The sequence below is a fragment of the Elgaria multicarinata genome, chromosome 3 (genome assembly GCF_023053635.1).
Source record: "Elgaria multicarinata webbii isolate HBS135686 ecotype San Diego chromosome 3, rElgMul1.1.pri, whole genome shotgun sequence".
Classification (NCBI taxonomy): domain Eukaryota; kingdom Metazoa; phylum Chordata; class Lepidosauria; order Squamata; family Anguidae; genus Elgaria; species Elgaria multicarinata.
In genome coordinates this window covers 143,958,528-144,071,431 of record NC_086173.1, presented here as the reverse complement: position 1 = coordinate 144,071,431, position 112,904 = coordinate 143,958,528, and the positions used below count along the sequence as shown (strand labels likewise).

At 48.0% G+C, this 112,904-nt stretch overlaps 1 protein-coding gene across 2 annotated transcripts; it reads left to right on the top strand.

Moving 5' to 3' along the window:
* The first annotated feature begins 1,953 nt into the window (after positions 1-1,953).
* Positions 1,954-87,228, top strand: MTMR14 (myotubularin related protein 14). Of its 2 annotated transcripts, XM_063122117.1 has the most exons (19): positions 1,954-2,268; positions 3,369-3,517; positions 23,885-23,993; positions 24,653-24,728; positions 26,064-26,124; positions 27,526-27,648; positions 29,858-29,931; positions 32,378-32,448; positions 34,105-34,179; positions 39,524-39,590; positions 44,296-44,381; positions 46,943-47,019; positions 48,898-48,934; positions 50,131-50,201; positions 52,717-52,766; positions 53,963-54,101; positions 60,864-61,040; positions 77,834-77,980; positions 86,741-87,228. In XM_063122117.1, the coding sequence occupies exons 1-19, from the start codon at positions 1,969-1,971 to the stop codon at positions 86,916-86,918; spliced, it is 2,067 nt and encodes a 688-aa protein (XP_062978187.1). In that variant the 5' UTR covers positions 1,954-1,968; the 3' UTR covers positions 86,919-87,228. The 2 variants fall into 2 exon arrangements, with proteins under 2 accessions (XP_062978187.1, XP_062978188.1); XM_063122118.1 differs by lacking the exon at positions 77,834-77,980.
* Positions 87,229-112,904: the final 25,676 nt, after the last annotated feature.

Sequence of the window (112,904 nt, the reverse complement as noted above, 5' to 3'; positions counted from 1 at the left end):
TGTAGAACATCAGGCCCCAGGGCCAAATCTGACCCGCTGGGGATCCCTCCCAAAGCCACACCCCTTTCCCCCAACCACTGATCATAGGGTGGCTTCCCAGCTTTTGTGCACTTTCCCCTCTGTTCTAAAAGGTTAAAATGCCTCTCCTTAGACTTATTTGCTGGTAGCAAGAGTTTTATGCATACATATCCTGCTATTTTCTGTTCTTTGGCTCCGCCCATTTTGGGACCCCTGAGATCATCTCTGAAACAGAATTTGACCTTGGGCTGAAAGAGGTTCTATGCCCTGCACTAAAGTCACCTGCAAGCAAATTCTGTTGCCACGTTGCATTTCTTTTTAATCTCCAGATTGTCAACTGTGGCATGGGGTGGGGGGAGTGAAAAGGGGTCACCTTCCAGGAGGGGCAAATTGGGCCCTGAGGCCTTCATCCGCTGTCTCCTGCTGTGCTACATCAATCTTTGTTGAGTGGGGGGGGGGGCATAAAGGCTACAGTTATTATTTTTTATTATTTTTATTTTTTACATTTATATCCTTGTTTTCCCCCCTTTAGCAATGAACGCAAGGCAGTTTAAATGGTTCTCCTACTCCTCTCCATTTTATACTCACAACAACCCTGTGGGGTAGGTTAAGCTGAGAGTCAATGACCAAAAGTCATGTCTTAGTGAGGATTAGATCATGATCTTCTGAGTCCCTGTCCAGCACTCTATTACATCAATAGTGGCTCTGGCACTTTCAACCTTGGGGGGGGGGGGAAGGCCCTGTTCGTTTAACGCAGGACTCAGCAACTTGTGGCCTTCCAGATGTTGGTGGACTGCAACTTCCATCAGCCCTAGCCAACTTAGCCATCAGTGAAGGATGATGGGAGTTGCAGTCCAACAATAGCTGGAGGGGCCATACATTCTCCATCTATGGTTTAATGGCAAGCCTGTTACTCGCTCTCATAGATTCTTGCATTCATGGCCTGTAGGCCTCACTGATTATAAATCCTATACTTCTGGGTGTTAGTCTGTGTGTGTATATATCACACGCACACACATATATTATCATTATCATTATACACACATCATACATCTAAGGAAGTCCACAAAAGTAGATGCCACAATAAATTATTTTGAAGATATTATAGGACTCCTTATTGTATTTGATAAAACAGACTAGCATTGTTAGTATTCACCAGTTGCATGAGGCATATTCTCAGTTGGCATATTATAATAAATTGGGTCGTCTTTAAGGTGCTGTTGTTGTTTTTGATGCAAGCTAATATTGCTACCCCTCTGGGATTTATAATAATATATTGAAACCCAGATGCTTTCCCCCAAACTGCTTGACGTTTTTGTTCAAACAGGCCTTTGGCATGTAAGATGGCCCGTTGGGTGCTTTTTTAAAAAAATCTTTTATTGTTGTGTTTTTAATGTAGTTGATTTAGGATTGTTTTAACAAAGTCTTTATTTTAAATTCCCGTTTTTATTATTGTCATCTGCTTTGAGCGCCATTTCCCTGGTGAAAAATCATGGTATAAATCGAAGTAAAAAAACCAAGCCCCTGGCTAGCACCCTTCAGATGTGTTGGACTACAAATCCCACCACCCGCAGCTAGAAAGGCCAATGGTCAGGGATTATGGGGAGGATGGAAGTAAGGGGCGGGGGGCATAGACTGCTGCTGCTTGGAGAATAGCCTTCCCTTCTCTTTTTTTAGGCTGCTTTTGCTTTAGGTTTTCCAGAAAGCCCCGCCCCGCCCCGCCCCGCCCCGCGCGCCTCAAGTTCCCACGCCCAGCCATTGGCTGCAGCCCGCAATTCCCAACCTTTCGTCAGCGGCTCGAGAGGCCCCTGCCCCGCCCACACCGCCCCGCCCCCTTTGCGTCTGCGCGCTTTTCTTCTCGGCTGGCGGAAAGGGGAGAGGGATTATTTCGCGCTTCCTTCAGGCCAATTGGGTGGATACTTGCTGGGGGTCGCGTCGTGTCGCTCTGTGATGACGGCATCGTTCGCCTTTCCCGGAAGCGGAAGGAGGTTGCGATGGGGAAGGCGTTGGCGCTGCTGGGGCGACAAGTCCGGGGCTCGGGCCGGTGATTGTGGGGCGGGGATGGCAGGTGCCCGGGGCGGCTCCGCCTCCCTTCAGGCTGCCGGCGGCGGCGAGCGCGCCTTGGCAGAGCTGCTGCTGGAGTTCTCGAGGGCGCAGTACCGGGCCAGGGACGGTGGTGGTGGTGGTGGCGGCAGCGCCGGCGGTAGTGGAGGCGGAGGTGGTGGTGGAGGGACCGGTAGCAACGCCAAGGTGAGCCTGAGGTGCGGTTTGAGTAGGGTGTGTGTGTCATCCTGCCTAGATCAGCTGCAGCCCTGTGTTCGCTACAACTCTCCCTCCCCCCAGAAAAACCACACTTTAGGGTTGCTACTTCTTTCCTGGCAAGTCTCCTTTTGACAGCTGTATGAAAGGTTGCATCAACAGGTGAAGAATCTCTCCCAGCATGGAGATGTGCTTTTAGCTAAAAGTCGAGGGAGGCAACTCAGCAAGGTGCCCCTTCTGTAGTACCTGGACATAGACTTAGCTGAATTTCCAGCAGCAATTCCTCTTTGAAACCTTTGCATTGATAACTTGCATCAGCCTTCCCCAACCTGATGTCCTGCAGTTGGATTACAGTTTCCATTCTGGGAGTTGTCATCCAACACATCTGGGGGGCTGCCAAGTTTGGGTAGGCTGCTGTAAGCTTTTTTGGGCTAGTGTCAACTCTATCTGTGTTTTCCTCAGTTGGCAAGACAATTTTCATTGCTGGGAGTCAATTTTTGGCTGAAAACAGTGGATAAATAAAAATGCTGTGTTTGTGATCTCTGTCTTAAAAAAGAAGAAGCTAGAAATCTTTATTGCAAGCTCGTTTTTACTACTGCAAAGTTTTCTCTTGTTATAATGGAGTTATTCTTAAGGAAATGCTTGCATGACAGTTTCTTGTATGGCACATAACTGCAGAAATTAGAGACATCAGAAGTAGAATAGGGAAGGTGGGATGGAGAAGTGGCATCACATTGTATGAAGTAATGGGTATTTTAGTCTGGTCAAAAGTACCTAGTGCTAACATCCTGGTTGATGTACTTATTCCAGGTTCATTATCTCAGGTTGTATTGGGGTTGTGGGGATTGGGTGTGATGTAGATGCCAGCCATATGGAGTGTCTCATTTTTTGGATTTTTGATGTGGCAAAGTTTTCCTTGCTTCCAAATATTTGTCTCCATGCTTCCCTTCCTTTTTTGTTCATAGATCTTCTAATGCGAAGGCAATGTTATTCTTCTGTTCATTGCTTGTACAATGCACTAGAGCTTTTGCTGGGATTACAGTATATATAAATAACAACAAGTCTGTAATAACTGTTTCTTACTTTTGTAGGTAGAACGTATTGAAAAATGCTGCCTTGAGTTATTCAGCAGAGACTATAGCTATAGTCTGATCCACAATGTGAACGGTGAAATCTGCAGCCACTACCCCCGACTGATTGTCTTCTTAGAATATGAGAGCACTGATCGAGAGAGGCACACGTAAGCAATTACTTTACTTGAAAAGACCGTATCTGTTCTGAATTATGTGGTCTGTAAAGTGCATAAGTGTTCCTTTGGGGGTGGGGTGGGGGTGGAATGTTCTACTAGCAAATCAAGTAGTTGTGGTTTTTTTCCAGTTAACTGGTTCTAAATGTGATTGTGTTCACATAAAGGTGAACAGTGTTAGGTGCTGCCATTATGTTTTCTTATGACCAACAGTTTTCTGTACGGCTTGTACACTACTTTATGTACAGGAGCGTTGCCCCACTTCATCTCCGCAAGGGTATTATCCTTGGCAAAATTCCATGGAAAATCCGCAGATTTCTTCCACACAACTTTTAAGAGGAGTAGGAGCTTTTCCTGTGGTCGTGTGATGTTGGGTCCTGCTTTGCCATGCAGCAGGGTGAAATGACTTGCTTCAGACAGCACCAGGGCAGAGGGGATAGATGAAAACAAGAATGAACGTCTGAGTGGTGTAGTAAGGTTTTCTAAAGTATTGGCCCTTTGCGCTCTACTTCAGACAACTAAATGTCTTGGGCCAGCATTGTGAACACTGAAGAGCCAGTTCACATGTGACTAATTTCCTATGCAGCAGTAGTGATTTTCTTGTAGGCAACCATGTATACTTTGTACCTCCCCAATAATAAGCACGTGTTTTTACTGTGCCTAAGTAATGCACATCTCTAAGAAAACACCAGTCAACATTGAGTTACTGCAGCGTTTACAGATGAAGAATTGGATCACTCATGCAAATAAGCCTTGCAAAACTTATGAGCTAAAATGTTCACTGGACTTGGTGCACATGTATGTGTCATATCTTTGGCCTGAAAGGGAGAAGACACAAATTCCAATTTCCAGTCGCTTTTCTTATTGAGCTGCAATCCTATTAGTATTAACTCTGAAGTAAATTCCATTGAGGCTTCAGATAAGTGGGTTACAGGATTGGAAGTTTTGCTTTCCAGAGGTGACCATGCAAGTGGCTGTTTACAAATCTGAATTAGGCTCCACGTATGCCGATGTCGCAAGTCATGGAGTGTCTGCTGATTCCTCTGTGACAGTGACAGCTGTGTAGAATCATGTGATATATATCTCCAGGGTTAGATACTGAAGAGAGGAGTGAGCCAGATTCCCCCTGTTCTCTTTGAATCTTCTGGGCTTTGAATCTTTGTGTCTGCTTCACATATTACTGTAAAAACAATCATGTTTACAAAGGAATTTTGCAATATATTGACTACCCCGCATTTGTACTGTCTTTTATCATTCTGTCTTTGCAATGGGGCCTCACTGAAACCTACACTTTAAAATCCCACAATTTGCCCACCTACAGGTTTGATATTGTACATTCATGGCACATTGCTATGAGGCAGGTTGCTGGTATCCTATTTTCTTGATGGGATATTGATGATGAAAGCATGTTGATGATGAAAACAACTTGTCCTAGGTAACTCCTTAAGTTCACGACTAAGCAAGGATTTGAACCCATTTCTCCTACTTCATTGCTCAGTCCACTGCACTTCCATTCGTGTATTTATTAAGTTCATGTGTTGCTTCTTACAGCAAAAGCAGTCTCAATGCAACGAATACAAGAAATGCTATAAAAAACATAATCAATATACCTAGGAAGACATAGTCAATATAAATCATCATCAATATAACTCAATGATACAAGATACAAATAAACACCATAAAAATGCAACCTAAAAGAAATACAATACTAAAGGGGTTAATCTGTAATACACAGATAAAACACCCAACTATTATCCCCCTCCTTATAAGCCAGAGTGAACATCACAAAAGCAAACTCAAACAGTCAAGCCAGAACTAATGTCTAAATCTCTGGGAAAATAAATACATTTTTGCCTTGTGCTGAAAATATGACTGTGTCAATGCCAGGTGAACTTCTTTGGGAGAGAAGATTGCATAAACTTCACTGTTCCAGGGGTTCATATATGTACCTTTTGCTTACTCTGACTGTTGTCTTCTTTTGTTTTTGCATGTATGTTTAGGGCAAATGACAGCTGCTTGTTTTTCTTCCCCTTTCTTGCCTTCACTGAGTAAAGAATTTGTCGACTCTATCCATGTGCAGTGGTGCTTGGCTGTGCTTCCTCTTAATGTGCCCATTAGCTGCAAGGTGTTTCCCATGCATAGGGTGAATGCTTTCTGTCCATGAACGGCTTTGTTGTCCTTTCCATTCCTTTGAGATAGTTTGTTTCACTTCACTTTTCTAACTACTTAGGCAAGCAATACAACTAATGACTTGAATTTAAGCTGGGCAGTGAGATACGCTGGGAAAGGCTAAAGGCTGTCTGCATGAGTAGGGTGGAATGTGAGGTCTGGCCAAGAATAAGGAATCTGAGAGCTATGCAGAAGAGACAAACCCTGTAACCCTTCAGTACCCTGTAGCAAGAGCCTGGAAAAATATGAGTAGATATAAGCTTCAGTGCGTTATAAGGGGGGATCCGATAGTATTGATCGTCTTGTCCAGGAGTTTGGCAACTGGTGGCACTTGGGCTGGATTGGTGCATCATCTGGCCCCTCCAGCTACCAAACCTTTTCTCTGCACTTCTTCAGGTAGCTCCACGAGAGGGAGACATGGAGCAAGGCAGATTGATTCTCAAATCTAAGATTTAATTCAAGTTATTGGTATTTAATGTATTTACGGAACAATGATATGCCATAGTTGGTTAGTTGAATCACTGTATCACTTAAAAAGAGGACATAATTTCATATGTTGCTGCTTTCAGTTTTACTTCTGCTCCACCCATGCTGCGTAACTCTCCTGCCTTGCCCTAAGCCCAGCACCCACTCCAGAAATGCAAAGTAGCTAATAACTCCAGATGTTCATAGCCGCTATATCTTTGCCTTTTTTTTAGAGAGAGAGCAAAGGGTACAGACCTTTTAAAAGCAAGGTCTGCTTGTTAATTTTATGAGATGTAAAGGATATGCCCCCTTTAATAAGCGTGAAAATTGAAATAATAATAATAATAATAATAAAATTCTCACCCGCCTCTCCCTTTGGATCGAGACGGGGAACAACATTAGTACAACAAATCAACACATCTTAAAAATTCTTGATTTCACATTCATCTGGGTAGGCCTGCTGGAAAAGGCTAGTCTTTTAAGCTGTCTTAAATTCAGAGAGAGAGAGTTGATTTTACAAATCTTCTCCAGCAGGCCATTCCACAATCTGGGGGCGACAGAAGAAACGTAACAGTTGTCAGCCTAGTTTTGCAGTGATCAACTGGTTAAAGAGCATAAAAAGAGAAGAATATATTCTTACACAGGGTGATATATAAAATGACAACTCTTGGCTACATTCCACAAGCTTATGAAGACTTGCCAGTCCCAGTATCAAAATCATAGAATAGCAGAGTTGGAAGGGGCCTATAAGGCCATCGAGTCCAACCCCCTGCTCAGTGCAGGAATCCACCCTAAAGCATCCCTGACAGATGGTTGTCCAGTTGCCTCTTGAAGGCCTCTACTGTGGGAGAGCCCACAACCTCACCAGGCAACTGATTCCATTGTCGTACTGCTCTAACAGTCAGGAAGTTTTTCCTGATGTCCAGCTGGAATCTGGCTTCCTTTAACTTGAGCCCGTTATTCCGTGTCCTGCACTCTGGGAGGATCGAAAAGAGATCCTGGCCCTCCTCTGTGTGACAACCTTTTAAGTATTTGAAGAGTGCTATCATGTCTCCCCTCAATCTTCTCTTCTCCAGGCTAAACATGCCCAGTTCTTTCAGTCTGTCTTCATAGGGCTTTGTTTCCAGACCCCTGATCATCCATGGAAACAATATAACATGCGACTGATCTTTCCATGTTTTTAATCCTTGACCTCAAAAATAGATTTACCCCATGATTTGTATGTAGAAAAGCAGTGTAACTATGGGTAGTATCTAATGGTATTATTCTGCAAACTCAAAGAGCAGTAGCAGAGCTCCACCGAACCTTTGCAAGATGCAAGCGGTTGCGCATTATGCTTGCCCCGTGGGTTGCGCAGGGTGTAATGAGCAACTGCTTGTACAGCCACACTTGCGCAGACAGGAAGTTCAGTCGGATTCTCTTCTTGCACATAGTTTGGAACCTAGTTTCCACTAGCACAACACTATTTGTGCTTAGCGGAATGACACCCGTGGGCATTACCCCTTAACGTGTTTAATAGAGGGTCAGTTTTAATTAATAAGTATAGGTTCAACAGGCTTGTATTCCGATTTACTTTGAACGGAGCTTTATTTGCAATGCTTATTTTATTATTTAGAACACTTTTGGAAGACAGCAAGGATACTGACAGTAGATATGTGGAAAAGGAAAATTTCGGAAATAGTAATTAGTGAAAAATTGACACAGAAGTTACAATTACAAAGAGAAATAAGATAATTTTAAGAAGGATTGGCAAAAATATATAGAATATATGAAGAGAGAAAAGAATAGAACAACTCTGGCAGAAGCTTATAGGACTCTCTGGGACTCCTGAAAAGAGGTAGTGTTATAAAATAATCTAAAATAAAATGGAAAAGAGAAGGAAAAATGATGTCTGACAGACAGACATTCTCTTATCCACTTTAACAATACCATCCTAGAAAGAGAAATGGGCCAATCTATGGGAGACAGACTGGGCTGGGGGAGGGAATAGGGTAAAGGGTAATAAAGATGAAATGTGAAAGGAAAGTAATTTTTGCTATAACTTTTGGCTGTAAAAAGTTTACTGCATTTTGAATGTTCATTTATATTTATATTTTGGAAACTTAACAATAATAAAAAAGAACACTTTTGGGTCACCCCTCCACTCCATGAGTGCTCGAGGCAATGTATAATAAAAAATAACTGTTTTTATTAAGGTTTTTTTTTTAAAAAAAAATGCCCATGGCCCAGAGCTGGCAAGTATTATTATTATTATTATTATTATTATTATTATTATTATTTATTTATTTATATAGCACCATCAATGTACATGGTGCTGTACAGAGTAAAACAGTAAATAGCGAGACCCTGCCGCATAGGCTTACATTGTAATAAAACCATGATAAAACAATAAGGAGGGGAAGGGAAAGCAAACAGGCACTGGGTAGGGTAAAACTAAGTAAGTGGAGGCTTCCTCTGATTCATGTACTTTGTTATTTCCTCACCTTCTCACTTCCAGATCGTGGGCAAGAAGGGAGGTTGGTATGTTCTGGTTGTTCCCACTCCACTTGCCTGCCTTTTGCAGGGGAAGTGTTCTTTTTTTTGGGTGAGGGCATTCCCTAAGAGTTGGGCCTTGATCTCACAAACCTCACATTCTGTGTTCCACCAGCAAAACTGGCTGCTGATTAATTATCTGTTCTGAGCTTCTGCTTGAAAACAGGACATCCTATATTTAAAAGAATACCACACAATCTGTCCAATATTTACTGAAACCCTTTAAGGAAGGTTTCACAGGTGTGGAATACTGTTTGTTCCCGAGTAGCAAATGGCGTTTAGAGTTGTGTATTTCTAGATGGTTGTGTTTGGATGCAAGCTAAACCATGGCTTAGCTTTATGTGAATGAGCCCAGGTTTGTGAGCTCTTTACCTCTTCTGGTGAAGCCACAAGGAAGAGCAGATGGGAATCTTTTGCTTCTGTTTTCAGCTAGCTGTTGTCAGGGTTGTAGTGGACAGGTTGATGAAACTGTCACTCTAGTGTTCAGCTTTTGTGAAAAAGGAAAATTCCACGTTAGTCATAATTAGGAAAGGATTCTAAAATAAGACTGCCAATGTCATAGAGCCCTTATAGAAATCTATGGTGTGACTACACTGAGAATACTGTGGACAGTTTTGGTCACTGCAGCTATAAAGACTATTGTAGAGTTGGGGGAAAAAATGTCCAAAAAAGGGCAACCGAACTGATTAAGGGTCTGAAGCAAAAGTTAACGTCTAGAACTATTTAGCTGAGACAAAAGGCGAGTAAAGGGAGAATGATACAGATGTGCAATGTAGCGATGGCCACCAATTTGGATGGCTTTAAAAGGGGGTTAGACAAATTCATGGAGGATAAAGCTACCAATGGCTACTAGTCCTGATGGCTATATGCTGTGTCCAATATCAGATAGGATTCGTGTGTTCACCCATTGCTGGGGCTTTTACAGTCATGTCTTGCTGGTGGACTTCCCCCAGGTAGCTGGTTGGCCGTTGTGGAGAGAACGTTGGACAAGATGGATCATTGATCTGATCCTGCTGGGCTCTTCTTATGTTCTTATCTTTGTCACTGTGTTTGAACTAGGGCAGTCTGTGGATACTCATAACCTTGGATTAAAGAAACTAGCCAGCTTCAAACTGGCTTCTGATCCTGGCTTGTTTCTCTAAACCGTATTAACCACAGTCCTGGGTTGACACATAACAAATCACAGTTCACTTTGAACTAAAACAAATGTTCCAATTTCCTTTGTGCAGCTGTGCCAGAGAGGTTGTGCACAAGCCCCATAGTGCTAAACTGTAGGGTCGGTTCAGATGAAACACTAGTGTATCCTTCCCCAACAGGGTGCCTTCCAGATGTATTGGACTGCGATTCCTAGCACCTTCCAGCCGTGCCATCTGGAAAGGCACCATGTCGGGGAAGACTGCACTAAACTATGTCTTCAATTCTACCTCCCCATAATTTAAATTAAACCTTTTCCTCTGGTTCAGTTATGGGGGTAGAAGGAGCAAGAGCTCTCCCCTTTCTTTCCAGGTTTCTTTCAAATATTTTGAAAACTACCAGCGTAGTTCGTTCATTCCTCAAAGGAGATGACAGAGGTCTAGAAAGGAAATGCCTTGAGAAGATTTCGTTTGAAATTATTCCCTTTCTGAATCGTTGTCTCCTTTAAATCCTTTCTGGCTTGTCTATATGTGTGTTTGGATGCCTAGAATTGAATATTGTTCTCTAAATGATATTTCTCCAGGGGCGGATATAGCAGGGTGATGCCTTGTTAATGCGATCTTCAAACATTGGCCTTTGGAGCCAGAGTGTTGATTTCGTGACACACTCCCAGTGCTTAAGTCAGTATAATCCTGAAACAGTTGCCTGATATGCTGCAGCTTGACCAGTTATACCCCCGGGGTCATTCTTGTGCTTGTTGTTTGCTTGTTATCTGTATAGAAGAACATCTGTCCTTGCTGGCTTCAGTGTTTTTGCGACCTGCTTCGCTTTCCAGTCATTAAATGTTGAGGGGTGTTACATGAGGGTGGCCTAGTGAGGATGGGAAATCCCTGAGCTCCACAGCTTCCAGTTCTTGCCCCTTATTAGGTACCTACTCTTCAGTTAGTTAGTTTATATCCTGTCTTTCTACGAAGAATGGTGCTCAAGTTGGCTAATAATAAAGAACAGATTTAAAACAAAATCTTCATTGAAATATAACATAAAAACAGATCCATTAAAACACAACTATAAAATTATTATTATTATTATTATTATTATTATTATTATTATTATTATTAAATTTATATCCCACCTACATACAAAATATCCTAGGGGACATATAAAGTTAAAAACAATTTAACCAAGATAAAACAATACTGCATAAAAGCAGTATATATTGGTCAGCAATAAGATTTTAAACGGGGAAGGCCTGCCAGGGTAATAGAGCCTTTTATGCCTGTTTAAAGATATTCAAAGATGTCAGCAGGCGCATTTCATCCGGCAGGTCCTTCCGCAGCTGAGGGGCAGCGAAGGAAATAGTCCTCTGGCATGAGACTGACAATCTCACCTTAAGTAGTTGCAGCAGCTGACCCTCTGAGGACCTTAAGTGGCCAGCTGGAACATAGGGCAGGAGGTGCTCCCTACATCCTAGATCATGTAGGGCTTTAAAGGTAAGAACCAGCACTTTATATAGACAGAAGACAACCTATTAAAACCAGGATGATCAGGGGTCTGGAAACAAAGCCCTATGAAGAGAGACTGAAAGAACTGGGCATGTTTAGCCTGGAGAAGAGAAGATTGAGGGGAGTCATGATAGCACTCTTCAAATACTTAAAAGGTTGTTATTATTATTATTATTATTATTATTATTTATTTATATAGCACCATCAATGTACATGGTGTCACACAGAGGAGGGCCAGGATCTCTTCTCGATCCTCCCAGAGTGCAGGACACGGAATAACGGGCTCAAGTTAAAGGAAGCCAGATTCCAGCTGGACATCAGGAAAAACTTCCTGACTGTTAGAGCAGTACGACAATGGAATCAGTTGCCTGGTGAGGTTGTGGGCTCTCCCACACTAGAGACCTTCAAGAGACAGCTGGACAACCATCTGTCAGGGATGCTTTAGGGTGGATTATTATTATTATTATTATTATTTATTTATTTATATAGCACCATCAATGTACATGGTGCTGTACAGAGTAAAACAGTAAATAGCAAGACTCTGCTGCATAGGCTTACAATCTAATAAAATCATAGTAAAACAATAAGAAGGGGAAGAGAAGGCAAACAGGCACAGGGTAGGGTAAGCAGGCACAGGGTAGGGTAAAACTAACAGTATAAAGTCTGCACAACATCAAGTTTTAAAAGCTTTAGGAAAAAGAAAAGTTTTTAGTTGAGCTTTAAAAGCTGCGATTGAACTTGTAGTTCTCAAATGTTCTGGAAGAGCGTTCCAGGCATAAGGGGCAGCAGAAGAGAATGGACGAAGCCGAGCAAGGGAAGTAGAGGCCCTTGGGCAGGCGAGAAACATGGCATCAGAGGAGCGAAGAGCACGAGCGGGGCAATAGTGTGAGATGAGAGAGGAGAGATAGGAAGGAGCTAGACCGTGAAAAGCTTTGAAGGTTAACAGGAGAAGTTTATATTGGATTCTGAAGTGAATTGGAAGCCAATGAAGAGATTTCTGAAGCGGAGTAACATGATCAGAGCGGCGAGCCAAGAAGATGATCTTTGCGGCAGAGTGGTGAACAGAAACCAACGGACTGATGTGAGAAGAAGGAAGGCCAGAGAGAAGAAGGTTGCAGTAGTCCAACCGTGAAATAACCAGTGCATGAACAAGTGTCTTGGCGGAAGAGACGGACAAAAATGATCGAATCCTGGCAATATTATACAGGAAAAATCGACAAGATTTAGCTACTGCCTCAATATGAGGAATAAAGGAGAGCGAGGAGTCAAATATAAAGCCAGGGCTACGAGCTTCCTTGACCGGAGTAAGCGTAACATCATTGACAGTAAGAGAGAATGAGAGATGAGGAGAAGGTTTAGGAGGAAAAACGAGCAATTCAGTCTTTGCCATATTGAGTTTCAAACGACGATGAAGCAGCCAAGCTGAGATATCTGAAAGACATGCCGAGATACGATCGTGAACATCAGGAGAAAGTTCCGGAGATGACAGATATAGTTGTGTATCATCGGCGTACAGATGATATTGGAGGCCATGAGATTGAATAAGCTTGCCCAAGGGCAACATGTATAAGGAAAACAACAACGGGCCAAGCACCGAGCCTTGCGGAACCCCTACTGAAAGGGGAAAGGAGGAAGACGAGCTGCCATTAGCCAACACGCTGAAAGAGCGACCCGGACTCGATGGCCTTATAGGCCCCTTCCAACTCTGCTATTCTATGAAAAACTCCTTTAGCAACAAGAACAAATCTTCCTCCCCTTCCGTTGTTCTTCCCCCTGCATAACACGCAGCGTTGCAACAGAAGGTTGCAGACAGAATTCCTAGGATGGTAACAACTGCCCTGCTCTGTCCTGAAAGGCAGCTTATAAATATTTCAGATAAGAATTAAATAAAAAGAATGTGTGTAGGGTTCTTAGACTGTAGAGTGGGTAGCGCTACAGCTGTGTTGTCTGCTCCTGTTCCGCAGCTAGGAGTGAGCTTTTAGCCTGCAGGATATTCCTCGTGAGGCAGGATGGAAAGATAACTGAGTACCAGCTTCATGTTGAGAGGATCACCTGGTGTTGGGTTTGTGTGAGGAGCTACACAATGTTTTCCCTGGAGGTTCACATTCTCCTTCGGCTTCAGACATATTTGAGGGTTCCTCTGCTCTCCTGCTGTGGCTTTTTGGGCTTGCTTGTAACATTTAGCAGCATTTGCTCTAAAGTCACATTCTACATTGTTCCTCGTGTGTGCTTGTGGGACACTGGGATGGTGTCCATAGCTTGATCTGTGCAGAGAAGGTGGGTGGAGGTCAGATCTGCCTTTTGGGATGGGGCTAGGAATGGTGTTCCCCTCCTCCTTCCTTCTCAATTCCATTACCATTAACTTTTCTTTTTTCTAAAGCTTTTAAAACTTGATTTTGCTCTGACCTTTATACTGCCTGTTTGGTGCATTCTCTTCCCCTCCTTATTGTTTTATTATGATTTTATTTGAATGCAAGCCTATGCGGCAGGGTCTTGCTATTTATTGTTTTACTCTGTACAGCACCATGTACATTGATGGTGCTATATAAATAAATAAATAAATAATAATAATAATAATAACAACTTTTCAATTAATTCAGTAGGGCAGTAATCACACAGAAATGTTACACTGCTGTGTGTGCCAGGTTCAAGTCGTATCCTTAGTGCCCCAAAACCAGTATAAGTGAACACATTCACCTTGGCATGGCAGCAGGCATTGGAAGCTGTGAGCAAGCTCCCATCAGTCTTCTGATGGCAGCCTTGCCTTTGCTCTTGAGGAGCTGCAGCCGTGCCAGCCTCAAATATGGAGCTGTTCAAGCTGCATAAAAATTTGAAAGGGGATTGCTGCCTTCAAAGGCACAGCCCCCCTTCCCAAGTTGATCTGTTTGATGTCCCATTGAAAAGCCACATACATAACTCTGTTCGATTATACTAAAGTACAGAACAGTGCATTGAAAATGAGATGTGTTGTGGGGGTGGAAGGGGAATTAGAGTGGGATATTTATAATAATAATAAGAGGATGTTTGTCTGTCTGTCGGTGCCATAGTGCCAAGTTGGTGAAACTTCGACACCTAAAACTTGACATGCATAGTAAGGAGACCCTAGAGGTGTGCATCTTAAGTATACTTGCTTTTTAAAGGTCATTAATTGGTTTTAATTTTGAGATGTGACTGTTGTTTGAAGCCTGGAGTACTATCGTCAGCCACTAGGTGACAGACTTCAATAACGAGCACAGACAATACAGTTTGAAACCAGGAAGGAGTAGAGTAAGGAGGGACAGAGGTCTATGCCTGCCCCCTCCTGCTGTGGGAAAGCCCCTCCACAGGGGCATGCAGTGGACAGGCCCCTCCCACAAGGGGCTATAGGGGTGCACCATGGTAGCGGCTGTGCCTCGGGTGCTAGTAGAGGATATGGGACAAGAAGCACAGCAAACCAAAACACATGCTGTTTCGAATTTACAGCATTCCAGGATTAAAAATACCACAATTATATGTCAACTGGGAGCGTTTTTCACAGTAGGGTGCCAATTATATGCACATAACCTGGATGAGTGAATCCTGTCTTTCTGTCTAGACCAGTGGTTCTCAAACTGCAGGGTAAGCCTTCCATTGTGTGGGAAGTTCCCATGAGGGCTTGTGAAGCAGGTGGTGAATTCCTTCTCTTCTCCTTCCTCCTCCCCCCCACTACCCATCCAGCCATGACCTGGATAGATGGGACGCCCTGTAGCAGAGGACCTTTCCTCATCTGCATTGTATTCGTAGAGTTGGCTGCACTTTCCTTGCAGCCCATCTCATTGAAATTAGGTCCGAAGGAAATTGGTTCTCCCCCAACATTTATTTTCCACTTTTCCTCAAGAAGCTCAGGGTAGCATACATGGTTTCTCCCCCCTCCGCAGCGCCGCCCATTTTATATTCACAACAACCCTGTAAAGTAGGTTAGGCTATGCTGGCTGGGGATAATGGGGGCTGAAGGCCAACACTGATTTCATTTCAACGCCAAGTAAAAACATGGCTTTTTAACAAAGCCTTTAATGGTTAAATTCACTAAGATGGCAGTTGTTTTAACTGTTTTAATTGTTTTTACTGCTTTTAAATTATATATTGTTTTAACTTGGTTCATGGTTTAATTTGTTTTTAACGGTGTGTATTTATTCTTTTATACTGTATGCTTTTATCTGTATGCCGCCCCGAGATCCTAATGTTATAGGGCGGGATACAAATGTTTTAAATAAATAAATGAAAATGGGGAAGGCTCTGAGAGATTGACTTTAAAACAAGACACTTTCCCCACAAGGGTGAAGTCTAGAAATGGAAGCTAAGGCAGCAGTCCTATATGCACTTACCTGAGAGTAAGACCCACTGAACAGATTGGGACTTTCTTCCGAGTAGATGCACGTAGGACTGCGCTCAAAGACTTAGCAAGACTGTGGCTATTATTATCTCTTGGTTTTAGTGTACTGTCTTCGGGGTTTTATTAATCATTCCTTTACAAGTATTGAAAAAGGTCCTATCTCTTTATACACGCATATCTAGATGTTCACTAAACCAACATTTACAGTCCCCTTCCCATGTTCAATGGACATGTGGGCCTCTGTGAACACCCCTAGGGCTGTTCTCACTATGCCTTTAAACCTGTCCCCTCATGACAGGGATTGGTACTGTAGGACTTGGGTGACCGGGTAATGTGAACGTCTCTCGCTAGACTTCATTGCTGTCTGGATCTGTGAACTGTACAGGGTCATAGAATATTCTGTGGGGTAGTACCTCGGCGGGCAGTTATTTGCCTCTTGCTCATGCTTTGGGGGTTTCAAGCTGGAAGCGCTGTACTTCCTGTATTTTTCATAAAGCAAGGGCCGAGGTTGTCATAGCAACCTCTTGGCTTACTGAGGCTTTTAAAAGAGCCTGGGAAACTTTTAATGGAGCTGGCACGAAATCGTTGCGCTGTGGGCGCTGTCCCTCCTCCGCTGGGGCACGACTCCAGCCTGGCGTACCAGCGGCGCTCTCCTCTGTGTGTGAGGAAACGGCCGCCACAAGTTCGTCGCGTCCGGTTCCCTCGCCTTCAGTGGGTGTTGCGTGTGCCTGGTGCGCCCTGCATTCTGGCTGGACAGGTGGCAGGCCGACACGCTTCATTTTCTCCCCCTGTCCCGGAGGCAGACGGGTCTAGACAAGGTGACAAATTGCAGCTGTGTAGTGTGAAATGCGCCATGCTGCACTGACATCCACGGAGGTAGAGAGGCACTTTCTTGGCTCCGAGCTGCGGATCTACAATTCTGGGAACAAACTCCCAGAGATGTGAAGGCCTGGGAAAAAAGATTTAAAAGGATAAAGTCTGTGTGTGTGTGTGTGTGTGTGTGTGTGTGTGTGTGTGTGTGTGTGTAATAAAAATATCCTGGTTTTTAGAATGTTTTAGGATGTTTTTTAGGATGTTTTTAACAATGTATATTACGTTTTAATTCAGTCTTATGTATTTTATTGCTTATTGTTCCCCGCCTCAATCAAAATGGAGAGACGGGTAAGAAATAATAATAATAATAATAATAATAATAATAATAATAATAATTCCTTTTCTCCCCCCCCCCCCCAACCCTTTTCTGGGCCTTCACATCTCTACCCCACACAGTGGGGTTTTATTATAATTCACTGCCTTCTGGAGCATTTCCTGGCACAATTTAATGTGCTGGTTTTTGACCCTTTTGAAGCCCTAAACAGCTTGGGACCAGGATACTTACAGCAGAATGGGCAGGCATCAGGCTTCTGGGATCCACTTCATTTTTTTAAAAAAACTACTACCCAGAGATTCACCCTCCAGAGGCGGGTGCAAACTAGCAGTTGAGGGAGCGGGAAGGAGGTGCCTCTGGGCCTGTGCTCAGCCCAGGAATTTGTTGCCAAAACTGAGCTCACGGTCATTTCACACAAATACCTCTCCTGGTGCCCCCATCCTCAGCCAGCTTTTTGTTTTTGTTTTAGTAGCCTAACTTGGCTACTGAACTTTGAAATTCTGTTGTTGCTCTTGTTTAAATGGTTGAGCACACCTGATATTTATCCAGTGCAAATGACCCACAGATCTACTAGGACAGTGGTCTCCAACTGGTGCAGACCCAAGGCCCACCTCGGACTCCCAACCTGCAACCCAATGTCGCAATTGCCCAACATGGCGGTAACAGCTTTTGCTGCGCCCCATCTGAACCACCAGTTGAAGTCCACTGTATTAAGGAGAAGTTGATCCAATTGCGGGCCACCCCCTGACGGACAAAGCCATCTTCTTCCACATGACCCTGCCTATTCATTGGCATCAGTGAGAGGCCTTTCTGCACATCCCACCAGTTTCTGAAGAGCAGCGGGTGGGAGTGAAGGAAAGGGCTTCTGCTATAGCAGTGCCCTCAATGTTGTGCTCCCTGCCATAAAGAACAGATGAATCCCTCTCTTCTTTTGATGGCTGTTTGGTACCCAACAACCTCATTTTATGGTGATGTATGCTTTTATTATATGCTCTAAGCTGCCTTTATTCCATTCTGGAATGCAAAGGTGGGGCCGAAGTGATAAATGGATGGTAAAATGCAATAAGTTTAATTATAATGAGAGCCTCGTGTGGCGCAGAGTGGTAAGCAGCAGTTACCGCAGCCGAAACTCTCCTCATGACCTGAGTTCGATCCCAGCGGAAGCTGGTTCTCAGGCAGCCGGCTCAGGTCAACTCAGCCTTCCATCCTCCCGAGGTCAGTAAAATGAGTCCCCAGCTAGCTGGGGGAAAGGGAACCACGACTGGGGAAGGCAATGGCAAACCACCCCGCTACAAAGTCTGCCAAGAAAATGTCAGCGAAAGCAGGCGTTCCCCTAGAGTCAGCAATGACTCAAGTGCTTGCACGAGAGGTTCCTTTCCTTTTTCCTTTCAAAATAATAATAATAATAATAATAATAATAATAATAATAATAATAATAATAATTTAATGCCATCCCCACCAAAATAAATAATGCAACTCCCACCAAATTTACATTCAGGGATAAAAGGATGTAAGGCTTCTTTTGATCCCCGGTATTGTAAAGTAAGTCGCTTTTCCTCTTCCTTTTTGGATAGCCAAACAAGGAGTGAAAGAATGATTAGCTGAGGTTAAAGAACAAAGAATTAATAGCCAAGAGAATGGTCTGCTACCCAGAGCAATATGTGAGCTGCTTATAGCAGGATATAGAAATTGTGCAGGCTGTAGGGTTGGGGAAGGATGTATGTGGAGATAGTTTTCAGGGCTCCCTGGAAGATTGTGGTGGCACAGCATATCTGTCAAAACCTTTCCTTTCGCCTCCATGAAGCACACAAATTAATCGAAGTAATTCTTGCCAGGGAGGGCGGGCGGGCTGGCTTTCTGTTTGAGAGCGCTTGGTACTAAGGCGAGGCTTTGAGCCAGACGAGCTAACTAGGCCACCTCGTTTGGCTCGGTGTCTCATTGATGGGGGATGTGCATTTGGGGGTGGCTCGTGGCTTATTTTGGGGGAGCAGCAGTGGGTGCTTCATTATTCCAGTGGCTTATTCAGGCCGCACTTCAGAACTGCGTAAAGAGGAACTGGGAGCCATCTTCAGCCTCATTAAAGAAATGGAGGGAGTGGGCCATGCCTTCTGATCTGAGTACTGGAATAAGTTTGAAACGTGCAAGTACTAATTGGCATCACTTGGGAATTGGCCTCAATTGGTCCCATCGTTCTCTTGTTCCTACCTCTCCGCCTTCAGAAAGCGATTCTGCAGCAAGTCACACTCTCTTTGGAGACTGCCCCCCCCCCCTCAAAAGACACTTCATCACGAAAGTCTTTCCTGGGCTACCCTGCTTTATCTTGCTCTTTCGCCTCCCCTTCCGCTTTCCTTTATTCTTTAACAAATAAAATAATTGCACAAAAGATTTCAGGACTCTTGTGCTTTGTCCTACAGGCCGTGTTTAGATTATCATGTCTCATGAATGAGCTTTGTGTTACCACGGACGTGTGCGTCACGTGTATACATGTGCGCGCATGTGCACACATACACACTTCCGTTCTCAGCATGCCGCAATTAAACTTGAAAAGGCCTTGTTCTCCTACTGCGCCTGCTTGGGCTTTAAGATTTTTGTGAGAGGCTGTTTCTTTCTGAAGTGCATTGGTGAGAACTTAATGAGGGCCTCCTTGGTGGCTGCTCCCAGGCTCTGGAACTCCTTGCCACGGGAGGCCTGTTTAGCCCCATCTCTGATTGTCTGCTACCAGGCAATGTTGTTTTTATTTAGGCAAGCCTTTAGTCAGCTTATGATATCAGTGACCACTGTAAACATTGCAATTTGTTTATTTAGCAGTTCTATTTAGCAGTTTGGTTGATTTACCTATCTATTTTTGCCTTGTTTTTTTACTGTTAGCCACCTTGAGTGCCATTTGGTGGAACATGTGGGATGCAAATTTGATTAATAAATATTTGTATTTGCCAGGGATCTAGGCAGTCCCTTTCTAATAGAGTAGCTCCCCTCTCCTTTGTAAGCGGAGGCTATGCAGTGTGCTCCCTTGTCCTGAGAGGTCCCCCACCTAGAACTCGGCATTCATGCTTCTGTTCTTATCCACCCAAACAATGGTGGTTGTGAACACATTGCCTGAAAAATTTGGAAATGCGCCACTGAAAAAGAGGAGTTTTTGTATAGATGTAAAGTTGCTATAATTTATCCATTTATTTATTTATTACGTTTATATCCTGCCTTTTTTCCTCCAAGGAACCCAAGGCAGCATACATAATCCTCTGCTCCTCCATGTTATCCTCACAACAACAACCACCCTGTGAGGTAGGTTGGGCTGAGAGACTGTGACTGGCCCAAAATCACCCAGTGGGTTTCCATGGCTGAGTGGGAACTAGAACCCAGATTTCCGGACTCCCAGCCCAACACCTTAGCCACTACACCACACTGGATTTCTATTTTTATTAGAAATAGAATACATCCCACCATAGCAAGGAAAGGCTGTGGCAGGTAGACCTGTGTGCCTGCTCAGCCCCTGAACAGATGACTACCTGTTGATGGGCAGCTTCAAGGCCTCTGCTGCTCTCCCCTCTTGCAGTTCTTTAACTTTAAGCCAGGCTTGGACTGCGGAGGCCTTTGTGAAATGGGATACATGAGCCACCCTGTCAGAAGCATAACTCGAGTTGCAAGCCTTTTACTGATTTGAGGATGTTTCCTCCCTAACAGTGTACCATGTTCCTGGCAGCTCATCCTGGTTATTGATCTTACACTGTTTTGGGAGCTGTTTGCAACTCATTTTGATTTGATTTTAGACAGGATGGAACAACTTTTAGGCCAGCTTGAACTGCGAGCCTCTTGAGTTGAAATTAGCTTTGCTGTTACTTCAGTCTCTTCCTTCGCTAGGCACCTCTGTGGGCTTCTGTGAATGACGGCTTGTCTTTTTGTGTTTGGGCACTGGGGTGAAGATGGCGGTTTCTTTAGCTGGCAGATTGTGCAGCTCAGTTTGGAGGCTTCCAAATAGGGCACCGGCCCCTGTAGGAAGAATGCAAAGTCCTTTATACAGTAACAAAGAAACACAGAAGCCCTGGATTGGGGTCGCTGTGAACATTCAGGCCGGATTTCTGGATCCCCACATGTCTGTATTCGCAGTTGGAGCCATAATGGAAATAGTTGAAGCAGTTTTTCTTTATGGAGGACAAAGAACTGGCCATGTTTGCTTCCTATTACAGCTTGCCATTGCCGGCAGGGCTTCTAGAAACATGAAAGTTCAGAAGCAAGCAGTTGAGCATTGAATGTGGCCTTTTCACGGAACCTCTCCACTGATGAATGTGCAAGCACTTTAAACATTCAAAGCACTATATCAGGGTGGGTCTCATGTGGGCTGCCACTACCCCTGAAATGACTATATAGATTATATAAACACTAACTATTCTTACATTTCTGTACTCAGTGCAGGTATTTTTCCCTCTGGCACTTATATGCCCTTGATTTCCTAATGAGCGAGGAGTTCTAGATCAATATAGAGGCAAATGTTGAATCTGGCACCAACAGAATAGGCAATGATATCATAAATGGGAGAGGATGGAACCTGGTTTTGGCACCTGTTTTATTTATTTTTATTTTAAATTATTATTGCATTTATATCCTGCCTTTTTTCTTCCTAGGAACCCAAGGCAGCGTACATAATCCTCCTCCTCTCCATTTTATCCTCACAACAACAACCCTGTGAAGTAGGTTGGGCTGAGAGTCTGTGACTGGCCCAAAGTCACCCAGTGAGCTTCCATGGCCAAGTGGGGACTAGAACCCGGATCTCCCGACTCCCAGTCTGACACTTTAGCCGCTTCACCACATTAGCATGCTTTTGCCCCGCGACGTCTACCATGCATGATTTTTATGGATTGCGTTGGGGTGACTTCCCCACCCTCTTCCTTACCCCACTTTCTCTTCCTTACCCCACTTTCTCTTCCTTCCCCAACTTTCTCTTCCTTCCCCCACTTTCTCTTTTTCTTTGGGGTGACTTCCCCACCCTCTTCCTTCCCCCACTTTCTCTTCCTTCCCCCACTTTCTCTTCCTTCCCCCACTTTCTCTTCCTCCCCCACTTTCTCTTCCTCCCCCCACTTTCTCTTCCTCCCCCCACTTTCTCTTCCTCCCCCCACTTTCTCTTCCTTCCCTCACTTTCTCTTCCTTCCCCCACTTTCTCTTCCTTTTTATTTCTTCCCCTCGTGCCTTTTTGGGGGAGTCTATTTTTGAGCTGGCTGAGGGTATCTTACCATACTGCAAGCAAAACAATGTATGCAGATCGTTGTGGGATTTTTATTGCCCAGTTCTAAATCCCAGGGTTCTCTGATCAGTTGAAAGCTTCTGGGATAACCAGAATTCCTCGTGTGTCACCCCCATTACCCTATGTAATGCTTATGCAGCTGCCTGCTTATCCTAACACTTTGGCTGCTTTGGGGCTGTTGTTAAATGTGATCCTATCGCATATTGTAGGGCTACTCTGAACAGTTGGACTTCACATCTACGTCAGCCTTGGGTGTATATTTTTGGGATTCCTGAGAATCACTGTTAATTTGTAAGGCTATCTTCTAGTGGTCATGGCTAGAGAGCACACCCTGGCACTGCAAAAAGTGGTCTCCTGAGTCGAGGTGGGGGGCTCCTTCAGTCCAAGGGCCAAATTCATTTTTGGAAGTTCTCAGGGGCCACATTCCAGTGGTGGGTGGGGCCGAAGGAAAAGGGGTTGGGCCAAAAATACCAAAAAAAAAAAAAAAGTACCAGCATATTGTAGCTTAAAGCTGTTACTGCCAGTAGTTAAATCTTAGGATAGGCCTTTCAACCTTTTAGAAAGGAAGAAAAAACCTTCACAAAACCTGGGAAACCACCAAACTATTGGTACTTGGGGGGGGGACTGGGGCCACTGGGGGACCCCCTGGGGACTGGATTTGGCTCCCGGCCCTGAGGTTCCCCATCCCTGTGCTAAATGGATGTTTGGTAACTTCAGCATGCAGCGTGGTGTGTAGGCACAGATAAATACAGCCTCCAGTGGTGATAGGCAGGACACAAAGGGGAGAACAGTTAGCAGCTGGAAATAGACCTTGGCTCCCTTGCTGTGTATAGCGGGGTACTGCCTTCAGAAGGATAACCACTTTCTACGCAGTGGGTCAAAACCTCTCTTCAGTAGCAGTTCTTAATCCAGAGAGTGTCCAGCCAGAGATTTCAGGGTTCAAGGGGAGATTATGGGAGTTGCAATCCAACACATGTGGAGGGCACCAGGTTTGGGGGTGGTGGTTGTAGCATAACATCTTTATTGTGAACAGTTTCTTGCTTCTCTCTATTAGAGACCGGCCATCATTTTTATTCCAAATGTTACACCACGTTATTCACTCCTACGTTCCCTTTTCTTTGCTAATTTTTTTTTTCCTGTTAAAGCGGATATTTTGCATGCTGAATACATTGCACTGAAGTCATGCCTTCAAGAGGCAGTGTGGTGTAGTAGATAGTGGTGGACCTGAGCTCGGGAGACCTGGGCTCAGTCCTGTGCTTAGCCACGAAGCTGACCAGGCAGCCTTGGAAACAATCTGTCTGCCTGACCCACTTCATGGGATTGTTGGGTGGATAAATTGCCGGGAGGCAGAGAGTGCCCTCCAAGAGGAATAGCAGGAGGGGTTCTCTGTATGAGTGTCTGGAGGATCCCAGTTTTAAGACTTGCTTACTATATTTAGCAAATCTGGACACAGAACCCGCTAAAACGTCGTTTTGTATAACTTCTACTGCAGACTGAACTTTTTTAACAAGAAACTTCGTTTTTGTATGACCTCTGCTGCAGACTGAACCTTTTTAACAAGAAACCAATGACAGGTTTCGTACTGACGTGGTCCTTTGTGATAAAAACTTCCCTTTCCTTGTTGAAGCACGTCCCCCTCCACCCTCATGGGCTATCAACCTTACAAAACAAAATGACAGAAGCTGCCCGGCTGTTGAGGATTGACCGTCCTTTGGATGTACGTCCAAATAGAAATGTGTAGGCACTTGTAGCCTGAGAGTGCATCTAAACACACACACCCCAAATTGGTGCCCATGGAAATAAGACATTTCTTTGCCTCCAATAGATTTGAGAGCACCGTCCCAGTTGGCAAGCTGCAAGACCTCATCCACCGCAGTAAGATGGCCAGGTGCAGAGGGCGGTTCGTCTGCCCCGTCATCCTCTACAAGGGAAAGGTAAAGCTGTGTGTTCCTTGTGGGTTTGCTTTTCTCTTTGCAGGGATGTAATGCTAGCTTTTGCTGGATTTGCCAGTAAGCAGCTTCAGACATATCCAGAAAGCTCTGAAAAGCGGCCACGGGAGTCTCTTGGCATACTTTCTTCATTGCTTCCAGGTGGCAGCTGAAGCCCCCCTTTCACGGGCATCAGAACCTATGCAGGGTGGGTCTGAGCCAGCGGAGGAGATTAGCTGTTCTGTAACTTGCAGGCTCCTTTCCAGCTCAGCTGAAGAAGCTGACGTCTGTTCTGAAGAGCGAAATAGGCGAATGGAAGAGGATCCTACAAGGACCAGCCTAATCCTCTTCATTAAGGGTTTGGGAGAAGAAGGTTCAGAAAGCATGTTAATGAAACACACAGTTGATGTTAGTTAAAACAGAATTTCAAATTGAGATGCAAAGTGGAAGTGGGGGAGAAGGGAGAGAATCACTGGAAAATGTAGCTTAGTGGTTGGGAAGTAATGTAAGCCGTGCAAACTTCCATCCACAAGGCAGCACGCAAGCCCCGAGCACCAAACTACGGTTTGATTTGGGATGGGGAAAGACCTGAAGAGGAACAGGATCCGTTACTTTTCTGTGCAATGATGGGCATTCTTTCTCTCTCTCTCTTTCTCTCTCTCCAGCATATATGCCGATCAGCCACCCTGGCAGGGTGGGGGGAGCTTTATGGGCGCACAGGATACAACTACATTTTCTCAGGTAAGGGAGGGTGTGGTGAGGTTTTACTCTGTTTATAACATTAGCTGAAGGGAAAGGAGCATTACTGAGAATTCGCATCAGCTGCAGACCCCAGCTGTACGGGACAGTGGCTTATTTCCAGATGGAAGCCAAGCTCAGCTGCCCTGAAAGACCAAACCCGGGGAGTTCTGCTGGTGGCAGAACCTAGTGAACTTGATAGGCTGGAGTGCTGGGCTGAAAACAGCAGAATGAAATGTAATAGGGATAAATGCCAAGTTCTACATCTAGGAAAAAGAAACCAAATGAACAGTTACAAGATGGGGGATACTTGGCTCAGCACTACTACAATTGAGAAGGATCTTGGAATTGTTGTAGATCACAAGCTGAATATGAGCTAATAGTGTGATGTGGCTGCAAAAAAAGCAAATGCTGTTTTGGGCTGCATTGATAGAAGTATAGCTTCCAAATCACGTGAGTTACTGGTTAGGCCTCATATTGAGTATTGCATCCCGTTCTGGGCATCACACTTCAAGAAGGACGCAGACAAGCTGGAGCGTGTTCAGAGGAGGGCAACCAGGATGATCAGGGGTCTGGAAACAAAGTTCTAGGAGGAGGCACTGAAAGAACTGGGCATGTTTAGCCTGGAGAAGAGAAGATTGAGGGGAGATGATAGTACTCTTCAAATACTTGAAAGGTTGTCACACAGAGGAGGGCCAGGATCTCTTCTCGATCATCAAGTTACAGGAAGCCAGATTCTGGCTGGACATCAGGAAAAACTTCCTGACTGTTAGAGCAGTACGACGATGGGACCAGTGACCTAGAGAGGTTGTGGGCTCTCCCACACTAGAGGCCTTCAAGAGGCAGCTGGACAAGCATCTGTCAGGGATGCTTTAAGGTGGATTCCTGCATGGAGCAGGGGGTTGGACTCGATGGCCTTATAGGCCCCTTCCAACTCTATGATTCTATGATCTGAAAAGACCTCATTCACCAAAGGCAGTCTCTGGGCTTGTACCGTTTATTTATTTATTCATTGCTCTACATCCAATAAAATTCCCAAGTAGTGAATGATAAAAAGAAGGGGGAGGAGATCAAAATATAGAATTAAAATCTTTAAAATCAAACGATGCTAATAAAACTGTGGCTGGTCAGCATTACTGAACACATGGATGAGGTGGGTGGAGGTCTGGAGCTCTCCGGTGCAGAACAAGTGCTCAGGTCCTGAAAGTAGCAGTGGAACTCTCCGTCGTGGACCAGAGGGCCCCTGGCTTGCAGCTGGTGATCAAAGTGGTTACAGCCATGACTGCAAACATGTTGTCATTGCCCCCTTTTTTCCTTTTTTTGGTGCCTTCCCCGCAGGGGGCTCAGACGACGCCTGGGCAGATACAGAAGATCTGTCAGAAGAGGACTCTGCCTTCAGGTCTGTGTTCTCCCATGTAGGTGGGTGGGACCAAGTTTTAACTCTTTCCCAGAGAGGATCCTCTCTCCGCTGGCCTGGCAGGGAGAAACGCAAGAGGCACCTTTTTCTTTTTTGCCAACATGGAATGGCAGTGGCCGAAAAAGCTGCGTTCCTGAATTTCTCTCTGATGTGGCAGAAGTACAGGGTTGAGTAAAATCCATCACGATGTCTGATTGACAGTTCCTCTGCCCTCTCTGCTCCCCCACTCCTCCCAGTGGTATCCCATCAGCCATTGCTGGGAAAAAAAAACAATCCTGGTGGCTCTCCTAGAGTGGCACTCCCTCCTTTCGCCACTCTTGCCAGAGAACTCTGTAGCCAGTGGAAAAGGTCAACACAATGGAAAACTCCATGGTGCCCGCCACACAACGCACAACACAACGATTGTGCAGGAACTCGCTGCACAGCATGAATGTTCTGCATCGAGGTTTTTTTTTAAAAAAAAACACCTCCACTGTTGCGTGGAGTTTTCCCTCCAGACAACATGTTTCTCAACGGTGGTGTAACAACTCCACTGTGGCGTTCTAAAACCACCATTGACTAACATGTTGTTTGAACCGAGCCAAAGTGTTCATGGCACAATTAAAACAACAACTCCAAATGCCATCCTGAAACACCACAAGAATCCCAGCATAAAAATGCTGAGAAGAAAAGGTTTTGCAAACTTTGGCCAGAATAATATCATTAAGATCAAAAGTGCAGTTCAAAACACAATGTTTTAATGATCCTATTGGCAGAAGTGAAGTCCCAAAGTTTGTTAGTTTTTTAATTTATTTGCAGCATTCATGCCCTGCCCTATAGCCAAAAAGGTTCACAGAACAGTTAATTGTTAAATGTTAATCGTAGCTTTCAGATTATGCTTGGCAATCTAGGCCTACTAAAATCCTCCCTGAAGGCCCTGCTTACTCTCTGCTCACTGGGCCTGCACACATTTAGAAACATGACAGTTTAACTGACTAGAGGCTTTGTGTGATGTTGGGGAGCTCAACAACCATTGTGAATCCAGGTTAAGGGGTGAGTTGGGGCGCCATGGCACCCAAACGGATTTAGGTCTTCAGAGCAGGTACAGTCACCTGCATATTTTTTCTCATCCACTGCTCAGGAGCTATTGTAACCAACCCCTTTCCTGAGAGGTTCCTCAGATGGTTTTACTCCTGACCTGGGGTGCCATCCATGGGGAAGCTGCCCCTGAAATGTTCATGACCTCCATCTTGGCCACTGTAGAACATTAGGGCATGATCCTGCCTGGGAGAAGGGAGGTTGCTTTGGCTTGCGGAATTTGTTTGTATCTTTGATTGTCTCCTTCGCGGAACCGTTCTCACGTCTGTCTTGGGAAAAGCCCCGTCATCTTGTCCTGCATTTCAGAAATGCCGACTCGCAGCTGTTTGACAAGGTCCGAGGTCATGACATCAAGCTCTTGCGATATTTGTCAGTTGCGTACATCTGTGACTTGATGGTGGAGAACAAGAAAGTGAAGTTTGGCCTGAAGTAAGTATTAGTTCTTTATTTATTGCATTTCTATACCACCCAATAGCCAAAGCTCTCTGGGCGGTTCACAGAAGTGAAAACCATCAGATACGAAGCAAAGCATATAAAAAAGGTCAGTATAAAAGTACAGTATAAAAGCACAACCAGGGTAAAACCAAGCAGCATGCAGAGATTTAACATACAGATTTAAAATACAGATTTAAAACAGCAACGTTAAAAGACTAAGAACATAAGAAGTCCCAGGCTGGATCAGACCGAGGGTCCAGCTAGTCCAGCACTCTGTTCACACAGGGGCCAACCAGCTGTCGACCAGGGACCAGCAAAGCAGGACACAAAGCAACAACACTCTCCCACCCATGTTCCCCAGCAACTGGGGCACACAGTCTTACTGCCTCGGATACTGGAGGCAGCACTAAGATGATGAACTGTTAAAATACTGGGAGAGTAAGAAGGGTCTTCAGTTGGCATCGAAAAGAATTTAACTTTGGTGCCGGGCGAACATCTCTAGGGAGCTCATTCCACAGCCGGGGTGCCACAGCAAAGAAGGCCCTCCTCCTGCTAGCCACCTGCCTCACTTCCTTTGGCAGGGGCTCACGGAGAAGGACTGAAGCATTGTTGTTCTTGCGCACCCCAGTTCGCTTCAAGCAAGTTTCAGGAAGACTTTCTAGCCGGAGAATGCAGCTGAGAGGCTGTGCCATGTAGTGGGTAGAACAGCCTTCCCCAACCCGGTGCCCTCCAGATGTCTGGACTACAAGTTCCCAACGTTCCTGACCATTGGTCATGCTGGCTGGGGCTGATGGGAGTTGTGGCCAAAGCACCTGGAGGTTGGAACAGGCTGAGCTTGAGCGCTAGGCTTAAACCTGGGATGCTACCAGGTTCATTTCCTCCCTTTTTGATAAAGCTTTGCTGGGTGACCTTGGGCAAGTCAGTGCCGCTCACCCTGACCTACCTCACAGAGATGTTGTGAGGATAAAAGGCAGGAAGTGGACTTGTGTGCTGCCCTCAGCTCTGTGGAAGAAGGGCAGGATGCAAATACAATGAAACCAAAGATTTGTGTTTTTTTTTAATGAATGAATAACTTTGGGATGCAGCAACCAGGTTTCTTTTGGTAATGTTTGGCAGCTCTTGGAGAATAAATCATTGCTAGGGCTGGTCATCCTCTTCCCACTTCTCTTCTCCAGCCTGGTGCAACCCCTTTGGAAAGCCCCTGTAAAGGGGGGAATGGGCCTGAGTGCCTCTCCCTGCTTTTCACCTAGATTTGGGTTTATCACATAGAGTTGAGGTGATAGAATTCTGGATTGTGCCACTTCATACTGCAAAGGGGGTGATATTTTTCAAGGCTTCTTTTTGTGCAAAAAAACTCCCTGCATGTAGGAAAGTTAGAATGTTGGGGAGAAGGCTGAACTCAACCGTTGTCGTACATGCTGGCTTACTACATGCAGTATATGCAGAAAAGAAGAAGACTGCCCACCCCCTGCACACACACACACACACACACACACACACACACACACACACGGTCATGCTAAAGGTTGGCTTTAACTCTGCACGGTAAAGTTGTTGCCTAGTTAGGAAGAGCTTTTTGGAGATTTCTTCCAAATATTGGCAGAATTTATCCCACCTTGTAGCCCCATTAGCCTAAACATCCAGCTCACTTCATAAATGAAGTTTATGATTCTTAGATTGAGACTATGGGCCCGTTCAGAAGACACCTTAAACCACAGCTTTAACCACAGTAAACAAGACTTTTTGCTTTATTCACCATGATTAAAGCCATGGTTTCTGAACACAGCCCAACTTTCTGGCTTAACCACTGTAGTTAAAGCCATGGTTTAAAGTGTCTTCTGAACATAGCCAGGCTCTTGGGCTTACCCACCGTGGTTAAAGCCATGGTTAAAGTGTCTTCTGAACAGGGCTACTGCTTCTATCTCCCCACCCTACCCCAGCCGCCCACAGTCATAAAAATAAGAACTGAACTTGCTTAAGGAGTGAGAGTAAAGGCTGTGAGCCATCGAGGCGCTAAGAATGCAAAGTTGCTGTAACGAAGCACACAGAATAACTTATTCCTCAATTGTGAAAAAGTCCTGAATTGCGCAGTCATGCTCTGTAATTTTTTTAAAAATGCAGGGATCCTGGTGTGGGGAGCTGGGAGGGGATCATATGCCAAATGACTTCACAGCTGTGTCGTGCCTTTCTCTGTCTCTTCCAGTGTGACATCTTCCGAGAAGGTGGATAAAGCGCAGCGCTATGCCGACTTCACGCTCCTCTCTATCCCCTACCCAGGTACAGAGGGAATGTTCTGAGGGACAGGCAGCAACCTGCAGCTGGGTATGTCCAGTGGGGTGGGAGCAGGATAGCTATGACTTGGCCATTCCTACAATAAGTGGGGGGGGGGGGAGCACAGCTAACACCCCCCTCCCATCAAGGAAGTGCATTTTGAGTTGAACAACCTTCCTCAGCCTGGTGCACTCCAGGTTGCTGGGAGTTCTAGTCCAACACATCTGGAGGGTGTCAGGTTTGGGAAGGCTGGAGGAGAACATGATCTTCATCAGAGTTAGTCGTTATTACTTAGAATCATAGAATAGTTGAGCTGGAAGGGGCCTATAAGGCCATCGAGTCCAACCCCCTGCTCAACGCAGGAATCCACCTTAAAACATCCATGAAAGATGGTTGTCCAGCTGCCTCTTGAAGGCCTCTAGGGTGGGAGAGCCAACGACCTCCCTAGGTCATTGGTTCCATTGTTGTACTGCTCTAACAGTCAGGAAGTTTTTCCTGATGTCCAGCCGGAATCTGGCTTCCTTTAACTTGAGCCCGTTATTCCGTGTCCTGCACTCTGGGAGGATCGAGAAGAGATCCTGGCCCTCCACTGTGTGACAACCTTTCAAGTACTTGAAGAGTGCGAACATGTCTCCTCTCAGCCTTCTCTCCTGATCAAGGAGTTCCTTTGTCTTTTATTGTGGGGTGGGGGTGCGCTGCCAAACAATATTTTTCCTCATTCAGAAGATAAGTAACGATTGCCTTTGACAGTCGCTCCCGCCTCTTCCCCCCATGGGAACCCAGCCAATGCTGCATCAGAAGCAGATGATGCTGAATACTGGTGTTGCATGCTGGGAGAATGTCTGACTGCACCCAGATGCTCCGTTGGATTTGGCGTGGCTGTTCACCTGCCATGCTGGAGCTTGGTTCCTCCTCCTCCTCTTCCTCCTCCTCCCTGCCATTTCCAAGGCCTGCCCTGCTGCAGTGAACCGCAGCCAAAGGAGCAGGGCTTTGCGAAGGATCTCTGGCTAGCAGATGCTGACCTGGAAAGCCCCACAAAGTCTGTAAACATTACATGGGGAAAGCGTTACATGGGGCAATGAGCACATTGGCGCTCAACATCTTCTAATGGATGGGAAGCCACAGTGGGAGCGTTCCAATTAAAGTTGCATCAAGCCATGGTTGAATTTCCACTTCCAGAACATGACTTTGGAATTGCAAAGTAGTGAGAAGCCGTGTTATTTTGTGTGTGTGTGTGTGTGTGTGTGTGTGTGTGTGTGAAGAAGAAGACTTCTCCTCTCTCCGAACTAATCCAGGCAGCACCTGTGTGTCTGTATAGATGAGAGAATCCGCTTCAAATCAAAAATGGGATGACTATAAACTTTTATTTGGAGTATTTTTAGCCCACTTGACAAAATGGGTGCCTGGAGCAGCTTACGTAAACACCAAGCAGGCCCTGCCTGACGGCTTGCATTTTAAAAAGGCACGGCACACAAGGAAAAAGGAATGGGGTGGGAAGAGGAGAAAAATCAATGGGATGATGGAAGGGCCCTGCTTCTCCCTCTCATCTCCCTCGGTGTAGCCTGCTGGAATGGCTGCTGGCTGAGCTGGTAGAACGTCCTCCTCTCATCTCCCGCAGTCACATGCGCTCATGTGACCCAAACTTTCACTTCCTGGTTTGGCACATCAGTCACCCAGGGATCTGGGCACAATGCTTCATATAGTAGCAGGTGACTGAGAGAGATCGCTTGTATACCCAGAGCGACAGTTTTAAAAATCAGCCATTGGGGCGCAGCACAAAGCGCAAGTGTGCGCTCATGCTTCCCTCTTCAGAGGCATTTCCATGGGGCTCTATTGGTTGAATGAAGAGAACAGGTTGGGAGCAAATGCTCTGAAGCATGGATTGGGGAACGAATGTATCTCAAATTGCATTTGCAGCCCTGCGCACCTTCCCTCCGCTGCTGGCGATACCCGGCGGCCAGAGGAATCGATGGCTTCCGCTGGCATGCCTCGCCCCTGCCAATGAACGCTGCTCCTGAATCGCTTCCTTTTCTGTATCCGCTTGGGTGCCGGGTACTGGCGGTTAGGAGAGATGTGTGCTGGAGCATGAAGTGCAGTCTTCGGGGCAGAGGGGAGGCGCTTGCCCCCTTCAGCTCTTGGCTGGTGTGGGCTTTTGGCGACATGCCTGGTCTGTGACCAAGCGAGAGCTGCCCATCCCAGCTCGCCTGCTCTCACGTTCCTCGACGCCTGGTGGCCAGAGGGAAACTGTTGCCGTAGATCGGGCTGACTGCTGCTCTAACTCCTAACGACAGGCCGGCTCCGGCTCTCGACCTGGTCCCTCGAGGGGAGACCGAGCATCCCCTCAGCCTCCAAGTGGGAGGGTGGGATCTCAACTCTGGGTCGTCTTTACCTCTGCAGGCGCTGATTTGTCCTGTCCCTCTGCCTCTCCATTTTTTTCTTTCTTTCCACGCAGGCTGTGAATTTTTCAAGGAGTACAAAGACCGGGATTACGTGGCGGAAGGGCTTGTTTTTAACTGGAAGCAGGTATGCGGTGGGGGAGCCGTGAAGCAGATGCCGGGAACTGCTTTTGCCTTGGAATGATTCTGAACCGGGAAACTCTTTGGTTTCTACTGGAGGGCTGAGCCCTTTGTGAAATTACCTCCAGCTCATAGGTGGCGGCTGCTGCTGTTAGCATGAGTTTTTTCCCCTATGGAAGGCAGGGCAGGGGAAAGCCTTTGGGCTTTCAGCTTCCAAAAGGATCTCTCAAAGAGGATTGCCTGGCTATAGGTGGGGGAGGAGAAGAGGAAAAGCAAGGCAGGGGGTGCTGCAGACTCCTGGCTCTCTTGCAGCTGCAAGGGTGGGGCAGACCATGACGGTGCTATCAAGGCATCAACCTAAATAGGCCACACTGACTTTCTAGGCCAAGGCACCTGGATTCATGTATCTGGGCACCCTGCCCTCTGACCCGAAAGCTCTTCCTTCGCTCCCTGATATGCAAGTGCTGTGTAGTTTAACACACGCCGACTGAAAATAATTCTTTAACCACTTGAGGGCAGTCCTATAAAAAAATGGTCTTCCGATGAATGCTGCCGTGTATCGGCTTTTCCCTCCCCTGCTGAAAAGCCTTGAGCTCTCCCGGTGTGTTTGTAGTCAAACAAAGGAGCCGCTCTCTAAGTAAATTGGCTTTATTATGCGAACGAATGAATCTAACAGCGATTCAGATGACAGAGTTGATCGTCTTCTGGCAATCTAATGCTGAGATCTCTGATTAAGCTGGCACAAATCTAAATAGCTTACTTAAAATCCCTCTGGGGGGATGCACGACAGTAGCAGAGAAAGTTGTGGCAAATCTGCCATCAGAACTTGAAAGGCTTTCTCAGTCTCCCCCTCAGAGAGGGTTTTCCACTTGAGTCTTCCTGTGATGGGCCGACTTTTCTAAGCTGCTCTACTGTTCTTCTCTCTACATCTGACCTGTGTGTCAGTCATGCCCACCTCCTCCCCCTCTGGGAGTTGCTAGGCTCCCACAGAAGGGGAGGTTATGGCTGGGCCCTGATCCAGCTGATTAGTCTGCGCCTGGGAAGGTTCTTCTCTGTCTCCTGGAGGCTTGGGCCGGATCTACACTACTGCTTTAAAGTGCTATAAAACTGTTATAAAGCACTTTAAAGCAGTAGTGTAGATCCGGCCTTGGGTTCTTCCTCCAGCCCTTCAAACTGTTCTCCGTCTGACTCTGAGTCTTCTCTCACCACTTCTGCAAGGAGTCTGGGCCCAGTCCTGACACCTGCCTCCCATTGAAAAGAGCACTTAGTTTTGCAACTGGGGGACATAAGAACGCAGGTAAAACGCTCCCTCTGTCAAAGCGAGCAAGGCATGAGGCACCATACATCACAGTGTTTTCTTCTATGGCTGTGAAGCCCCCGTTGGCCATCCCTTATTTAGGGCCCCAGGAAATTCAGTGCTAGGAAAAGTCATTGAGAGGCATAGAAGAGTCATTGGGGAAGGTGGAAGATGACTCTGCCACTAACAGAGATGGGTATTTTGCACGTTCTCTGACTTGCCAGGGCAGCAGTTGACATAGGGCTCAGCTGAAGGCATGGATTCCCCTAGAGTAAAGTACTCAGTCCTATTTCTAGTGCATTCTAAGTGCATCTTTGTCACCCCCATCCTACCAGTGATGGACTTCGTGTGTCTGCTTGTTTGCAGGATTATGTAGACGCTCCACTCAGCATCCCGGTTTCCCTTACCCAGCCGTTGAATATTGACTGGAGCGAGTATCAGGTAAGACGGACGAGTGGCGTCTTCAGGAGGTTCATTCTTTTGGGGTAGCAGGTGACAGAGCTTCCCACTTCCTCCCTGGGGTGTGAGGCATAGAGGCTTGCGCCATAAATGCCTTTGCTCCAGTAGCTCTTCTGCATTGCAGTTTCTAAAAGGGATCCTAATTCTTGGAGCGCTCAGTTGGCGGTCGCAGTCTGCAAAACACTCTTCAAATTTGCAGTGTGCTTTACAACCTGTATCCTGCGTGTCTTTTTCTTTTCTTTTCCTGACAACCTTTTGAAATCCCATCAGCATGATCTCTGCCTTCGTCTAATTGTACTCCTCCTCTATAGAGCAGCCTTCCCCAACCTCTTGCCCATCAGATGTGTTGGTCTACGACTCCCATCATCCCCATCCAGGGAGTTTCCCGTTTGGGCAGCTCCACCTTGTTTAGCTACAGCAGTAGGATGTCATCATTTTCCTTCAGGCTATTTTCTGAGCCAAATGGGATGCTAAGGCTGAAATTGTGACTTCCCAAAAGCTTTCCTGAGAGTCCACATAAGAACCCCCGTGCTGGATCAGACAGGGGCAGTCAGTCCATCTAGTTCAGCATCCTGTTCCCAGGAGCTGCCAGCCAGCATACAAGGCACGAGGGAACAGTTCTCCCTATAGGCTGTCCTCAGCACCTGGTATTTAGAGGAATAATAATAATAATAATAATAATAATAATAATAATAATAATAATAATAAATTATTATTATTATTATTATTATTATTATTATTATTATTATTATTATTATTTAAGGATTTTTATGCCGCCATTCAGCCAAAAAAGGCTCTCACGGCGGCTTACAAAAGTATTTCTTGACAGTCCCTGCCCACAGGCTTACAATCTAAAAGACATGACACAAAAGGAAAGGGGATTGGGAGGGAGGAGGAGGAGGGGGAAAAGGAAAGCAAATTCAGGCACTACAATCTTAGTTGCAAAGTTCAGCAGTTACAGTTGACAACAGGAAGGAGGGGGCTCTCAGCTGGAGCTGGATCCAGGCACGATGGAGAGGTGCCTGGCTGCTGCTTCCTCCCTCACTGGTGGCCCCTGCAGAGACAGTTGACAACAGGAAGGAGGGGGCTCTCAGCTGGAGCTGGACCCAGGCACAGTGGAGAGGTGCCTGGTTGCTGCTTCCTCCCTTTTATATTTTATATAATATAATTCTTTCCCGCTTCACCTGGATTGAGGCGGGGAACAACAATGAATATAAAATACATTAGAAAAGAAAATTGGGGGTAGACATGATAGTACTCTTCAAATACTTGAAAGGTTGTCACACAGAGGAGGCCCAGGATCTCTTCTTGATCATCCCAGAGTGCAGGACACGGACTAATGGGCTCAAGTTACAGGAAGGCAGATTCTGGCTGGACATCAGGAAAAACGTCCTGACTGATAGAGCAGTACGACAATGATACCAGTTACCTAGGAAGGTTGTGGACTCTCCCACACTAGAGGCAGCTGGACAGCCTCCTGTCAGGTATGCTTTAAGGTGGATTCCTGCATTGAGCGGGGGGTTGGACTCGATGGCCTTATAGGCCCCTTCCAACTCTACTATGATGCTGTGAGTGCTTGGCGAATTGCGTCCCCTGATCATAGAAGAACATTGTCTGCTGTAACATCCATCACACACAGGGTGGTGTCTGTGTAGTGCTGAACTTCTCCTGATGACAAAGCCACGGCAGTAACATTATGCGGATGCCCTGCAATTTCACCTCGATTCTGCCAAGCGTGGCTTGGCCATTAATTGCATTCTTGAGCACATCCTTGCCGGCGAGAGCTTCGCGGAGGAATGTCAGTCAGTTTCTTTCGGTTTTTCAGCTAATGCTTGGTGGAGGAGGGAAGATAATCCTCTAGATACTGTGGACAAGATTGAATAGGCATAAAATATTCTTGGTTTGAATATACAGCTTGTAATATATTTTTCCGACATGCAAAGCATGGCTTTGTTTTTGTTGGAGCTGAATTGCGGCAGAGGAGATGGGATTTGGGGGTGGGGGAATCAATGGCCTGGTGTCAGCACACAGCAGTCTTGAAGAAACACTGGGGGCCTCGCTGCCAGGCAAGGCCTGCCCCTGGCCAAGGCGCCCTTTATTCTGGAGCAGCTGCCACCATTCAAATTTCCCACAATGCCCCAGAAATCGTTGTTCCAGGGCATTGTGGGAAATTTCAATAGTGGCAGCTGCCTGCCTTTGGCCAGAGTGCTACTGCTGCCACTATGAAGTCAGCCCAAGTGGGCCCATACCAGGAGCCCTTGTCATGGGCCCTGTCAAACCTGGAGCTGGCCCTCAGCCAGAGCACCAACACTGGAGCTTAGTGGGGCAAGAGGGTAGGCAGAGATCAAATTGCAGCCCTTGGGTACGGTGTTGGAGCAAACGTACTATCCCAATCAAGCCGTAAGCTTCAGAATGGCTTTTGAAAAGAATTCAGTGGAAAGAACAAAAAAGTGTGGAAATCTTGACGGAGGTGTGTGTGTGTGTAGATAGGACGGCAAGCCTTGCCTAGCATCCACAAATTCCTATTTCTTCACCAGACATGCTTCCTACACTTTTTGCATTGACCATGAGCACTAGAAACTTGAATTGGCTTTGTTCTTTTAAGAAAAGGGTGTCCCTCCAGGATATAAAACTTTGCAGTGGTTTCCCAGTTCTGCCTCTTGCCAAATTACCCCACTAGAAACATCTTTCCCTTGATGCAGCCAAGTGTGTGATCCAAGATGAGAGACAAGGGAGAAAAGGAAACCCTTTGCTCTCTCTTTGGCTGAAGCAGTCTTTTCTTTTCCTGAGCCTGACTGATCCACTCTGTGCCTCCTAGTCGTCTTGAGTCAGTTCTGAGCACTATGTGAACGGATGCAGGCTGGGGGTGGCCTTGTCAAGTTAACAAGAGGAAAAGTAAATCTATCCCCAGTGGGCTTGGGGACCCCTCTCCTTCCTGTCCTGCTGCTGGGAACCAGAAGTTGCTAAGCCAATCCCTGGCCAGTAGCTGAAAGTGGGTTAGGACCCAGCAGGTAGCTCGTGTGTGTGTGTGTGTGTGTGTGTTTTGGAGACAACTCCCTTGTGAAACTTCTGTCCCAGCCACACGAATTTAGGTGTCGTGTGTGTGCGGCCCCCAGGGGAGGGCAGTCTTGCTTTTGCCTGCTCTTCCCAGCCCTCCTTTTATCTCGCCTGCAAGCGCCGTGCCCTGTTTCTGCTGTGAAGCTATCATTGACTTCGCTTTCCGTTTTTGGGGGCCTTGCGGAAGTGGGTCGGGACCCAGCAGGGCATTCATAGGCTCTAATCAGTCTTTCAGAAAATGATCTGCTGTTGGGCTGCAGAATGATTTTTCTCTGCTTTAGAGGTCATGAACGCACCGTGATTCTGTGGAACTAAATTCTCCTGAACAACTGAGTAGTGATTCAGGAACGGAAATTCTGGGCCCTTCTCCTCCTCCTCTTCCTCCTCCTCTTTCCCATTTTCTTTGGGGATAGTGGTGGATGGGTTTCTTCTTTAAAAATGACTTATCAAGATCCTGCACTTAAAACCCCTCCCAAATCACACAACCAGGTAACTTCAAATCTTGCAGTTGGAATAACGCAGGGGTAGGAAACCTCTTTCAGCCGCATTCCAGTAGAGAGCAGGGCCAGGAGCAAAGCCCAAAGGGGCGGTGCCAAAAATACCCGCATTTTGTAAATTTATTTATTACATTTATATACCGCCCCATAGCCGAAGCTCTCTGGGCTGTTTACGAAGGTTAAAAACAGTGAACATTAAAAACAAATGTACAGAAGCTTAAAAACCATCGAAAGCATAAAAACAGCAATATCCATTTAAAACAACTATTCTGGAGTCAGTTAAAAAAAATACCTCAGCATATGTTGTTAACTGCCTGGGAGAAGAGAAAAGTCTTAACCTGGTGCCGAAAAGATAACAATGTTGGCGCCAGGCGAGCCTCGTTGGGGAGATCAATCCATAATTGGGGGGCCACCACTGAAAAGGCCCTCTCCTGCTTTTAAGCTCTTACTGCCAGTTACTAAAGCCTTAGGAGAGGTATTTCAACCTTTTAGAATGACTGGGGGTGGGTGGGAGCTGCACAAGAGCCAGGAAACCACCAAAAGATCAGTAGTTGGGGGAAGAGAATGGCTGGATTTGGCCCCCAGGCCTGAGATTCCCCACCCCTGTAATCAGGAGTTAGCAGTGTGGAGTAGTGGATAGAATTTTGGACTTGGATTGGGGAGGCTTGAATTCAAATCCCTGCTCAGACATGGAGGATTTCCTCTCTAGGACATCACAGTATTTCAACCAAACCTGCTCCAATCTACAAGGCGTCTGTAAGGATAAAATTGGAAAACAGCCGCTGCTACCACAACCTCAGCTCTATGGGGAAAGGGCAGGATGGGAAAGAGATAGGTACGTTCAAGCTGTAGACCTTGGGACTCTGCATGATGTTAGACCAGGAGAAAGGTGGCTTATGGGTTTGTTTTGGTGGGAATCCCATGAAAGCGGAGTGTGTAGAGTGCTCTCTGAGTTGGGTCCTTGCACATGGGGAGGGTTGGAGGTTGACACTGAAAACAAAGCGCGAAGAAGCAAGGGGGCCTGTCTGCTGAGGGGAGAATGGGGTGGCTCTGTAGCCTCCATCTCTTGTCAGGTACCCGTCCTCTCCTTTACGAGAGAACAAAATGTGGATGGTGAAGCAGGTAATGAGCAGAGGTGAAATGCTTCTGAGAACAACTCTATGACTGGGTTCAGACAACACGATAACCAATGATGGTTTAAATAGTCGACGTTTTATTGAACCCACCATGGGTTATTGTATTGTGTGGAGGGAGGATTTTTTAACCAACAGCTGGTTATTTGGCCGAAATAACCAACGCTGTGCAGAGTTGGCTGTTTGAACCACCATTGGTTATCGTGTTGTGTGGAGGGCACCGTTGGTTACTTCCTTGGCCACTGTTGGTTATTTCATCAGCCATAGAGTTGCAAGGAAAGAGTGGTCAAAGTGGTGGCTGCTGCTCTAGTCCAACTGGCAGGATGGATTTTCGGCAGCAATGGCTGATGGGATGCTAGTGGGAGGACTGATGGAGGAGAGAGGGCAGGGAATGAGTGAGTCAACTCAGCAGGGACTAATAGTCAACTCAGTGCTGATCCAAATCCACACCACGGTTGATTATTATCATGTTGTATGGGGAGTACCCCTAGATAAACAACTGTCGAGTTGGTGATTACCCCACCGTTGACTATCGTGTTGTCTGAATGAAGCCTATAACCGGGTTACAAAGAGACTCCAGCAGGTATCGGTTCATCTGTCCTGTTCTCTTCTCTTCTCTCTCCCCCCCTCCCCCCGCAGAGCTGGGACCTCGTGCACCAGACACAGAACTACCTGAAGCTTCTGATCTCCATTATCAATGGTGACGGTGAGGTTCTCTTCTTGCTTTGGAGAAGGGGGAAGCATTGGGGCCAAGGTGTTTTAGCTTTTGTGATTGCCTCCTTAGCGATTGTTTTTAGAACTTGGCTATTGTTGCAGAGTCCGGCATGGGACGTGTACATTTCACTAAAGTATGTGTCCCCCACCCCACCCCACTTCCCCAATAAGTCAATCCCTGTGTGGATTGGAATTGGGGAAGATTAGCTGCCAGTGCAAAGTATTTCTTTATATGCATTTTGACCAGCTAAAGGGCTCTGTTATCTTGGGCACCTTGGCATAGCATTTCCCATTACCCTGCAAGTTTTCTTAGACCACCATGAAAGCTTTCCCCCCCCTTTTCCTTGATAGGCACAGACTCTCCATGTCCCTGCATTTAGCGGCCTCTTCCTTGTTTTGCCTTGCCAAATTAGCTCTAGATGTCTTTCTCAGCCTACGCTCCTAGCTGCACTGCCCTCGGATCAGTTACCACTGAGCTCCTTGTCAGGACTGAGTGTACTCTGCTACAGTTTTAACAATCTGACACATTTTATTTGTTTATTTCTTACAATTACATCCTGCCTTTTCCTCCAAGGAGCCTAAGGGGACATACATGATCCTCTTCCTCTGCATTTTATCCTCACGACAACAACTCCGTGAGGTAGGTTAGGCTGAGCGTCAGTGCCTGGCCCAAAGTCACCCAGTGAGCTTCATGACCGAGTGTGGATTAGAATCCGGATCTCCTGACTCCTAGTCCAACACTCTAACCACTACACCACACTGGCTCTACAAACGCATCAAAACAATCTTTTTTTCTTTTCTTTTTTACCATTTTGCTTGTTTTGAATATTTATTTTTCAGCCTTTGTCTTTCCTGGGGGGAAATGTGTTCTATTTCCAGTATTGTATGGGAGTGGTTAGGGTTCATGTGCCTTACAGTGTGTGCTTTCTTCCCCCCTCAGGTTTCTGAAACATTGCCAAATATTGCCCCTATAATGCTTCCTTAAGCTTCCTTGGGAGCCGAGGGGGATGTCCATCTTAATAGTCTTTCTGAATTTAAAAAAGCTATAAAGACAGATCTCTTCCAGCAGGCTACCCAGTCGAATTTTAAAATGTCTTAAAAGATTTTGAGTTTTTAATAATGTATTGGTTTTATGTGTTTAATCAGTTTTATGTATTTTATATTTTGTATTCAATGTTGTTCCCTGCCTTGATCCAGAGGGGAGAGGCGGGTAAGAAGTAACAACAACAACGTGGCAATGCCTGTCATGTCTGTCTAGAAAAACCACCATGAGCGAGAAAGAGATGATGATGATGATAATAATAATAATAATAATACCGTATTTCTTCGATTGTAAGACGCCATCGATTGTAAGACGCGCACTAATTTCAGTACCACCAACAGGGAAAAAAAACCTAAGACACACCCCGATTCTAAGACGCACCCCGTTTTTAGAGATGTTTATATGGGGAAAAAGTGAGTCTTAGAATTGAAGAAATACAGTAATGAAAAATAATTCCTGCTTTGGGATGCTGTCTTACATAGTTTGCCCATGGTCGTGGCTATTCCTGCCACCTTTATACTTGACCCTCTAGTTCCCTCTCTCTGACTCGTTCTAAGGAAGGGCTGAGTACTTGCAGCCCCGTGTCCTATTTTGCGGCCCATGCCACCGAATGCTGTGGTGGCTGAAAAACAATAATAGGCCGTTTGCTGCTGAAATTTGGCAGAAAACTGCTATGGAGCCTTAGAAAGGGGAAATGCTGCTTGATTTCAAGCTAAATTTGACCTATCTGAGACTCTGTAGTGGTTTGCTGCCAGTGGGTTTTTTTTATTTTTTGTTTTTTTGGGTGATGGTGGGAGTGAGTATACAGCCTGTGGTGGGGAGAGACTCTGGGGTGTCAGAAGTGACTCCTTGACACGCACCCCAAATTGCCCATCTTATTTATTTTTTATTTATTTATTGCATTTTTTTATACCACCCAATAACCGAAGCTCTGGGCGGTTCACACAAATTAAAACCATTCAAAGTTTTATACAAACAGTATAGAAGCATAATATAAAATACAATATAAAAAACACACAACCAGGATAAAATCAGCAGCAGTGCAGAAATAGAAGTTTAAAACAGCAAAGTTAAAATTCAGTTTATAGATGGTTAAAATGCTGGGAGAATAAAAAGGTCTTCACCTGGCGTCTGAAAGAATATAGTGTAGGTGCCAGGCGAACCTCCTTAGGGAGCTCATTCCACAGCCAGGGTGCCACAGCAGAGAAGGCCATGTCATCTGGAGTCTTTTCTATCTCAGCTCTGCCGTGCACAGTGGAAAGTGCTGAAATGTGCCTAAGAGGTCTTCACCTCCCACCTGCACCTCCCATCATTCCCAGCCAGCCTGCACTTAGAAGATGGATGGATGAATGGATTCTTTTTCTTTTTCCATCCAAATTTTCTAAATAGGAGTCACGGAGGCATTTCATTTTGATGGTTGAGTTGCCCCCTTCCTGGGGCTCAAGCACAATAACATAAGACCCAGTAGGCAGGAGGGGGTAGAATGGGGCATTGGAGCACAGGGTTCCAGAATGCTTGCATCACTCCTTTAAAAACCAGTCCAGATATGACGAGCGTAATTCTACTTGGGAAACACTTGAGCTCAGACTCTGGCACATCTCCCAGAAGGGGTGGAAGGGGAGTTCCATAGTTCTGCCCACATTTAGCGAGTTTATTACTATTTAATGTATTTTAATTCCACTTTTCAGGCAATTATTTCTCTCCCAAAGTAGGTGGGTCAGGTTGATTTTTTTTTAACATATCCAATTGTTATTTTAATATTGTATCAGTATTATGTTTTTGATCAGTGCCATGCATTTTATCGTGATTTTGTATTTAATGTTGTTCCCCGCCTCGATCCAAAGGAAGAGGCGGGTAAGAAATAAATGTTCTACTCTATTCTATCACATCAATATAAAAGAGGGAGAGGCAGTCTCACCCATTAGGCTTACGCAGAGGACGAGACGCACAAGGGAAAAGAGGGTTGGAGGGGGAAAGTATTTATTTTAATTAATTGCATTTATATCCCGCCTTTTTTCCTCCAAGGAACCCAAGGCGGCGTACATAATCCTCCTCCTCTCTATTTTAGCCTCACAGCAACAACCCTGTGAGGTAGGCTGGGCTGAGAGTGTGTGACTGGCCCAATGTCACCCCATGGGTTTCCATAGCTGAGGGGGGACTAGAACCCAGATCTCCTGACTCGCAGTCCAACACTTTAGCCACTACACCACACTGGCTCTCAGTAGAGGAGGTAGATCAGCTCTTTAAGGCCAGAGCAAAGTAGTGGAATAGAACCAGGATGTTTATATCCCATTTGAGCCACACTGATCTTCCCCTGCTGCTTTAATAGCAGTCGGTGGCTCTTGTTCCTTTGCCTGATGGACGGAGCCAGAGTGCTGCTTTCCTCTGCTTCTGCCTTCCCAGGGCAACAGGCAGCTGGAGGGACCGAGTGTTTTGTCAGAGAGAGGAGAAGCAGGCTCCCTGCAGCGGCTTCTTTTCTGGCCAGTGGGTGGGTCCGGTTGATTTCCCTTTTGCCTTGATGCTATTCTTGGGAAGCAGAGGTTGCAGCCTCCCAGTGGCCCAAGGTCCCCGGCTGATGGCAGAAGCCAGCGCGTGCTTCCCGCCTGCTCTCCATCCACATCCCCAAAGCACACGCAGTCATAAATAACCCGCAGCGCCGGCTTTTCATCTGCTGCTCTGGGTAGCCCACTGCAGGGGTTTATCCTTAGTTAACATGCCCTGTGCAATTACCCTAACCTGGGGTAGAGCCAAGGCCTAGAGTTTATTTATTTATTTATTTCAAACATTTGTATCCCGCCCTATATCATTAAGCTGTCAGGGCGGCGTACAGATAAAGGTTTGTGAATTAAATATAATTGGTAACCAATCCAAATAAATGGCTCGGATGAAGAGTGTGTTCAGAGGAGGGCAACCAGGATGATCGGGGGTCTGGAAACAAAGCCCTATGAAGAGAGACTGAAAGAACTGGGCATGTTTAGCCTGGAGAAGAGAAGATTGAGGGGAGACATGAGAGCACTCTTCAAATACTTAAAAGGTTGTCACACAGAGGAGGGCCAGGATCTCTTCTCGATCCTCCCAGAGTGCAGGACACGGAATAACAGGCTCAAGTTAAAGGAAGCCAGATTCCGGCTGGACATCAGGAAAAACTTCCTGTTAGCGCAGTACGACAATGGAATCAGTTACCTAGGGAGGTTGTGGGCTCTCCCACACTAGAGGCCTTCAACAGGCAGCTGGACAACCATCTGTCAGGGATGCTTTAGGGTGGATTCCTGCATGGAGCAGGGGGTTGGACTCGATGACCTTGTAGGCCCCTTCCAACTCTGCTATTCTATGATTCTATAAGAGATGGGCAGAATCTCATTAGGCAGCTGCAATGTACATCTAACCTTTTTTCCAGGTGAGAACCCCCCCACACACACGCCTAATGTTCTTCCTCCCCCAGCTTGGTATAGTCCCTTAACTCCTCTGCCTTGCCGAGACTGTCCCTGGAGGACGCTCTGCCTCAAGCAGCTGGCCTTGCATATGCCATTGCGTCCCCTGGGGACTAACAGAGGCCTCAATACCGTGGGGGTCTTTTTATCCTGAATGCCATACAAGTAACGAGGCTTTTTCCCCCCCTCCGCTTTTGCTTTCCGTTCCTGCCGGCTCAGCACAGATGACAGTGGGCTCCTGGTGCACTGTATATCCGGCTGGGACAGGACGCCTCTCTTCATCTCCCTCCTGCGCCTCTCCCTGTGGGCTGTGAGTATCAGTGGGCACGTCGCCTTGCCTGGGGCATGCACAAGGGGTGCAGCTGGGGCTAGAGAGACCCCCTTGAAAGGGAGGAGGCGGGCGCAGTGTGGGTGGGTCACTTTTAGTCACTAGCCGGATTGGCGCGAGCAAGACCCCAGGACGTGTTTTTTTTGTTGCATCTTTAAAAAAACCAACCAACCATGATTCTGTATGTGAAGATGCAAATTCTGCATGTAAAATTACCAGGTCTCTTTTGGATTACTTGCAAACGTTGGAAAAAGCGGCAGCTTGCAGAACTGAGGCCGTTGTCGGTCCACTGTTTGATTAGGGAAGAAGATGGGGCTTCATGGCACATTGGAGCTGGTTTCGTAGACTAGGGGTGGGGGGGAGGGAGGATGGGCTAACAGGAGTTGCATTGAACCTAAAACTTTCCCTCCTCGGTTACCAGAGCCTCTCTACTGAGTCAGTTCCAGAGGAGAGGGGCGGTGAAGTCGGGCATTTGCTGGTACCTCCAGAGCAGCCAAAGGTCTGCTGCCTCCAGAGAACTGCCATTTTTGACTTGTGCAGAGTACTCCCAACAGGCCAGGGGCCGAGTGACCTGCCTGTTTCTAATTCGGGAGGCCTGCTGACAACGGCCCCCAAAACCTTTGAACTGAACTCTTCCTCCTTCTGATTTTCTAGGACAGCATTCCCCAACCTGGTGCCTTCCAGATGTTTGGGTTACAACTCCTGACCATTGCCCATGCTGGCTGGGGCTGATGGGAGTTGAAGTCCCACACTTCTGATTCCAGGCTGGGGGAAGGCTGATCCAGGCAGTGTAGCAGAAACTGGCTGCGTTTTCTCACACACACCCCTGGGAACTTAGAAATCTATCTATCTGTATTTTTTTAACAAAAGCTGAAATTCTGGTGGCTCTCTGGTCCATATCCCTCAACGTTCCTCATTGTGGGGACCATGTACTTTTAAAGATTTTGTAGCAGGTGTTTTGCTTTTTCTCCCTCTGTAAAGGGAGAACAGTTGATTTCTTCTTCCCCAGAGCAACAGATCCTTAAGTCAATACAAAGGCACTTGCAAAGTTATGTAGCACAATTTCTGGTCATACCTAAGTTGGAAACACCAGACACACTTCAGTTACTACCAGGTGCTTTAAGTACCGGGTGGGTAGTCTGCTACATGGTCTGTTCCATACCAGGGTGGAATTTGAGGTGGCTTCCTAGTTGTTTTAAAGGGTGGGCCCATCCTAGTAAGTTTTCATCTTGGAGCTTTGGTATTTAACTTTTTACTTGTGTTAGGTTAACTGAAAACAACAGAAATATTTCGAAAATTACATTTCACTAGTGACTCAATCTGTAAAATGGGTATATTATTCTAGCCTGACTGCTAAAGACAGACTAGAACAAAAATATCCATGGAGGGCACCAGGTTGGGGAAAGCTGTAGTCCATATGTATGCATGTAATATATTTTGTGACTCAATGTGTAGTTTGTGCATGAGTTCATGTGCTTGAGTTATTTGCATATATTTCTTGTGGCGCACAGTACTAGTCTGAATGATTTGAGAAAAAAAAGTCTGAATGACTAGTCTGAATGATTTGAGTAAAAGATTTGAGAAAGAATTCCACCCCTGGTCCATGCAAATTCTGATACCCCCTGAACTGAAAGCATAGGTAGCTTGGTGTTAATTACTCTGCCGCAGGACCAAGCTCTGCTCACTTATATCACCAGTAAAGACTGGGATGTTGTAGAATGTACAACTTATAAGCCTCTCATCTCAGCTGTGGATGAGAGGCTTATAAGGAGGGCTGACGAGATGTGAAAGGATGCAGGACGACTACCGCTGATCTCCAATTTGGATGACACAACAGCCCACCATGGGTTAATTAAACTGGGGGTGCCACAGTGCATGCCACCCACCATTATGAACATGCAGGCCCTGGACAGGGGTTGCCATGGCTTGTCATGTCTTCCCATGTCATCCAAACCTGGGCAGTGGGGTTTATTTGAGGGTAAAACAACCCTCGCATAACCCACGGTTTGTTTTAGTGTTATGTGAGGGTTATTTAACTCTTAAATAACCTCCACTGCCCAGGTTCATACAACACGACAAGCCATGGCGCGGCTTGAATATTCATAATGGCAGCTGGCACACACCACAGTGCCTCCTGGGTAAATTAACCCACGATGGGCTATTGTGTCATGTGAACCGGCTCTGAATAACTGTAGGTGTCAAATGTATTCCATGCGGTTCACAAGCATTACAGTTCCCTCCCCATAGCATTGAGGACTAGAAGCTTTTAAAACTGAACTTTAAACATTGTGGAGCGGGAGACATATCTTGCTGACCAGATTATCTGCTGTGCAGTTTAGGGCAGCATATATAGCTTTGGAGAAAAGAAAATGCGTGGCTTCGTGACTTGCTCTTGTATTGACTTAAGGAACCGTTTCTCAGTTATCGGCATAATGCCCTATTTTTAGGGGCTGATCTGTGACATGGGGAGAATGCCAGTCAGGGAATCATTGTAATACAGGATGCCTGATTAGTCTTCTTTCCTTCCTTCCTTCCTTCCTTAGGATGGGCTGATCCATGCATCCTTGGAACCCGCAGAGATCCTTTACCTGACTGTGGCCTACGACTGGTTCCTCTTTGGGTAGGCCTGCTGGCGACTGGGCCTGCCTTAACCCGAGGGGGGGGCGTGGGACCCTTGCCAGGGCTGGTTAATGCCATGTTTCTTAATCAGTTTGCATTTGGGGCTCCCCTCCTAAGCTTGCCTTACCGAGCGCCAGCCATCTGTTCTGTAGATGAATGTATGGAGATCCTTGCACATAGAGAGTGAGTGAGTGAGTGCGTGTGTGTGTGTGTGTGTGTGGCCTGCTGCTGTGAGTGAAGATCTGTGGATTGCTGCACTGATCAGATATTCTGGCATTGGAAGAGAAGAGGGGGCTCTTCCTCTTCCTAAAAGCACACACAGGGAACCATCATTTAAAGGTGCCAGTCAGAGCTATGTCCCTCAAATCATGATGCAATTGTGTGATGCGGGGGTGGGGGGTGAAGAGCAAAGGCCCCTCCACAAATCCAGGGTTGAACAGTTGGGATCCTTTGATTCCCCACTGGAAAGGATCCTTTGATTCCTCCGAGTGGGGAATGAAAGCTCAGGGCTAACCCTGTCTCAAGATATCCTCTCAGGGGCTCTCTGCACTCCCACCTCCTCCAGTGGCCCTGCACTCCTCGGAGACTGGAAGCTTGGCCCACAGACTGAGAACCTAGGGATTTCTGTGTCTCGTTCATGGAATTTTATTCTATTTCAAAATAAAGTTAACAAAATTAAGGTGACAAAAAAAGGGGGGGGAACTTTACATAATAATTAATCAAGATCACTAAAGAAACAAATGAATTAAGCAATTATAATTCATAGTCTATAACCCATTTGCTGATGGAACATCTACAGTAAAATGGCCTAAGTAGGAGCTCAAGACCTAATGAAAGACTAAAAATACAACTTATTCGGCATATAAAAGGAGTGTGCAAGAGGGTATATTATTTTGTGTGTATTAGGAGAAATAGAGACAACTGTACTTGGTTGGAATTCGATCAAAAGTTTGAGGAGCTTAAGCACAGGAAATAAATGGAAACCATGGTGCCGTAATATCTTCCTTAAAGTTAGGATTCCTTGCTTGCCACATTTACTGAGTAAATTTATATATAGCCATCATCTCAGAAATTTCATCAACCCACTGCTCTTTCATTGGTTGTGGAGACTTATAGTTGCACACTATACGTGACTTTGCAGCTGTATGCAATTGCTTAAGAATTCTCTTTCTGAATTCCCGTCATCCTAGAATGACCTGCGTGGTTGCCAATGGGCTTTATTTATTTATTTATTTTAGCATTTTTATTCCGCCCGTTAGCCAAAAAGGCTCTCAAGGTGGCTTACAAAAATATTTCTTAAGACAGACCCTGCCCACAGGCTTCCAATCTAAAAAACATGACACAAAAGGAAAGGGGATTGGGAGGGAGGAGGAGGAGGGAAGAACACAGTTCAAATTGCTGGTTTTAACCTTTAAAGCTTAGAACCTGCCCATCTGAAGGGACCCATCTGGCTCATTGTAAACCTGCCCTGAGTATTAAGAGCCACACGAGAGGCCCTTTTGAGAGCGCCATTACCTGCAGAGGGCTGTTTGACAGTTATGCGCGAAAGGGCTTTCTCCTGCGTTGCCCCCAAACTCTGCTCTGCCCTCCCTCAAGAACTACAATCACACCCACCCCTTTCTTGGCCTTTAGAAAGGGCATGAAGACTCATTTCTTCAGTGTCACCTTTCGAAATAAGTAGTTTTTAAGGTTTTTATTCATGTCAACGTTTTTATGGTTTTAAGGTTTTATTGCTTAAAATTATCGTACGCCGCCTTGATGGCTTTTTAGCAGATAAGGTGGTATATAAACATTAAAGAAATACACACATATAAATAAAATTGACTCCTGTATGGTGGAAGTGCTTGGCTGAAATTCATTTTTCCTCTTTTTCTTGTAGGCACATGTTAGTGGATCGGCTCAGCAAAGGGGAGGAGGTGAGTGTCTTTGGGGGCAGCCTGGGAGTAGTGCCAAGTGACGGTGGTGTCTGAGTTGCACTGTCGATGTTGTCCGTGTGTGTGTGTGAGTGAGAGAGAGAGAGAGAGAGAGAGAATAGTCAACTAGCATTCAGTGACACACTCCCTCCATTAATGGCTGTTAGTCATGATGGCTATATATCGCCTCCCCGTATCAGGGGCAGTATTCCAGTTGCTGGGGAGTACAAGCAGGAGGGTGCTGCTGTTACACTCATGTCCTGCTTGTAGGCTTCCAGTGGGGCATCTAGTTGGCCCCTGTGAGAACAGAATGCTGGACTAGATCGGCCGGTGGCATGATCCAGCAGGGCTCTTCTTTTGCTCCTCTCTTCCCTGAATGCGGAAGTTCTATGTTAGCTGTCAAGGCTCATAGCTTGAGATTAGAACACCTGCGTCCTTCGCTTAACGCTTGCTTTTAGGTTTTTCAAGGAGTCCCTTTTTGCAAGGGGTTAGGAAGGAGGCAGCGGGGGATGTGGAGACCTGGTAGGGGGACAAGAATACCAGCCTTAGGAGAGGGATTGCTAGTTGTACATGGCACTAGACCAGCCTCCCTCAACCTGGGGCGCTCCAGATGTGTTGGACTGCATCTCCCAGAATGCCCCAGCCTGGCTGGGGCATTCTGGGAGTTGTAGTCCAACACATCTGGAGCGCCCCAGGTTGAGGAAGGCTGCACTAGACCTACACACCCTTATGGCTAGAGGCCCCCCCACACACACACTGCCAGGCAGGCATTTCATCTCTTAAATTCCAGGATGCCAAAGTGATTTGTGTTCATGTGGGTTTCTGGACCCTCCAGTTAAGGCTTTTGTTGTTATTCATATTAATATTTATTTATAAAGTGCTGTCTTGACTTGGCACAGTGGTGCATATACTCATGTCTATATTTATATGGTGTGTGTGTGTTTTCGGGGTGGATGGAGGCATTGACTGTTTGCATTCTTGCCTGCAGAACCCAGGCCTAGCCAGCAGGTGGCCAAGGCCCCAGAAGGGTTGGCTAATGAGGGGCTCTTGTTCGGCTTGTGCGGTGGAGACAGCTCCCTCCCCGGGGTCTGCACCCTGCAGAGATGAAGGAGATGTACAGTCTGCCAGCTCTCATTTGTTAGTGCCGCCCGCCCCCTCCCCACTTTTATACTTTCAATTTTTTTTTTTTTTGGCTCTAGATTTTCTTTTTCTGCTTCGATTTTCTGAAGCACATCACCTCTGAGGAGTTCTCTGCCGCCAAGCAGCCCAGGTAAGAGCCCGCGCTCGCTCCTGCTGCCGCCACCAAAGGCAGGCTGAGAGAGAGAGAGAGAGAGAGCAGAGGATCTTGTTAATGCACGCGCTTTCTTCTGGGAGATGGGCGGCCCTGGTGTCCTGGCCCAGTTCACTTTAATTTATTCTGCGCTCGGAAAGCAGCCAAAATGGGGCCACGTTGCTTTCTCCACAGCTGCTCAGGCTGCGGAAGTCCTACATAAGAAGAGGAGCGCCTGTGAGTTCGGCCAGCGCATGGGTTGGGTTAACAACTGGGGAAGAAGGGGCCTCTCCAGTCACACAGGCTGTTGCTGGAACGGCTCTGTTGCTACGGGAGATGAGAATTGTGAGCTGGATCAGAGCAAGCGTCCATTCGGTCCAGCGAGACTCTTTTGGCCATGCAAGGCATCATCTCATCTTGTGGCCCATCACTGTCCCTGAACATGGACATTCCACATTTAGCAACTCTGACTAGTATCCGTCGATGCTATTTTGGGATGTATTAATAGAAGTATAGCTTCCAAGGTACTGATTCCCCTCTATTCAGCACTAGTTAAATTTCATCTTGTGTCCAGTTCTGGGCACCTCACTTCAAGAAGGGTGCAGACAAGTTGGAGGGGGTTCAGAGGAGGGCAACGAGGATGATCAGGAGTCTGGAAACAAAGCCCTTTGAGGAGATATTGAAAGAACTGGGCATGTTTAGCCTTGAGAAGAGAAGACTGAGGGGAGACATGATAGCACTCTTCAAATACTTAAAAGGTTGTCACACAGAGGAGGGCCAGGATCTCTTCTCGATCCTCCCAAAGTGCAGGAAACGGAATAATGGACTCAAATTACAGGAAGCCAGATTCTGGCTGAACATCAGGAAAAACTTTCTGACCGTTAGAGCAGTATGACAATGGAACCAATTACCTAGGGTGGTCAAGGGCTCCTCCACACTAGAGGCCTTCAAAAGGCAGCTGGACAACCATCTGTCGGGGATGCTTTAAGGTGGATTCCTGCATTGAGCAGGGGGATGGGCTAAATGGCCTTATAGGCCCCTTCCAACTCTCCTATGATTCTATGATCATGTACTATCAGGTTTGGTTTACTGCAAGGAGGAGGATGTGGGCATCTTAGTCTAGCGAGGAAGAGCCCACTTGGTAGCTGCTTTCAGCCAGTTCTTCAAACCATGGTTTGGAAGACTGGGAACGAGAGCCCTGGACTCCTGCTCTTCCCTCCTGTCCTCATACACACAGCTTAATGTCTGAATTTGGCCAAACCATTGGTTGCCATGTTCGGATGTGTCCGCCATCTTGGAACAAGTTAGACAGTAATTCATTCAGGGACCAAACTTGGGCATGTTTAGACAAAAAAATAATCCTTAGCTCCCAGCATTCCCCAGCCAGCATGTGAGAGAGAGAGAGAGAGAGAGAGAGAGAGCCAGTGCGGTGTAGTGGCTAGAGTGTTGGACTGGGATTCAGGAGATCTGAGTTCAAATCCCCACTTGATCATAAAGCTCATTGGGGGACTTTGGGCCGGTATCAGTGTAACCTACCTCGCAGGACTGTTAACGAGGATAAAAATGGAGAGGAGGAAGACGAAGTGAGTTGCCTTGGGTTTCTTGGAAGAGGACAAAAGGCAGGACATGCCCTAAACCATGTGCATAAGCACAGGGCTGGTTCCTAACCTCCAAACTATGGTGCGGAGCATCCTCTGAAGGCAGCCGTTGGAAGATGGCGGTGCTGGTTTGTGATGCTACTTCAAAGAGGCTTGTCACTGCTTTGTGCCCTTGACACTCCTAGCTTCATTCCCCCCTGAGGCCAGGACATATTGGAAAGCTTCTGGTATCTTAGCCCAACCCCGCTTAGTGCAGGAATCTACCTTAAAGCATCCCATACAGATGGCTGTCCAGCTGCCTTTTGAATGCCTCTAGTGTGGGAGTGCCCACGACCTCCCTAGGTCATTGGTTCCATTGTCATACTGCTCTAACAGTCAGGAAGTTTTTCCTGATGTCCAGATGGAATCTGGCTTCCTGTAACTTGAGCCCGTTATTCCATGTCCTGCATTCTGGGAGGATGGAGAAGAGATCCTGGCCCTCCTCTGTGTGACAACCTTTTAAGTATTTGAGTATTTGTCCCCGCTCAATCTTCTCTTCTCCAGGCTGAACATGCCCAGTTCTTTCAGTCTCTCTTCATAGGGCTTTGTTTCCAGAACCCTGATCATCCTGGTTGCCCTCCTCCATCCAGAGTAGTTGGTTTCAAAACGGTCCAAACCTCCGTCTTGTGTGGATTAAGTTTCAGTGCAACCCCCAAGTTCAACAACCTCCCTGGGATGTGTAGACGGAAACGAAAGGTAGAGCTGAGTATCATCCATGTACTGGGGACACTTCAGGCCAAACCCCCTGACGGCTTCCCCCAGTGGTTTCATGTTAGACATTCAAAAGCTAAGAGCTAAGCAGGTATACCTGAAATAATTGCATATTGCCGTGTTTGACTCTCTTCTCTCCTGCTACCCTGACTTCTTTCTTACCCCAGAAGGACGAGTCTGCCGCCTGGATTTACTTTGGAGGAGATCTGTATGCTAAGTGAGTGCCTCTTGCCACCTTCCAACCAGTCCAGTAGTCTGGGCCGCGTCTGTCTGCTGCTGGTGGGTGGGCAACATTTCACTCCCCCGAAGGGCTTAGGGATGCCATTGAAGCTGGTGAAGTCACCTGAGCGCTGCAGTCTCTACTGCTGGCTTTCGCTCTTTCCTTGCAATGACTGTGTGGGTCACCGACATCCCATTTCCGACCACCTGAACTTCTGTATAGTAATATTGCCTCGCCTCCCCCCACCCCCGACCCTTTGGTTCCTGAGACCTTATTAGCCATTGCTCACCCACTTTCAACCTTCTCTGCAAGGACTGCAGTCTGTTTAAAAACTAAGCCCTGGTAGCACCCAGTATTCACTTTTGTGCCTGCTCAGTGCGCAGTTGCACAACACATGCAACCCTCTCCAATACCTGCTTGGAGTGGGTAGAACAAACGCTGCCACCATCACCCCTCTCAGGCCACCGCTAGACCTTGCACCATGGCCACTTAAAGTCCCAGAGCTTCTCCATTAACCAGAGATGTGAGAACCATGTTTTATCACAGACTCACCCACTACATCCCTGGGGCACAATCCTCTACTTCCCTTCCCTCCATCCTCACCCTCTTTCCAGATGTGCCCTTCTTTCAGCAGGAGCCTCCACTGGATCTCAGTGTGTGAAAAATAGAATCCAATACCTGCACCTAAATTCCTTCCCTGTAACACCCAAATCCTGCCAAATGAACACACACGCATATTCCCCTTCCAGCTGTAGCTGCTAAGGAAGACCATGATTGGGATTGGTGGGAGACGCTTTCTGTCCTCTCGCTTTGCTCGCCCAAGGGCTGTCAGAGTGACGTCCTGCGGATGTCTCCACAGCCCAGGCTATAGCGGGATCTGACAAGGGGCAGCCGCGTCAGTCCGTCAGCAAAGCCGTGGCATGTGACTTTCTGGAACTGGGGTTCCCCACATGGGCCACGCTTGACAGACTAGAGCCACGACCATGGGGCTTGCAGCGACTTCCTATATTTTTCCCGGCCGCTGGAATTGTGGGAATTGCCACTGACTGTATCCTTAGTTATATGTGTTTATGTGCTGCATTTCCCTGTGTGGCTTTGTTTGTGATGAGATTTTGATGGCTAGCATGGAGAAGAAGAAGAAGAAAAGGGGAAGGAGTTGGCTGGTCCTACACAAGTCTGTTCTTGTGTTCCAGAGCAGAGGGACCGGGGCAGCACCACCAGTCTGAGCAGTGACTTCTCGCTGGTGATGGAGAGTTCGCCTGGGGCTGCAGGGAGTTTCACCTATGAAGCAGTGGAGCTGATGCCAGCAGGGCCTCAAACGCAGGCTTCTTGGTAAGATGTTTTTGTGTGTGTGTGTGTGTTGTGTGTGTACGTGCATGCCTGCACATGCTTTCAACCACATATGGGATGGGTACATTACTTGGTATTTTGACCCAAAAAAGCAATAAGGTGTCCATTGCACTACTCTAGACCTCCCTTCTCAAACTTGGCACATACATACACACACCAGATGTGTTGGACTGCAACTCACATCATTCCCAGCCAGCATTGCCAGTGGCTGGGAATTGTGGAAGTTGTAGTCCAATATATCTGCAGGGTGCCGGATTGGGGGAAGCTGTTTCTAGGCAGTGTCTGAAACGGCCATGGATCACAGGTTGCCTCCCAAGTCTCCCACCGTTTGTTGTTAGAAGCAGCTGCCGTGACTAACACAGGGTTGAGCAGCCTTACTCCTGGTACGGTGCTGGTCAGGCCAAGCTTCTGATGCTCCTGGCACTACATCCTGCTGTAAAATTAGATGCTGGACATCCCCGTGTTATTCTAGCTTCGTCCGGGGTATTTTGTATGGGGTGCTTGTCAAGTTAGAAATGACCCAGCAGGTACCTCCACACACACAGAGTGGCAGGATGCCCCAGAGGTGGGTGAAGGCATCTCTTCCATTTAATTTGTCCCCTTCCAGTGCTAAACTAGAATTGTACGCTCTAGAGGCACTCTCCAATTTTTCCTGGGAGGACTCCTTTGCCTGGGAACCTGGACCCCTTCCAAGCTGAGATGCAGGAGGCAGGCAGCAGTGACGTCATGGCCGGAGGGTCCTGCCCCTTCCCCCAATACCTTGACGGCAGGGCCTCCTGCTCCTCAGACTGAAGAAGATGGCCACCCTACAGTCATCCATGCTCTGCTACCGTCTTACCGTCAGTCAGTGGCATCTGCAGGTAGAGCTGAAAAAGATCCCTGCCTGAAACCCTGAGGAGCCTCTGTTCGTGGGTGTAGACCCAGCCTTCCTCAACCTGCTGGCCTCCAGGTGTTTTGGACTACAACTCCCATCAGCCAATGGCACTGGGAGTTGTAGACTACAACATCTGGAGGGCGCCAGGTTGGAAAGGCTGCTGTGCACAGCCCTGAGCTTGATGGACAAATGCTCTGAGTCAGTACAAATCAGCTTCCAGCGTCGTAGAAGAGACTCTTTCCATCTGCAAAATGCCTCGCCCTGCCGTACATTTCAGCTCTGCGGTCAGATGGCCAGCAGGATTCTTGGCAGCGAGGGCAGCGTAAAGCCAGCTGCACCCGGGGGCTCCTTTCCCTCCCTCCTTCGGCCTGGCCGCGGAAGCCTCGCCGTCTGTGCAGGAGAAGAGGCCCAAGCAGGTCCGCTCGCTCCCGCAACAGGCCCACGTGATGGGGAAGAGAGCCCAGGGCTGGGGATTTCGGAGCCTTGCTGTGGGCTTGCCCTGCTCAGTTTAATTTTTCTCTCTTCTCCCCAAGCACGTGTGCTAATGATATTTTACAGTGCAATTATTCTGAGCTAAATCTGGGCTGTGCTGAGAGGCAGCTGGAAATCCTCTGGGTAACGGCAAACCCTCAGCCTGCCGCTGTCACGCCTGGCTTCTTGAAGTGCAATGTGTGTGTTGTGTGCCTGCGTGTGATCTGTTCGCTCAACGGGCAATCTGGAAATGTGGCCCCTGTGAAATCTGCTCGGCACCCTTCGTCAAACGGCGTGCGCAAGGCACTGAGCCATCACGAGCCGACAATGAAGTCTCGTGCCGGCAGCGGTCCTGGCAAATGCTCAGCTGAACACTGTTCTGGGTCACTGTAACGGCCTGCAGTGTAAGTGTCTCGAATTCTGAGGTAAATAATACAGGTTCTGTAACCAGGAGGCCCAGGTGCCTGTCACTAGGATAAACTTTGAAATCGAGTACTAAACTTTACTAGAGTGGTTGGTTCTGGTTACGTTGTTATTGTATGCTTTTGAATACGGAGAAACATGAACCAGTCAAACAGAGAAAGTTGGGCTTTTTGGATTTTATTTTTCAAAACACGGCACCTTGTACTGTGCTGCAAGCTATAGCTGTTTCTTTATTTTTGAGAGAGAGTCAAATACTGTCTGATTCTTTATATTTGAGAGTAGGCAGTGGAGGCTGGTGGCTCCAGTGTCAGTGGGGTGGCGAATCTGCACCTGGTTCAAACTCTAAAGCAGCTCTCCATGGTGCTTTAGAGTTCTGACTGAAACCGGAGCGGATTCACCGCCCCATTGACATTGGAGCCATCAGCCTCCACTGCATGTAGGCCTCCCTCCTTCTCAATGCGTGCACACTTACCTTTACATTTCCTGATCTCTTGCAAATGCATAGATGATCCTGATCGAGTGAGGGCCGCGCGTGCTCTTTGTGAGTAACTGGAGGTCAGAGGTCAATATCCAAAGCATAGTGAGGAGCCAATTGTACAGTTGGATGGTGGCTAGGGATTACCAGGAAGGGTTGGGGGCTTAAGCTGCGTACAGCCTCGGTTGAAAGTGCAAAAGCTGGGTTGCAGTTAAACCTCAAAAAAACCAAGATTATGGCAACCAGCTTGATTGATAACTGGCAAATAGAGGGAGAAAACGTGGAGGCAGTGACAGACTTTATATTTCTGGGCGCAAAGATTACTGCAGACGCTGACTGCAGCCAGGAAATCAGAAGACGTTTACTTCTTGGGAGGAGAGCAATGACAAATCTCGATAAAATAGTTAAGAGCAGAGACACCACACTGACAACAAAGGTCCGCATAGTTAAAGCAATGGTATTCCCCGTAGTAACCTATGGCTGCGAGAGCTGGACCATAAGGAAAGCTGAGCGAAGGAAGGTAGATGCTTTTGAACTGTGGTGTTGGAGGAAAATTCTGAGAGTGCCGTGGACTGCAAGAAGATCAAACCAGTCCATACTCCAGGAAATAAAGCCAGACTGCTGACTTGAGGGAATGGTATTAAAGGCAAAACTGAAGTACTTTGGCCACATAATGAGAAGACAGGACACCCTGGAGAAGAGGCTGATGCTAGGGAAAGTGGAAGGCAAAAGGAAGAGGGGCCGACCAAGGGCAAGATGGATGGATGATATTCTGGAGGTGACAGACTTGACCTTAGGGGAGCTGGGGGTGGCGTCAGCCGACAGAAAGCTCTGGCATGGGCTGGTCCATGAAGTCACGAAGAGTCGGAAGCGACCGAACGAATAAGCAACAAAACTATCTAAAGTTATTTCTAGGCCACCTTTAAGGTCAAAAGAGACTGCGTGTTCACCATGAGAGCTGGAGCCTTGCTCTTAAAATGACAGGTTCTTAGAATGGACTCCTGACTCGGCAGGCTCTGGGGTAAAAGTCCTAGGCCACAATTCACATCATAGCTGTAGCTTTTCAAAGACCTCTGTCTATCTGGCATTGTTGCATCTTTACAAATCTGGCAAAAAGTGCTGGCAAAAGTGTCTTTAAGGTTGGCATAAGGCAAAGATTACTTGGGCAATTTGGCAGGAGCCCCAGTACGGCCAGGGAGAAAGCGGCGCCTCCTCCATGCAAGGAGAGCATCTTTAGCTGCCAGTTCTGTTTACGTTCCAGCTCGCTCCCCACCCCCTCACCCCCAGCCCAGCCCTGCTCTGCTCAAGCTGGGATGGTTGCACAAGCTGCGGGAAGCCCTGCTCTGTTTTTAAAAGCCTCTCTCTTTTTTTTAATTGCCTCTCTTCTCTGCCTGCCTGCTTGAGTGCCTGTGGCTGTGTTATTAGGCACTTCATTAAGTCTCAGCCTTGTGCCCGCGCACAATGCAGCAATCACAAGGCGGAGAGCGCATAAAGGCCCTTGAAAGGTTGGCCCTGCTGTCTTACGCTTTCGAGAGCGAGTTGCTGAGGGTCTTCCGAGGAAATCCTGGGGTTTGAGGAGAGCCCTTATTATCGTGCGCAGCCAGGGGTAATAAGCCAGGCCTCTGATAATCGCTCAGCAGGCGGCTGGGGGCGGTGAAAGGTGGAGCGGGGTGGGAGGAAGCGTAGGGGTAGCAAGTGCGTGGCTGCAAAAAGAGCCTGTGGCAGGTCTAGCTTTCCCGGTGCCCAGGAGCCAGTCCAAACAGAATTGCCCCCTGCTCAAGAGCAGCCACAGCCTCTCCTTGGCCTATACGTATGCCTGGGATGGATTGGGGCTTCTGTTTGAACCGGGCGGTACCCAGTGGCAGCCTGCACATTGCTGTGATCGCAGCATATGTGGAAAGGTGCAGCTGTGGATAAGGAGACATTTTCTCCCGCTCTCAAAATACTAGAACCCAGGGTCATCCCATGAAGCTGATTGGTGGGAGGTTCAGGACAGGTAAAAGGAAGTCCTTCTTCACACCGCACACAGTTAAACCATGGAATTCACCACAAGATGTAGTGATGGCCACCAATTTGGATGGCTTTAAAGGGGGGTTGGGTAAATTCCTGGAGGCGAAGGCTATCAATGGCTACTAGCCCTGATGGTTGTGTGCTGTCTCCAGTATCCGAGGCAGTAAGCCTGTGTGCACCAGTTGCTGGGGAACTTGGGTGGGAGGGTGCTGTTGCACTCCTGTCCTGCCTGTGGGTTCCTGTTTGACAGCTGGTGGGCCTCTGTGTGAACAGAGTGCTGGACTAGATGGACCCTTGGTCTGATCCAGCCTGGCACTTCTTATGTGGAATGGTTGCAGGCCACCTCTGTACACAGCCTCTGGTTCACATAAAGTAAGAGTGGGCAGCCTGGTGCCCTGCAGGTGTCTTGGACTACAACTCCCATAACTACTGACCATCGGTCATGTTGACTGGGGCTGATGGGAGTTACCTACCTCTGGCATTAAGGGTGCCCCACTCAAGTATGGGAGCTTGTGCACATTGCATGTAGGTCAGGGGTAGGCAGACTTCAGGCTTGTGGGATCTGCTTTGTCTTTTTACTAGACGCCTGTGATCCACCCACTGTAGCCAGGTGTGCAATAGTGGCTCAGGCATGGAAGCAATGCGCTAATATAATAATATTTATTTATTTATTACATTTCTATATCACCCAATAGCCGGAGCTCTCTGGGCGGTTTTAAGGAATAAGGAGCTTCTGAGCGCATGTTCAGCCGAGGAATTTGAACTCGGTACCAGAACCAAGCTCACCAGCTCTTCCGCAAAACAATCCACCTTGGTTTTCCCCAAATGTTTTTTTTTTAATGACAGCCTAGGGGAGAGAAACATTTTAGTTGTTGCTATTGTTCAACAATTGAGGCTCAAACTCTTGCGCATCTGCAAATTGCCCAGCGATCTCAGTCTAGCTTCTGCCTGCCCCTGGTGTAAGGGAATCTGCATGAAGAAGCCTTTTCGGAAAATAATTCCTCATACTTTGGACCTGTCCTTGGCTGTGGAGAGGCAGCTTCCAAGACTGCAGGGGGATAAAGACTTGGTTGGCTAGTTGGTTGGGAATAGGGAAGTCATTTTCTGCTACCTGCATGGCCAGAGGTCTGCTCATTGGCCCCCTACCCTTCTGTGCCTGAAAATTTGTTTCTTTGATTATAAGAAATTAGGCAAATCTTCATTGACTTTTGTTCTTTTATCTGCTTCCAAAATGTAATGTGTACCTAAGCACTTTGGTTTTTCTCCCCTTCTGGAAGGGCTTGAATGGGGGGGGGGGGGGAGAGAGAGACAGAGAAGAACAATGTAGAAGTTTGTGTGTGGGGTGTGTGTGTTACGTCATGGGGCGATGAATTAGAGAGCTCACGGAGATGAACCTTGTGAATGACCCAGTGGAGGTTCAGCCCAGCCGAGCGTTGGCTTATCTTACTCTTCTCAAGACACACTTCCAAGCTTTGCTTCTCAATGAGATGCGTGCTAGGAGATAAAAACAGGGCATTCTGATATTGGCAGCACGAGCCCCGTTGCCTTGGGAGCCTGAATGAAGGACTGCAGGGGTTGCAGGTGTTGAAATGCTTCTGCCTGGTCCCTCGAGAGCTGGTATAGCATAGTGGCAAAGAGCAGGAACTGTGAGCCAGAAAGTCCTCCCAGTCTAGATCTTTCCCCAGCCGCAAACTCACCAAGTGCCCTTAGGCAAGTTGTGGGGTTCCCAGGCTCAGCCTTCCCACCTGCAAAATGGGGGGGCAATAATACCGACCTACCTTTATAGGCTGTTGTATGAGAAATGCTCTGAATATTTATGGAAAGGAAAAGCACTCTGAATATTTATGGGAGGGAAAGGAAAAGCACTGTCTAAACGGCCTCTTTTAACAGCCTTGCGCTGGATTGCTAAAACTGTGTTTAGGAGGGCTTCTGGGATATGAATAGATGTAAGCTCCTGTGCTGAATTGTGGTTTGTGTGCTTAACATGCGGTGCTGGATTGTTTTATTGCTGGAGGATGTTTAATTGCTTGACTGGCTGCCTGTCTTTTTTCTTTGTATTCCACTGTGTGTTTTCTAAAATAATTTAAGGCACAATGCTGTGCATGTTTAGACAGGGGAAAAGCCTATTCCAACATGCTCCAGCTAGTGTGGCTGGTTGGGGCATGCTGGTAGTTGTAGGCCCCTTTCTAATCTAAATATGCATAGGATTGCACCCTCCTTAACGTTGGCTCTATTGAGCCTTGTTCAAAAAAAGTGCCATTGGCTCTGGCTCTCTTGGAGGGGACACTGAGCTCCAGTACAGTGCCTGAACATTTTTGAAGATCCAGGGTGTCCCTTGGAAAGTTGTGGCATCTCCTCCTGAGGAGCCTTTTTGGTGCAGGGGTGGCTACGCAGCAAGCAATGTTTCTCAGTGTGGCCATGTTTCCTCACTTGGATTGGCAACTCACACGCCCATCTCAAGTCTGTGCATGCCTGTGTTTCCTCCCTGCAGGAGGAAAAACTGTGCGTCTTCCCCTCAGACGGTCCTGTGGAGTCGGTCAGCGCAGCCCGAAGACAGGCTGCCATTCCAAGGCGTGCTCGAAGCCAGGTCCTCCAGCTCCTCCTCTTCCAACCACTCGGAGAACTTCTCACGGCTGGGCAGCAGTCCGCTGGAAGTGCCCAAGGCCAGGTGAGATGCGGCAAGCCCTCGCGGTTCTTAGCACTCACTGGTGGGGTGGGGGGAGGATCCAAGGGGCCTGTGAAGCAGCACAGCCACTATGACCAAGGCAGGTAAGTTGGCTGCGGGAGAAGGGGCGGTGGCAGTAGCGTTCATGCAGGCCTTTCGGGCTCCTGTCGGCAAAGGAAATCCTGATCTTCTCATTTAAAAGGTCTCTGTGTTCGGAAGAAATCCGCCATGCAAATGCAAAAAAGCTTCCGTGTTTTTAAAGGGGCTCTTTAGAAACCTTTCAGGAAGTGCCCCTCAAAAAACGTATTCTGGGAAAAGCAAACATGTCCTACAGTAAAAGCATGTAGTGACCATTTGCTGTTCTTCTGTGATGCCCAGATTTTGCCACCCAAGAGGGCTGTTCTTGCTGTCCAATGATAGGGCTGGCCCTGGTGGGCAGAATGGTAAGAAGATGTTTGTGGATTGATGGCCTTTAGAGGCTGGGGAACCTGGAAACTGTAGCCACAAGGATCTGTACTGGGTTGAGCCTGTGACCACTAGGACATCCTGCTCGGCCCACTTCATGTTGTCCACAATTTTTGGATCTCCTAGAAAGTTGAGTTTTAAAAAGGAACAATGCTGGCATTTTTGGTGATGGCACGTTCTGTTCCTGGATTTCAGATTGATTGGGTGTGCATGTTGGGCATACAGTAAAACCCATGGACAAAGGGAAATGTATATCTTAACATAGGTCTCTTAAGATGTCTGGTTTTTAAAGCAATCCTTCTTAAGCATTCACAAATCTTTTGGCACTTGCTGCTTCTTGCACGCCTGGCTCAGCCTCTTGCTCAGAAGGGAACACTGGAGGGCTGTGGAGGTTACGGCGTCCACTGAATGCAAGTGGGAACTGCATGTTGGAACTGTGGTCTTGCAGTGGTTGGCAGGGGAAGGGGTACCATGACCTTTGTGGGCAGACAAAGTTGAGTAGCGTGAAGGACGTTTTCCCATACAGTGCAGCTAGGACGCCAAGCAAAATTGATGGGAACCCTCTCGCAGGTTCAGCCAGGTAAGCGTGTTTCCCTTCTTCCCCTCTGGTGTTGAACCTAACAAATCTTTCTTTCAAATGCCTGAGCTGGGGTTGGGTTTAGGGGGCAGACTGGGAAGAAGAGGAAAACTAGGTCGTATCTGCTATATCTGAAAGGGACTCGGTTCAGCCTTCCCCTATCCTGGTGCCCCTCCAGATGTGTTGCAATACAACCCCTGGCCAGTGTGGGAATTGTAGTCCAACACTCCTGGGGCGCATCGAGTTGGCGAAGGCTGGCCAACATCATGTGAAAGTTTCTCAGGGACAGGATGTTAAAACCCAGTGTGGCCTGGCTGCCTCTCCTTCGGAGCTCAGAAAGAGTTGAGTTTCATTCCAAGCATGTATACTTAGGCCTTCGGGAGAAAGCAGAAGCGACGCTATCTTGGAGTCTTGGGCAATCTCCAATCGATGGACAATATAGGGTTAAAGGGCAGGGCAGGAGCTGAGAGTGAATGGAAGGGATAAGCATAGGGAATGATCAGTTGGCAGCCAAGAAGCAGATATACTGAGGCGGGGCCACTTCAGGAAGTACTGGTGAAGAGAGAGCTTTTTGAGACCGCTGGCCTTGCCCTTGCTGGTACCCTCCCCTGGTGGCTGGGAATGATGGGACTTGTAATCCAACACATCTGGAGGGCGCCAGGTTGGGAAGGCCGATGTAAGGTACCAACGCACAGCTTTCCTCCAGTCCCCTACATGAGATAGGAATGGGCTGTTTTGAAACGTTCTCTTCCCTCTCGGCTGAATGCGAGGACACTGGAAAGTGGGTGGGAGTAGATCAGTAACAGTGTTGAAAAGGCCCTAAAAGTCATGGTGTTAAGTTCTTTCCCATGGCTCTTCGTCGTGGTCTCTGTGCATCACACATATGGGCTGCATGGAGCCTCTACTTGGAAAACTTCTAAAGCCAAGGAAAACGGTTTTGGCGGGAATCCCTCCCCCACCGTAGGTTCTCTCCTGTCCCTCAGCTCTCTTTCGACTGCCATAGCGATTGCCTCACGGAGAACTTCTGTTCCATTTTTCAGAAGCTTTCTCTAGTGTTTTTGAGCTGAGGATTTAGATTCTTCTTGTATCTTCGTCTTTCTTTTCCATTGTTCTTAAAATATATATATTATTTTTTAATGAAGGAGTGCAGTTGGGCTGATCCTGTTTTCAAGTTATGTTTGCGCCTTCTCACTTATGAAACCATCTCGTTTTTAAGACTTGTTTCCTGAGTCTAATTGTATGCTCCTTCTCTTGTGTTCAAATTAGGCATGGTGAATTTTTAAACAAAATGTGTAACTAAACACTGTCCTCCCAGATCCACCATGGGAGCTGCCTGCCGGGCCAATCTCCTTTACAGATCTGTAGTGGTGCAGCCTGGATGTTGGGTTGACTCTACTTATTTCAGTTTTGGGATGGCTGACTTCTGCATCTTCAGGGACCACTCTGTTTTCAGCGGAGTGGCCTTGGGAGAATACTTTTAGGCTCGGGTGAGCTGATATAATTACTGGAAGTGGGGGAGTCATTTTGTCGCTGCTGTTGCTAAACATTGGGGAGTTGGGAATCCTACCAATCTACTGCAAATCACCCAGGGGTCTACCTGGGGATCTCCATCTGCCTTGTGCCCGGCCTTGCCTTAGCTGACCCCCTCACGAGTTGTCAGACTCCATAATAGGCAGCTCCACCTAGCAGCAGAGGGCTCCCAGGTATGGAGCGTGTGTGCTCAGGCATAGCATTCCATTACATATAAATAATGCACTTTTGCGTACTGAATATGAAATAAGAACATAAGAAAAGCCATGCTGATCAGACCAAGGGTCCATCTAGCCCAGCACTCTGTTTCCACAGTGGCCCACCAGCCGTTGACCAGGACCCATAAGCAGGACATGGTGCAACACTTAAAACATGGATAAATCCTTCTCAGAACTTTATAAAACACCTTTTTAAAAAATTGCATGTTAGGCTAGAATGTTTGCCTGTCACGTTCTTAAAATTTAGTAGACTTGCCAGGAGCCATTTAAAATTGCCATAGCTGGGTAGGCCATCGCTGTTCTAAATTATCTGAGAGGGAAGTAATTGCCTTGTTTGCTTTCTGTGTAGTGCTGATTCTTGGCAACTGGTTCAGACTTTGTTTTAGTAGTAGCTGTTGTTGTTACTTTGAAATCTATCTTTGAGCTTGTTTTGTGACTTGGGGGGTGGGTGGGAGGGAGGAAGAGAGGCCTGCAGGAGAGAGACAGACAAAGAGAGAAGCATGTTCTCATAGCCAACTATTGTGGAGTCTTGGGAGCACAGAGGATGCCCACAGTGGAGCGAGGGAGGGGAAAGACGATACAGGCTCTGAGGTACTTTCCAGGGTACAGCTGGCTCTTGTCAATATGTACTTCCTTGCAGCCATGAGGGCTAGAAATTGCTGCTTAAATATTCTGGGAATGGTGGGCTTTCTCCCCTTTTAACAAGACCTCTCACCACTACCACCACCACACACAAGATTGCTATGTGACTCACACGGAGTTTGTAGCCACAGACTGCTGACCTAAGTCGGGCCTGGGCAATGGGCAGCCCTGAGTTGCCATGTGTCTGGCTAGCCCAGGGTATTTATTTTTAAAAAAACATTTTTTTTATTGTGCCACCTCGCCATTTCTGGCATCGTGGCGCTTTACAATAAAACAATTTCCATTTTTAAAAAAACCCCTCAACCCACATTAACATTTAAACCACCCCTCCCCCAAACTCTTGTGAAAGTAAAAACGCCTTACAGAGGTGTTTAAAACGATTGACAGTAGGAGCCTGTCTAATCTCCGGTGGCAAATTGTTCCTCAACCGGGGACCAATCACTGAAAAAGCCCTGGCTCCTCCTGCACAGTCCAAATTGTAGTGAGGGACCATCAGGGCACCCTGCTCCTGAGAGTGAGTCTGCCAATGGTGAGACACAGAAGTGAGGCCGAGCACTCAAGTAACCAGGTAGCTTCCCGAGGACTTGCTTGGGAAGGTGCCGCTGGAGTCGAGCACTGTACAAGAGGGGCTTCTGTTGAGCTGGCCGGCAGCCCTTTGGCTTTCCCAATGCAGAAATGAGGATGCACGTTGGGGGTTGTACAGTGATGCAGAGACCCCTGGGGGGTCACTTCAGTCAGGGTTGGGAGGTCTGTAGCGCTTCTGGCTGGCTCAAAAGTGGTGCCTTCCGTGCAGCTGTTGGCCTTGGCAGTGCCCTTTCCCAACCAAGTCCTCAGCAAGCAGCCTTGGCCCAGCCAACCGGTAGTGTTCAGTGTGCCCCCTTCCCAGCTAGCTGGCAACCCTCCCTGCACTAGAGGGACAGGAACCGAGGAAGCGGCCTTATTGTGCCAGGTTAGGCAGAGGGCTTTCCTATCACTGCTGCCTGATCCATTTCATTACAATGATTAAACCGCAGGGGTGATCTCCGTTTTAAACTTCAAACTTGAAGTTTGAACAAACTTCAAAGTGATCTTGATAGGCTGGAGTGCTGGGCTGAAAACAACAGAATGAAATTTAATAGGGATAAATGCCAAGTTCTACATTTAGCAAATAGAAACCAAAGGCACAGTTACAAGATGGGGGATACTTGGCTCAGCAATACTACAAATGAGAAGGATTCTTGGAATTGTTGTAGATAGCAAGCTGAATATTACTTGGCTGGTGCGATATGGCTGCAAGAAAGGCAAATGCTATTTTGGGCTGCATTAATAGAAGTATAGCTTCCAAATCACGTGAGGTCCTGGTTCCTCTCTATTCGGCCCTGGTTAGGCCTCATCTACAGTATTGCGTCCAGTTCTGGGCTCCACAATTCAACAAGGACGCAGACAAGCTGGACCATGTTCAGAGGAGGGCAACCAAGATGATCAGGGGTCTGGAAACAAGGCCCTATGAAGAGAGACTGAAAGAACTGGGCATGTTTAGCCTGGAGAAGAGAAGATTGAGGGGAGACATGATAGCACTCTTCAAATACTTAAAAGGTTGTCACACAGAGGAGGGCCAGGATCTCTTCTCGATCCTCCCAGATTGCAGGACATGGAATTATGGGCTCAAGTTAAAGGAAGCCAGATTCTAGCTGGACATCAGGAAAAACTTCCTGACTGTTAGAGCAGTGCGACAATGGAACCAGTTACCTAGGGAGATTGTGGGCTCTCCCACACTAGAGGCCTTCAAGAGGCAGCTGGACAACCATCTGTCAGGGATGCTTTAAGGTGGATTCCTGCATTGAGCAGGGGGTTGTACATGATGGCCTTGTAGGCCCCTTCCAACTCTGCTATTTTATGATTCTATGATCTTCTGCATGCAAAGCCTGTGCTCTAACACTGAGTTACAGCCCGTTCTCCTTTGGCACCGAGAAAAAAGGTGCCTCTTTGGCCTTTGAGGAGGGCTGGGGCTGGATCCTCCCTGGCTAGGCTGCCCTGACATTGGCCCTGTTCAGAAGACGCCTTAAACCATGGTGGTTAAGGCTTTTTTGTTAACACTTAACCACTGTGGTTTAAGGTGCCTTCTGAACAGGGCCACTGTATAAGCCATTGTTACCATTGGAGTGGGGGCAGGTTGCCAGGGGGCATATAGCTCCCCAGCCAAGTAATCTGGACGCTGCTTATTTATTGTGGAGGCTGGTGGGCATGGTAACCACACAAGTGCCACTCCCTCTTTGAACAGCACTTTGGTCCTGCAGACAAATGCAACAGTGTCCCTAACGCAGGGCTGCAGAAACCCTTTCAGCCCAGGGGAGCTGCGATCTAGAGGTGGGCGGAGCCAATGGCAAAGGGGAGGGGGCAAAAGCGCTGGCATATTTCAACTTAAAGCTCCGTCTGCCAGGGAGGCATTTCAGCCTTTGAGAATGAGGAAGAAACGGCACCAGTGCTGGAAGCCCCCAAATGATGGGGTGGGGGGTTGGAGCAAAGTGGGCAGGGCCCAGGGAAGGGGACCCCCCCCAGGGGCCTAGATTTATCCCCCCCATTCCCTCCACCACCCCCGGGGCCTGCGGTTCTGCAGCCATAGCCTAAAGTTTCTACTCCTGGCCGGCACACAGAGTCTCACCTTTGGAAGGGAGGGAAGGGCTGCACGTGGCTTTCAGATCTTCTGGACTCGTGGCCATGGCAACAAAACACTTAGCATCTGCCGCAGTGGAGAAACAGGCATTCCAGTGGGCCAGCAGCTTACTTCAATAGGTAACTTAATTGGCTACCTGCCATTTCCTCTCCATACTGACAGGCAGGAGGCAGGCAGGGCAAGTCACGATGGGCTCTCAGAGTGGGCGGAGAGGGGCGGTGAGGACTCTGTGTGAGGCACGGTGGCTCGGGAGAAAAGGAAGCTGCCTGCCTCCCCTCCCAAGAGAAGGGTCTCCCATTAGATGGGCAGGCGAGGCAGAAGGAAACCCCACGGTTGTCTGTCTCTGCAGTCTGGAGCAGAGAAGCTTAATTGAAGCCAAATTGGCATATTGGGAGTTAAGATGGCAAGCGCACGCATCCCTGCACTCAGATTGCCTAAAGCTGTGAAGGAGTGCAAGGAAATGGCATCGTTCAGTATTGCCCAGTGGGGGGGGGGGGTTTGTCTGCTTTCTTGACAGCAGGGGCGAGGAAGCTGCGAGTGCCCAGCGGATCAGATCAGGCTTCTTCCTCCTCTGTCCCGTGTGCTGCAGCCAGAGAGAGCTTGCCTCTAAAGCAACTCATTTGATGAGCCACATCCCCCCCTCCATCCCTGCAATCTCTATTTAATCAGCACGTGCCTCATTATGAGTGAAATGTGGCATGAGGACTGAATTACCCACAAGTGCATCGCTGACTAACCTGCGTGGTTGTGGGGCAAGAAATGCTTGTGCCACATTTCCTGGGGGAAGTTATGCATGGCTTTTCTCTGCATGGAGGTATTTCTTTATTTCTATACCACCCAATAGCCTAAGCTCCCTGGGCGGTTCACAAAAATCAAAAACAGCTTGAAGTATAAAATATGGAAATTGAAACCACAGTATAAAACCACAACCAGAATAAAACTGGGCAGCAATGCAGAGATTTTACAGATTTGAAATACAGATTTTAAACAGCAGAATTAAAAGACTAGGATGATAAAATGCTGGGGAAATAAAAAGGTCTCCACCTAGCGCCGGAAAGAGTACAACGTAGGTGCCAGACGAACCTTACTAGGTAACACAGCCGGGGTGCTACAGCAGAAAAGGCCCTCCACCTGGTAGCCGCCCACTCATTCCACCTGCTAGCCATCCACTCATTCCACCTGGTAGCCGCCCACTCATTCCACCTGGTAGCCGCCCATCTCACTTCCCTGGGCAGGGGGTTCACAGAGAAGAACCCCTGAAAATGATCCTAGGGTATGTATGGGAGGAGGCGATCCTTCAGATAATCTCCGCTGTGAGTAAAAATATCACACATGAAGTTACTCTAACATGGAGCTAATTTAAAAACCCTCCGAGAAAAAGAGTGCCTGATCAACATTGCCCCCGGGGCGAGTGATCTTGGGGGCTTCTCCCAGCAAACGGTGCATGTAAAGTCAGGGAAGCACCTTCTGCACCTTGTTATTCGCCAGCTGATGCAAAATAGGCTCCTGGGACCAGCCTCTGTGGCAAAGTAGCGCTGTGCTTATGGAGCGAGGGTGATGCTGAAGAAGTGTCCCTGTCTGTCTGCAGGCGGTGGGCTTAATGCCACGTAAGAAGCGCACGGGACATTAATGTGGCTTAGCAAATTGGCTAAGCCACTTCTGAATGCGCTTTTGCTAAACCCATTAAATAAAGCCAGTACAGTGTGCTTGGGTCTGCAGGGGAATGCTGAATCCAGTTTTGTCAACTGCACAGTATAGTCATAGTTCCTGCTGGATGGAGAGAGCTTTTAGGGTGAGGTGGGGAGGGGGGAGGCAGGGGCGGAGAAGGAATCCGGTTTTTCCAGTGCTTCGAGATGCCCTATCCCAGACTGTGCCTCCCATGTGTGTTCGGTAGTTCTTTAGTCCATGTACTCCCAGGCTGAAGGAAGGAAGGTTGAATCCTTAGACCAAAAACACAACCACTGCTCTGAATGCATGATAATAAATAAATAATAATAAGACTTTCCAGCACATTAATTTTTCCTCTCCCCGTCCCTCCCTCCCCAGATCACTCTTAACTTTAAAACTGCTTTCTGGGCCAAGTCCATTGCAAGGCCTCCCCTGGTTTACTCAGAGATGCCTGGCCATGGCATGATGGGTGCTTCCCACTTACACAGACTTCCTACAGAGCCCTGAGAGCTTCATTCATGTCTCCGATACCTTTGGATTTCCCCGTTCCCTGTTGGGCCAGCTGCCGTTCTAGTTCAGGCTTCTGGCTCACAGATCCAGCCTCTTGCTTCTGTGTTTGCATGTGTCCCTTTGGGACATGCCCGGGGTTGTCTAGAACGTCCTGCCCCACCCCACCTCCCATGACCAGAGGAAAGCTCAGGATATCATCCAGAGGATCCGTTGGCGGCGGCCAAGACACCCTCTCCTGGCCTGTGTTTTGTGCTGCAAATGTCCTGACTCTTGGCCTTAACGGTTCTATAATTATCACCCTGAGCCAGGCCGGTAAACGCGCTAATATGACAGCAAATCGACAGGGTTGAAAAGTGCCGCCGGCTGCCAAGTGGCATTCGCTTGCCAGCTGCGCTTCCGGTGGTCTGCGCGAAGATCTTCTGCCCTCCGGCTGCTGTTAATTGAGTAATTATTAGGTTTCTGGTCTTTATAGTTAAATATTTATGTGCTGGGAACTCTGCTCAGTGCTGTGTCTACTCATTACAGACAGCTGCTTACATCAGGCAAAAGCGGGCAACCGCTGGTCATAGGCAGCAGTAGTTGGAGCAGAACTTTGAGCTTTTTTTTAAAAAAGCAAAAACCCAAACCCTAAAATCAGCTTTCTGCATCAAGAAAAGCTGAAATTTGCAACCTGTGTAATCTATAGAGATTGTAGGATTATGCTTTAAAAATACATCAATGTACTCTTTTATTTTTAATTTTTGTATAGTAATTTATTCTATCCTTGCTAGCCATGTGGAAAGGGCTAAGAGCTGAGCAGCCCCACCCATAACCCATGGGAGAACTTCTTTTCACCCTCCCTCTGACTTAAGAAATTTCAGGAGGTGTTACCTCCTCACTTCTGCTTTAAGGGCTAGAACCTTCTTTCTTGCAAGTACTTTGCATGCAACCTGCTGGACAGCCCTAATTTGAGACATCCCTGGTAATAATCCCATTTTGTCTTCTCAAGGACTAACTTATTTTACTGATGGGAAGTGGTGGCTCAAGAGTTATTTGATGGCTGCACTGTGCCTCTTGCCAGTGGAAGATAGGGCTGGGGGCTTTCTGTGTGTGGCCTGTATCCTTTCCCAAGATTGTGCAGTTGTTGCCTATGGACCACTAAGATCAAGGGTGGACAGAAGGTAGATCTCCAGATGTTTGGACTTCAACTCACAGAATTTTCTTCCAGCATGGCCAATGGTTAAGAATGCTGGGGATTGAACTCCAAAACTTCTGGAGATCTACTTTCTACCCACCTCTGTTAATTAGTGCTCTCTACACTTCTTGCTGTTCAGAAGGGGAGGTTCTATTATTGGCTCCTTGCTCCTCAACCATTTCTCTGCCTCCTGCTTCCATGGGCAGCCCCATGCAACTGTCTTAGTCTAGCTCAGTGTGATAGAGCACCTGCTTTGCATGGTCCCAGGTTTGCTCCCAGGCGTCTCCGGGCAGGGCTGGAAAAATTCCTGCCTGAAACCCTGGACAGTCATTGCTGCCCATGGTCTGACTCAGTATAAGGCAGCTACCTGTCCTAGGACATGCAACCCTTAATTTCTAAAATGGATGTGCAACTTGTGTCCAAATCCAGGGTGCATTTGAGATGGCTGCGAGTGTGAGTCGATGAGCAGAATTCTGCACCTGCTTAAAGGCCTTTGCCTCTTCATGTTTTCCAGAATTTAGCCTGGCTCTTGATAAAAGCCCAGCTTAGTGGTAGAGCACCCGTTTTGCATGCAGAAGGTCCCTGGTTCAATCCAGTTGGAAGGTGACACGAAAGACCTCTCTGCCTAAGACTCTGCAGAGCCACCCCTAGGCAGGGTAGACCAGACTGGGCCAGATAGGTGCACAGCTCCTCGGTGTGAGGCAGGTTCATACGTTCATACAAAAAATGTGATTCCAAATGTAAGTCCAGTGAGCCTCATCTCAAGCTAAACCCTGGAGCTAAGCTCAGTTTCCATTTTTGGGCCGCCACAGTTTGGTACGTGTGTGTCAGCTTCCTCCCTCACCCCCACCCCGCCTCCTTCCCAGCTGACTTGATTTGACTGACTGGCCGAGCTGAAAAAAGAAATGTTGGTGCTCTCAGAAACCCAGATAGCTCTTCCTGCCAGCGAAAGGTGGTGCAGTGGGAAGGAGTGACCTAATTAAACGAAGCCCTTTTCTCTGGAGCTGCAGCTTAAAGACTCTCTGGGCCGCTTGAAGACCCAGCAGATCTTAATGGGCTTCCTGCTAGAGCAGAGGGCAGCGCTGTCGCCGTCTGTCTTGCCCTCATTAGCCTGCCTTCTGTTGGGTGGGGCTGGCTTTCTGCTCTGGATGGTGCAAAGAGGTTTCCGCCTTCCTCCATTTTGAGACCTGTAGGGGTGGGAGCAGGGTGGCGCATTCTGGCCATGCACAGCCAGGGTCTGAAACAGCTGTTGGCAGGTCCCTAAAAGCCAGCAAACATGTTCAGGCTTGCTCCTCTCTCAAGTGAAGAGCGGTGGAGCATCTTCTATGTTCAGCTTGTAACGTTCTCCCTTCCTCTGCTCTCATCTGATGTTAAGACCAAGAAATCCTCAGACCCTGCTCTGGTCTGGAATTCTTGCTCTAAAAACAAACAAAAAACAATTGCTCATATCATGACCAGAAAAGCCATGTCAACATAGATGCATATTATTTCTGTTTTTTGTGTTTGCTTTTCATTCATTTAATTTTATTACATTTCTCTCTGTGCCACCCAAGAGCCAAAGCTCTCTGGACAGTTCACAACATGTTAAAACATGTAAAATGGTGTGAAACTGTTAAATCAATTAACAGTAAAACTACCAGGACCCAATGAAAACGAACATTAAAAAGCCCCATCATATGCGGTTAAATCCCTGGAGGTCGAGGAAAATCTTCACCTGGTGCTGATAAGTTGGGTACGTTGGCACCAGATGGACCTCTGTGGGGACAGGATTCCACAGTCGGGGTGGGTGGGGCCAGCACCAAGAAGGCCCTCTCCTTTGTTGCCATCCTCCAAACCTCCTTCGGAGGTGGGTCTCAGATGTTGATCATAGTGTACAGGTCGATACATTCTGGGAGAGGCTCTGTCAGTTATTGTGATCCTTAGCCGTGTAAGGTTTTATTAGTCAAACCAGCAAGTTGAAGGCAGAGGGAGCATTGGGACACAGATTACTGGGGTAGTAAGTATATCGCAGGAAATGGACAGTGACCCGGTGTCTTCACAATATGGTCTGAAGTCCTTCTCCTAACATATAGATCCCACACCCAGCATTGAACCCCTCCATAATGGACACAGTCCATGAATTTCCATGGTGTGCAATACAGGCGGTAGATTGCATAAGCAAGTTCTTCAGCCTCTTGCTGCCCAGAGCAATTTGTCACTGACTTTTGATTAATAATAATTGTAAACAGGTGCTCGTAATTTAAGCAACAGGCATCCTGAGGGCTCGATTTTATTCGCATCTCTTGCCTTGATAGTCCCAAAGGGATCTTCAAGGCAGCTCAGCCTTCCCACTCACAGGAATGAGAAAATATCTTCCCGGAACTTTCATGGAGCAAATAGTGATGAGCTCAACAAAAGCAGCTTTAAAATCACAACATTAAAAAGATGAAAGCCATGTTGTCAGTTATAACTGATCACCATACTTGAGATGACAAGGGGGCTTCCTCTCACACACACACCCATCAGCACTTCTCAACCTTTGTAATACTGAGAGAGTACAGATTTGCTTATTTTTGCAGGCTTCCGTGTTTTTTCCATACGTTTTTGGGCGCACCGTAAATTGCTTGAATGCCTCTACTGTGACATGGAGTCTGTGCCAACTCAGCCTCATCTGCCATCTTCTGTTGCATTGGTAGACTTCTAATTGGTTTGAGCTCACCACTGTTTAACCCCGGAAAAAGATGGTGATGCTCACCAATGAGTAGGGAAGCATAGGCAGATCCTGAAGGCAGAGACTTACAAACTTAATATGCTTATGATAAATGCCTTATAACAGGAGAGGGTTTATAAGAACAGACCACCATCGTGTCCCCTGGCTCTTGAGTTTGAATATAGTACCACCAGCTCCTGTTTCGGAGAACCAGCATTTCCCCCGAATGCTTTAGCAAGTCTAAGGCACCGATAGAAATCTGACTTTGTTTGCATCCTGCCTGTTAGATTTTCACCCCTGTCACCTTGATGCTTGATACTACAAGGTTCCCATTGCTCAACTAGTTGGTGAGACACTGCAGTGGCTCCCTTGCTAGGTGTTCTGCTGCTCTCTTCCATTGTAGTTGGATGGGCTGCATTGAGCATCCGAGGGATGCTGGTCAGATGAAGTAGGAAAGGAAGATGACTGTATTGCCTGACATTTTGGCTATTGTTTAGTGTTGCCATCTTCTTCTTCATATTTTTTTTTAAAAATATATATATATTACTTTTGCTCTGCCACTGTCCAAGGATCCTTAGCCGAATGACATTCCTCTGTATTGTACTCTAGTGTTTCTTCCTGAAGGAAGAATGAGCTCAAACTCCGAGAAGGTTAAGCAGAGGGAAAGGGAAGAGTTGCTTGCCTGAGCAGAAGGATTAGAGCGAGCGGGTTTCTGGAACGTTCTCCAGCAAAAGGGGACAAGTTCTTCTTTGAACCCATCCTGGTATTGTCCTATCCTGGTGACCTCCAGATATGTTGGACTACAACTCCCCCATCACCAGACAGCATAGCTACGGATGATGGGAGTTGTAATCCAATCCATCTGGAGGACCCTAAGTTGGGGGTGGTTATCTACTATGAAGGACACTGCTTCTCTAGAACCGTGGATAGAGGTATCTCCTCCTAGCTCTGCTATTTGAGATCCTTGAACCCAGGACCTTCTGCATGCAAACTATGTGTCCTACTGTTGAGAGCCAGGGCATTTCTGCGGCATTCTCCAGTAACCAGCGTTGAGTAATTCCCATCAATGTCCCTCCCCCTCAACCCTTAATGCTTGTCTCATCCTCTGTTCCCTGCTGACAGAGCTCACGCGCCTGCTTATCTCTCTGTCTGGTGGATTATTATAACAAAATATCTGTCCTACCTTCTCCAGAGGTGGAGGTGCTCTGCATTTAAAGCATGATCTAGGTTCAGAGCTGAAATGACTGCAGTACTGTGCTCACAGAAATCATGCCAATCATTTACACATGCAAGAATGGTTTAATGCGCATAATTGAAATTGACAGGAGTTGGGCTTTTGTGGAATGTGGGAGAATTTTAGAACCGCGGTGGTGGAGAGAAAAGCAACAAGGGCCGTGTACTTCAGGGAACAGGGATAAAGATATCTGGGAAGATGGACGGGGCACATAAAGCCTCATGCAAACAGCATGCCCAATTTACCTTTTTCTCAACATTACTTTTTCTCTCTCAACTCTTCTTTGAAACGATGAGGGCTAGGAAGTTGCTATGTCTTTTAATGGAAGCAGACAATGCCAGGACACGGAACCTAGCACCAGATCCTTTAATACGTTGTGAAAATCCTGGAACATCGGTAAACCCTTGGCATTGAATCCCTTTGGCTGCGTGTCTCCAGCTTTGCACCTGTGTGGATATGCCAGGTCTCTCTCCTTGGCTTTTCTCTCATGTCTCCTTTGCTGACCAAGAAGCCCCAATTTTCTCCATTGGCTCTCCTTCCCGCACTCTATTCCTGGCAGTTGGTATCCTACAGATTTCAGTTCTTGGACAGGCTACTTCATTGGCAAGCTGAGTTATGTGAACTTTGCCAGAGTGTACAAGAAGCCCAGGCCTCCAAAGCTCTGAAAACTTGAAATACCCAGAGCAATGTGCATTAGGGTGGATTTAGATTTCAGGCGTAGAGTTCTTCAGTTACATTATGTTCCACCCTTTCCCCCCATGGAGTACATTGGCTGTTCTTTTTTTTTCCCCTTCTTGAGCTTTTCTTGTTCATTTTTTAAAGATAGACTGGTGTGATTCGTAAGAATTGTCAGAACTGCATCTCTCATTCATTTGTTTTGGGACCGAAACGACCTTTCCTACCCAATCTTTCTGCCAAAACCATCCTTAAGAGTGTAAGAAGTGCCAAGCTGGATCAGACCAAGGGTCCATCCAGTCCAGCGTTCTGTTCCCACAGTGGCCATCCATCCATCCTTCCTACCAGTTACCATTGCGGAAGGTCTCTTTAGTAACCGATCCCTACCAGGGAGATCTGCCGCTGCTACCACGACCCCAAGCCCTGCTTCCTTGAGCTCTACAGCAACAACATGGACGCCCTTCCAGTCATCAAGAATATTCTCTCTGTCCCCCTTGGTCTGCCATTTGCCAAGCCCTTTCTTCTGCTTGCCGTGAAGTCTTTCTTCAAACCGGCCACGTTGCCCTCTGTTGCAAAAGGTGGGAGAATGGTTGCTATGACTGCAATAGGAGGGAGCCTGTGCACTGGCTGCTTCAGGGAGCCACTACCGCCTGACCCCAGCAGATACATCTGCTCCTCCTTCCCCCTCCACTTCCCTGGTGCTTCTGGTTCTCCCACATCGCCGCTCCTCAGCCTTGCTTCGACATCCTTGTAAGCTAAGCTTGCTGGCGTCCTCCTCTTCACGAGAGGTCTGGGTTTCAGCGCTCTTGCTGTAAACACCTTCAAAGCAGAGGCAAGCACAGATGGGTGCTTGCTTGCTTCCTTCCTTCCCTCTCTCCCTCCCCCAATCCCTTGCTCCCGTATGCTGTACTTTAAAGATGCAGTGAGCACACGCATGGATCCCTCCCCAGTGAGGCAGCTGGAGTTTGCGGTGCAGGCAAAGGTCTCTGCATTCTTGGCCTGTTTCTGGGGTGTAAATCCACATCTGCCACACACACCCTACACACACACACGCACTTTGTTAGCAGAAAGACGAGCAGAAAGGGTCCCTCTGCCTGGCTTGTAGGACATCGGCGTGGTGGTTCTTAGCAGTTTTTGAGAGCCACAGTCGGTAGCTACTAGTCGCAATGACTCTATGGAACCTCCTATTCCATATAGACAGTAGGCCCCTGAATACCAGTTGCTAAAGAGCAACAGCGTTTGCCTACAAGCCCCGCTTGTGAGCTTCCAGGAGGCGTCTGATCGTCCATGATGGGAAGCAGGATGCTGGGCTCTGTGAACTTCCTCTCTGACTCAGGAGGGCTGTTTGTATGTGGCCTGTTTCCCCTCTGCCGTGCTATTGGGTTCACCATCATGAAAAAATCAGAGCCTTTTTTTTTATGCCCGAGTGTAAAGCTATCTTGTATACCTTATGGCTGAAAAGGCAGAGAATAGATAAATTCACGATGTAGAGTCTTCATCCTGGTTCATGGAGGGACCAGTGGGCCGGTCCAGGTAAGGACTGGAAAGCAAATCTCTCTTCTCAAAGGTGGCAACTCCCTATTCTAATTGGTGGAGGAGGTTGGGGGGAATGATGTATGCCAAAAGCGGAAACCAAACCGTTTTATCCATGGTATTGTGGCCTTTTCGAACTAAAAATCTGCATTATTCCCCTGTACATCCAAATGACCTTTCAGGTAAGGCGTGCTGATACTACTGCAAAATGCCAGCAACTGCTGGGGCTCCATTGGAAAGCAATTGCCTGAAGGGTTTAACCGCCCCGCCCCCCGCCCCCAGCCCATTGCTTTCCTTATGAGCTTTTGCTGCTGCAGAACGGATGCTTCTTTGCTCCCATCGGCTTTGCTCCTTCCAAATCACCCAGCTTGTACTCTGGCTCAATGCTCAGCGGCTGCGTGTTGTGTCTTGAGCCGCTAGCGGCGCATCCGAGGACAAGGGGGAAGGACGTGAACATGGCGAGGGGCTGAAAAGCTTATCTTTGGCGGAAGATGAGAATGGGGCTCAGCGGGCTCGGCTCTTCTTCTTCTTCGAGGCTGCTGCTGAAATTCGCTGGGATTTCCTCTCTCCTCTGCTGCTCCCCGGGTCATTTTCTTGCCCTAAATGCCTGTTGCAGCTTAGCCTTCCGCCTACATGTGACGTCGCAGCTACCTGCCTCTCTGGTCCAGTGCCTCTCTGCCTCCCCTCTTCTAGGGAAAAGAAAACTGGGGGTGCTGCTTCAGGACATGAGCTCCCACCTGGCTGGGAGGTGCAGGGAAGGAGAGATTCGGAAGCTCCCGCGCACCACACAAGAAGAACAAGCCTGGCCCCGTGGGCCCAGTCCTTCTTTGCATCTTCCTTTCCATCCCTCCCGCCTTGCCCTGCCCTGCCCACTGGCCATGGATCGGCCTGCTGGCCTGCATGACCCCGTGCGGCTGCTCTTGTTTGGGAGAAGCAGCGTCTGCTTTTCAGGCTCTCTGGGCAGGATTGCTCTTGGCTTTCGCAGCTCCCGCATGACTAACCGCTGGTTCGGTTCAGCCCAGCCTGCCTTGCGACTCGGTGCTTCTGTCCTCTTGGCATCTTTCTTTTCTCACTGTAGTAGAGGGACCTCCCCGTCCTGCCACAGAGCGGCCCTCCTTGATGCCCGCTCTCCGTGGGGCGGCCAGGCACCAACGAGGGCTTTGGCCCAAGGGCTTGTTGCTGAATGAAGCCACTGACTTGCATCGTCTCGTCTCTCTCTCTGCCCCAGATCGGCCGACCACTCCCTGCCTGGATCCTCCATCTCTACCGACTTTGGCAGCTGGCAGCTGGTAACGGGGAGTGGCAGTATACAGGAGCAGGCAGACTCCTCCCTCCCTCCTGGCAGCTTCCCGGATGAGCTCCCTAACCGTTCCCTGTAAGTGTGCTGAGAACTCTGCGGGGAGGGGCCACGCGTGGCATTTCTCCCGCTTCGGATTCAGACCCCGCCCCCAATTTAAAGTAACTCTGCCTGAAACCCCTCCAAGAGGCCGTTGCTGGCCAAAAGTGATTTGATCGTGATGGTCTGGACTGGTCCGTTGGGCTAACTCGGCGTGACGCTTCCTTATAGCCCCCTTCTTACGGAGGACACGAGGCTTGGCTGGCAGTGGAAGTGACTTTCCCCCCAAGCCCTTGCGGGGGGCAGGGATGTCTAATACAAGGCCGGATGTTTGCAGACTCCCCCTTTGCTTCCGTCAGAAGTACTCCTTTGCGCACGGATGAACGTCTTGATCTTGATGTGGGCCTGGGTGCTTGCATCCCTCCTGTTGCGAAACTCGGAGGCAAGTTGGGCCCCTCCAGGAAAGCGCAGCTAACTGCTGTGCTTATTTCTGAAATTATTTTAACGTGTGCCTTCGGTAGGGCAGCCTTCCCCCCAACCCATCCCCCTTCCAGCCTCTTCAGTGTGATGCATGAAGCTGTGGGCCTTACCCTAAGAGCGTAAGAGGAGCCCTGCTGGATCAGACCAAGGGTCTATCAAGCCCAGCGTTCTGTTCACACAGTGCCCAACCAGCTGCCTGGGGGAAACCCTCAAGCAGGACGTGAGTGCCACAGCACCCTCCCACTCGTGTTCCCCAGCAACTGGTGTACATAGACTTACCGCCTCTGCGCCTGGAGGCAGCAAATAGCCATCAGACCTAATAGCCATCCATAGCCTGATCGTCCATGGATTTGTCCAATCGCTTTTTAAAGCCATCCAAAGCAGTGACCATCGCTGCAGCTTTTGCGGTAGTGACTTCCATAGTTTTAATTATGCATTGCGTGAAGAATTACTTCCTTTTATCTGTCCTGAATCTTTCAGCACTCAGCTTCGTGAGATGACCCTAGCGTTCCCCATGTCATGCATAATTTCTCTACGCTAAACAGTCCCAAATGTTGTAACCGTTCCTCGTAGGGGAGCTGTTCCAGGCGCCTTGACGATTTTGGGTGGCATTTTTCTGCACTTTTTCCGACTCTACGATATACCTTTTGAGGTGTGGCAATCAGAACTATCCACGGCATTCCAAGTGTGATCACACAGCAGATTTGAATAAGGATAAATCCCCTGAATTAATTTGTTTGTGCTGAGGCCTTTGGCGTCGTTGTTGCTTTTGTTGTTGTTTTCTCAGCCAGGCCTTTTGTTTTGCCTTGGGTCCCTCTTCCAAGGCCTGTTGGGTCCCTCTTTCTTCATCTTCATTTCCTTCCAAGCCCAGGATGAGAACTGCTGTCAGTTGATCCCTCTTTCCTCTCCATTCTTACAGTCCGGCCACTTGCATTTCCCGCCAAGGATGGCTGTTGCACCCATTGAACTAAGGAAAGATCAGAGTGACAAGCGGCCTTCATTTCCCCTCCACATTTTGAAAGCCACTGTTTTCAGTGGCAGGGCCTTGATGTGGCTGGGGGCGGCGGGGTGGTGGTGGTGACGTGCCACCCTTGCATCCTTATGAGGCCAGCCTCACTGACTTGGCAAGAGTTGCCATCCAAATGGGAATGCCTGGATGGAGATGCGAAGCGTCGCTTGAACTCCGCCTTCCCCAACCTAGTGCCATCCAGGTGCCTTGGGCTACAATTCCCACTGCCTGACCAGTGGTCATGGATGATGGGAGTTATGGTCCAAATCAGCTGGAGGGCATCAGGCTGGGGAAGGCTGCTCAAGCAACATTGTGACTTGAGCTCCTTGGTTGCACCAATACAGGCAAGAGAGCTCACCCTCTCTGTAGACTGCATGGGTGCCATAGGCCTTCCTTTGAGCTGGTTGTGTCCTGGTGGCAACAACCTTGCCATGATGGTACCCCTGACGCAGCGCCAGAGTCCTCCATCTGAGTGTTCCTACAAGGGTCTGCTGTGGGGTAGGTGACAGATTAGGTGGCCTGGGACCTTGGGGAGTTCTCAGCTGAAGTTCTCTTGACTTTCAGAGGCTTGCTCTGACCGCATGCTTGAGTCTAATGAAGTCATGAAACCACCCAGGGTGACAGAAGATAGGAGGTCAAAGTGATGGACGTAGTTTAAGCTTCATAAGCAGTAGTCCTTTTCTATCTAATACAGGGGTGGGGGGAACCTCAGCGCCATGTACCTCCCCTTGGGCCCCCTCCCCCCACCTCCCATTCTAAAAAGTTGAAATGTCTCTCCTAAGGCTTTTTTATTGATTGATTGATTGATTTTACTTTATTTATTGCATTTATATACCGCCCCATAGCTGAAACTCTCTGGGCAGTTCACATAAGATATTTACTAGCAGCAAGAGCTTTAAGCTATAATAACCTGGCATTTTTTTTAAAAAAAAAAATCTGACCCTCCGCCTTTGCCTTTAGTCTCAGCCACCACTGAAATGTGGCCTTCAAGAGCTTCTCCAAAATGGAATTTGGCCCTCGGGTTGAAAGAGGTTCCCTAACCCTGTTCTAATGGAATGCTTTCTTCTGGAAAACTCACATCAAGAACTTCGCTAACCTCACAATGCAGACAGAAGGCAACAACCCAACCCCGGCAGAGGGCTGTTGCACAGTAAAATTCTTGATCTGGCTCATATCACCGAAACCACAGGCGGAGTTGACTTCTCTTGGCTGTGTCCACATGGCTACTCAGTTCGGCATCAGGCTGGGGATGTGGCTGTGATCCATAAGGATTCCATCTCCTGTGTCCCTTCCTCCTGTTTGGTAGGGTTCTAGTTTCGAATGCTTGTGTTAGGCAGTAAGGATAGATGAGGGATTCAGCTGGTGTACTCTCCGTCCTGCTGCTCCCCAGCCGCTCTGCCTGAACTCATTGGGCTGGTGTTGAGGAGCCCCAGAATGTTAGTCTTGCGGTGGCAGGGAAGGGCTCAGATTCATGCCTTGACAGGGGCAGCTCAGGGCTTCATGGCCACCATGACAAACATGAGGTTATCCCAGTATGTCATTGGCCCAACGCAGGTAGCAGGGCACACTCTTGAATGGGCTTTCTCAACTGGACCGGAGGATGGTGGTCCAAGAGAGGAGAATTTGACTCTTAACTCCCTTGGCCATGCGTGGATCACTTCTTCTGGAGTTCTAGACTCACAGCAGCTGTTCTCCTCTGCAGGGACAGGGGAGCGATTAGGAGGGTCGGGCCTTGGAGGTCTATGGAATCTACAGGATTCCAGAGAGCCCTTGGGGTGGGAGGTTTCTAGTTGGTAGGGCTGGCACTCTGTGGAATCTGGGGATGAGTCTGATGCTGGACACAGCTGCTGCTAAGCACCCCCTTTCTCAGAGCTGAGCCTGGTCAGCCGCTGGGTAGCTGAAGCGAATAGGAAGGCAACTGGAGTGCAAGGAGTGGAAGACTTGCAGTGAATCTGCTTGGACACTAGGTAGAACACTTCTCCCCCACTAGACTCCAGATCCGGAGGGGAGGTTGGGGGAAAACCTTTGTAGGGAAGAATTGGCAAATATTTATTTATTTATTGCATTTGTACACCGCCCCATAGCCGAAGCTCTCTGGGCAGTTCATATAATATGGGAGGGGGTTAACCACCCCTCACCCACCCACCCCGTACACACACTTATCTCCTGAAACGCAGGTTTGAAAACACGCATGTGCCGAGAATGTGTAGTTCTGTCCTTTTTTTAGCAGCGGTGTTAAGGGGAACAGATGCCTCTGGTGTGAGCAAACTCCTATTCAGGACATGGAGTCCCCATACTGAGCTATATTCTGGGGTCCCACGTGTCTGATTCATAAGTCATTCTATCTCTCCCCCACCCCCCTAATACTGGTATAAAGGCAGCATGCTGCGCGCTCTCTCTTCTTTCTCTCTTTCCCTTTCTCATCTCCCTTCCCCCCTTTTCCCTCTGCCCCCCAACTCTGTAGCTTCTCAGGCTGCCAGTATTCTAATTCTCCTACAGCTGGGCAAATGGCCACAGCCTGGGTCTTGCGATGAGGGAAGCAGCTGCCGTGTTCTGAGTGGCAAGGGTTTTTTCAAAGGAGCCAGGCAGTGCAGGAAGCAGAATCTCAGGCTTTGGGAAATACTGCAGTAGAAGCCCAGTTTTCCTACACTGTCAAGCGAGACCTGGGAAAGGCCTGCTCTATTTTATGTCTGGCTGACTGTCGTTTGGATGACGGAGCCCGGTCTGTAATGAGGTTGGTGCGATTCAATGCCCCTTTGAAGATGTAGGCCTTCCCCAACCTGATGCCCTCTGGACGGGCTGCACTACAGCTCCCAGCATTTCTAGTTGAGGGTGATAGGAGTTATAGTCCAGTGATTCTTGTGGGGGTCCCCAGGCAGGGAAAATCTGTTCTACAGCTTCAGGTATCTTGTAATAGCCCTTGGATTCCCCTCCCATGCAGAACTGAAGGAGAGATGTCAGAACAGTGCCTGCAAGCATTCCGCTCACAGTGTCCGTATTTTAGCTTCGGTGTCTTTGCCATGGTGGCTTCCGCCCCTTAATTTTTTATTTTAGTATGTGGTTTGTTTGCCACAAACTTTTCCGTAATTCCCCAGTCCTCAGCATCTGCTGTCCGGAGCTGTAGCACCTCTACATCTGGAGCTTCCATTTAGCTATCTTAGCTAACTGCTACAGACCTACCGTAGATTTGTCCAATCCGCTTTAGGAGCCACCTAAGATAGTGGCCTGCACCACCCTGTTTTTGGGTGGTTGATAAGTAGCCACCCTACTCCGGACCCGACCACAAAAAAAATTCATTGGATATCCCAAATTCCAGGACCATGGCTGAGAAGATGGGTTTGTGGCAGTGCTTAAAACGGGAAACTCTGTTTGCTGTGGACGAGCTCTTCCTTTTTTTGGTAATCAGGAGAAAGAACCCGTGTGCGTGTTGGGGGTTGGGGGTTAGCTATATCCTGTGCAAATGAAATTATCCCAAATTAAACCAAGTTATCCCCGAGTGTGGACCGTTGCCATTTGATGCAAATCCTGTGGGCTTCTTTCCAAACACCTAGCAAGAAGCTGCTTCTGCTACTGAATCTCTCCTCCTCCCCCCCACCCTCCGCCTCCCTGGCCATCCAGTTTGGATCATTGCAGTGCCACTAAATGGGTAATTTCACAGAGGAAGCAGCATGTGGCTGCAGCCAAGACTTGCACGCCAAAGTCTTGTGTAATCTCCTGGTAGTGCTGTTTGTGTCTTGGGAGTTTCTAAGGAAGAGCCGCTAGCTCATCCGTAGTGACATGAGTAAGCTGGGCTCACTCTTTCCTCGCCAGGGGCTCTGTGTGTGTGGAGCTGGAATTAGGTGGGGGTATTGAAGGTGAGGAAGATGGCGGTCGGGGAACTAGCCCCTTCCTTGTCGCTTTGCAGTTCGTGCCCAGGTGCATTCATCGCATCTTCACTGGGCTGGGGGAGCCCTGCCTCAGCATGCAAATTAAGGGTTGCGTCTTCTGGTGTCTGAGATTTTGCACTCTTGTATCGGGGGAAGGAGAGGCCATGAGGAAGGGACACTAGCTATGTGCGCACAGTAGGGCCTTATGCAATAGTGCCCTTACAAGCAATTCAGAATGAAACTCTGCAGACAATCATAAGGGTTTGGAGACTTTTTGTCTTTTTTAAAAAAAAAAAGATTCTTGTGAGTCCGTATTTGGTATTAGATCTGAACAAGTGAGGCCCTGCAACAAAACGTTACGCATGGGGTGCTTCTGTTCAGAGTTGCAGCACCCCATTCCCACCCCCTGTCTTACAATATGAGAAGCTCTTGCTTCTGTCCACGAGGTATTTAAAAATAGCCTCTCAATGTGAACCAGGATGTGAGCTATCTAGGCAGTGAGACAGTTGTTTCTGCCTTTTATTTATGTCTTTCTGTTATCCTGTTCCAGCCATATTATTCCCCCCCCTTTCTACCTGATTATCAGTGCCGCTTTCATTGAATCCTTATGGGGCTGCTTTGGGAGTCGTTTTGCCTATTCAGCCTTCTTCCAAATATTTCTGGGAGTATCTGCATACCTCAGGGTTACCCTGAGTCGGCTGATGACTCTCCCTTGTTGGATAGTGTGGTTTTGGCTCCAGCTCCACCAGCACAGGAAGACTTGAATTGGTATTGGCATTCATGATGGTATTAGTCTGGTCGGTTCAGACCAAATCCCCCCTAATCCAGGATTCAGCTTCCTGTTCAGGGCTGGGTGGGATCACAGGAGAATAACAGTCCTGATTATGGGACAGCCTGGATGTGGAAGGGTACCCTGATGACACAAGCCAAGGGCAGGCCCAGCCTACGGCATTTACTCAAAATCAAATCCCCCTGTGTTGAATGGAGCTTACTCCCAGGTAAGTACATATAGGATTGCAGCCTTTGTCGCGGTTCCCAGCCTTGAGTCCCGCCTTCTCTCAACTCATTTGGGAGGCACATAGAGGTTTTGTTTTTCAAGCTCAACACCTCCTGGCCTTGGAATGTGATGAAGTCTTTGGAGGAAGACGAAACGGAAAGCACGGACTTCCTGAGCCCGGCTTCGAAGTCTGTCCTATCTGTTGAACTGTAACAATGACATGGCCGTCATTTCTTCATTTTGTGACACGTCCCGTTCAGCTGCGCAAACCCTGCTTTGAAACGCTGAGCGTTTAAGTCTTGTGATGGGGAGTTCCATAGGCTGATCCCGCGGTGGGGCGGCTCGAGAGGCCATTTCCCCGCTGTCTCCTCTGGCTCTTCTTCATTTGTGAGGCAGGCAGGGTAAATGGGAAGACTCGTCCGTCTGCCTTTCCATTTGGGTTTTTGCTTTTGCCTTTCATCGAAGCCTCCCGCCCTGTCCCCTCTTCCTGCTCTTTCCGGACTTGACGCTGGTGGCAGTGGGTGGCTTTCGCCTGCCTTCCATTCAAACGAACAGTGCCGGTTTCTAGCCTGCGAGGCGCTTGGGGAGATGAAAGAGCATTTTTGATGGGCAGGTTTGTGCCGTGCCCTTGGGATGACCTTTTGGAAGGGATGTCTTACTCTCTTTGAGAGGGATGGCAAGAGTGAGAGAGAAAAGAGAGACGCGTGCACGCCCGGCAAAGATTGTTTTTCTTAAGACGCTCGGAACAGATGCCTTTGAACTGTAATCTCCCTTTGCACTGCTCTCATCAGGAATGTCTTGTTTGCGTCTCTTCCCTGTTCTCCCCCACCCCCACCCCTGGTACATAGATCAGATGGAGAGGAGGCAGGTCACAGGGGATGCCTTGGCCTACTCTACATGAGGCATCTCTCTTGTACCTCCTCATCTTCACAGGATGGAGGGCGAGGGGGTAGCTTCGTGCTAACAGGCACAGCTGGAAATCCTTGGGGGTTCCCCCCTCCTCCTCCTCCCTCCCTCCCTGGAAGTGATGCTCTCCACTTGGGACCTGCAGGAGGAGGGGGAGAAGTGGACAAGAAGGTGGGAAATTGGCTGCATAATGGAGCCGGAGGAGCGTTACTAACGCGGAAGCTCTTGGCCAGAAGGCTTTATCCCAAAAGCACTTTTGACGAGAGCTCAGCCGGCAGAACGATGCACGCAGCACTCTTTTCTGCAGTGGGCTCTCGGCTGGGGAAGGAAGCTTAGCAGATTCCGTGAAAGTGGGGAGTGGGGTGGGGGGAGTGCCACAGCCTCTCTTTCGCTCTGGTTGTTTTTGGTTTTGCTTTTTTGTTTTTGCTAGAATGCTGAACTTTGGCTTTGAGCTTCCTCCTTAGCACAAGTGAGGGTTGTGGCAAGCAATACCGGCGAGATGGGACCTTTGGCCCTGAGCATTTGAACTAGGGGCTGTTCAAATGCTCATGCCGAAGAGCTGCAAATTCTGCATTCAAATAGAGTCGACTTGTCGTGGCTGCCCAAGCTCCTGCCAATATGGTGGTTTTTATACAGTACCACTGCATTCCCCCTCCCCAGAACGTTAGCTAACTGCATAGCCCAGGCCTTTGCAGTTTCCCCTTGCTGCGTCTCCTTTTGCCCTCTGCCCACTCTCTTAATCCGAGCCACAAAAGCCCCCAGCGGTGCTTGAGGAGGAAAGATGCAAACGAGCCAGCAATGGAGCTCAAGAGCTCAGGCAGCCCCAGAAGCAGCTGCAGTGAACAGGTGCTGCTTATGTCACAGTCTGAGGCCTGTCAGTGGCTGGGGGTGGGGGTGGGGTGGAGCCAGGAGGAGGGCCAAGCAGGGCTCTTGCCCCTTCGGAAGGGCTTCTGCTTTGGCCAAGTGGCTTGAAGCCCCATCTTGTGGTCATGAATTTATTTATTTATTTAATTACATTTATATACCGCCCCATAGCCGAAACTCTCTGGGCGGTTTACAAAAGTTAAAAACAATGAACATTAAAACAGATATACAACATTTAAAACCACTAAAAGTATAAAAACAACAATATCCATTTAAAACACCTGAGATGCAGAAGACAGTGGATTGGGGAAGCATGCTGCGTCCAAGTTACTCTGAGTGTGTGCGTGCGTGCGCCTTCCCCCTTGATACCACAGCACGAAAGGGAAGCCATCTGGCTATGAGGTCTCTATCATTCTTGGAAGTACATCAGGAAAGCCCTATATTTCACCTGTACCTTGAGAGCTAGTGGATAAAAGACTGAGCTGTGAACCATGAAATCCTCAGTTTCACATTTGCTAGGTGGCTGTAGGCAAGTATCCTTCGGCCTCTTCCCCTGCCGATGGACAGTATGATACTGGCACGCTTTTTGTGGGGAAAGTTTATGGGTTTTATCTAAAGCTCTCCGAGCATTCTAAAATGTCTATTATGGTGATGATTTATGATTTCTACCCTTTCAGGCTGGTGACGCTGACGGAGAGGGAGTCCCGGCTAGACGAAGTGCGTTCAGCATTCTTGGCAACCTACAACAGTACAGTAGGCCTGAAGTCTGTGTCGCCGAGCCCGTCGGGAGCCATTGGTGGCCTTCTGGAGCAGTTTGCCCGGGGCGTTGGACTCAGAGGAAGCAGCGCCCTTTGACACCCCCTCACCCTTCCACCACCACCACCCCCATCCAGGTTGTTTTCTAGTCCGAAAGGTGAAGGAACCTAAAAGCCATGAGAGCCCAAGTGCCAGATTCCAGTCTGGGCCAGAGCCTCTGGCCACGTCGTCCTCCGTATGCTGCCGGCCACACTGCCTGACTGCCAGCTCTCCTGGGTCCATCTGACTGACTGTGATCGCAGCCTCAGGCTGGGCTGATTTCCACTGGGAACTGGGGTTCTCCCCTAATCATGCAGGACTTGGCTAGCTCTGACAAATCACCACAGTAAAATGTGTCAAAAACACCCAATCTTCTGGCTTTGTCGTGCCTGTGTGTGTCCGCGTTTTCTTCCTCTGCTTTGCGGAGGGAGCTCTCCTGGTTCTTGGTGAACTCTGTGGAAAGGCTTTGGCTAGGAATGCTTGAGGTCAGCTTTCCCAACCCGGGTGCCCTCTCACTGGATTGCATCTCCCGTAATTCCCAGCCAGCATGGTCCCTTGCTGCCTGGGAATTGTAGTCCAAAACAACTGGAGGCACAGGGTGGGGAAGGCTGCTTTAGGCAGTGTCCTGGTTCTTGAAATGGGAGCCATGAACAGGGAGGGAGGAGTTGCTAAGGGTGGTTTAAGATTTTAATTCTGACTCTTCTTCAGAACTAAGGCAAAACTCTCCTGGCTTTAATCAGGCAGTGTGCTTAAAATTAATGTTTTGGCCCCAGGCAATTCAAATCCTGTACTTAAAATATCTGAATTTTGTGACCTGTATAAATTTATGTAAATTGATCAAGCTTGCACATTTTTTCCTCTTGCATAATTCTACATCTCTTAATAGTTGGCTTAATTTATTTTGGCCTTGCTAGTCATTCCTAGGAGCAGTGAGCTCCCAACTCCAACCACTGTGGAAAAGTTCTGAAACCTCAGTAGGCAGTGCCCATGCACTTTGGGAAAAAATGCTCCCTTTCTTGTTTAAGTGAAAAGCTGAGAGTCTCAGGAAATACGTTCTCTCTACTCCGTACCCCATTTCTACTGCTTTTTCCTATCCTGCTGTGCAATCATAGGCATGTACAGTCCTGGTCCTTATTTGAGTGCTAGCCAAGTTCGAAGGCTTTTCTGTTTTCTTCCCTGAAATAAAGTCTTGTTCTTAAAGGGGAAAAGCGGAATTTGAATAGGCTCTCTCTCACAGCTAAACGGCCTCAGCCTCTTAGTTGTAGATTTTGATTACAGAGAGGGCTTAACTTACCCAACATGTAAAGCAGCGCCTCTAAGACACTTGAACTAGATCATTTCCCAACCCTAGTGCCCTTCAGTTATGTTGAGCTACAGGAGTTGTACCGCAACATATCTGAAGTGGGTTGGGAAAGGCTGAATTAGATGAACCCACAGGTATATTTTCCCTTTGGTGAGGTGTACAAAATTATGCACAGTATGGAGAATATGGATAGGGAGATATTTTTCTCCCTCTCTTTTGAGAAATATTATTATTATTATTATTTATTATTATTATTCTAGAACCCAACAGGGTCAAACCATGAAGCTGATTGGGGGGAGATCCAGGACAAATAAAAGGAAGTACTTCTTCACACAGCGCAGAGTTAAATTATGGAACTCACTACCACAAAATGTAGTGATGGCCACCAATTTGGATGGCTTTAAAAGGGGGCTGGATAAATTCCTGGAGGCAAAGGCTATCAGTGGCTACTAGCCCTGATGGTTGTGTGCTATCTCCATTATTTGAGGCAGTGAGCCTGTGTGCTGGGGAACATGGGTGGGAGGGTGCTGTTGCACCATGCCCTGCTTGTTCATCCCTGGTCGATGGCTGGTTGGCCACTGGGTGAACAGAGCGCTGGACTAGATAGACCCTTGGTCTGATCCAGCAGGGCACTTCTTTTGTTCTTATGTATGATCAGGGCTGCTTTCCAGTAAGTAGCCCCTGAAGATGATCATATTCTTCATCTACGACCCACTAGTCTTTCTTCACACTGTTCTTATTGGGCTGCTTCGTACTGCATCAACTACTGATCTACAAGGTTTAGTGTTCCCTTCTCTTACTGGCAGTAGCTTTCCATGGTGAAGTGGGGTGACAGCAGCATTCTGTCAGGATGCCTGGGGTTGGGTGGAGGAGGGAAAGAATGCCTTCAACCTAAAGGTGTAGCCTACTTCATTGTAATCTTGTTTATGTGGAACTGGGCTGAGCTCAGTTCTTTTCTGTCCTGTGCTCAGAAAAGACGACTGAAGAATTGGGTCTACGGAAGAAGAAACAATTGGGATGGAGTAGGAAGTGGGAAAAGCCAAGGGTAGCCTGCCAAAGGTCCATAAAAGGAGCCTTGAGGGAATCCATACCAACTGGATCATAATATTGGTCAGTGCTTGCAGGAGAGATTCCTTTCCTCCTTCCCTTTCCCATGTACTACTGAGGCTCTGTTTTACAGCCTGGAATATATATTATTCCAGGCTATAAGATAGAATATAGCATGGGACCATTCAACTTGCAATTCTTCCCCGCCACACACCCAACTTTTTGAACAAAACACAGCCCTGCAAGCGAACGGAGATTCATGCAAGCATACGGTGCTTCCTGCAATCGCGTGTCCAACCCCCTCCGCTGCTGGAGCGCAGCAACAACTAGCCCGAGTCAGCAGCGTGGAGCAGCAGCGCAGCCTCCCTCGGGTTGGCTAGCACGGGGCCGAAAAGGCGCACGGCTTGTGCCTCCCGCCCAGCCCACAGTCTCATCGTTCTCGGCCGTCGGGAGTGGCCGTGTGGCCCGACGCCGGAGCGCCTCCGCTCCCTCCCTCCCTTCGGGCGGCGCTGGGCGCCGTGTTCCGGGCCCGGGGTCGCCCTGCTGCCGCTGCTGCCGCTCCGCCGCCTTCCTCTCCCGGACTATAAATAGCCCAGCCCACGCCTCGGAACAGCGGCGGAGCTTTCAAACTCGCCCGCTTTGCTGATCGTGGGGAAACAAGTGCCGGGGCGGGCGAGCAAGGAACCGGCCTCTCGCCAGTGGGTCTCCCGGCGGCCCCACCTCCCCTCCCTGGGCGGAGCTGCCGGGCGGAGAGGGCGTCGAGCCGAGGAAGGGTCCGCCGTCGCGCCCCGCGGAGAACCAGGGCGAGCCACGGCCCCGCTTCGCTGGCCGAGCAGCCCCGCCTGGCTCAGCACCCCGGACAGCTCCTCGCACGCAGCCCGGGCGGCAGCGGGGCGCCCCCTGGGGGCGGGCCGAGGCGGCGAGAAAGGGCGGGAGAGCGGCGGCGGCGGCGGCGGCGAGCCCTCCCCCCGCGCCCCGACGCCGGCCCCTCCCCCAACAGCCGCACGTGCTGCCACCTGGAGCGGGAGCGGAGACGGAGCGAGCCAGAACCGCGATCGAAGGAGCCTCCTGCGCCTCGGCGCTGCCGCCCGTCCGCCCGCCCCATGGAGCCCGCCCCTAGCGCGGCTTGAGCCCGGCGGCGGCGGCGGCGGAGGGGATGGCGTCTCCGGGGGACCTGGAGCCCGCGCCCACCAGAGTGCCGGCCACCAAGGTGGAGCTCACCGTATCCTGCAGGTGAGTGGGGAGGAAGGGCCCCGGGGCCCCGGGAGAGGCGAGCACACCCTCGCCTGGCCCCACCACCGCTGCAGCTTTCCGAGAAGTGGTGCCTTCCAGAGGTTTTCCACTTCGACTCTCGTCCGACCAGTCGACGTGGCCAATGGTCGGGGATGCTGGGAATTGTAGTGCAAAGCAGGTGGGGGGCGCCAGGTTGGGGTAGGCTGAACTTCAGCACTTAGGAGAGGGAAAGAGGGGGACAGCCTGCCTGATGTTGAGCGTGGATTCGTGTCCATGTCAACAGTGCTGCTCCGGAGCACCCCTGGGGTGTGTACTTGCACAAAAGTGTATCAGGTGCATGTGGGTAGCCAGGAAAAGAGTGCACAAATACGCAGCTATGGAGTGTGTGCGTTTCATGGCCCTGGTGAATGGGTCCCAGTTTGCGGGTGTAAGATGTGTGGATGACTGTGTACGGGATTGTGTGAGCTCCTTGGGACACACCATGGAGTGTGCTACACATGAATCACTCGTTTCTCTGTGTGTGCGCAATACTTTCAGCTTTTATGCATGTCGTTTACATGTGCGTACAAGTGTGTTTGGACAAAACTTAGACTCAGCGTGTGTCATTCTCGGTGTACGCTGAGTGTGGCTTTCATACATTTTCTCAATTATATGTGCCATTTCAGCACAGCATTCATGTTCCATTCATATATCGCAGTCAATGCGACGGTACCCACACTCTTTTTTTATGTCTTCAGGTTAGAACATAGGCTGTCAGCTGCCTGCCTGTGTGTGTCTGTATCATCTTTTGAGTGTGCTTTAAAAACAGTGTTTTTGCTCTGGATGCTTCGTTCAGAATATGGTTCACTTTTCATGACTGGCTATATGCACCCATCTCCATGTACATTTAATCTGCATCCAAGTACATGCAGGCAGCGCTTGCTTTGTACTGGTGTCAATGTAATGTACAAGAATCACAGGATTGGAAGAAACCCCTAACAAGTAACTTGGAGAGGGGATGTTCTTTACAGGAGAAGATCGACCCACACCTTTAGGGCTATCAAGCACCGTCATGTGCTTCCAGGCCAGCTTGGTTGATATGACCACATGCAGGTTTCTCAAAACATGGCATAAACTCAGTCTAACTATAAAGCTCTAAATTAAGCTCCTAAAGGAAAATCCAATGCATCTGGCAGAATCCTGAGATTCTTCTAACAAAAACAAAACACACATTTCTAGTCCTCATGATCACAGGGGGGGAAAAGAGGCAGGAAAGGTAGGAACATAGGAAACTGCCTTATATCAAGTCAGACCATGGGTCCATCTAGCCGTGTATTGGCCACACTGACTGGCAGCAGGTCTCCAGAGGTTCAGGTAGGAATATTTCCAGCCCTACCTGGAAATGTCGGGAATCAAATCTGGGACCTTGTGCATGGAAAAGCATCTGCCCTGTCAACGAGCTGCAGTCCTTCCCTTGTGTTGTTAGTTTCTGCTACAGGTCAAGAAACCAGAAATGGTTTCCAATGGTCAGGAGATGTTAAAAACACCTAATTCTCTCCCTCCCCCAATGTTTTTTATGTCTGTTTTGCTTCCCCAATCCTTGTTTCAGCATGCATTTGCATCAAACACATCTAAAAGAATCAAATATACAAATTAAGTGGAGGCTTCTTGGGGTGCGTCTGGATAAAGTCATCCAATTTGCATAATTTATTCTGGCAGCAAAATGTATGTTTTGGTTCTGGTTGCAGAATTTGAAGACAGAGAGACAGTGTAATATTTCAGTCCTAGACGGGTAGGTATTTGGGAGGAGGGTCGCTGCCTTTTCCCTTCTCCGTGAGCCGGAGTGATGGGAATGCCGGCGGTGGGGTGGATTGGGAAGAAGTGGGGAACCTGAGCTGCAGGGAGAAGGCCTGAACCACAGCGATGCCTGGAAGCCAATCAATCTTCGCCCCTGGAGGCTGTGTTTAAAAATAGACCTGAATGGACAGAGAAAAGAAGCCTTCCTCCAGTCAGTGAGAGGAGAATGGTTACCACCGGTGATAAGCATCACCCACTTTGCTAGGAGAAGAGCAGAAATCTCTGCCCTGCAATGAACAGAACGGATGCACGGGGCCAAAACCAGCATTACTTTAAATCCGTATCTAGCAGCTACAACGTTGGTTTGGGGGTTGTTTTACTTGAGAGTAGGCGCATGGAGCCCAATTCAGATCTTAAAAGCCCCCCCCTCCATGGGTCCTGATCCAGATTAGGGCCTCTGCAGTTACTTTAGAGTAAGAAATAGAAGCAAAAACTCACTGCTAGATACAGATTTAAGTAACGCCTGTTTTTGGCCCTGTGTTGAGGTTGAGTTGTGCTGCTATAAAAAGGTGACATCTATGAAGGGCTGGGCAAAGAACAGAGCATGTCAAGAACACACGGAATCCCTCAGGGCGTATTAGATGGGGTAGCTCAGCGGCACTTATTTATTTATTTAATTACATTTATATACCGCCCCACAGAAGCTCTCTGGGCGGTTTACAACATTTAAAAATAGTAAACATTAAAACTTCCGTGAGCAGGGCTGGTATGCCGAAGTGCACTAGATCCTGGGGGCAAACAGTGGGAGTGGCTGCTCGAACTTCCCAGAGGCCGCTAGCTGCAGGCCACAAAATGCAGGGCGATGGCATTTTGGTCCCACTTCTCTTAAGATCGTTATGAAATCAAAGTCGCCGTTGTCACAAAACGTGTTTGTCTCTAAAATGGTAGGTACTCCCTCTCCACGTCCTTCCTCGTTCCTGGCCTTAATCTTGTTCCTTGTCTACATAAGGCAGCCTTCTTCAACCTGGGGCGCTCCAGATGTGTTGGACTACAACTCCCAGAATGCCCCAGCCAGCTCTGGCTGGGGCATTCTGGGAGTTGTAGTCCAACACATCTGGAGCACCCCAGGTTGAGGAAGGCTGACCTAAGGCAACATTTCTCAACCTGGTACCTTCCAGGTATGTTGGAACTCAACTCCCACTGTCCCCAACCATTGGCTCTGCTGACTGGGACTGATGAGAATTGTAGTCCAACACATTTACATTGCCCAAAATGGATGTGTTCACATTTCAGTTGTGACTCTTTGGAGTTTGTGTGTATTTCCATATATGTGTGTATGTGTGTGTAAGCCTCGTAGTTGCTACACAAAGATGTAACTGCTGCCTGTACCTATGGTCTCAGCTTTGCAAGTAGTTCTGCCTTCCCCAGCCAGGTGCCCTCCAGGTGTTTTGGACGACAACTCCCATCAGCCCCAGCCAGCAGAGCCAACAGTTGGTGATGGTGTGAGTTGTAGTCCAAAACATCCAGAGAGCGCCAGGTTGGGGAAGGCAAAAGCCGTTCATTAAAGAACCTATTCACAGACACACACACCCTGCTTTTTCCACAAGTTATTATACGTTTCCGTCATTGACTGCAGTGCCAGTTTGAGATAGATCCCCAAATCCAAAGACAGGGATCATTCTGCAATCTGGACCAAACTAGCTCCTCTTAAGACTTCCCAGAACAGAGACAGGTTGACCATTTTGCTCTTCACTGGGTGGGTGGAGGTGGAACCTACCAGGAAGGAAGCCTGTGCAGGAGGCTCACAGAGGAGTCAAACGGATCTGGATTCTGGGACCTTCCCAGTGTCTGCTGGGGTCTTATGCTAGTCCTTTTCCAAGCTGCTGCCAAGCTGGGGAAGACTAGCTTAGGCTCCTGAATCTCCTAGGACCTGGGGAGACCCAGGTTCGAATCCTCGCTCAGCCTTGAACCTCACTGAGTAAACTTGGGCCCAGTCATTGTCTCTCTGCCTAACCTACCCCACAGGGTTGTTCTGGAGATAGAACCCGAGAAGGGCCGTGAACACTTCTTGGGAGAAAGGTGGGATGGATAGGAGTTGCTTGCCGCAATCCTGGGGAAGGGGCTCCCATTGGTCAACAGTAGGGTGACCATATGAAAAAGAGGACAGGGCTCCTGTATCTTTAACAGTTGCATGGAAAAGGAAATTTCTGCTAGTGTCATTTGTATATACGGAGAACCTGGTGAAATTCCCTCTTCATCACAACAGTTAAAGCTGCAGGAGCTATGCTAGAGTGACCGGATTTAAAAGAGGGCAGGGCACCTGCAGCTTTAACTGTGGTGATGAAGAGGGAATTTCACCAGGTTCTCCGTATATACAAATGACACTTGCAGAAATTCCCTTTTCACTACAACTGTTAAAGATACAGGAGCCCTGTCCTCCTTTCCATAGGGTCACCCTAGTTGAGTCAACAGTCAGAGCGGTCGCTGGCTGCGGAATAAGCCATTCTCAGAGAGCAGAGGGAGGGGAGTTGTTGCTGCCATTGCTGCTGCTGCTGCCGCCCTCCCACTGACAGACAGCTCCCTTTGGAGAGCAAGGAGTCACTGGGTGGCGCAGGGTCCCTTGCAGGCACACCTTGCCAGCGGAGACGGCCAGCCTGTGCTAACAAGGTACTGCTGCTTCCCAAGGATGAGCCGCAGCTGCTGGGGCAGGATGGGCTGGTGGGCCAGGGCAGGTGCAGCGCTGGCAGCTCCTCTTTCTCCTCCCGAGTGGGAGAAAGGAAGAAGAGAAGCACCCTGCCTCTCTCCCGCCAGCAATTCCGGGAGGCTCTCTGTCAGGGACTGTCCTGTATCTGGGTGTGTATGGAAGCCCCTTTTACACCATACAATCCCAGCAAGCGTGTCTGTCCATGCCTTTGAGGGGATGTAGGAAATGAGCCTCCAACAGCCTTCTCGAACCCCAGTGCCCTCCAAATGTGTGGACTACCACTCCCATAATCCCCATGTTCGCAGCTTTGCAATCTTGAAGCGGGGCGCAGGGAAGAGTATGCGTAGGGTAGAACAAAATTTCCAGTGGTCAGACCAGTTGCGTTTGCGTGGGGGGGGTTGCACTACAGATCCCATCAGCCTCAGCTGTTCAGATGGGAGTTGGGCTACAATTCCTATCAGGCCAGCTTCGGAGGAGGGATTTTCCTGATGATCACAGCAGGGCAGGAAAGGGTTAAACACCCCTCCCTGCCTGCTGCAATCGTGACAGGTACCAGCTCTCCCCACTGATGCTACTTGCCTTTGAGAAAACCTGCATGGCAAATGCAAAGAAGTATTTCAGGTCAAGTCAACCCCTGAGCCCACCTGCCTGACCACAGAATCTTTAGCAATGGACCTGCATTTAGTATTTCCTCCAACGTTTTGTAGAGGAAAAAAGAGACAGGCTTTGTAACACCCTGATTTTCATACCTAAGTTCAGCCTTCCCCAACCCGGCACCCTCCAGAGGTGTTATACTACAACACCTATCACCCCCAGCCTGGCTGGAAATGATAGGTGTTGTAGTCCAACATCTCTGGGGTGAGGTGCTCAGCTCATGAAGGCTTTCACCCGAACCCTTCCTGCCACCTCCCTGATCCTACGCAGTACTGAAGGCTCTACTGACCCCAGCTGCTTGTGGACTTCAATTCCCAGCATTCCCGCCCAGCACACCCATGGTTAAGATGATGGGAGTTGTAGTCCAGGGGACCCACAGTTGGGAAATGCTGCTCCCTTCTGTATGCCGCAATCATCATTTATTCTGGAATAGTTTCTCTTCTACCCTTTTTCAAGCTAGGAGGGTGTTCGCCCTTGTCTTTAAACATATATTATTAAGGGAGGTTCTTGATAATATGCCGTGTCAGCTGCGGGGTGTGGAATGTGTCTTAGCGTTCATGCACATGTGTGCGTGTTAGAACCAAGAGGCATCCACACTCCTCTTCCCACCGAGATTTAATTTCTAGAGACCTTACCAGGGGGAAGAAGCTGGCCTGTGACAAATGCCGACTCTTGCAAAAAAAACAGGCAGAAGGAGGGATGAAACAGAGACGGCCATTTCCCCCCCACCCCCAGAAAACAGAGGCCATCCCTTCCTGAATAATTGAAACTTGGGGGGTTGCTTCAAGATTTTTCTCCATTGGGTCCACTTGCTTGGAGAGGAAGGGCGGGTGAGAGATTGAACTCTGCCCCATGGTGACCGAGGAGGGTTTGCTAATGATTGCTGCCTTAACATCTAATTAACCCATCAGCCCTCCCCAACCTGGTGCCCATCAGATGCATCGGATTACAACTGCCATCATTCCCAGCTAGGGAAGACTCAGTGTATTCACGCTCACGGATTCTATTCCTGATCTATAAAATGCAAGAGCCTACCATGATCGTGACAGCAAGCAAGATTTAAAAAGCTGTAATGGGCTCTGCATATGAAGAGTGTTATCTCAAATAATGAACATCATCTAAACCTCGTCTTAGCTGCCAGGAGGTCCTTTAAAGCTGGGGTGGGCAGAAAGTTGGTTCGGATCTACTGGGAGATCTCTGGGTGATTTCCAGCAGATCGGCGAGGATTCCTGACTCCCAAATGTTTAAAGATACCAAACAAAATTACTCCCCTGCCCTAGTGCGGAAATATGGAAACTTTGGGGGGTTAACCAGGAGTGGGTTTTTGTGTGGCAGGTCTGTGCGCTCCGTTCAGTTTTGGTATTCAAAACACATTTCTTTATTATTATTATTATTATTATTTATTTATTTATATAGCACCATCAATGTACATGGTGCTGTACAGAGTAAAACAGTAAATAGCAAGACCCTGCCGCATAGGCTTACATTCTAATAAAATCATAATAAAACAATAAGGAGGGGAAGAGAATGCCAACAGGCACAGGGTAGGGTAAGCAGGCACAGGGTAGGGTAAAACTAACAGTATAAAGTCCGCACAACATCAAGTTTTAAAAGCTTTAGGAAAAAGAAAAGTTTTTAGTTGAGCTTTAAAAGCTGCGGTTGAACTTGTAGTTCTCAAATGTTCTGGAAGAGCGTTCCAGGCATAAGGGGCAGCAGAAGAAAATGGACGAAGCCGAGCAAGGGAAGTAGAGGCCCTTGGGCAGGCGAGAAACATGGCATCAGAGGAGCGAAGAGCACGAGCGGGGCAATAGTGTGAGATGAGAATTCTTCACTTTCAAATGTATGGTTTTTGCATCAGCTCTGGTTGGTGGATCGCAGGGTTCTAGTAATGAAAACAAAGGAGAACCTGCAACCTTGAAGTCTGCCTGCCCCTGCAATAGAGCAGGGCTGGGCAGAGATTTCAAACCACCAGTGGACCACTGACCAAGTTCTCCCTGGCACCTGATTGTTGTCCGTGGAGGCTGAACTCTAAAGTGGAGGCTGAACTCTAAAGGAGCTATCTAACATCTGTACATTGGATTAACTCCTTTAGAGTTCTGACTGGTTCTGGCTGAAACCCAGAGAGGATTTAGCGCCCCAGTGACATCTGAGACCCCAGCCTCCACTTTTTGTTGCTGGGATTCTTGCAACAAGGATGGATTGATGAAGTCAGAGGTGGGCAACACGTGGACCCCTCTGGCCTTAAGTGTGGATTTGCTGTTGTGGTAACAGCGGCGGCAAAATAATTGGAGGTTTGCTACCAAATTTTAGGGGCGAACTGCAATGGTGGCAGCAGCAACAACAAAAAAGAGCTGAAGTTCAGCACTAAAATGTTAGTTTAAAGCTAACGTTGGTTTTATTAAGCTACCGTTGCAGTTTGCTTCCGAAATCTGGCAGCAAACTGGTGATAGTTTTGATGCTGCTGCCGAAATGCAGCGGTGAACAGCAGCAGCAGGAGTGCGGACCCCAGGGGGTTTCAGGGTGGGAGGGGGCATTGAAATTAGCCCCTGGAAACTCCAAAGTTGCCCAGCTCTGGATTAGGTGGACTTCGGTCCAATCCAGCAAGTCACGTCGTCTTGTGATCTACTGAGCTTACAGAGCATGGCTGAGCACACTTTAGTTGATGCATTGACTGTTAAAGGAAGAGGTCCAGAACGTGGCCTCTTGGTGGCAGCTTGTAAATGTAAAATGCGCCGGCGAGCCACGGGAATTCTAGTCAAAGGGAAAAATAGATCACAGGTCAGCTCACCCCTGCTGCTGTGAATGCAGTGGGGAGGGAGGAGAGTCTCCATCAATAAATGTGCGCAGCAAGAGAAAGTGAGCGTTTGTTTGTTTGTGGGGGGCTGGAGATTCTGGTCTGGTGTCTCTCCCTCCGGAACGGGCATCAGGAGTTCCGCAGCAGCCCCCCTCATTGACTTCCATGATCAATACACCAACCTTTTTTAAAAAGAGCTCATTTTCTGTCAATAGCTTTCTCCTCGTCCCGGAAAATCTGTGCCCGCATCAGCCTTTTCCCACAAACTGGTGCCTTCCCGAGGTCTTGGACTACTACTCCATCCTCCCCAGCCAGCAGGGCCTGGTGGGGATGATAGGAATTGTAGTCCAGTATGTCTGCAGGGTGACGGGTTGGGGAAAGGCAGCAAATTACATACAGCTCGGAATGAGAAGGGTCTTGTTGGTCGGCTTCATTTAGCAGCGGTGGAGAAAACTCCGCTGATGGCGCTGGCTCTACAGAAAGAAGCAGTTTGGAAGACACGCCTGCGGATTAATTTGATCTGGGCTGCTGTTAAAGAGCTGCTGTGAAAGCCCAGAAAGGGGGGTACAGAGAGGGCTTGGAAGGCCGTGCTGCCTCCGTTTGGATTGGCAGCGCCCACAACCACCTTCCAGGGACTCCTGCCCTGCCAGGCTTCATGCTTCCCCCCCCCCCCCCCGTGGCATTTTGCATCGTGGGCTGAAAAAGAGGGGGCTCAAGCCCTGCAGAAGCAGAGCAGCTAGCAAAGGGGCGACAACAGAGTCTGGGGGCAACCTAGATCAGCCCAACCGGGGGCCCTCCAAATGGGTTGGACAGTGATTCTCATCCTCCTCAGCCAGCATGATCATGTTGGCTGGGGATGATAGGAGTAGTAGTCCTCCTCATCCAGAGGTTAACAGCTTTAGGGAGGGCTGCCTTAAAGACTCAAGCACTTTTCTTATACCCAATTCTTTTCATTTTCATCTGTTAATTTTTGTGCAACGCCCAGAGAGCTTCAGCTGTGGGGCGGTATGGAAAGCTAATCAATGAAATGAAGCCCATGGATCGGTCTCAATGGGACCGCTGGACCAGACCTTTCAGACATTTTTTGCTCCAGCAGTGTTGCGAGCTGGGTGAGAAACAGAACCAGGAGCCCCGAGCTCACGGGGCGGGTTGCTCTGTGTGCCAGGGCCGCGAGCTGAAGCGTCTCCCTAGAGCAGGGGTGGGGAACCTGCAGCCCTACAGCTGCCGGCCTCATTCCAGAAGCCTTCTGTAAGCAATCAGGTCAGACCTCTGACAAGAGTGATTGTCTCTCCCCTGACAGCCCATTGGCTGGGGCGGAAGAAGCAGACAGAGAGAGAAAGAGAGAGAGAGAGAGAGAGAGAGAGAGAGAGAGAGATGGGAGTGGCAGAAAAAGTGAAAGAAAAGGCGTGGCCCCACCCTCTCCTGGTTATGACTCCACCTGCTGCTGCTGGCTGTGACCCCCACCCCTCACTGCCTTCAGGGCCGGTGCCAGACTATTTTGCGCCCTAGGCAAGGTGAGCTACTTTCACCCCACCCCCACCCCCACCCCCAAAAAATGCCAACTTTGATTTTTAAGAACATATGTTTCCTGGAAAAAATAAGAAGCACAAAACTTGAAACTGCTAAATTTATTTTAAAGTGCAAGAAATACGTCATGCCAATTATAGCAAACAAATTGGAAAGGAATGTCTATGGGTCTAAAATGCATTATTTAATAGGAATATCACCTTCAAATCATCCCCCCCAACTCACACGCACGTGCACACACACACACACACTCAGCATCACTCACTCCAAACAAACACACGCATGAACATATGCATTCACTCAAAGACCCCATGCACCCCATTCACCCATACATTCTCTCTCTCTCTCTTCCGGGCACGTTCCGGAAGTCCAAACGTGGAGCCACCCCACCCCCACCCCAGCATCCCTGGCTTCGCTTCAGCTGGGCAGGCACGGGGCACCATCTCGCCCGCCCAGGCCCAGCTGAATCCTCGGGCCGGGCCGGCTCACAGCCAACGCGCATGAGTGCTGCACTGTGCCCAGCGCCCCTCTTAGCTTGGAGCTCTAGGCAGCCGCCTGAGTGGCCTCTATGGTAGCACCGGCCCTGACTGCCTTCCCACAGATGACCCTTGAGGGAAGGAGCCCTCCACAAAACAATCCCTACCCCCACCAATCCTTGCCTTAGAGAATTAAAACAGGGAGCAGAACTTCTTTCAGCAGCCAGAGGGCTGAATTCAATTTCAAAGAAGCTCCCCCGTGTGTGGTGGGGAGCACATTCCAGGGTTGGGTGGGGACGGGCCAGCATATTTTAGTTTAAAGCTCTTCCAGCCAGTAAGCCCAAGGAGAGGCATTTCAGCCTTTTAGAATGATGGAATGGTGCGGGGGGGGAAGCTGCACCAACTTATGAGTGGATGGAAAAAAGTGGAGGGGGGGGCATAGGAAGGAGGCATGGCCCTCCAGGGAAATCCAGATTGGGACCTCAGGAGGGTTAGATTTAACCCCCTGGAGAAAAGCAATCTCACGTACTGGAGCAGTTTGAGCCACTGTCCTGCCCAGCCAAGTGCCGTCCGTTGAACTCCCAGCTAGGTGTTGGGGGGTGATCCCCTGAACCTTTAAAGTCCCTAGCTATGTGCCTGGATGCTTCTATGGAAAGCCAAAGCCTCTGCCCCAAAGAGCATGCCCATTTAGCACCCATGGTGGAGAAAGGGGGGTGGGGCGGGAAGAGAAAAGGAGCCTTGAAAGCCCGCAATGGTGGCCGGTGGGGCTGGGTGCCGTCGGCACGGAAAGCCGCCCGTGTTCTATTCTGTGAGAAGCCCAGATCTGTGCACAGAATGAATTATGCAACTTGAGTACATCTGCAAATAGCCGGCATGTCTGCATAATTTATTCAGCTTCTAAGATGAAGGTTTTCAAAGAACTGGAATATTTGGGGCAGGAACAGGAGTGGCAAAGAGGGAGGAGAGTGTAGGGCAGATGGGGAAGGGACATGATGGATGTTGGTGACCGGTTGCTCATAACTACGAAAGCAAGAGCTAGGAAGGGCACTAAAGCTTTCCCATCCTATGATTGCTGTTGGCCTCACTGGGCTCCCTCTGGCTTGTTATACTGCACCACACTCCACCAAGAGTTTCCAGGCTTTTCTAGATAACCACAAGCACCAGCAGCTTGAGTTTTTTTGAAAATGATAAAGCTCTGTGTTGGATATCTGCTCTGGGGGAAGAGCATGACCAGTCCTGCTGACCCAGGGCAGGAAAAGCAGCCAATCCATGAGGCTGACCTCTCCGGTTTGCCTTGATGGTTCCTAGCTGTTAGTCCAATGGGAGGTGGAAGTGGTCTTCCAAAAAAGTAAGCCCAGTTTGGGAGGTGCTTGAAACTGGCCGCAAGCCAGCCAGTGCCACAGAGAAGGTACCAGTTGGCTGAAGTGCAGTATAAACCCTGAGTGATGGGCAGAGGCAGGGCTGTCCCAAGGTCTTTTGCTGCCTGAGGCAAAGAACAAGATGGTGCCCCCTCCCATTCCATGTACAGAAAGCCCAATGGACTGGTGGATGAGTCTGTGTTAATAATAATAATAATAATATTTATTTATATAGCACCATCAATGTACATGGTGCTGTACAGAGTAAAACAATAAATAGCAAGACCCTGCCGCACAGGCTTACATTCTAATAAAATCATAATAAAGCAATAAGGAGGGGAAGAGAATGCCCCAAACAGGCAGTATAAAAGTCAGAACAATTCAAGTTTTAAAAGCTTTAGGAAAAAGAAAAGTTTTTAGCTGAGCTTTAAAAGCTGCGATTGAACTTGCAGTTCTCAAATGTTCTGGAAGAGCGTTCCAGGCGTAAGGGGCAGCCGAAGAGAATGGATGAAGCCGAGCAAGGGAAGTGGAGACCCTTGGGCAGTGTTCCACACTGATGATGGGACAGCATGTCCTGCACTGGCTGTAGCATTCTTAGTTGGACAGCTGACCACAAGCCCAGACCGATGTTCCCGCAGACAAGCTTTAAGTTCAAGCAAATGCATCAGTAGTCCAGATAATGAGCACAGGGTCAAGGCACAGGCAAGCGGTCCAATATAGAGTCCTGCAAAGCAGGCATGGTCAAACAGGCAAAGGGTCAAACACAGTTCGGCAAGCCAATGCATACATAATCCAGTAGCTCTGGCTATTGGGCAGTATAGAAATGTAATAAATAAATACATAAATGAACAGACATCCAAAGTCATAGCACAATGTTTCAAGAACCAGGCCGGGTCAGGAGCCGAGGCAAGAGAAGTTAGTGAGACCTTGTTTCCAGCAACCAGCAATCTCTCACTGCTGGCTTTTATTCCCAAAGGCTGCTTGAGCCCCACCCAGGCTCAGCTGCTGTCCGTCAGAGCTCTCTGGCCAGAGCCCTACTCAGGAGGAGTTGTTTTCTCCAGAGGAGACCGTTTTTGCAACCGAGCACTCCTTCTTACAGGAGGACTACTGGTTTGTTGTTTGAGGCGACGGTGCTCCTGAGGATCAAGGGGTGGCTCAGCCTCTGCTCCAGAGTCAGAGTCCCCTCCCCCTGCCAGGGAAGGACCTGGAGCCGTCCCCCTCCCCCAAAGGCCCAGGCTCTTCCTGGTCTGGTGCTAGTGCTTGATGCGGTGCCTCCCTGGTTTGTGGGGGCTCTGCTTCCTCCTCTGAGGAGGATGCCTCTAGCAGGGGCAGGACACAGCATCCTCCACGGCACCTGAAGGCAGCAGGCTAACTTAGAGGGGGGTCCTAAGCTGGCTGCATGGCACACAGGTCCCTCCTCCCAACACCTTGCTCTCACCTCCCAGCATCTGCCGCCGGATGTGACTTCTTCACTCTACATAGCAGCAGGTATTCAGTGATGGAAGGAGATGACTGGACATGAGGAGCACCATATTCCTGGCACTTGTAAAAGAAAATCTAAATTCTGCCACATTAGGGGTCAAATCCTACAGCTTGAATCACTTATGAAAATGTTCCTATACGTGTGTGATTGGTGTAATTTAGGGTGGCCATATGAAAAGGAGGACCGGGCTCCTGTATCTTTAACAGTTGTATTGAAAAGGGAATTTCAGCAGGTGTCATTTTTATATATGGAGAACCTGGTGAAATTCCTTCTTCATCACACCAGTTAAAGCTGCAGGTGCCCTGCCCTCTTTTAAATCTGGTCACTCTAGTATAACTCCTGCAGCTTTAACTGTTGTGATGAAGAGGGAATTTCACCAAGTGCTGCATATATACAAATGATACCAGCTGAAATTCCCTTTTCTATGCAACAGTTAAAGATACAGGAGCCCTGTCCTCCTTTTCATATGGTCACCCTGTGTAATTGATCCTGCTGGTCTCTGTAAAGAAGCATAAGTCTTAAAAGTGTACCATCTGACCAGTACGTCCCCAACCCCCAGCAATTTTAAAAATTTCATCAGTTGCACATGTTCAAATTCATCTTCAGATAGATAGATAGATAGATAGATATGATAAATAACAAGCTAGAAACTTGCCAGATTAATAAATCCCTTAGTTGCATAGTGTGTGATCATGGAAATGGAAACATACACTCACACACACACACACTTATTTATTTATTTATTTATTTATTTATTTTTTACATTTTTATACCGCCCAATAGCCGAAGCTCTGTGGGCTGTTCACAAAAATTAAAACCATAATAAATATTATTTATATATATATATATATATATATATATATATATATATATATATATATCTCCCAGGCCTGACAAGAATAGAGAAAATGTGTATGGCTGAAACTGAAGATTAGGACTGAGATTCTATGCACACATACTCAGAAGTGGATCCCATTGAACTTAATGGGATGTACTTCGGAGTAAAGATGTTTATGATTGTGCTGTGGAAATGGGATGTACTTCTAAGTAAAAATGCTTAGGATTGTGCCATTCACGCAGACGGGCAGGATCAGAGCAGGAAGCATACGAGAGCTCCATTTGGGGAGAGCTACAGTGTGAGGACACACAGGAGTTCCTGGCCCAGACACTGATTGAATGTGACAGGAAGCCCATTTATGGGATAAATTTTTTACCAGCACTATTCTGGGTAGCGCCTGAGCTGCAGTTATACCCGTGTAGGTAGAGCCACCCTTCACAGAAGACGGTGAGGCAGGGGAACGGCGGCAGGCTGGGATAGCAGGTAGAGCAGGGGAAAACACCAAGAGCCACTTAGCAGAGCCAGCAGCAGCAGGAGGCAAATGGGCAGACATCAGGGTTTCACAGGAGGGCGCCACCCAAGGAAACATGGAATTGCATGCTCAGGCTGAATAAAGAACTCACGTCTACCCACTTTTGAGCTCCAAGCGGGGCTTTGGCCCATGGAGGCTCCCATGTCAGTGGGGCAGTGAATCCGCCCCGGGTTTCATTCAGAACTCTAAAGGAGCTCTCCAAGGCGCAGGGGTTCAGTTGCTTATTCAGGTTCCTCGGTGCTGAATGAGGATCTGCGAATCAGGAGCGAGCGTCAGGTTTGTCACTCAAGCGGAGACCAGCGACGTATGAGACATTCATTTCGGTTCATATTTGACCAAAGTTTGCCCAATTCACACCTCCTGCACCCAAACAAGGACTCGAATGCAATCTGCAGGCAAAGCTTGTACATTTTCAGGCTTGCGATGTGATTCACAGCCCAAAAGAAATGTGTTCCGAACAACATCCGAAAATTTAAAAGATGCCCGAGAAAAATACTGCCAAAGTTTTTTCTTAAAACAACTATTTTAAAGAGGGCAGGGAGGGGAGAGGTTTGTGGGTGCCGTTGGAGGTCTCCGTGGGCACCACGTTGGGGACCCCTGGGTTAGGGCAAAAGGTCTTTCATAGGGGGAGAGTAGAGAGCGCACCTTGCCCCGCCTCTTCCTGGTTTTGTTTTTTCTGCCTGTGACCAGACATGCTTCTCCAAGGACTTCGGCATGAGGCGAATGGGTTGGCCCTTTCCTCTTATCTCCAGCGCAAAGCTGCTGCTGGCTGTAGATGTGATCATCTCCTTTAATGGTCTTAATTTGGATGCGTTAATTGACCGAACAAAACAAGGCCTCCTTTAATGGTTGGAGAACAGAAGCATCTAAGAAGGGTTGGGGTGACCTTGCTGTAGTGAAATGGAATGGAAGAAAACCAATCTGAGGCTTGTCACTTTTTACACACACACACACACACTCTCTCTCTCTCTTTCACACACGCACACACACACACTGCTCCCCTGCCTTTCTCTATCTTCAAACTGACACCCTCTCTGTATCTTTCTTTCTTTCTTTGCTAATCAATCTGTCTGTCCAGGAACCTGTTGGACATGGACACTTTCTCCAAGTCTGATCCAGGTAAGTGTGCTAAGCTGGTAAACATGGGGTAGCGGGTGGTGTGTGTGTGTGTGTGTGTGTGTGAGTGACGGGACACAACAGCAGGGGATGATGGCTATAGCTTGGAAGCCAAGAGAAGAGTCAAATAGTTTGTCATCCATTGGCTCCTATAATGCCACCTGTTTTGCCACATAACCACTTTTAAAGGACACGAAGGTCTTCTGGCTCAGCTCAAAGCACCCCCATAAGGCACTAACTCTAAAGGGGGATACATACCAAAGCTTTATATCAACCATGTTATATAGAGCCAGAGGATGCTGCTATGTTCACTTCAATCCCTTTGCCAACAATGGGATTTAGGCTGCAATCCTACACCTACTTATCACTTTGACCCTGGCCATAGCTAAACCTAAGGTTTATCCCTGGATCATCCAGGGGTCAAACCTGTTCATCTAGGTGACACACAGGGGATCCAGTGCTCAGGCAGGGGCGAACCCTGGATGATCCCAGGATAAACCTTAGGTCTAGCTGTGGCCCCTGTTCAGTCAACATGTTAAGCCATGGTGGTTAAGTATTTTAAGCTAGACATTGTGGCAGGGCATGTGAACCATGACTTAGTATGTCATGTGAACCATTCCTAATCATGATGGGTACATAACGTTTAAACATTGGCTGCAAAAGGGTTAGCGGCTTAATCATGGTGTAGCGTTTTCTCTAGACAAGCCCATGGAATGTAATGGGGCTTACTTCTGAGTAAACATGTATAGGCTTGTGTTAAACACATAGTTGAGTCTTACATGAACACTTGGCGCACTATTGGGCTGCTGTCCTCTAGGCTGACAAACCCTGGGGACCATGTAGACCTTTCTCTGGGTCAAACGCTGCGTTTGCGTCATGACTTGAGTTGAGTGCAAAGTGAGGCAAGAGTGGTGCAGCTTACCTAACTCCAAGGCCTCCAACTTACGATCACTTTTAAAAAAACAAAGAAAACCAGTATCCTTACAGCAGCCTTTCCCCACCAGGTGCCCTCCAGATATGTTGGACGACCTGTGGGATTGTGGGAGTTGTAGTCCAACTCATTTGGAGAATACCAGGGAAGAGGAGGCTGACCAACAGGGTGGGCGGAGGCTGGAGGCCACAGAGGGAGGCAAGCTGGCTGGCAGGTTTGCAGGGGAAGAGCCACTGTTTATGTGAATAGCTGTGAGTGAGTGAGTGGGAGGGGATTGGAAGAAAGAAAGATGACTGGATGAGTGACGGGAACAGGGAAGGGAGAGCCCATCCCACTTTTGGCTGAGGCCCTGCGCACCGCTATTGGTTTTTATTTTATTTTATTATTACATTTATATACCACCTTATTTCCTTTCACAAGGAACCCAAGGCACTGACAGGGTAACCTGAAAATGCCCCTGTTAAAGCCCCTCAATTTAATGTGAATAAATTGCTCAAACTCACTCCTGACACTTTCCCTCTAGCCCCGACCAACATCAAGATACAGAGATCTCCAAGGCTGTCCTGATTTCCTGAAACACAGACTTGGAGACGGGCATTGTTTAATCTATTTACCATTGACCAGAGATTTCTGAAGGGTCAGAATTCCTATCTCTCCTTGTGGTGCTTATCAAGGAACAGAATGCAACATTTTGTACTGGTCCTCGGCTGCCAAAACATGGCATCGTTTATCTAAGAATGGATTTCTGTTTATGGAACATGTATGGGACTTGTGATCAGTCACAGGAGGGAGGAGGGAAAAGTATGACTTCATCAGAGCAACGTGGATGAAGTATAAATGTATGCTGATGTGGCTGATGGGTAGAGTGTCTCTGCCGTAGGTTTGTACGAAGTATGGGGCTTTTCTCCTGTGTGCACAGTAAATAAAGAGTCTGTGTTTCTGGACCGGTTGTGAAGTCGTCCCTTCTCTACCAGGTTAGGGGAATTTCCCTAACAGCACCTCACATGATCTTTCTCTCCATTTTATCATCTGCTCCTCTTCCTCTCCTGGCGTCTTTTCTCCAAGGGAATGTGGCCCTCATCCTCTGAAAATGGCCACCTCTGCACCACTATGGCCACCTGGGCCTTCTATCCTCAAATGGTTAACGAATGGGCCGGCAAATTGGTCCACACAGAAGCCTAGCGCAGTGGTTTTCAAAGAGCAGTACTGCAGTCTTATGCATGTTGGGGAGTAACCATTCTGATCTGTGCAGATCTACTCAGAGTAAGCCCCACTGAGTTCAAGTGTTAGTGTTACAGAATTGCAAGTTCAAGTGTGTGTGTGTGTGTGTGTGTGTGTGTGTGTGTGTGTGTGTGTAGGATAGCAGCTGAAGTTTCTTTGAACTCAGGCATACTTCTGAGTAAACATAAATAGAGTTGGGACACAAAATCGAAATGCATTCTGAAGAATATGTTTGAGGGAATCAGTTCTGAGATGGGAGGAGGCAAATATGTAAAGATTTTTATTTTTTTTAAGTGAACTGCAGAATTATCCAGCTGTAGCTTTTAGCTAGCACAACCTTCCCCAACCTGGTGCCTTCCGGATGTGCCAATTACAACTCCTGTAACACTGGCTGGTGGTTATGGGAGCCGTTCTGGGACCTGGGGATTATGGGAGCTGTACATCTTGAGGGCACCAGATTGGGAGAGCTGAGCTAGCGTCTATTGCAGCAGCTTCTGGTTTGAGCAGATTTGAAGCCCCAGAGTCTGGCTCTTGATACTCTCACCTTGTTCGCACCTAACAGGTTGAGTATGAGCCAGAGTATGGGTTGGGCCAGAGTACCGGTTGAGTATGGGCCACAGTGCAGGTTGAATATGGTCTGTCATTGAATCTTGAGTGGCTGTTGAATCGTAGGTTGTCGTTATGTGCAAACCCAGCACTGTGGTTTGACTGTGGGTTATTAACCACAAACAACCCAGAATCCACAACCTCAGAATGGCTTGTCATGACATCCAAATCTACCAAGGGAAGTACCGAAGTGGAGGAGGAATTTGACACCTGGACATCAGGAAAAAATTCCTGACTGTTAGAGCAGTACGACAATGGAATCAGTTACCTAGGGAGGTTGTGGGCTCTCCCACACTAGAGGCCTTCAAAAGGCAGCTGGACAGCCATCTGTCAGGGATGCTTTAGGGTGGATTCCTGCATTGAGCAGGGGGTTGGACTCGATGGCCTTGTAGGCCCCTTCCAACTCTGCTATTCTATGATTCCAACATGTTACAAGAGGGGGGATTTGACAAGCGGCATTTCTAGACATGCAGAGGGGATATCGATTTGCTTGGGTACTGTACTAGCTGCTGTCATAATGATACAACTTAAGAATGTAAACTGTGCGCACTTGCAAAGGACCAAAAGGGGGGGAACCAAACTCATTTGCACAAATTTGAAGGACCAGGGAAAAAAATACCAAACCCATTTGCACAAATTTGGAGTTCCCCCCCCTCCACAAAAAAAGGGTTGCCAATGTTGAAATTGCTCTGAAAAGGGGTAGTGATCGGAGGGGGTGGGGGAAGTTTCCCTCCGTAGGGAATAAGAGGCTCTGAGATGTTGTGCTTTGCAGCTTGTAAATTTGACAGCTGTGCAGCAATCTGAGGAGGTGCCAGGTGCCAGGTGCCAGGAATCTGAGAATCCAGAGGGGTTGTGCCAGGAAGGAAACTGGGGTATGTGGAGGCCAGGAGGACTGAAGGGGAAAGAAGCCACGCTGAGTCGCCATGCGCCAGATCATCTATTGCAAGTGTGTACCGTGAGTTGTTCAGTGAACAACCAACACACAGCGGGCGAGTTTGGACAACACTTTCAGCAACAAAGGGGGGAAGAGGCAATGCACAGCACCTTATTGCAGAGGTACTCCCCACACAACATGTTGTCCTGTCAACTGGCTGAAGCTCCAAGCATCCTTCGGGCAGGCCGTTGCTCTGCCCCCCCTCCTCCCAGGGCTATCCCATCAGCCACTGCAACTTCTGCTGGCTGTAGAGGAGCGGCTGGGGCGCTTTTGGCCACTCCTGCCGGAGAACTCTATGGCCTACTGAATAGGGTGACTATATGAAAAAGAGGACAGGGCTCCTGTATCTTTAACAGTTGTATTGAAAAGGCAATTTCAGCAGGTGACATTTGTATATATGGAGAACCTGGTGAAATTTCTTCTTCATCGCAACAGTTAAAGCTGCAGGTGCCCTGCCCTCTTTGAAATCTGGTCACTCTAGTATAGCTCCATATATACAAATGACACCTGCTGAAATTGCCTTTTCTATGCAACTGTTAAAGATACAGAAGCCCTGTCCTCCTTTTCATATGGTCACCCTACTACTGAAATAACACACGGAACACACAGCGGAACCCTCTACATGACATGTTAAGCAACGGGTCTCCGGAGAAGCAACGGAGAAGCCTGCTGTTTTTTTCAGTTGTTTAATTCCATTAGATTGGTTTTTAATGGATTCTTTGGATTTTACAATTGTGTGATTGCATTTATGCCACCAAGTGCCTTTGAGTTGGGCTAGAGTAGGGAATTAACAGTGCAATCTTATACATGTCTACTCAGAAGTAAACAAATTCAATGGAGTTCAGTTGGGCTTAATTCCAGGTAAGCAGGTATAGGATTGCAGCATAAATTTTAAACATATCATACCATCACGAGGATAAGGCTGAAGCCCTAATGTACCGCCCAGAGAGCTCCGGCTATTGGGTGGTATAGAAATGTAATAAATAAATAAATAAATAAATAAATGTACATTAACTTAGAAGTAAGCCCCCTTGGAATAGGGTGACCATATGAAAAGGAGGACAGGGCTGCTGTATCTTTAACAGTTGCATAGAAAAGGGAATTTCAGCAGATGTCATTTGTATATATGGAGAACCTGATGAAATTCAGTCTTCATCACAACAGTTAAAGGTGCAGGAGCTATGCTAGAGTGACCAGATTTAAAAGAGGGCAGGGCACCTGCAGCTTTAAATGTTGTTATGAAGAGGAAATCTCACCAGGTTTCCCATATATACATATGACACCTGCTGAAATTTCCTTTTCAATACAACTGTTAAAGATACAGGAGCCCTGTCCTCCTTTTCATATGGTCACCCTAATCTACACCAAGCAGGATATTGCACTATGGAAGCGGTATGAAAGCAGTATATAAAAGGCAGGAGCCACACCAAGCAGGATATAGTGGTATGAAAGTGGTATATGGTATGGGTCAATGGGCCCCAACAGTTGTCAGTGCACTTCAATACCGCTATAAAGCAGTAGTGTGGCTCCTGCCTTTTATATACCACTTTCATATTGCAATATCCTGCTTGGTGTAGATGAGGCCTGAGACTCATCAGTGAGCTTCATGGCTGAGTGGGGACTAGAACCCTGGTCTTGCCAGTCCTAATTCAGCACTCTAACCACTACACCCCACACTGGCTCATATTTTTAGGATTATGCTGCACACGAGGAAAGAATTAACAGTTGCATAGTTCTACAGAAAACTCTTTTAAGAGCTTTGTACAGTGTCATTTGAGAAAATATATTCTAGGCACGCCTTCCCGTTATTTGCAACTTTTTCATGCATTTTTCAGTTGTAGGCATGTGAGGATGGACCCAATACTTTTATGGTGGGAAGATCCCAGGGATAAAGCTTTTCTAGTCCCAGATAAGAGCTATCACGAGGTTTGTGATCCTGCTGGACCCTATGATAGTGTTGTTACACTATTTTTAAAGCTGGTTTTGGGGAGGAAGTTGAATAAAATTGTTGTCCTTTAAAGGCAAGAATCCTAATGGTCCAACAGTGGGAGGGTGGGGTGGAGAATCTGTGATCCCATAAATTATGAGTTGGGAAATTGTGTCATTCAGTGAATTTTAAAGTTCAGCAAGGGAAAAACTAAGTGTTTAGGAAAAATGGATCTGAGAGAGAAGATTTTCAATATTCAAGTAGAAATATTAATCTTGTTGAGTTTACTGGGCTTATCTGCTGAAATATTGAATCAAGTTATGATAATGAATTACCCAGACAAGAAAGCCTTGAATAGAATCTGACATTGTAATATTAAGTCTGCATTGTGATTGACATATGTAAAATCTGTATTCGGTGTTTAGAAAGATTGGGGTGGGTAGGTGGATTATATGTCCTTTTGATACATTTTTAATAAAATATTTTTTAAAATTTGTAACGGATGCATAAAAATGTGATTAAAAGATGCTGTCACACCGTTGAGTGCCTGATTCATGACCCTGCAGAGCTCTTTGGAACAGACAGTGGTTCATAGAGAGTTTATCTATGCTTATCGTAATTGCCAGTCACGTTGTTCAGGAAACCTCTGTGGCAGAGATGCAAGCTAAGGCTGTCAGCTGATTAAAGCTAGTGTCATTGATTAATGATCAATAACATATAAACAGAAGTCACAGCAGGCACTACTCCTGCAGTGTGAGCCAAGCTTCCTCCCAACTTCACAGTTTAAAGGAAAGATGTACAAGTGACTCAAAGGCTGGTTCAGCCATCTGTCTTACCCTTCTCACCATGTTTCAGATGAGCTGCCTGCCTTTTTATTTATTTTTAAACTCTATGTTCACCTTTACTTATTCATGGTTCATCCTTGGCCTTATTTTTTAAAACAACAACACTGAAACACTTTTAAAAGAATTGCAAAACTACTAAGGTGACCATATGAAAAGGAGGACAGGGCTCTTGTATCTTTGACGGTTGCATAGAAAAGGCAATTTCAGCAGGTGTCATTTGCATACATACAGCATCTGGTCAAATTCCCCCTTCATCACAACAGTTAAAGCTGCAGGTGCCCTGCCTTCTTTTGTATCTGATCGCTCTAGCTAAAGAAGGCAGGGCTCCTACAGCTTTAACTATTGTGATGAAAAGGGAATTTCAACAAGTGCTGCATGCATACAAATGACACCTGCTGAAATTCCTTCTTGACCAGATACAAAAGAGGGCAGGGCTCCTGCAGCTTTAACTGTTGTGATGAAGAGAGAATTTGACCAGGTGCTGTATGCATACAAATGACACCTATTAAAGATACAGGAGCCCTGTCCTCTTTTCCATATGGTCACCCTAAAAACTACTCCAGAGGAGAAGTGAGTTTGTGACGTCACAGGTGTTAGCCAATTTGTGCCATGCTTCCTGGGAATCTACAAAGCAGCCTTACATCGAATCAAACTACCTCAATATTGTCTATGCCAGCAGGCCTGTTGGGCCCAATCTGGCCAACATGGAGTCAAAATCCAGCCCTCCAGAATTCCCAAAAT

Coding starts and splice junctions, on each gene's coding strand:
- MTMR14 (XM_063122117.1), top strand. CDS start 1,969: ATGACGGCATCGTTCGCCTTTCCCGGAAGCGGAAGGAGGTTGCGATGG. Junction 3,518..23,884: donor ACTGATCGAGAGAGGCACAC/GTAAGCAATTAC, acceptor TGCCTCCAATAG/ATTTGAGAGCACCGTCCCAG. Junction 61,041..77,833: donor CTGGAAGTGCCCAAGGCCAG/GTGAGATGCGGC, acceptor TCTCTGCCCCAG/ATCGGCCGACCACTCCCTGC.